Genomic DNA, 144,179 nt, shown 5'->3' on the forward strand with positions numbered 1-144,179 from the left:
TTGTTTATTACAGTGAGTTCCAAAGTTGGTTCTGCTGAATGAGACAGAGAAAATCGTCTGCCTTTGAGAAACTTACAAGTTGCAAGTTTGTGTCTGTGACTGGATCAATATGAAACTTTTTGGAACCAGGTTGTTCCATTAGTTGATTTTCTTCCCCCATGGAACTTGTATATTCCAAGATTGGAATTCATCTTGGTCAAGTTGAAGAACAAAAAATGGTCAAGGAAGCGATGATGATGATGATGATGATGATGATGAGATGTGATTTGTACTCATGGCTTGGGCATCATGTCATTTTAAATCCGAGTCCTAGAACTCTCTTACAATGCGTACCTGATGGTCTGACTGGCTGATGAATGATGGGACATTCATGAACCTTTTGTGGTTCTTTGAAGCACAATCAGAATCAGAATCAGAGTTGGTTTTATTGCCATGATTATGAAACCGTTCACAACTAGGAATTTGTTCCCGTTGATCGTGCAACATGAAAAAATAACATATAACTTTAGATAAATAATAAATTATAAAGACATTAAACTATAAGGGCATGCATAAGAATATTACATTTACACTATGATAAAGACCACAACAATTTGACAAAGAACAACAGCCTGAGTGTATTTTCAGATGTACAGCTGCATTGAATGTTAGCAGCAAATATGAGAGCGGACATACCACATAGTGCAATAGAGCAGATTACATTCACGAGTCTATAACTGAGTTATATAGTTCTTGTTTTTGTTCATGAGTCTGATGGCAGAGGGGAATAAACTGTTCATTCGGCAGGAGGTATGGGTCTGGATGGACTGTAGCCTCCTGCCTGAGGGGAGAGGGGTCCAGGGTCAAAGCGCTGCAGTCGAGGCTTATCCTGGTCTGTAGCATTGGGTTACCACACGGTGATGGAGGAGGTGAAGATGGACTCGATGATGGCTGTGTAGAACTGCACCAGCATCTTGGTTTGCAGCATAAGGAATGAACAGCCTGGATCTCATTTTTGAAAAGAGCCAGCTACAGCTTATTTGGTCTGTTTTCACAGCTGAAAGGCTGTTCCACACATTACTTAGTGAGGCAGTTGTAGCCTCTTTACATGAATTGTGGCATTAAGTTTTATTTACATGACACACATTTCAAAGGTTATAATTAATCTCACTATGGGTGTCAGTAATTTTAATTAAATTGCACACCTGTTAGCAAACTATAGGTCTAAGATTTTAATTTTCTTGCAGGCTTCTTAAAAAAAAATGAGTTTGACGCAAATGATGTGTGATCTGCCACGGCTTCTCTTTTCACTGCTTTTTCATGTGTACAGATAGTAGTGTGCTAGTACCACCCACCCACCTCTCTACTCCTCTCCTCTCCTTGATGTGTGACACAAGAATGAGACGGCAGGGCTGACCTCTAAACATGATTGGTCAGCAGTCGTCAGAGGGTGGGGCTGAGGGGGTGATGTACTGCAGTGGTTGTGGTGGGTGGCGGGTTGTGCAGAGGGCACAGCGATCATGACTGCAGCTCTCGTACATGTACATGCAGGACAGCACAGCACTCTGGCCTCTGAGGTTATGCTGGAGATAACCTTATCAAGAAGAGGGCTTATAGAATATTTATGGTCAGGACATAGGCGGCAGTGCATACATATTTATGAAGTACATACACTATCATCCACATGAATGGTTCCAAAAGCAGCTGTCACCTTCCATTGTCTGTTCTTTAGCAAGGTATAAGAAGGAATTAGTGATATCGACTTTTTAATGTGGATTTTCACATTTTCTTTGCTAAATAAAACATGAACAACAGGATCAAAAAGAGCCAGTCATTTGAACAGCTCTTTGAAAGGATCCCAACAGGGCATAACAGGCCATTGGCAGCACCAAGAATTTTCCCGGTGGGCCGATGTATTTTGGGACGGGTCAGGCCAAATGAGTGATCCGGCCCGTATTGTACCACAACGGCCCACAAAAAGTACTGCGAGTTCTATTACATCATCATTCATCATTATTTGGGTGCGAGTACACAACTCATCTGCTTTCTTGAGTCATGGTTCCCAGATAATCTCGTAGCGTGAGATATGAGCAATGGGACTCTATCTAGGATTGAACATTGCTCATTCAAAGAGGTGCATGTTGGGAGTTGTCCCTCGTCTCAATGTGCACAGATTGGAAATAGCTTCAGGTTTCCACTGAAAGGATTTACAAAGTTTTGGCCTTTTTGGAACTTCTATTTTCACTCCACACCTCCCTAACTCCGTGGTGAGTTTTGCCATTTCATTACCTAAATGCACAGTGCGATCAGTTGGTTTTGTGAAGTTTAGTCTCAAGAGGAACCTCCTTAACGGAACGCTCATTTTAAGATTGTTTAGAAATGTTACAAATGTTGCAGCTAGTTGTAAACGATCAGATTAAAGTGGTGAGTGCTATGAGGCGTTACCATGAATTCGGCAGAAACAACATGCAGCTATTGTCCTCGGTTTTGTAGCTTTATGTCTGCTAATGGCCTCGACTATTACATTAAATACTGTATGACTGATTTTTTACAGGGCCGGTCTTGACCCAAAAGTCCGACCCGACTCCCATCACTCGCATCACTATTGGGAACCCCTGGTACATTTAATCAGGCCAGCAATTCAAAGCAATTCAAAGGGCTTACAGAACAAAACGAATGTCAAAGTAACATTAAAAAGCAATAAGATCAATTAAAGATTCAATGAAAAGTGAAGGGAGCAAATAAAAATATACAGAGCCAAATAGAAAAGATTTCCAGCCAAGTTGTAGCTATTAAGAAAACGTTGATGACCGAGGAATCCAAATTATGAGAAGACACTAAGTAAAAGTGGTCTCAAAAAGGTTAAGGCAACATTCTCCTTGACTTTTCAAGAATGCGTAGGGGAGGGAGCATACAGCTTGCTTGATAGTTATTTATATTTCATTATTTTGACTTTCTCACATCTCCTCTTTTGGGCATAAGGCAATTCGTCAGGCAATGGATGAAAACCTTCTGTCCAAAGAGCGCACAAAAACAAGGCACTGACCCTGGTGTGACTCAAGTATCCGCAACACATATTTGTTTGAATCTTCCTCTTTGGCCTTTGATGCTCTGCAGTTTGTCACAATGCTACGATCAGGAAACATGTATCGGTAAAAGTCTGAAACAAATTCTGAAATGACTTGATCAAATATGAAATATGACGAGATGCAGTGTCATTACAAGTGATATTAGATTTTGGAGTGGAAATAATCATAAAAAGAGGACTGATCTAGGAGTGGTATGAGCAGTCAAAGAAAATGAACACATTTCTACAGATATGCATGACTATTTTCGTAATTCATTCTCATGTTTAACATTCCAGTAGATAAATCGTCTTCAAACCTGGCTCAAGGCACTAAGCTGTTCTGGGTTTAAGATGAACCAATCACAGAGCAAAGAGCGGGTGCAGTAGCTTTATTTAATCTAACCCAGAATCGGTGGAAAGACAATCTGATGGAACACACAGGTATATGAACCGGGATTTAGAAAAGATTAAAAAAATGTGTTTGTTATGTTCACGTTTACCAATATTATGTAAGCTGTGACAAAGCTTAAAGAGACTATACCTACATCGTCCAGCAACTTCCTAAGGTGTAGAATGAGCCCAGACCTATTCACCACAACTGCCTCTAAAATCCTGCTCTGTCACTCAAAAAGTTGTTACTTCGGGTCCGAATATCTGTCATGAACGAGCTTAAAGGAATAGTTCACCGTTTTTCCATACTGAGATATGTTCTTACCTGAGCTTAAACGAGTTGATACGTACCTGTCTGGTCTTTGTGCTTGGTCGCTTCTAACTTCACCCCGTTTGGCGCTATAGGAATACATTGGGAGAGGCCAAATGCTAACAAGATCTTTGGTCTTTTTGCGTGACTGAGGGCACGCACAAAGACCAGACCCGTACGCACCAACTCGTCTAAGCTCAGGTAAGAACATATCTCAGTATGGAAAAACTGTGAACTATTCCTTTAATATAGAACCTCCAGTTACGTGGAAGACCTGAGGTGGCAGTAGTGAGTATAAAATGGCCAACTTGCATCTTGCCCCCTTAAGGAGAATGCTCTTTCATCCAGTATTGTCATGAATCTTTCTATACTTTTCATGTTTTTTCTGCACCAAAATGTTCAAGGCAAATTTATTATCAAAGTCGACCTTTTAGACATTACAAATGGGTGTATTTTATTCTTTTTTTAATAGCTTTTCAACCTTGGGCTTAAAATTTGTCCTCTACCTACAAGTTTTTACTGAGATGTTTGTGTGCGGTTTGATGTTGATCCGACCAAATGCAGAGGCAGGTTACATTCACTGGAGTATTTGATAAACATATTTTTTACTTGTTTATTGCCAGATATACTGCATTTACAGAGGTGCAAAGGACATAAGACATTAAAAGGTAACACAATGGGCATGTGAACTAATTAATTTTTTTATTTAAAGAATCACAAGTATTGAATATGCAACATCTGAAGAAAAAAAACCACAGTATTTTTGAATAATCTTTTGAATCTTTTTTGAATTCCAAATCTGTCATTTACAAACGCCCTAGTGTGTGAGCTAGTGATAGCGTGTTGACCCCACACTCTGCAGTTCATATGTGCTTTCAGATTAATGCTGATGTGCCAACTCCCGGGGTGCTGAGGACGGCCATATTTCCTGCACTTCTCCTGTCCTGCTAATGTGCCTCCACACTCGCCCAAGCCAGGTACCGGTTATTACCCTTTAATAAATTATCCCTGCGCTATTGTGTTAAAAGGTTAGGTAAATTACACTAATGGGGTAACGCAGCCCAATTGAGGATTTTAATGGGCACATTGGCACAGCGGGTTGAGTGGTCAACATCACCTAAATCAGAAAGTAGGCAGCACTTATTTCATCATTGCTCAGATCATGAATATGTTTAGAACCTGTAAAACAACATGCAAATGCTTTTCCTAAATTTAACTCTTACTGACTTGTTCCTAGTCTTTGCCACACACAGGAATGGGAAACATTAATGGTAAACTATGGTAGCAAAGATGTCTAAATGCTTTATAGATGATGAATGAAGTGTTGACCAATGGATTACAAACAGCGAGGTAATTGCGAAGTGATCAAATTTAGTGCAAAATGCAATGAGAGTTCATTACAAAAGGCTGTACATTATTACAAAATGCGGTTTTATTCCTCTTTATTACCAGTGGATACTTTGGTGCAAACTGTAGTAATGCGTAAAATATAAATAAGTTACAACAATTGCCATGGGTTTCTTCAATAAATAAATGGCAGATCGAATATATAAATCACTGTTGACAAGGAACAACTAATATCTCATCCATGACTTGAGAAAATAATTCAAATTCAATTGAAGTGTTGTGAAAAAACACTGTCATGAAGTAGTAGCCACAAAAAAAATCTCCATTTACTTTAGGGGAACTTCGTAAATTTATTGGGTCTTTGGGTGGAAAAAGTCCTCAAAAACACTTTCAATCCCGATCTTCAATCCCGTAGCAACTTCTTCCCTTTACACTTACACAATGCTGCCCTCTTCTGGCTTATTTTACAATGGCACCTTGTACTTTGGCACGGCTAAGTTTCTTTTCCTGTGAAAAGCTGGCATTATCGCGCACCCAGTCCTTCTGCATATTACAGGTACTTCCAGTATAGCTAGCTTACTTCTGTCACCTATTATGACTACCACTGCATCCTTGTATCAGTCTGTTTACATGGGTTGCACCTTTGCACAAGGTTCTTATTTCCCTATCCACTTAAACCTTTATGACCAGATAAGAGGAACAACCTAACCCAGGTGAGACTTCCAAGTTACTTCCACTTCTGCTACTTAGATGAAGAGGCTTGCATGGATGGGATGAGTGAAACCAGACATTGTGTTTTGTGTTAAGTAGTAATATGACAGTTTGTTGTTTGTTAAAAAAAAAAGCTGGAACTGGAGTATTTGAAGTTACATTTACATGGAAGCTGATGTTGGGCGGCACACACAGACAGGTTTCAGCATGCCAACTGTGAAGCTAACACAGCGTGCCATTGTTTGTAATTATTGCACCACATTATAAAAATGTATCGTGTTTTCAACACTCCACACATAAGTATGTCATTCTTAAGGATAGGCATCTTTTAACTTTTTTTTAATTTTTTATATGAGTACTTTAACAGAACTCGGTTTGCAAAACCAGCACTTGAATGATACTTTTCCCAGTGCTTATACTACATTACTTCCTATTATTATATAGGTTAGATAGATACATAGATTCACCACCATTTCTCCACTCCAACTGCGCCTTCAACTAAGTAGCTAGGCTAGCTACTAGCCTTGCTGCTTCTAGCCTAGCAAAACGTTGCCTAGCAACGCGCAAACTTTTGGGAACTATTTGTCGCGGAAGTCATTAAATAAACCTTTCGACCTTCATAAAAGTGTACGAAGTTAATGTTGTGTGTTCAGTTGGCAAATGGCCGTATAATAAGCGGGATAATGTATAGAACGCTGGTCATTATCGGGAAAATAAGCACCTTCAGGGCGAAACAAGACCCCTCCGCTTCGCGTCGGGGTCCGGTTCGCCCTGAAGGTGCTTATTTTCCCGATAATGACCAGCGTTCTATACATTATCCCTTACTTATTAAAACTGTAAAACAGAGCAACAATATTAATTAATTTCCTTAAAAAATGACTTCTTATGCACCTGAAGGAATGCCGCCCTAAAATGGGAGAGGCAGGAATTACAACCTAAGAAATTGAGTGGAACGTGTCATCCGCAAAACAATAGGTTGCGCACATACATTGTATAGTAAACCACCAAATGCTGACTTTTTTCCCCTTAGTATATAGTTTAGTTTTATATTTTTTCTTTGTTATTACAACATTATGGAAAAGTATGCACGTAATGTTGTTTCTGTAATGATAGTAGCCTGGCTAACGCCCAGACTAAAATCACAAGTGCTGTGCAGTTCGAAATGATTCGAGCGCACACAGCAGTCTGGCATTAGCCAGGCAATAATGATGGGGGAACTGAACAGTTAAATTATAAAGGGAAGCGTGATAAAAATGTGACAAAAATGAGAATATGAATCATATTCTGCAGTATTCATTTTTTACACAATCACACAACAACACAAGTTTTCTTTGAGAACTTTATATAGAACTGACTGCGTCTTCAGTAGTGATTGTAGAACTGAAAGACCCAGCGCCACGGATCTGCCTTTTAGGTTGTTTTTTTTGTGGTTTTTTTCCCCTTTACTCTTTGTTATGGGTTAATTGAGCCACAAAGGAGATGTAAAACCAAACTTGGGGGATGTGAAACTAAATGTGACGAGTTGTTTGCGGAAGAGCGCACTGGAATATGGAGCTTTTAGTGTAGTGTTATTTGGTAGAGACAAGGGACACACAGAGGGTTGAAGGTATGGCAATGTTTACTACCGATATGTAATATGTAGGATATTGCAGGCCTGTGGTATTATATTATGTGAAATTATATGTTTATTTTATATTTCATAAACCGCAGAAACTTCTTTGCACATGAAGGCAAGTATCAAGGCAGGTAATGAATAGTGGGTGCAAGCTGAAAAATTATACTATTTTGTTGGCATGTTGCACTTAATTTACCATTGGATGACGCCTGTATTACAGCTTTAGCCACAAAGCTAAGTTGTAAACAAGGCAAGGAGTAAAAAAATTAGAAATTGCTTTTAGCATTTACTACTTGCTTTGCACATGAGCAACTGCTTGATAAATGACCCCCATGGTGTTTATGTTGAATCTGGATCTACATTTGTGACATATAATCCAGTCCATTTGAGTTTTGTGTGGCAAAATCACATATTTTTTTCTGATATCTAGTTTTGTGTAATAACAAGAACTGGTGAACCAGATTAAATATGGTTTGAGTAGAATTTATATATATATTTTTTGCTATTATGAACTGTTATTATTTTAGATTTAAATTTATAATGTGCTTTTGCCATTTTAAGAATTGTATGGATTGCCTCATCACCTTCTCTAATAAATAGATAGATCTTAGAAAAGAAATCTTGTAAAAAAAAATAGAAGATAAATTAAAAGATAAATTAAAAGTACATCTTTCATTAAATAATCTATACTACATACTGTACAGTAAGTACTATCAATAGCATTGGCTTTATGGTCTAAAATTAACATAACGTAGCCAGGGTTTCCCCCAGGAAATGTGGCAGTTAAGGTGGTGACTGTCGAGCAGGGGGCGGCGTATGGTGTCTTTCGAGGAGGGGGGGTTTGGGGGGATTTGGTGGTGTAAGTCGAGCGGTATGTATTTTGCCTGCCTCACACGTGCCGCTTGTCCGTAATCGTCAACGCAAGAAGTAAATAATAAATACTTCTTTTTTTTTTTTAGAAGCTAGTTAAGGTGGCAGAATAACATAACATAAGTTTAATCAAGGTCAAGGGTTAAGTACTTTATCGTCCCCATAGGGAAATCAAGAATGCTATAATATAGTGTGTACTATGGCACAAATCTGTGAGTTTGAGTAATGGTTTCTCAACACTCTCTTCCCCATTTTGTGTTTTTAACTTTCCTGCCAAATGAAGAAAAGAAAAATAATTGAACAAAGTGGTGTGAGTGATATTGGTCAATTACATAAATACTAATAAAGCCTTGTTTTCTTCTGCCCTATAGGTTCTCAAAACAATGTCTTCCTCACAGTTTCGATATCTTCACTGGCTGAGCATATTTTTCTTCATTATTGGCTTAACAGAACCCAAAAAGAGGTCGTGCGTGGTGCAAAATGGCAGTGCTGACTGTAGCCACATGAGCCTCGCTGAGATTCCACAGAATTTGCCCCGTAACATCTCCAGCCTCGACATGTCCCACAACCGGCTCGTGCGCATTGCAGACGAGTGGCTCAAACCGTACCCAGAGCTAGTGCACTTAGATGCTAGCTTCAACAGCATCAGCAAACTGGGTGAAAAGATGTGCCAGATGCTGCCTCTGATTCAGACTCTCGACTTGGAGAAGAACCAAATGCATAAAATGAAGACGGAAGACTTGAGCCACTGTACCAACCTGGTGTGGCTCAACATGGCAAGCAACAAGCTGATGCCGCACGGGGAACCATTTGCAGGGTTACAGGTACAGCACTTGACTGGTCAAAGTTCTTGATTCCATTAATTGAGTGAAACCACAGGTACTACTGGAGAAATGTCACAGTCAAATAATTACTTAAGTGTAAGGAGTGACGTATTTGAGAAGTAGTCAAAGTAGGAAGTTCATATCATTTTTAGCATGTGCTGTGAGTAAAAGACAATTGGAAGCACCAAGTTTGAAAATACTAAATACTAAAATGCTACTCAGGACCGATCCTCAGAAACTCCACTTAAATACAGTCCTTAAAGGGACTATACAGAGTTTAAAAATCCCCCTACATGTTCCAACAATGTCTTAATGTGTAGAATGAGCCCAGACCTGTTCACCACAACTGCCTCTAAAATCCTGCACTGTCACTCAAAAACGTACTTCGGGACCGAATTGCCATCATGCACGAGTTTAAATATAGAAGGTGCAGTTACACGTATGGCCTCAGGTGGCAGTAGTGAGTATTAAATAGTGAACTTGCATCTAGCCCATTTAAAGCCACATTTCATCCTAATAGATAGGATAAAATTCAAGCTTTTATTTTTCCATAAATACTTCTATTGCCTCAAAAAATCCTAGTAAAACAAGCGTGTGTTTCCTGTGAGTGGCTCATCTCTCCTACTGTAACTTTACTGGGAGCAGCGATGTCTCCAGCTGGCCTCCAAGGAGATTTTTGACGAATTTAAATTTAATTGTCATATTTATTGCTCTGTTTTATTGCCTTGATGTTTGTTGCAGCCCTGTGAGGCGACTTCTGTTGTGATATTGGGCTATACAAAACCATTAAACTTGAACTTGAAACTTGAAAGGCAACCAGATTTAAATCAGTTAGGTCCTCATCCAAATCCATTCTTTCATTATCCACTGAAAAAAGAGCATTTCCTGGGTCTAGCTAGCCATTAGAAACATGTTTTGTATTGCTAGAAACAGTACAATTCAAAATGTTACCCATTGAGTAAATTTACTTTGATACAGGCATTAGTCATTTAGGGATAAAATGAAAAGTGGTATAAGCTATTTTCTCATTATTTGTGATAGAATTGAATTATAATTGAATTTTTACTTTTTTTATTTGATGTTGGTAATGTTAGGTACATATATCCCACAACACATCCTGAACAACTAAGAATATCATGGCACAAATATGTCAATTGATGTCTATTGCACCATTGAGAAACAACAGAATAGAGTGAATGTCTTGGTTTTGCTATAACATTTTTGCTTCTTTTGTAACAGAATCTAAAATATCTGGATGTTTCCAACAACAATCTCAAGTCTGCCCAGCTGAGTTTGAAACCACAACTCCCCAAGCTGACATATCTTGCCCTGAGCCACAATGACATAAATATTTTGAAGACGGGTGATTTAAACTTCCTCAGCCACTCTTCACTGCAAGTTCTCAACATGTCGTCTGTACCGCTGTCATCAGTGAGTATCCTTCGTCTGAAATGGGAAATGAAATTCTCCCTAAGATGGAAGTGGAAACTAAAACTCCATCATTCTTTGTTTAAAATGCTGGTTCCCCTGTTTCAAATGTTGGTTCCCTTTTTGTCTCACTAAACATTTCTTTCCTTGTTCTATTTCAGGTGGAACCGGGTAGCTTGAAATACATTTCTAGTATTCGAAAGCTTGTTTTGGATGGCAGCAAAATTGGAAGTACAGTTCTTTCCAAAATCTGCACAGAACTTTCAGGATCTGACATTGAATTTCTTTCCCTCAAAAAGATGAACGTGATCTCCATTAACAATGCAACATTCACAGGGCTGAAAAACACCAACCTTAGCAGTCTCGATTTGTCTGGCAATGGGTTGAGTAAAATAGAAAAAGACTCCTTTTTGTGGTTACCCAAGCTTCAGTCTCTAAGTATGACGGACAACACACTCAAGCAACTGAAAAAGGACACATTTGAAGGACTTCAGAGTTTGAAAATCCTGAATCTGACCAAAGCTCTTAATGCCAAGCTGCCAACTATTGAGAACTTTGCGTTCCAGCATCTAGGTGCTCTGGAGACTTTGATTTTGCAGTGGTCTGACATTTGGGAAACAGCAGAGCACACGTTCACTGGCCTAGCAAGTCTAACTGATCTTGATTTAAGTTGGACTAAGTACTCCTCCGGCAGAACCATCACTAATCTGACTTATGCCTCACTGGCGGGGTCACCTCTGAAGAAGTTGAATCTTAAAGCAACTAACCTCAAACAACTCAATATTGGTGCATTCTCAGCTCTGACTAACCTCACAAAGTTATATTTAGAGTTAAATTTCATTAAACAGACTATTACCGGTGATGAATTTCTAGGACTTGGACAACTTGAAGAGCTACACTTTTTTGACAATAAGCAAATCACTTTGACGTCAACTTCATTCCTCCACGTTCCAAATCTTAAGAAACTTATGCTAGCCAAAAGTCTTATTGGAACTACCCTAGACATGGAACCTTCTCCTTTCAAGCCTTTATCCAAACTAACCATACTGGATCTAAGTAACAACAACATGGCAAACATTCGGGAAACTCTGTTAGAGGGCCTCGTCAACTTGAAAGTTCTGTACCTCCAACACAACAACTTAGCTCGCTTGTGGAAGAGTGCCAATGTCGGTGGACCAGTACTGTTCCTCAAAGGTGCACCCAATCTTGTGACGCTTCAACTGGACAGCAATGGTTTTGATGAGATTCCAAAGAAAGGCTTCAAAGGATTGGTCAATCTAACTGTGTTGAGTCTTTCCAGCAATCTCCTCAACAACCTAAAGGAGTCAATTTTTGAAGATTTACTTTCGTTGCAAGTATTCAAATTGCAAAAGAATTTTATAACTGCTGTTAGACCTGAGGTATTCCAGACTCCGATGTCCAACCTCAGTTTGCTACTCATGGACAAGAACCCGTTTGACTGCACATGTGAAAGCATCTTGTGGTTTGCTAATTGGCTCAACACCACCAAAACCAATGTACCAGATCTTAGTCAGGAGTACATTTGCAATACCCCGCTATCCTACTTCAACAAATCCATCATGGACTTTGACACACTTTCCTGCAAAGACATGACTCCATTTCAGACCCTCTACTTACTGAGTAGCACCACCGTCCTCCTGCTGATGGTCACAGCTCTCATAGTACGATTTCAAGGATGGAGAATTCGGTTCTACTGGAATATTCTGATCAGCCGTACACTGGGACTGAGTGACGCCAAAGCTGAAGAGGGGAGGGGCTTTGAATTTGATGCTTATATCATCCATGCAGAGGAGGATACACGTTGGGTGGAGAGGAGAGTGCTTCCACTGGAGAAGAAAAATTACAGGTTTTGTTTGAAAGATAGAGACTCCATACCAGGAATGTTCGTATTGGAATCCATAGTGGACAACATGAGGAAGTCCAGAAAGATCTTGTTCGTGGTGACAAACAATCTTCTGAAGGATCCCTGGTGTGGACGGTAATTAGAACACTAAAGGCATTAACCAATACTGTGATTACAGTCACAAATTATTGAATTTGAATATTCTGGCTATATGCTTAAAGAGGGGGTATTATGCTTTTTTCAATCACATAGCACCAGTCTATAGCACACTACACTGATGATGCAACCTTCTGTTGGTCTGTAAATGCAGTAAATTAGAATAACTGCTTTGTATAAAATTGCTCTCTCAAAATGGCTGTAGTGAATGTCTTGAAATAGGCCTCTGTCTCTTTAAAAACCTCTGACCCTTTCCGACACGCCCCCTCCACACGCTGTCTGTGGCATCAGTGGGGAGGGGGTTCTGCTGAGGAGCAGTGGTTGGTTACTCGGCTGGTGACGAAAGCTCGGAGGCGTCTCCAGGAGGTGGGGGCGTTCCTAGGAGGACTCAGGCAAACCTATCCCTAAAATGGCTGCCATCAGAGTTTTTACAGATTACTCAAAAACATGTGAATGTGTCAAGGCAACACTTCAGGCATGTTTTTAATGAGGGAATGACATAATAACATGATGTAAAGCTTGAAAAAGTCGATTTTGCATAATACCCCCCCTTTAAGTGTCATCAGGGTTGCCTTAGCTACTCATTCCAAACATTGTTAAATTTGTCCTGCTTGACTCTTTCAGATTTACTGCGCCCCATGCTCTGCACCAAGTGATCGAGGCTAGCCGGGACGCTGTGGTGTTGATTTTCCTGGATGACATCCATGACTACAGGCTGTCCCGCGCCCTGTTCCTGCGCAGGAGTATGCTGAGGCCCTGCTGTGTCCTGCATTGGCCTCCCCAGAGAGAGAGAGTCCCTGCGTTCCACCAGAACCTGCTGATTGCTCTCGGCAAGACCAACCACTTGCAGCAATGAATATATAGCCCTGTTAGTATTAATAACTTTTTAACAAAAAGCATGTTTGTTCTATCATAAAAGCGCTGGAGCTGGGAAAAAGCTTGACTTCATCAAAGAAAGTGTGCATGGCCAGTGTCGTTTCATCAACAAAATGTAAACCCAAGATAAAGGCAGTGTTCTATTGTAGAATTTGTTCATAAGAGCTGGATGTCAAAGCATGCAACAACAATATTTAATTTTATGAATGAAAGGGAGCAGAAAAAGTAATAACTTGTGTCTGCAAATAATAATAATAACAATTACTAAATAAATGAACTATTGTAAAGTTTCTTTCTTTCTTTCTTTCTTTCTTTCTTTCTTTCTTTCTTTCTTTCTTTTTTTTTTTTAAATCAGACCAGTGTGATTGATAGTCCCCCCCACTTCCTCCAGTCTTGTGGTTTTCCTCTTCAACCATTTTGACTGCTCACTTCTTGCAAAAACTTCTTGCAAAATCAATCACAACGAAATTCATTTTGAGAGCACTCTCTTGCATAACAAAACATAAAACATCAATAAAAAAAATCTGTACAAAGTATACCATTTTGAGTTGCTCAGTATAGTTCACTTCAGTGCTTAGAATCACATACATTTCAGGAAAGAATAGAATTTGTTCATAAGAGCTGGATGTCAAAGCATGCAACAACAATATTTAATTTTATGAATGAAAGGGACCAGAAAAAGTAATAACTTGTGTCTGCAAATAATAATAATAACAATTACTAAATAAATGAACTATTGTAAAGTTTCTTTCTTTCTTTCTTTCTTTCTTTCTTTCTTTCTTTCTTTCTTTCTTTCTTTCTTTCTTTCTTTCTTTTTAAAAAAAAATCAGACCAGTGTGATTGATAGTCCCCCCCACTTCCTCCAGTCTTGTGGTTTTCCTCTTCAACCATTTTGACTGCTCACTTCTTGCAGTGTTCTGAAGAAGAAAAGTACCCTGGTCTGATAAAAAAAAGACTAAAATAACCTTAAAAAAATGAATTAATATAAATGTTGATATTTGGTTTAGATTTTATAGTGCACTTCCACCTTGAATGAGCACTCAAGCCCTCACTCACACATACAGCACACTGATACACCATTGAATCTAGTACAATACTGACACCTAGTGGTAGGTTTAGAAACTTTCCTAGAGGTTTTGTTTTGCACTTTTTACTCTATTCATTTTGTTGTATGTCTTTTAGCCACATGTGGGTATGGTGGCCAAAATATACGCTTCTATATGTTTCTTGAGCACTGTAATGCGCAGCTGTTCTTTTATATCCCTGCAAAATAAATAATCACACCATGGGACTGGGATGAGTGGGTGCTGGGATTGCAAAAGCACCCCCAAAGATTTTGGCCACTAAATCAGAGGAGCACTAGTTATCTCTAGAAACATTCCTCGTACGTTTAACAAGAGTGAGAAGGACAGGTTTAATTCCAACTAAAGAACAGGGCCCTTTGTGATGTTAATGCTGCTGTGCAACAGAGTGCACGCTTGGCGACAACAGGAGTCCGGCTGAGCCTGACTCCAGGGTCATTATTACAGTCGTTCACAATGAGCTGAAGTTAGCGCAGCTGAACCTAAAGCACAAGAACGGACGAGTCCTCCAACAGACTTTAGTCTGGATGAGGAAATTACGCACAACAGCAGAAAAAAGTTCCCTTAAGCCATGAGCGTGTTCTCTGAAGTTGTGGGCATCCGTCTGATAATCAGCTCAACTTTAACATTAACTGTGAAATAGCATTCGAGATAGAAGGACCTGCTCCTCTGGCCAGTCATCCTCCCGGGGTGCGAATATATTTTTCCTAGGATAGTTAGTAGATCAACCAGTCACAAGTCATGAGGGTGAAACGTCACACATATATCAACCAATCACCTTAACCCTGACCCTGCCCTAGCCACGGATAGGATAGTGGGCCGGTGCCTAATCTTAAGACGTCTCTGATTGGATGATGTTGACATAAAACCGTCCCACGGAGGCTCCTCGGTGCCACTGGAGTTAAAGGCAGGTCCAGAGCGTCCTCCTCCTCCACCCAGCACCTTTACCGCGCACACTGGTGTTCCGTTTACTCGAATGCTGTTGTGAACAGAACATTTTATGAATATATATTTGAAACAAATAATATGAACATATAACATAATATGAAAATCCTATCACGTAAAAAAGAAATACCAAAATAAATGAATCAAGTAAACAATACACGAAATTCCTCACTCAAAGAGAGTAACATTTTTTGTTTAATCAGGTAGTCAACAGATACTTCAATATCATATTACGCAAGAAGAAGTGAAAATGAGCAGTATGAATCAAAAGTGAATCAATGTACTGAAGTCAATGTAGCTGAGTACTCTGCTTTTGGTACACAAAAAGTAGAGAAATTAAGCTATATTTGTGTCCAAATTAAAATGAAGGAATGAATATGAATCAAATGATGGTAAAATATCTAAAGTAGTAGTTCTGGGAAAACTTATACGACCTTTGTAGTTGTGAAACCGGACCTAAATCTTTCTCTCAGCTATTGCTTATCAGTCAAACGGGTTTATAGCTGTGCATATCTTTGAGTATATATCCACAAAGTCGAGGGCAGGAGAGTGCAGCTTTTGGCCCTTGTCCCAAAACAACTACGGTCTGCTCTGATATGTGTCAGGGGGGAGCTTGTGCTGGTAGGGAGGACACTGAGCAAAGTACACAGGTGAGCGGAGTTCGCATCTTGTGCATGTTTCCATTGAATATCTAGAGAAAACTACTGAACCATAATAGCCAAAGTTTGACCACAGTCAAAAAAAAAAAGTGTTCCACAGACATCCCAGATTTTTGTTTTATCCCCAACCCGTTCAATCTTTACATTGATAGATGTATCTGAGAAGTCAGGCGTTTAATACAGAAGCCTATACACTAGTTTATACAGCACTTCCACCTTAATTTAGCTTAAGACTTCAGATACGCACAGTCCCACACAGTCAAAAGTTTAAAACCAGATGAAACTTGTTCCATAAACCTCAGGATCTTTTAACCTCTTAGCCACTTAAACCGAGCACATTTTCTCCAGTTCGGCTTTAGCCAAATCTAAAAACTGCTTGTAGCCTACAGGCCAGTGTAACGCCTCATTTGAAAGCTAAGACCTACAAACTGATCTAAAATCTTTCCTTGTGTTTCAATGCGCTGTTGCCGCGTTGTCGTCACTTTTCCGTTAACTCTTTTGTTAATTTTTTGTTGTCCGTCACGTTTTTGTGGTCCTTTTTGTTGCTTTTTTGTCATGTTGTTATGTTTTTGATGCTTTTTCATCCACTTTTACATTGCTACACAATCACGGCGAAGCAGTCGGGCCTTGATAAAGACTTTATTCTACCCCTGTAGGCCAAATTGTTTTGTTTATTTCTGTAGTAAACTAGTTTTTGGTTCGTTTTAGATATGGTGTCGTCCTGCTTTAGTCTTGGTTTAGTCCTGGTTGAGACACGATATGGCAAAAAAATTACAAAATATAGTGGTTCCATCGCTTACCAGAACCATCCATTCAAAAATACACAATTTATAGCAATTGACAATAAAATTTAGCAGATTTAAATTCAAATTAATGTTGGTTTGGCCTCCTGACTAATTTCATGTCTCTCATGTGGCTCCTTATGAAAATTTATTGCCCACCCCAGGTCTACATGAAAAGGTAGTATAGGTAGGATAGGATAGGTCTTTATTGTCATTGCAAAATCAATGACAACGAAATTCATTTTGAGAGCACTCTCTTGCATAACAAAACATAAAACATCAATAAAAAAAATCTGTACAAAGTATACCATTTTGAGTTGCTCAGTATAGTTCACTTCAGTGCTTAGAATCACATACATTTCAGGAAAAAGAAGGACAGCTAACTAAGGACATTGCATTTACAACAAGTCCCCGGTCAGTCATAGATAGTATTTTATGGCGCTTGACACACCCACTTCTGTATCATTCATATCTATTTGCGGAGTGAGAGAAACAAGGCCGTCTCTAACTTCCCCCTCCCACTTAAGTCTCCGCATATAAAAGTCCAGGCACCCAAAGATGAACCACTTTTCTTTTCTTCTGCTATAACCAAAATGGCATTTGTTGTGGGCAGTTACTCGCTTCCAATGATGGCGACGAGTGCGTTCATCCTGGCTCTAACATACATCACATACAAACTGCTGGGCGACTATGTGTCCAAGTTTATTGTCATGAGGCCCATTCCGGAGATGGGGACAACACTTCCCATCATTGGAAATGCACACCAGCTCAAAATCAAAGCAGGAGGTAGGACAAATTCAATTTTGAGCACATCTGATGGTACAAACTAGATAGTAAGAACAAACAAACACAATTTAAAGCAAGTTATACTCACTTCTGGTCATTGATTGTACACAGTTGTATATATTGTTGTCTATATTGTTTGCATTAATTGTTACTAATGTCATTTAAATGTTGTTTCCAGCGTTCTTTAACCAGGTGGTGGAGCTCAGTAACCAGTTCTACTCACTTCCGATGTATAAAATATGGATTGGGACTGTCCCATTCGTCATCCTATACCATACTGAAACTGTTGAGGTAAAACACTGGTACTATACTTTGCATTATAGAAACTTCTTGCCCCCAATTCAAAAGGGGTATTGAGCCAAATAGACTTTTTAGAGCTTTTTACAATGTAACAACGTTGTTCTCTCATCAAAAACAGTTGTGTTTCGAGCCGCTAGCACATCTTAAGTAATCTTTGACTTTTCACCATTGGCTTTTATTGGCATCACAGCGACAGCTCCCAAAAATCTTCCCCTTGTCCCCAAAAAGCTCCTCATGAGGTCCTGCATATCCAGGAAATGCATTCCTTACTTTTCGATCTCGATATTAAACTTAATCCTGACTGTGTCACCGCTCACAGCATGCTTTCTTTTTTATTTATTATTACACAGTGCATTCTCAACAATTCTATTCACATGGACAAGGCCCATGCCTACACGTTCTTGCACCCCTGGCTTGGCACCGGTCTGCTCACAAGGTACAAACTCATTGATTAAGTTACCGCAACTTGGTCAAGCGAGACCAATGTGAATGACAGCAGTATGTACGCCATCATCAAACTGAGCCTTTAAGGGATTATTTTCCTTTATTCTCTGCACACAGCACTGGTAACAAATGGCGTCAGAGGAGGAAGATGTTGACCCCCACTTTCCACTTCTCCATCCTGGCTGACTTTCTGGAGGTGATGAATGAGCAGGCAGAGATCCTGGTGGAGAAACTGCACAAGAAGGCAGGAAAGGGGGCTTTCGACTGCTTCTCCCATGTCACCCTGTGTGCGCTGGACATCATCTGTGGTCAGTAAATCCAATTGCATGATCAAACCTCGCACAGAGTTCAAACAACGAACACACACTCTTTCAGTAAATCTGTCAAATGCTGTTTCTTCAACCTTTCTTCAACCATTTTGAATAAATGTCTTTGCAGAAACCGCCATGGGAAAGAAAATCTATGCTCAGAGCAACTCAGAATCAGAGTATGTCAAGTGTGTCTACAAGTGAGTGTCAATTAAAAAGCAAAACAAACTTTTTTTTTTCTCTCTCAATTTACATTCTGTTGTCCCCTCAGAATGAGTGACATCGTCAGCCGGAGACAGAGGATGCCCTGGCTTTGGTCGGACCTCCTGTACTATATTATTGGAGATGGGAAAGAGCATGACAAGACGCTCAAGGTTCTCCATTCATTTACACACAAAGTGAGTGAGTATATAGTACTGTATGTGGGCCTACTGTGAATTATAAGATGGGGAAATGATGGTCAATTGAGAATCTGCAGTGTTTATCTGTAGCAGATCTAGATCTTAAAAATTGTGCAAATAGTTCCACGAATACAACAGAAAGTTGCAAAACCACATGTTCAATTAATCTTAAATACATTTTTCTAAAACTATCAGGTCATAAATGACAGAGCAGAGAACATTTCCAACATTGAATCAGACAACGAGACAGATGGGAAAAAGAGGCGGGCGTTCTTGGACATGCTGCTGAAGACCACAGATGATGAGGGCAATAGCATGAGCCATCAGGACATCCAGGAGGAGGTGGACACCTTCATGTTTGAGGTGGGCCATTGTTTTTTTTCTCATTTATTTTTCAGGGGAGATATAGTATGAAGGTGTGTAGTGATTTACATGCTGTCCATCTGAATTAACAGAAGACTGTTTGACTGTATTGCTTTCGGCAAGGGTGTGTTGCACGTGCATGTGTGTTATAGAAAAATAGCATTGATAAAAATAATGTTAGAATTAATTTTCCGATTCTATGTACAATGATGACATATTCTACAGAAATATCAAGATAAACTAGGGTCTACACACCCTCTAACCGCATTCAACTATGCTAATGCTTTAACCCATATTCCCTCATAAATGTACAGTGGAATTGCATTTATTAAATCACCACATGTGAGTAGTCCTTGCTGACTATTGTACGACCTGTTACATCACGCCTATCGTCTCTCTCTGCTTCTCTCAGGGTCACGACACCACTGCAGCTGCTATGAACTGGGCCCTGCACCTGCTCGGGTCCCACCCCGAGGTGCAACGGAAAGTGCACCAAGAGCTAGATGAGGTGTTCGGTAAGACTAACTTGGCCTGCTCTTTTCAAAATAACAATTTTACAGCTACAGTTTTCTTTTATCCAAATCCAGGCGAGTAAAATGCATTTTAATTGTTGTAGAACAAAATAACAAGAGATAGATATAAGCATAAGGCTTTTCCTAGTGGTTTGTAGGTGAAAGTCTTATCATTCGTTTATCTTTTTCTGCCGGCCCTCCTGATAATGCTACAGTTATAATAAATAATCTGTGTCGACCAAAACATGCTCTATATAGGTATTTCTATGTTCAAGACACTCCTTCAAAGAAGCTTATCGTTGCATCGTCATAGTGCTAATAATGCATGTGGGAGTTTATGAGTGTTTACATGGTGCATTCAGGGACATCACAGAGGCCCATAAACACAGAGGACCTGAAGAAGCTGCGATACCTGGAGTGTGTGATCAAAGAGGGGCTCCGGCTGTTCCCCTCTGTCCCATTCTTTGCCCGAACCATCTGCCAAGACACCACCATCAGTGAGTACTGTTTTTGAACATCAGTACTTTATCTTAAATTAACCATGGCCAGCAATTGAAATCAAAGTACAAATCTAATTCAGACGCCTATATTTGTCTCACAAAGTTAATATCTATTTGCAGAAGGCTACAAAATTCCCAAAGGGTCAAACGTCATCATCTTTACATATGTGCTGCATCGAGACCCGCGCTTCTTCCCCGATCCAGAAGAGTTCAGACCAGAGCGCTTCCTCTTGGAGAACTCGGTGGGACGTCCTGCCTACGCCTACATACCCTTCTCTGCCGGACTGCGGAACTGCATTGGTAAGACTAGCACTTCACTACTCGCTTACAAAATATGTTAAAATCGTTAGGGTGTAACATGGTTGACTGTTCCCAGGCCAGCGGTTTGCCCTGATGGAGGAGAAGGTGGTGCTGGCGTCCATCTTACGGAGCTTCACGGTGGAGGCGTGTCAGAAACGCGAGGAGCTGCATCCGGTGGGAGAACTCATCCTGCGGCCAGAGAAGGGCATCTGGATCAAGCTGGAGAAGAGGACTCCTCAAACATTTGCAAATTAACTCTATTTTGTTGTTGTTGTTCGGCTTCATGTATTTTGTATGTCTCTCAAATTAATATGTAAATAAACTTTTCTTTGTCACATTGAAGTTTCTATGAAGTCGATATTTCAGATAGATAGAAATCCTAACGCAGACAGAATTCATCCCTAAAAGTGGAAGCTATTATATGTCTCACACATAGTTCAAAGCCTGTGCAATAATGTACATTTGTACACTTGTGCCATAGGACAAACTGTTGCCCTCAAGCTCCATAGATTTGGGAACCATGACCTGGTGCTCATCCAATTCCAATCCTTTCAATGAAATGCTACTAATATCAATTAATTAAATATTTAGCAAATGCATTTTACAGTGCATACAGGCAATACTGCCACATTTACAGTAGATGTTGTGAACCTTACAAATCTCAAAACAAGCCAGAGCTTGAATGTTCAGGTTAAACAATTTTGTTTGTTAGATGTCCCCCAAGGGAATTTGACCCATTCCTCAACCAGTGCCCCAGAGCAACCTGTTAAGAGCACTGGGAAACAGCGGGTCACTGCCTGGGGCCCATCTTCAGGTCCTGAATCAGGCTTTTGGTCAGGATTACCTTGCTTGAGGTTTTAACCTACTGTGCATGTTTGGGAATATATGGGAGTGCCTGAAGGAGACCCTGATAACATTCAAACTCCACACAAAAAGTCACATCTGATCTGCCAATTGGATCGTCTTGCTATGCGTGCTGGCCATTCAGCTCCATGTGACCCAAACAACATCAAATATCAAACTACAGTCGGTAGTTGGTAAAATTCTAGTTAGCATCTTTAGACCAACCAATGAGACCTTCAATAAGAATCTCAAATTCATTGTCGGCCATTGTCAACCACAGAAGACTGCTCTTTTTGTAGCTCTGCCACATGTGTGCAATATACAAGGAAAAGCAAAGATTTTTGACATGCACAGTTTTAACATTGGTGGAGCAAAAGTCAAACTTACAGGCGAGATTGTTTGGTTCCTGCACAGAAGATAATTCCCAATCTAAAGAGTAGTCAATGAATCAGTCATAAAGTGCTTGCTGCTTTTGAACTTAGTAATGTAATCAGATCGAAGAAACCTCCATAAAACGATACCAGCCAATACCAGCATGTGCAAGGAAACAGATTCAGAAATGTGCCAAGCTATCTGGAACACGGGGCCCTCTCAAACAAAGAAAACACTCTGAACTCCTCTGACCTGTTTGTGAACGTTGCATCATGGATAATTATTTCAGAGTGATTTTCTTTTCATAGAAAGTAGAAAAAAAAGAAAGCGTATTTCACAGTATCAATAGAGACTTTCCTTACAAGCCTATTTGGTACTGTTGTTTTTGTTGTTACCCTTTTCAAATTGTGGGACAATGTTCACAATGACAGGCACTAGAAAATTCATTTTCGACCTAATAAAGAAGAGATAAAATCCCTAGTGGTTGGCAAGATTGCCTGATGGAGGGACCGTTTTCTGATTGGTGAAAACACCAAGGGCCGACTCTCCCAATCGTAGCCCAAATGCCAATGTTGTATTTAATATTAAGGCCTAATAGTACCAGGTATTTTATCTCTGATTTGTGTAGTAATATTTCTAAAAAATCATCTCGAGTGCAAGAGATTCTATGCTGGAGGACCAGATTTTGCCCTGGGGCCTGATGTCGCCAACCACCCCTGCCCTAGTATATGGAGTAGATGTAGTTAATGGAGTTCAGCAGAGTTCTTGTATATGTGCTGCACGGTCAGGGCAACAAGATATGCACTGCTCCAACACCAATCAAAGCCCGAATTAATGTTGACTCAGGGCATGCCCAATTGGACCAAAGTCTTCTGTCAATCATTAACATTACTTCCTTGCAATATGCACTGTGGAGGACAATTTATGCACCAACCTCACCTTCTCATGCATCATTCATATCAGATAAAATGTCTAACTATACTGCCCAATGAAAGGACATAACATTTATGCAAGCCCTAAAGGAGGTGGCCCCTCCAATTCACCCTCCCACCTCAGGCTGTGCACATAAAAGTCTCTGCACCAGAGACCATGTGCTGTCTTTCTGTATACACACACAGAAAAAGATCCAAAATGGCAATTCTGATTGGCAGTAACGCACTTTCGATAATGGTGGGGAGCGCTTTTATTCTGGCTCTCACATACATCACCTACAAACTGCTGGGTGCCTATGTGTCCAAGTATATTATCATGAAGGCTATTCCGGAGATAGGACCGACATTCCCCATCATTGGGAACGCACACCAATTGAAAACCAAAGGAGGAGGTAAGATGCATCTGATACTATAAGCTCATAAAGGCAAAATCTACTTTTCAGAGACTACATCATTGGTGTCCTCAATCAATTAATGATTTCATTGCAGAGTTCTTTAACCAGATTGTGGAGCTTACAACCGAGCACTATTCACTTCCACTGTTTAAAATCTGGATTGGCACAGTCCCATTTGTCATCCTCTACCACAATGAAACCGTTGAGGTAGGAACAACACAAAAAACTCTCCTGTCCTCTATTATTCACATTGTTTAGTCATAAACATAATGGCATCAGGTTTGAATTTGCTGAAAAACTTTACACTTCTCAAAATCAGACACAAAATACTGTAACTGTATTTGTTTATTTGTTTATTTGTTTGGGACAGTGCATGGTAGTGAATGTATATGGGACTCATGCCTGTAAACATGCCACGCCGGATTGTAGCCTTGGGCTAATTTGCATCTGTTGTAACTTGTCCCACACTCGCACTCTCAAACATACGCTCATTCATCCTGGCAAATTAACAAATAAATAGCAATAAGGCTCTGCAATATTCTGCAATACTGTGTTTATTAAAACAACTGCCATAAATGGAGCTGGTTTTACGTAACTGGCAGCATGGACTGAAGTGAACCCTGGTCTTTCTGTTTACTCTTTAACATTCCAAACTCTACTGAACTCCAGACCATAGTAACAGCCCCATAGCACAACGCCCACCACTTTTTACAACTCGTACACAATGCAGTCTATGGCTCACTTTCTCTGTCGTGTTACGTAACCACATATCTTTCTCATGGCTGCATATTTCTCTTACTTTACAGAGTATTCTCAACAACTCCATCCACATAGACAAGGCCTATGCATACACTTTCCTGCATCCATGGCTCGGCACTGGACTTCTCACAAGGTAAGGCAAGGCAAGGCAACTTAATTTATACCGTGCATTTCATACACAAGGCAACTCAATGCGGCCACATAATGCGGTACATAATATCAAGACTGAGCAAATGGATTTGCAACTGTGTCCAGTAATACATTAGTATAATACTAATCAAAAAACACTATTTAAAAAGTAGACAGTATATACAAGTTTCTGCGTGAAGTTCTATTCAAGAAATAGTGATTACTTTAAAGGAAGGTTATCATCCCTATAAGGGCTATTTCTTTTTATAATTGATTATTTTTTATATATAATATATAAGTAAATGTTCAATAGCAACATGACACAAACTTCTTTTATTCCAATGGAGTTAGCTGTATGTTGCTGAAATTAATGTTCAAACAGTATGTGGCAGAAATGAAAACAACCAGCTATTGGATAACACAAAAAATACTGTGAGGTGTCACACTCACACATACACTGGCCAACAGGAAAACAGAAAATATCATGATTAAGTGTAAAATAGTTTGTAATGGAGACAATTGATATACCACCTTCGAAATGAAATCAAAAGTTATTTTTAATGCTTACTTATACAAATGTATTCTCTGATTGCTCGTTCTACTTAAGTCGAATTATGTAGAATTCAAGGAAACCAGTGTATCTTTCTCCTTTTTATAAAGTGTATAAAATGAGCAGACTTTAAGCTATATTCATCTTGCAATATCTAAAAGTGCCAGCAGATGGTACTGTAGGAAAACATTTGGTTACTGCAATGCTATATTCTATAAAGACACCATAGATTATATAATGAATTGTTTCAATTATATTGTGTCAAAAGCACTGGTAACAAATGGCGTCAGAGGAGGAAGATGTTGACCCCCACTTTCCACTTCTCCATCCTGGCTGACTTTCTGGAGGTGATGAATGAGCAGGCAGAGATCCTGGTGGAGAAACTTCACAAAAAGGCTGGAAAGGGAGTGTTCAACTGCTTCTCTGATGTCACCCTGTGTGCCCTGGACATCATCTGTGGTCAGCATTGTGGAGCAACACACTTCCTCTACTGAGCCAGCATTGCATGAATGGACGAATTACTGGTGATACGGGTAGATGAGAATCTCCCTAGATTTAAACAGGAAATTGTAACTTACAGGGCCATTCTCTCAAAATGCTTAATTGTGGCGACAACACCTTCACTTAAGATATATTTTTTTAGCTTGACTTCATTTTAAGCTATTAAATTTAGAAATCATGGCACATGTATATGTAATAGAAATGAATCCACTTAATGTCATTGCATGTCAATTGTCTGGCCTATTACAGATCAGATTTCCAAATGAAAACATTATTAAATGAAAGACGTGCAGTACAATTTCCCCCTCCTATTTGTGTCAGTAATCTGTTTTCAATCCATATCTTCAGCATTTTTGATGTTTGAACACTTTTGTTAATTTGTAGAAACTGCCATGGGAAAGAAGATTTATGCTCAGAGCAACTCAGAATCCGAGTATGTCAAGTGTGTATACAAGTGAGTGAGAAACTGGAATTTCACAAAATATATCCGTAGTGTTTTTACAGGTAATGTTGTTTAAAATTCTCACAATCTTTTTTCTCCATCAGAATGAGTGACATCGTCAGCCGAAGACAGAGGATGCCCTGGTACTGGCCAGACTTTGTGTACTATACTATAGGAGACGGAAAGGAGCATGACAAAACACTCAAGGTTCTCCATTCATTTACCTACAAAGTGAGTAAATGTCCACCTTCTCCATCATTTTTTGCATACATGTGAGAGGAAGGGCCAAGTATGCTTTACTGTGAGTAAAATTACAGGTTGCAATGATTTTGTCAATCCCAATCATTTGGCAAAAGCATCTGACAAACCTATATTGTGGGGAAATCTTTTAATTTTTATTTTCAATGTTTCTAGGTTATACATGAGAGAGCGGAAAGCATTTCAAACACTGAATCAGACAGTGAGACAGATGGGAAAAAGAGGCGGGCGTTCTTGGACATGCTGCTGAAGACCACAGATGATGAGGGCAATAGCATGAGCCATCAGGACATTCAGGAGGAGGTGGACACCTTCATGTTTGAGGTGGGTGCCATTGCAACTGAAGTAGATTTGTGAAATGATCATACACTGAACAAAAATATGAACACATTTTGCATTTCAAAGACACAAAACATTTTCTATATAAAACAATAGATCTATTCCGGCACCGTTAGTGCTCGTGCTTCACAGCTAGAAGGTCCCGGGTTCGATCCCCGGACGGACGGGGCCTTTATTTGTGGAGTTTGTGTCGGTTTCTTCCAGGTGATTTCCAATACCATTAAAAACATGTACAAAAGGTGAATCGTCCAGCCAGGTGATTCTGCAGATCCCCGGGCGCTGCACTGTGGTCGCCCACTGCTCCTCATTGCCTCAGCGGCATCGGTCAAATGCAGAGGACAAAATTCACTGTATATGTTGCTTTACCTTAACAACCTGGTCAACTCTATTATATATTAATATAATAATATATATATAATATTGAGAGAGATGAGTCTGTTGGGTGTATATGAAAAAAAATGGGAGAAAAAACAAAAGTGTTGCATTTATACTTTTGTTCAACAATAGTTGTTAGTAGGGATGGGACGATAAACAATAATATTGTGAATCGCAATAAAAAATACGGCAATTAATCAATCGCTATATTTTTTGCTTATCGTGATTATCATGCTAGAAGATAATCCACCAGACAACCAGTGCGGGTAACTTTACCGGGAGTGGGTACGTCTCCATGGAGATGTGACTAAAGTCAGCAGTATTTAAGATTTCAGTAGGTTACTTCCTCATCCAAATCCATTCTTTGATTACCCACTGCAGAAATAGCATGTTCTGTGTGGTGCTGCTCATTAGCTGCATGTTTTGTATTGATGACAACAGTATAGTCCAAAATGTTACACAGTGTGCCTTTAAATACTTACTTTATGTCTCACTCGTATGACAATTACAGCAGACAATGAAGAGGAATATTTAATAATTGCCCAATCCCAATTTCTGCAGTTTCAGTGATTTTTAAACAATAGGCAAATATTGTGATAATACCGTTAATCGTTATTATTTTGGCCAAGATAATCGTGACCTCAAATTTCATTTTCGTCCCATCCCTAGTTGTTAGTAAAAACAATATTTTCCTTCCCCAGGGTCACGACACTACGGCCGCTGCCATGAACTGGGCCCTGCACCTGCTGGGCTCCCACCCTGAGGTGCAGCGCAAAGTGCACAAAGAGCTCGATGAGGTGTTTGGTAAGAACTTGGCTGATATGTCCCTGTTCAGAAACATTCTCCGTCAAGCTGTGAGTAAAACAATGTCCAAATTAAACAAAAGATAATTGAGTGCCTGCAGATACATCTCAAGTTTAGGACATGTTTTCCATGAGGTAATGCTGTGGTTACAGTTCAAATGTGCACAATAATACAGGAGTAATTGGGTCAGATTTTGGACTGTTTGCTTTTGCAAATCTTCAATCAAATCAATGGCTAAGTACAGCATTCCTAAAACACGGCATGACTGAAACAAAATACAACTGTGTTGTAACAAATGTTTTTGATCAAGGACATATCATGGAAGAAATCATATTCTATTGGTCTGAAGGCCAATGGAAATCTTATCTGATATCTTTTTGTGCAGACTGATTGCTGAACAACATACTGTAGTTATTATTAACCATAAAACTTTAGTGTTGTAATATAAAACGTTAAACATTGATGGATTTAAAGCAGTACTAAGTAACTTGTTTAATAAATCTTTTCATAGTACTTCTTGGGGTAATGCAAGTGTTGATGGGATGATTGGGGGGTCTTTCATCTCCCCTAGTGTCCCTGGCCAGAAAACCACAATTGCAGCTTTCCTGCCTACAGGTCGGAGCCACTAATACACAATAATGGAATCACAAAGAAGAAGCTAACAGGCTAATGGGCAAAGCTAACTGCGGGCTAGCGCCACTTAAACAGTATTGACAGCCAAGTTTGAGTGAAAAAAATGATCTCCATTGTGTAACTGGATGTACAATATCCCTCTCCCTTTGTCTTTTCTGTCAGTGTAGTATTTACTCTAACGGACAATTAATGAGTAAAAACACGCTACCTGCAGTGGCGCTTTTGGCCTCTAGGGGCATGAGTTGCTTAGTACCGCTTTAAAACATTCACATTGGTAATTTTTTTTCAATCAGCAACTTTGAACTAATATTTACAATTTACAATTGACTGCCCCATTGAAACCCCTCTCGTCACACAAGAGTAGTGTTCAAAATTGTAGTATGAACACTACAATTTTTTGAGTGTTTATCCAGTGTTTCTATGGCATATTCAGGGACCTCAGAGAGGCCCATAAACGCAGAGGACCTGAAGAAGCTGCGATACCTGGAGTGTGTGATCAAGGAGGCGCTCCGTCTGTACCCCTCCGTCCCATTCTTTGCCCGAACCATCTGCCAGGACACCACCATCAGTGAGTACTGCAGATTGGCTCATTATGCAGTTCTTAGTGTATACATAATGTTCACTGGGGATCAGCAAAACATAATGTAAATATGTTTTAATCGAGTCTTCCATTGTTGTCTATCATTTCTGTTTTGATGCAATGTGGCATTATGTTGTTTTGGGTTGATGCTAGAAATCAAAGGCAACTCAACTCAGAATTAGGAATTTTGCAATATTAGCAATAATATACAACGTTGTACCACAATATTAGGGACTTAAAAGTCTCAAATGGAATACTCCTTTTAATCAGCAGCATTTTATAACTCTGTAAATCACACAACAAGTGTAAACGTAATAATATGATCATGCCTTACTTGAAATTTAATATTAAATATATTTGCAGGGGGCTTCAAGGTACCCAAAGATTCGAATGTTATTATTGTGACATACGCACTACATCGAGACCCGAGATACTTCCCTGAGCCCGAGGCATTCAGACCGGAGCGATTTCTTCCCGAGAACTCCACCGGACGTCCAGCATATGCATACGTGCCCTTCTCCGCCGGACTACGCAACTGCATTGGTAACAATGACACTTGGGACTTTGAATTAGGTCATCTCATGGGCCCATCCTATTTGAGCCATCCTCAATGCCGCTGGGGCGATTTGTGGTAATATTAAAAATTTTAAAGGGATTTTTAACAATGTTTTCACATGTTCACATTTAACTCTGGATCATGTGCATGGTCACATTGATATAGCGTTTTCCAACCTACATTAGGCACTTCACATCAAGGAACCAGTCACTCCCTCATTCATATATCAGTGTCAGATACCAGTGTCAGACACTGGAGGCAAGGTGGGTCAAGTGTCTTGCTTAAGGATACAACAGCAGTGTGCACCTACGGAATTCAAACCCGACCCTCTGGTCACAAGATTAAGAAGTGACTACAACGTATTGCTTCAGAGCTACCTGTAGCTCCTCAGCCTCTTCTAAGATCACAAAGTGCGCTCCTACTCAGCACAAAATGATAGCATTTTAAAACACAAGATTGGGCCCTATGTCTCTGGCCTGGTGTCGCCTCAAAGTCCCCAGAACAGCTGGAGGAGGTCTGTGTGGATCGGGAAGTCTGGGATCTTTGCTCAGACTTCTGCCCACGCGACCCAGCCATGGATAAAGCAGAGGAAATTGGATGGATGGATATATTGGACAGCATCAGTGACCTGTGCTTTAATGCATGCCTTGTATCAGTAACTACAGAAACATGCGTGTTGGTGAAATAAAGGCGACACTGTGACTGGCTAGCCTGCGTCGCTTTAATAATTGAGTATGGCCCTATTGTCTCTGCCTTGGGCACCAGCGACCAGAGCTGGGCTGAGATCAGGGGGTTGTAGGGAGCAGACAACGTGCCTCTAGACCTATATAGACAATATGAAGTTTGTGAGAACTTAACATGACAGGGCGCTGAAGCGTGGCATTAAGTGTAAGTGCGCTTTGTGACTGCTCTCACACATCTGATCTGACCTGCCCAAAGTACAACAGCCTCCGGGAAAACTGCTGTTCTCCTGATGGCCAGTCCAGCCCTGGGTAGAAGTAACCACACTCAGCGAACTGAAACGCCACAGCAGGGGGTTTCCTGATTGGCTGTTGCCACAGTAGCGCCACTGAAATCGCAAACAAGCATATATCAATATCAAACACATTTTGAATTTGAAGGCTTCGACTCGGCAAAAAAGTTGTAACGCAGTCTCACTGACACCACACACATGAGGAGCACAGATAGAAATGATCACTTAGGAGAACCTCTTATCGAGCCACAACTTCCCGAGCTCCAGGAGAGGCAAATCGGGCTCAGTATTTGGCAAAACGCCGCCAGTGTGTCCCCAGCCCTACAAATGTATTGTCTCTTTGAGCCTTTAATGAGTCATTTATATTTTGCACATAATCCACATTTAGGGTAAAGTAATAAGCCATTAAGAACACTTTGTATTAAAATATATCGCAGCTACTAACTATATCTACTATGTGATGCCCTCCGTTAATGGCATTTTCTTTGTTCCCAGGCCAGCGTTTTGCCCTGATGGAGGAGAAGGTGGTGCTGGCGTCCATCTTGCGGAGCTTCACTGTGGAGGCGTGTCAGAAACGCGAGGACCTGCAGCCGGTGGGAGAACTCATCTTGCGTCCAGAGAATGGCATCTTGATCAAGCTGGAGAAGAGGACTCCTCAAACCTCTGCACAATAACTCTACTTTGCTGTGATTATTTGTCCTGTGTTTTATACCTGTACCTTACTTGACTACTTGTGGAAATAAAGCTGTCTTTGTCAACTGATAATTGAAGTATAAGCAGTACAAACGCAAAATAGACAAAAAAGCCCGTTAACGTTATCTAACAAGGTGGGCGTTTGGGGGAGGGTCAAGGTTAAGGTTCGGGATTGACCTCATTCTATTATCCCCTCGCCATCCGGTAAAAAGCAGATTCACTGTCTGATGACAATGGGCAAATACATCTAACACATGCAGTGGTTCAAAGTATACCACCAACCATAATTCAAGATCAAATAAGGACTTAACAATCTCTAAAAGGGTCTAAAATAACTAAAAGGGGACAAAACTATGTCTAAACTATGTCTTAGCTCGAAAAATGTTCTAATCCAGACATATACCTAATTTAAATGTGTTACAAAACCATTGATAAATTCATCTCTAATTAAAATGAATAAAGTAGTTTGAGAACCACTGCCCCAATGCACCAGAAAGCTTTACACTGGTTCATTAATACAATGGTTGAGAATTCAAAAAAAAAAATCAGTTATGACAAAAAACAGTGATCTAGAGTCTTGCCCTTGATCAGGGACCCGACATACAATACACCTATATTCTCTGTAACACACCAGCTGCAGTCCCTCAGAGAGTCTGAAGATGGGGCCAGATGCTGCTGTTCAGGCCTGTTTTCAGGTTGCCTGAATCCAACATCCACCGCCACAACTTTTGGATGCAAAAAGCCTGCAGCACAAAAGTTTATTGGAAAGCATTTCAAAGAACCCACTATCCAGAACATTTGAACAGTCTGTATCACAACACAGTCATGGGATAGAATTAATCATATCAATTTTTGGTATAAAAAGGTTCAGTTCAGTCTTCATCAGTGGATAAAAATAAATGAATAGAGCAATTTAAAAAACAACTTATTTCCACAAAATCTTTCCACTAGAGACCATGCATTATGTGTAACTTTTGAGGTAAACTTCAGATGTAAAATGTAATTGTTCTTTTGAAGGACAGATGTTTATAGGAAACAGGGTAGGCCCACGCTACATGTTGTCAATGTTTCTCTATTTTCAAACTTTGTAAGAGATGCTTGCAAGTTTATTCAACAAATTTACAATTAATTAACCAGGTTGATGGAGGTGTTTTGACCCAATGGTGCTGTTTTGACTTTGAAGTACAGTAAACCTTACAGAGCAAGTATGACTTTGAAGCTTGGTCATCCATATCATCATTCATTCATGCAGCTCAAAAATAATCAATTGTGAGTTTCAATGTATTCAGCATTCACACAAACGTCCTTGTTTGTTGTGCTGCTGTACAGTTATGTTGATACTCATGCGCCGTGAGGGTACACTTGTGTGTGCGTGAGAATTGGAACAGCACATGTGGAGATCACTGACCCCAATAATCCTCTTTCTACCAGCATTCACATCTCTTTCCTGGGTGGAGCTGAGCTGTTGTCAAGGCAACTGGCACACATGGGCGGGGCCGTGGCAGACAAATGCGAGTGTTCTTGTTTCTCCGTGGGACTTGGAGATGAGCAGCGGAGCGGCAGAGACATTAGTCATGACACTTTTCACTGGGGTGACAGGACGGCGTACGCAGGGTTATTGGTCTATATCAGGGGTATTTAACAGGGAAGCACAGTGGGGACAAAACTCCACACCTGCTTGTTTTATCATTTTTATGTGGCTTAGAAAGTAATTGGCTCAACATTTCTCAACTGTTGTTTCTGTTAATTGTTAAGAAAGTGCAATGCAAGCAAACATTCACACAGCACAGACACACTGCCAGACCAAAAAAAAACCCTCAGTGTTCTAGGGTTGCTGCAGTTGTGCCCAAAGACTGAGATCAGCAACTGGACATCCTGAATGACCAGGCTATTCCATCGATGGATTTCTTCTTCCCTGACGACACGGGCATGTTCTAAGACGAGAATGCCAGGATTCATCAGGCTGACATTGTGAGACAGTGGTTCAGGGAGTATAATAATAATAATAATAAATTTTATTTATAATGCACTTTACATTTGACACCAAATCTCAAAGTGCTACAATATTTGTATTACACATCATTGAGAATCTTTGAAATGTGCTGGAGAAGTCTTTGCGCAGTGGTCACTCGCTCCCATCATTAATACAAGATCTTGGTGAAAAATGTATGCAACACTGATCTTTTGATATTGCAGAAGCTTATTGAAACAATGGCACAGTGAATGTGAGCTGTAATTAAAGCTTAATGTGGTCCAGCCAAATATTAGAACGTGTGATCTTGTTTTTGTCTTATCTTAGGTCAAGCGGTGTCTTTACCTGATTTGTGTCAACTTTGATAAATAGGCCAAAATGCCCCCCCCCAAAAAAAAAAAGTCCATGGAAAGTTGACTTACTCAAACGTATCTGCCAGACAAAGAGTTTCCAAATGACGAGAACAGATACAATACAGACAGACAGTGAATCATATTGTCTTCAAATATCTGGAGCCTCCTTAAATTTTTGTGAATAGTCAAATAGTTCTCAAAGACTGAGAATAGACTGAGCTGTCACACACATATTCAGAGCTAAGTTTAAAAGACACCACACAGATACTAGAGGCAACTGTAAAAATATGTTGAGAGCCATAGGAGTACTGGCTACAATTTGACACAAAGGGGAGTCTTCATCAAGCCTACGCCATTAGTCTTCATCTGGCCTATCCCACCCCCATAGGAACCACTTCTCTCCCACTTAACCCTTCCCGTATCCATACCCTGCTTCCTCCACAAAACTCCAAACAGCTCTTAAGCCATCTCGCAGTATATGCAGATGACGTAAGTTAGAAGAGCTTCCCACCGTCGCTCCCTCGCATTTATGTATTTTTCATCCATGACATCCAAGGGCCTTTTGAAGGTATGCTATATGCACATTTTAGTGCATCATTTGTCTTCATCCGCTGTCTCTCAGTTCTGATGACCATTTAAAGCCAAGAAACATATAGGCTCAACTGTAGCACATTATCTTTTGATTATGTAAGGTTGTGCATATTTCATTACAGACAAAACACGTCCCGCCAATTCTCTTCAGTGTTAATGCTGATTGCAGTTGTTTCTGAATACAAAATCAGCGGTATTTTTTTAATCTGAAATTTCTACTTTAATACATAACTAAATTCCACAACCATGGAAACAGTAGTAGAAATGTAAGGGGGGTAAGTTGTGCAAAACATACTTTTTAAGAGCTTTTCAATGTTACAAAAACATATCTGGAGTTGTGTTTTCAGCCTTCCACACATGTTTGAGTAATCTTTCAATTTACTATTCTTTGCGCCACGACCCCAGCTTATACAAAGCCTCTCTTGTATACCCCAAGCTCCTCCCGTAACCAGGAAGTGCTTTCCTTCCTAAGATTTGCAAGATATTTGCTTTCTCTCGCAAATCTCATGCAAAGGCTATAAAGGTTAAGGGGAAATTTGTCCTCTGCATTTGACCCATACTTTGATGCTGGTGTGGCAACCCGTAAGGAGCAATGGGTGTCAAGCCAGGCTACTGGTTAGAATCCCCTGGAGGATTAACCCATTGTGCATGTTTTTAGTAGTAGGGGACACTAAGCGCTTGGAGAAACTATATGCGGACACAGGCAAAACATGTAAAATGTGACATATGAAGAGACAATCACAGAGAACTTCCCTGCAAAGCCTTCACAGTAGAATAACCTTGAACATGAGCAAGGTCAAATGCAGCTGAGACATTTTCCTATATTTTGTCATCATATTGTATTTAAAGACTTGTTTTTTTAAGACACATAAAGACAATAACAAGGCAGTAACACACCATATTGTACTTACTTGAAATGCTGCTTGACGTACTAAGGCTGTTCATATTAAAATTTCAAATGCTGACACATAAATAAAATTAGTTTTGTATGTCCCTGTGGTAAATAATACATAATACATAATTCTTATTTGGCATATATTTCAAAAGGAATTCTGTGTCCCTCTTTCCACTGATGTGTATTTCTCTTAAAAACAACATTGCGAAGTAACTCTACACAAACCTGCCATTACTCTTCATGCTTGGCTAAAAGCACAAACAAAACGCAGTATCCCCCGCAGATTTGCTTCTGCTTCTTACTCGTCACCGTGGGTTGACTCCGTGTTCCCTGCGATGCTTCACCGCTGGAATGACTGATTCATAAAGCCTTCAATTATCCATTAGATAAGAGCGTGGCTGCATGGGATGATGATGATGATTATGCTCAGTGGGGAAATCTATGAATCACGGGCTGCAAAGAGGAAAAGCAGAATGGGAGTCTCCAGTAATCACTCACAACTGCAAATGTTATTACAGAAACTCAAAACATAATTACAACTCCAGTGACAGTTATCTGTTTTCCACAATAATCATTTCCCCACAGCATGCAATTCTCAAATGGATTAAGCCTGAGAAATATTTTAGCTTAATTATACAAATAATCAATGCTCAACATGTTTGAATTAGACAGAAAGAAACACGTTTTCCCTCATTCATCGTTAATTGGGCGGTAAAGACGTTTTAACTATTGTACTTGATTGGCCGAAAACCTTTCCTGGGATCAGCTAAATCAACGTGAACAGTAAGAAAAATCTAAATGTGTATCACTCTATGCAGCTGACTTTGTCCTGATGTCTGTGTACGCTCTTTTTTCTGATGTTTCTTTACTGATTGACATGCATTAAGTAGTGACACTAACAGACTTTCCAAGCACACAGAGTTCTATTAAGTGTCAACATTTTGGCAAAGCTCTCCAGAATCCAACTAAATGAGTGCTTACACCCCCCGGGCACTGTTTGCTGAACTGAAGGATGAAAAGCCAACAGTGTTCTGTGTTCCAACTGAACGGTGACGAAGTTTCCGATCCACAACATCTGAGGATAAGAACAGGACAAATATACTAGTAAATTATTTGTAGGGCTGCATGATGATAGAACTAAACATAATTAAATAATCACTAAAGTAATACAAGAATCACATGCATTTCAGAACATGTCTTGGTCGGTCTAAACTAGGCTATCTAGTTTTATACATGATACGCAGAATCCTTAAGGAGACATATTTTATTGCTAATCTTGGCTATTGATGAAAAATACAACAGGCTATGACTTTTTTTTTAAATCATACAAACTAAAAATTCAACTAAATTGCGACTAGCCTAAATTACTCATCTGGTAGTGAGCTGACATTCACACCTTTCACACGTCACAAAACACGCATGTTCTCTTTAAGCCTCTCTACACGTGCTTACTGTTTCCACTGAACGGGCTCCAACGTGAATGATTCTTGCAAATAATAATGAATGGGCAGCTGAAGTAAAGCTTAGCTATGAATGGGAGAAAGCAGGGTGGAAAAGTAGGACGCGCTCCGCAGCTTATAATGCAATTCCCACTTACCGCCGCCATGGGGCCGTGTTTCTCCCTGTAAATAAAAAGCGCTCCTGCCCGGGCTGCTTGGTCACACGCTGGGAAGGTTTTTGAAGTTGTCACACGCGCACATGCCGACAGACAAAGTGAATGAGTACAGCGGAGCAGGAGTGACACGGAGGCGACCGAGGCGCGCAGGGAAGGGTAAACACCACCGCCGAGCCACACGCCACATGCAGCCGGCATCCGAAGCGCGCATCCACGGCACCGTGTAGCGGGAGAAGAAGATAAAGCGCGCGGCCAGAAGATGAGAGCCGTGGGGGGCAACAGCGTCTCTCCGCCGGCGTCTTCCAAACCCAGGCTCCGCCGCTGATTTTTTTTTTTATTTCTTAATTTTTCTCCCGTACCCCACACCCGTCACATCGGCTCCACTTTGTAAAAGTTCGGCGGCTGTAGCCTATACAATGATTATAAATGGGTCTCACCTCAACATCTCCACAACGCCAGACCCCGCTGACACCGTCCTGAACCGGCCGCCTTGGGTTACCACAACTTTGGGCTGCTTTCTCATCTTCACCATAGTTGTTGACATCCTGGGCAACCTCCTCGTCATCTTCTCCGTCTATCGCAACAAGAAGCTAAGGAACGCAGGTGAGCAGGCGAGCGCGTGGAGGCAGGAACTTCGCTAGCCTGTTTTGATGTTACATTCGCGCAGAGTGAAATATAAACTTTCTTTAAGTGTAAATACTGCTACCGTTTTACTTACACACACCTGGCGAAATCATGCTGTCATTTTTGCAAACACGTTGTGATTGACTTCAGCGAACGAAAGGTGTTTTTCCCCCCCACTCTCTTTGCTAGCTTTCTGCTCACTCAAGCGTGTACTGAAGTGGGCTGCAGCGCGCGCCACTATAGCTACTGTATAAAACAATAACATCAAAGGGGCCGCCGCGGAAGGATATCTCCCATTTCTGCCTCTATATTGGCTAAGCTCTATAGTTACCTCGCTTTTGAATGGACTTTGCCCGTGCCGCGAAGTGCTGTAATGGGTTTAAATCGACCTAGTGCTGGCCATAGCCTACTTTTGAAGCGGATATAATTTCCCTGAGCCACGCCAAGTGCTCGGCTATAGTGTAAAAGACAGGCTGGCAGAGGAGGAGAGCTGAAGCCGAGAGAAACACTATAGCAGTTATTGATGGGGAAAGCCCAGCAGTTCACCCGGGCGGCTCTACTTATCCTAATGCTTCCCAGGCTTTTCCCGCGATCCCTGCTACTCCGCCGGGAGCTCGAATTTAATAATCATAATGACAACAGGAATATTGCGTTATTGCCGGTTCAGTGGTGCCTATTATGTCATGCAGGTTTTGTTCACGGAGCATTTCACTGGCAAAGGTTAACTTGTGGTTATAACTTCAGAGTTTGGACAAGATTGGCAATATCGTGTTGTGCTGTGGTAGTGGTAAAACCCGAATGAAAGGTTACTCTAGTGGTAATCGTAATAGGCTTATGTGTCTGGAGGTTTAAATGAACTTCTTTTTGGCGAACTGCTTTTTATAAGGTACAGGCCATGTATGATTTTTTTTTTTGGAGCCCCAAAGTTTTTAAAATGTATGTCTTCAAATGTGCAATACATTAGTCCTTAACACTTAAACTACCCAGTACAGATGATGGCTGTTACTACCTTAGAATTTAAAAAAAATCGCCAGAATTTGATGCATATCATATTGTTGAGCCAGTTTCAAAAAAGGGTTTACTTAAAGGAATAGGCCACCGTTTTTACATACTAAGATATGTTCTTACCTCACTTTAGACGTGTTAATATATCCCCGTATGGTCTTTGTCCGCGCGCTCTGTCACGCAAACGGAGCACATACGCAGCCTCTCCCACATGTCACATAGCTCAGAAAAAGCTCACGATAGAAGCTACCAAGCTCTTCCACGTGTTCCCTATTTAAATAAAGTTACGTGAAGTGTTTTCATGCGAAGTATATTTACCCAGAAATGTAGCATGTCGATTTTATAAGCAAATAAAAAGGGGGACTATATTGTGAGGCGTAATGATACGAGGAGCACAGCGTCCGCGTAGTAACTCCTAAAGACTTCCCCCGCTCACTTCCGTCAATAACCTATAGGAGTTACTGCGCGGACGTTTTACTCCTCGTATCATTACGCCTCACAATATAGTCCCCCTTTTTATTTGCTTATAAAATCGACATGCTACATTTCTGGGTAAATATACTTCGCATGAAAACACTTCACGTAACTTTATTTAAATAGGGAACACGTGGAAGAGCTTGGTAGCTTCTATCGTGAGCTTTTTTGGAGCTATATGACATGTGGGAGAGGCTGCGTATGTGCTCCGTTTGCCTGGCAGAGCGCACGGACAAAGACCAGACGGGGATATATTAACACATCTAAACTGAGGTAAGAACATATCTTAGTATGTAAAAACGGTGGCCTATTCCTTTAATTAACTTCCATAGAATGAAACAATCACCAACACCATTAAATGCATTCCTATACGCACCACAGTCACATTGCCCCACATGTTGCTAGTCAAAATGATAGATTTGGGTAAGACAAAGGTCCTATTAAACGCATGGACATATCCGCAAAAAGTGATGTACAATGTTAATTTTTACAGATATTGTTGACCTGTTTGAAATATATGTTCAAGTGGTAGTATTTTTATAGGCTCAGAGTGTGTTTTGGTTTCACCTATCTATTGCAGCTGTGGACCTTTATTTTCATCAAAAAATGTTGTCGAGAATAAAGACAATTATTCTTTTATTCAGTGCTGTAGTTGATAACTTGCCAATAGTGGATCTGATAGTCATACTGGTTGTTGTGGCTACAACTAGAGACTCACATGCAAGAGTATTATGTAAATTCCATAAGGGACATAAACGACAATGATTTTTATTTGGAGGCGTCATTTTACAGGCGAGTGAATCAAAATGACCTGCTTCAGCAAAGGGCTAAACCCAATCTATGTACCATATGTTATATACTTTTAAATAATAAAATTGATATAGACAACTGCTGGAGAGACCATGTAAAACTGATACTTAACATCCCTCTTTGGGGGGGCCTGTTGGCGTCAGTTACTTTCCAATGCTTGCCAATATTAAAAAATGGCTCTCTATCAAATCCTGCTCAAGAGAAGCGCACCTGTTCAAAGGATAGTTCTTTATATGTAGCTTTAAAAAAGCTCTATGAAATGAGCGGATCCCACAGATTCAGCTCTCATTTAAGCGCCATAAATCCCATCACTAGTTGTAAGTCCCAGTCAAGCAGAAGTCATCAGATCACAAAGTGGGTGGCAAATTGGTTTAATCCAAGATTTGGATCCATGCCTTTAAGCAATAACCATTCACATGGAAAAACAAAGATTAGAATCACTGTCGCTGCGTTTCACAAGTTTTGTGAGCAAAGAAATAACATTGATGTAACATAAATTGTTTGATTTAATAACTTGCGCTAGGAACATACTGTAGGCCGAAGTTCGGGCAGATGTTGACTAATCCCTACCGTGTTGTACATGGATATTATTACAACAACAATACTGTAGTTTGAGGCTGAGAGGCTACAGTTCTCTGTCAAAGAGTAAAAATGTGGGCTAAACACATTCTGATGGTTAGTTAAAATATGTGACCTTCAGCCTACATCTTTTCAGCCAAAATTACAAAAAATGTTTACGGGCAAATGGTTAGAACCCCGGGCGTAACCGAGCTCTAAAAGCTTAAAAGAAAGGCATCCAAAAACCAAAATGTGCTGGAAAAGCAACAAAAAAGTTACAAAAACACAACAAAATGTGACGAAAACGTGACGACAATGCAATGAAAAAAGCGATAAAAAAACAACAATAACATGAAAAAAAAAAAAAAACGAAAAACAAGAGACGAAAACACAACAAAAAAGTGACGAAAACACGCCAAAAAGCCACAAAAAAGTAGGCTAATGAAAAAGCAGCAAAAAGCAACAAAAACATGACAAAAATGCAGCGACAACGTGACAAATAGTAACCATCACTTTTCTAGATTTTAGCTTTCAAATGAGGCGTTACAGTGTTGCTCTCCAGTCAAGAAGCCTTTTGATTTGGGTAAAGTCGAACTGGAGAAAATGCTCTCGGTTAAGGCGGGGGGTAAGAGGTTAACATGTATTTGTGGAAGTGTCGTATTTACGCTAATTTGTCCAGGGCTGTTTTTCAGTCCCAGTCCGCCCCAAATGTAAAGAAAAGAAAATGTAAAGTGCTTAAGACCCCCTTGACAAGTATGGGTCTTTCACCTTTGGACAGAACTCAATCTTGAGTCTCAAATAAAAGCAAACCCATGTCCAAGACGATAACCCAAAAACAATAAACTGTCGATCAAAAACTGCATTCCTGAAAGACAAAGGCGCGCTCGGCACGCAGTCGGAATAATTATCGCGGAAATACAGGGATATTGTGCATCTTGCAGCACCCGTTGCTTGGTCATCATCTGCATTTGATGGAAAATGCCACATTGTGACTCGCCATTTATTTTCATACACAGCAAGGCAATTCGAATTAGACCTTTTTCTTTAAATACTGTGATAACAAAAAAAACACCCTCCGTTGCATCTTCCAGTAAATGGGGACAATGTTTTGAATCAAGATAAAACCAATACATCTTTGAAGATGTTCTGTTAATTACGGGTAATTTCATGTAAGGAGGTCAGAATACAGTGTAGAATTCATCAGGCGTGCGTTTAGCGTATACAATCAAGGCTGCCTTGTTTGAACATGCTTCAGCAACACCAGCTGAGGTTTTTGTGCGACCGTACAAAGCTATTTTTATCAAGCTCATGCCCATTATCAGAGCCTGTTTGAAGATCAATGCTTGTGACGTCAATACCCATATTCATGCCTTTTGGACACTACTTTCCACTGAAGTCCTGAAGCAGTACGTGCTAGACCCTTAACTGTTGCAATTTGCCCCCCAAAATGAATGCAAATTGGCAGACATATTGATTGACACCCAATTTGGTTGGAATGTTATGCGCTCCGGTCGGCTTGTTTTCGCAGACTTTCTTTGTGGGAATTTGTGCAAATGGAAGAATTTAGAAAGTAATCCATAGTCTGTCAACATATCAAAAGTGTATTTATGCTGTCATGCAAGAATCAGCGATGGCTGGATTGGATGTCTGTTATGGAAAGCATACCCATGTCATTGTTTTGGCTTTGAAAGGCAAGTGAAATACGTTGAAATGAAAGATGGTGCTATAGGCATGAAGGTGAATTGTGGTCATGTCTTGCAAAGGTGTTTTTGTACAAGCTCAACCCACGTCAGCTAACGCCACATGGATAACAGTCTAGTGATTGCAGTTTACACTTAACAATCATCATAAATAATTATGAAGATGCAAAAAGTCAACATTGTTTGCTTTGTTTGCTTGCTTGTGCTGATGCATTTATCAATAAAAAAGAGGTGAATTCTCCGAAACAACTGGACTTGCCTTGAGGAAGCCTTAAATGGGGGTTAAAATGTTGGTTTCTGCCTAAATGTCAGTTCAGGGATTGTTTGTTTTTTGTATACAAGATACACTGATCACAAGTAGTGGTTCATATTTTAAGATGTCTTTTGTATTTGCCAGTGATTCCTTTCATTTCATTTGATTTGGAAGATTTATTCATTTCTATACGACCTTACTAAATATATTGCCATTAAAATGGTTCAACATATTTCAAAGACATTGTTGATTCAGCAACACAGATATGAACATTGCGTCTTGAGAACATCTATTCTTGAGATATGAACATTGCGTTGCCTATAATAATGCGCAATATGGCACAATATTGTGCACTCCCAAACGGTGCATAGGGACAATGTTTGTCTTCTGTACGGTGTAGCTTCACATTGCATTTAAGATGTATGTAAAGCGATGATCACACTTCACCATGATTGGTCACAGCCGCCTGTCACGCCACAACACAATTTAATTGTTGTCCTTCAATAGTTCCTACGCTTGATTAAATTAATTTGTGCAAAGTTTTGTTGTTTTGAATCTGACCATATCCCCAATGTAAAACTGTATGAACTCGTCTGCAGTGCAGTTCTGCACAGGGCGCTCAGCCCGTGCATGAAATGGACAGTGTGCTCGCAAGCGTGAAGCCCAGGCACCACATGGCGAGCGGTCGGGAGCCGCGTGGCTACTGTGAAATCAGCTCAGAGCCAATAAATCATCTCCAGCGTATCTGTTGGTTTGGAGATAAAGACCTTTGTTGAATCAACTCAGCGCAAGCAAGGGACGGCCGTATCCAGTTAATTCACACTCGCTCTCACTGATGTGATTTCAACGGCCCTCTCGTCTCTCACATCGCATACAGGGACAAGATAGTGATTGGACATGCACCAAAAAGTGGTTAACATTGAATTTTAAGTGCAGCAGCCAAGTGGAAAATGGGAGCAGTTTGTTAAGCCTGCGAAGGGTGTCAGCAGTCTTCATCGGCAAGCAGAGCTCTGGCACCAGCTCCCTCCCCACTCATCATGGGCTGTCAGCTTCACTTCAACAGTACGTTGTAATAGGGGTGTCCCCATCCACTACTTAGGCATAAATCATCTTTTGGGCTAGAAACAGAGTATAAGCATATTCTGTTTCTTATCTAAAGAAAACCTTGGAGTGGGAGAATTTTAAATATACTTGAGGATTGGTGCCATCTCCATTTTTCCATTACAATATTACATTCGGTCCATAGTTTTCGCTAAAGTAATGTGTAGTTTGTATTTGTGTCCTTAGACAGACACTTCATGTGTGAATGTGTAATCATGATTATGTGATTTGTGAAGAGAAGCTGTTGGCACAGGTTGGCAGCTGGGACTGCAGAGGTAGCCAATATGTGACTGAGAAGGCAATAAATTATGTAGTATGGTGTGCTTTGAGTGTTGTGGGGCAACAATGGCTCAGTGGTTATAGATCCAAATGTTGACAGTTTCAATCCTGCTCTGACAGGTGCACAGTGTCATCGCGTCCTTAGGCAAGACTCTTCACCCAACTCATTTATGCACAAATGAGTTGTATGAGTGATTGGTGTTGGTTGGAGGATCCGATGGTGCAGATTGGCTGCTGTGCTTCTGTCAGTCTATCCAAGGGCAGCTTGCTACGACTAAGTGAATGAACAATGGTGCCTTGTGAAATGTTTTGCAACTATGTCGGTGAAAACTAAATTCCCTTCCGCATGTTCAAGGTACAATGACAAAAGATCCAGTGTTGCGTTCATTTTTCACCAAGATCTTGTACTGATGATGGGAGAGTGTGACCACTGCGCAAAGCCCTCTCCAGCACATCCCAAAGATTCTCAAAGGGGTAAAGATCTGGACTCACTATGGTGGATTAAGCTGTTCTTCAGCCGGCTGGACCTGGCTCTTAGACTCTGCAGTCTTCTCCCTGAAGGCATGGGTGCAATTCTGAGAACTTTGCGACGGGGACGGCTGTAATAAATGTCTTGAATGCTCTTGCTACTGCATATGTGCTGGCGGCTCCGACGGCACGATGCAGCTGGTGCACATACTGAGGACGTGGCTCTTCCCAGTTTGCGGAGAAAGCTGTTGTCCTCTTTTGAGCAACAGTTTTTCTGTCATTTAGTACACATACGTACTGTACATAAACTGAGGGTCACATTCACTGATCTTGCTTCATTGCTCTCCTTCCCAACTGCGTACAATGCAAAGTTTCCAACAACTATAGTGGCAGTCGTGCAAGTAACTGCACTGGCTTTGTGCCATGCCTGTGACGCACCTACTGTAGCGCCAACGTGACGAGAGGCGCCAGGCAGACCTGACATATGCGAGCTCCACTTCTCCACTGTTTGCACGCGTGACAAACCGATCAATTCCCCCCGTAATGTTTTGTTCCTGGCTCTGCGCCAGCACTGTTATTTTCCATTGTAATTGCCTCTATTTACCCTCTTGTTGCTTCCGCTATAATGAACATTTTGAAGCATTAGTGGCGAATTAAGTGGCATTTGCGCGGGTCTCCAATTAAAATGGATATTTTAGGTTTTCTCCAAATATCGCAGGGCTTTTGTTGTCAGACTGAGCGGAAATTGGCGGAGTAATATGCAGGGCTAATAAAGAGGATGAGCATGGAAAGGAAACAAATAGGAGTGTTTTTTTATGCAGTAATTGTTGATTTCACTGCTTCCTGTTTCATTTTATTGTGAGGAAAGCCTATGGAAAGGTTTTGTGAGAAATTGTGATCCCCTGGTCATGTTTTTCAATGGATGGTGTGTGTCGGGAATAGGGATATTGCTAAAGGTTGCAGATCACTGAATGCTTAAGTGATTCCCGAGGAGCAATTCTACCTGGAGACAGTCGACAAATGTAGTTTGTTTTGCTTCAGTTCAGCAATAAAATATTCTCTCACTGCACAATGCGTGAAGGCAAAACCCTAGAGTTGGTTCATTATGACTGAAGAGGTCGAGCCATAGTAGCAACAACATAATGACTAAACATAGCAGCATGGGTTTGATTATTACATGTTAAGCTGTCAGGCCAGGAGGAGGCTTAAGTTATTATCTGACAACTTTTGAAAACCTGTGCTATGATTAGGAACATTTGGACATACAGTAGAGGAGAAGCTCAAAGAAGTCAGTTTCGCATGATGTTAGATCTAGCTGATTGGCTAGAAATTGGTAGCGTCCAATTACAGAAAAAGCTTCAAATCTAGGTAATAGAATGTAGGTAATCCTAAAATCTGGGTAAGTGCGGGGTTGTTGGCAAATCCCGCCCTCTCATGACAATACTGCCACGGGACTGGTTTGAAATACCAGTGCGGCCGATTGTGAACGGATTAGCGGGAGATGCACAAGAAGGACCTTTTGAGTTCGCAATCCTAGGTGCGTTAAACGATACCGTTATCGGCGAATTAAAGAGGGGTATTACGCTTTGTCCAGGTATTTAGTAATAATGTCTTCTTTATCACTATCATACACTTTGAAGATTAGAACGAAAAGTAAGAGTAATAATCACCCTGCTCTGCGCATGTGGCTGTAGTGAAGCAAGTATTACGACGAGGATTAAGTTTAGCAAGAGCTTGAGGGGTGAGGAAAGCATTTCCTGGATACGTATAACCTCAGGAGGAGCGTTTTTGGAAAAGGAGTGGTTTTTTGGGGAGCCACTTTGCTAAGTATTGCCACTGGTGAAAATCCAAAGATAACCCGAACATGTGCTAGAGGCTTTTTACAAGAGAACAACATTGTAGAACGGTAAAAAGCTCTAAACAGTCGATTTTGCATAATACCACCCCGTTTAAAGATTTAAGGGAAAAGAGGTGTAAATGCCGTTGTGGCATGAGTTCCCACTATGCTCTATGGTAGGGCTGCTTGATTATAGAAAAAATAATCATCATATTCGTCGTATTTGTTGCCTCAAAAACTATGCAAAATATTTTCTTTGGACAGTTAAAAAAAGGACCAATTATAGCAAATATACTCACATTTCTTAATGTAATATAGTTTATTGAGAGATCTCTGTCACACTTGCCCCCCTGCTGGCCAGCCCTCACACCTGCCCAAGCAAACCGAGCCGTGCGGCCTGATGACATCATCACACAGCGCTGTTTGTTTATGTCGGACCAAAGCATTTGCATTTGCTTTGAGCTCCGTTTGTGAGACCTGCTCCTACACAGACGGCAACGCGTCATACAAGGGGGCGTGGCTTCGCCGGGGGTAAGGAATCATGCTTTGGGAAACACCATTTTTCACTCTTTTCAGCTGTTTTCTACCGTAATATAAACTTATTTATCACATACAAACAAAGAATGAAGTATCATGTTAGCATTCTCCGTTACTTGTATTGAATAATCTTTTTTTCCTATCCATGCCTTTGTATCTTTATTGGGTAGAAAACTCTATTCATAATTCAGCCATTTGTTAAATTATAGAAAGTAGATTTTTCTCTTTGTTTTCACACAAATAAAACCGTGCAGGACAGACTCTGTGCTTTGGATGGACAAGCGGGAGAGAGTGGTTAATAACCGTTTTATCGCCATTATGCTATTTTTGTTATCGTTGAGTGTAATAATCGAAATCGTAGTTGAATTTTGATTCATTGCACAGCCCTACAATATGGTGACAAGTCATTTTTTTCTGGCTGTGCTGTAGTACCACTGAGCTTCTACAGCAGTCAAATCAGCAAGCCAGAGGGGGCGTAACTTTATCCAGATCTCTATAATGCACATCCATTGTTGTGACACATTACATTACAACGCATTATACTTCTGAAAAAGTGCAGATTACATTAATCCTCATCCTCATTAGATTGCATATTGCTCATCTTCTGGCTTTGCCTCCGAGTTGGTCAGTTGCGGTGATTGTGGCAGCAACCTCGACAAAAACCTCCCCAGAAATGCACGAAAAGGCGTCTAAATTTGAACAGTTGCTATGTGGTCAGCCCCCACCCCCCTCCTCCGCGTGAGGCCTTTGATTTAAAAATAAACTGACAAACGCTGTGCTGTTATATTTTTAGACTCCGACAAGCCGGGTGACCACTGTTGCTTTTTGGAAGTCCATTAAATCTCGGGCCGCCGCGGGATATAGAGCCTGTTTAATGAATCGGCAGTGGCATTATCTAGTATCATGCCATGCCAGTGATCCCCCACTGCGCCCCCCCCGCCCCCCTGCTACACTCTCACCCGCTGCGACTAATGGTGTGCCGTTTCAAGCCTTATCTTCACTGGACTCGCCCCACCTCGCCCGGCGCGCCTTGTGCCGCTGCCAGGTGAGTGCTGCTGCCTGCGTGTCGAAAGGCAAAAGCTGTGCTGGAGAAAATGGAGTCATCAGCAGAGATTATTGTCTCGTAACCAAGGTCTTATCTCTCTCCTTTTTTCAACACACACAGTAACGCGTGTGTGGCTGAAGTTGAAAGCTGAAACTGATCAAATGTAACTATAAGATATCATGGGGCTATAGTCAAATCCCTGGAGAGACTCGAGGGTTTGTAGATAGTGCGTCACACTTCTTTGTCTCCAGGTAAGTCATACCCGAGTCATTGTCATATGAGCATTATGAGCATTCATAACAATGCTTTACCTGTAATCATGTAAAACGGAGCAAAGAAATGCCTGTGGTGTCTGTACATTGTTGCTGTGAGGCGTTTAAACTCCAGCAGCGTACCCTAAAGTGTATTGGTATGATAATGGAATGATATCTTAAGATTTTTGCATAGACTGTAAAATAAGAATGGACTAAGTGATGGCGGCTTTCCCGAGCATCCAGCACATGCCAGCAATTTTAAGAGCCATTTTTTAGAGACAGCTCCATTATTTCGAACAGGATAGACATAAAAATAGTGAAAAGGAAAAAAAAACAAGACGATGTTGGAAGTTAAAGTGAATATGCATATGGGTTTGATTTTCTAGTGTGAAATTATGCCTCTGTATGGATGAATGGACGGGCTTATGAGACACTTTAAACATAATTTAGAAGATGACCGTCTTAACAATATCTTCCATATACAATATACATTCAGTCTCATTGTCCATGCTTTCTCTACATACCTTGCCAAGCAAAAACTTTCATTTCTAAATAATCAACTCCACATATCACCTTCTGCCAACCAAAATAAATCCGGATTATTACATTCAACTTTTTTTCAAACAAAGCTGTTATCATCATCAATCATTATACAGGTATGAAGTAAATAGTAACAATGAAATACAGGCTAAAGCATACTAGACATTATCATAGACCTTTTGATTAAACCTCAGCTCAAACTAAATAATACTGCTTTAAACACATACAAGAATTGGCTGTTCACAACAATAGCAAATAAACATTCATAGGAATACTTCATATACTTGGAACTTATTTCAGCTTTCCTCTCAGCTCAATTAAACACTTCCATTGCGTCTCAACTGTAATGTTGTATGTATCTGGATCCGTACAGTCTATGCAAATCATTTGTAGAATGACGTGCATGTGCCGTTTCAAGTAACTCTATTAAATGTGTGTCAAGGCCAATGGCTGATGGGGATTCTAGTAAACAAAGAAACAAATTACAAAGCCCATCGACGATAATTGGAAATGACCATAGCAGAGATTGCAAATTTAATTAAATTTTTATTAATTTCACAGCCCAAGCGGATGATACGTTGTTCATAAAGTTTGGGAACCCCCCTGTCCATCTCACGGTCAGTTGAATAGTATTGATCACCATTGGGTTAAAGTTATTTCGAACTAGTTCATCTTGGGTGAACCTTTACATGTATCAGTCCCTTATTAGTTCTTAACTTGCAGTCAGTGATGAACGACTGCGTTTCCTTCACTTGATTTTAATGCGTATTTTGAAATTTTGCATAAGTAACGAGTGATGGAAACACCAAATGTCATAATTAAAACCCTTCAATTGAAAAAAAGGTTTATCTGCTCACTTGAGGTGTTTTTGGATTTTTTTGAATAATCGTTAAAGGAACAGGCCACCGTTTTTCCACACTGAGATATGTTCTTACCTGAGCTTAGACGAGTTGATGCATACCTGTCTGGTCTTTGTGCGTGCCCGTGGAAGAGCTTGGACGCTTCTAACTTCACCCATTTGGGGCTATAGGGATATTCTGGGAGAGGCTAAATGCTAACAACATTTTTAGTCATTGTGGGTGACTGAGCGCACGCACAAAGACCAGACAGGTACACATCAACTCGTCTAAGCTCAGGTAAGAACATAGCTCAGTATGGAAAAACGAAGGCCTTTTCCTTTAATGCGCAATTTGGAAGATGCAAACAGACTTTTTGCATACAGTTTGTCATAGCGAACGAAAGGAACATGTGACTGTTGACGGGGCTGACCTTTTGACTGGAGATGACAGAAGAGAAGAACAAAAGTAATCCATCAGTCGCCGGTCTAGACCAAAATATTAAGAGTACTACTTAAGAGTAGTTAAAGCCACACTGCGTAGAATTTTACCCAATAAATAAAATTGAAATACAAGCATTTTTTTTATGACAGACAACAACATTTATGAGGCTCACCGCTCCTAAGATATGACTGTAAACAGTACTGGGAGTGGGTACGTCTCCAGCTCGTCTCCATGGAGATGTGAAGAAAGGCAGTAGAATTTGATATTTAAACAGGTTAGGTCCTCATCCAAATCCATTGTTTTTATTACACACTGCAGTAATAGCATTTTCTGTGTTCGAGCTGGTTATTAGGAGCATGTTTTGTTTTGCCTGCAACAGTATAGTTCAAACTGTTACGCAGTGTACCTTTAAGATGCTTTTACTTAGCGTTAGCATGTGTGTTGCTAAAATGGCATTACATTTAGAAACAAGCAACTAAATGATGTACACACTTTTGACCTGGATACTCTTACTTTCACTATAGGGTCGACTAAAAGAACTGTTCCATTGCCAGGCTATTTGGTCACAGCATATATAAACGAATGTCTCATTTTCAAGCCTGACCCGTCACTAACAGGGACACGTCCACAGAGCAGAGACCTCAGGGTCACCGCGGACGATGTAACGCGAGAATAACATGTTCCCAGCAGTTGCCTTTTATATGAAGTTCACGTCAGGCCCTCAGCAGTTATTGATACGCGAGCTGAAGTGAAGCTTTGTTGACACAAGAGAAAACGCGCAGCCTGGACGTTATTTGCTTTAAATCCTAACACAATAAACATCTGTGTGGAGCGATGATGGATATATTGGTTTTGCATTTGATACTTGAGAACAGGTTCGTCCTCGCCCAGAACGACAACACCAGGTGAAACAGTGTAACGGCGAGCTTATTTACGCAAGGCCAGTGTTGGTGTTTGCTGTCAGTCATTCTCTATTTGGTTGGTTTAGACTTTGCAGAGCGCGGGAGTCACCCCTTTGTGGAGTTTCAGGGGGGTGACGGCGGTGATAGGCATCAGAACAGCGCGGCGCTAACAACTCGGCGCTCAAGGCCCGCGCACTAATTGGAGACCCGCCGCTGTCCGGAGGTCAAGGCTCGGCAATTAATTCAAACGCCATTGAACAGGCGGCGTCATTATGGAGCGAGTGAAACAATGCAGGCAACAAAGGTGAGAGCGAGCGGCGGAAAAGTTAAGTCAAGCAAGTTGTTCATCAGAGTCGCACCTTGCCAGCGCTTTACAGAAAGGCCGGAACCTCTTAACCCCCGCCTTAACCGAGCACACTTTATCCAGATTGACTTTATCCAAGTCTAAAAGCTTCTTGGAAAAAAAAAAAAACGAGACGTAAAGGAGGGTGAAAACGCAGCCAAAAAAAGCAAATGAAAGAGGAGGTTATTTGTTTTTATTGCAGATATTTGGTAATTATGTCTGTTAAAGGCACTATACAGAGTTTAAAAATGTTAATATGAAGTATTTTCCTCCCCCTACATGTTCTAGTAATGTCCTAATGTGTAGAATACACCACAACTGCCTCTAAAATCCTGCACTGTCACTCAAAAAGTTGTTGTCATGCACGAGCTTAAAAGGATATTTCAGGAATATTGACAAAGGGCCTCATTTTCCAGTTATCCAGAGTGTTGTTGATTTCTGGAGAGTCCTTATATTTGAAGTAGTCAAGTGGCGCTTTGGCTAGTGCAAGGCTAGCACATTTCTGCGGTATCAGCTAGCCTGCATTAAAAACAGTCTGAGCAACACTCTGGATGACTAGGAAATGAGGCCCTATGTCAAAAATCCTGAAATATCCCTTCAATATTGAAGCTGCAGCTACGCATAAGACCTGAGGTGGCAGTAGTGAGCATAAAATGAAAAACTTGCATCTAGCCCCTTTAATACCATCTTACACACAACACTGTTGGTTAGAAAATGCAACATTGATCAAAAGCAGCTACAGCAAATTTATCCAGTAGTTTCACTCCCTGGTTATTCAAGCAAACTAACTCTAAACTCCGCCCACCAAGCCACCCACCCCTCCTCTTGCTTCCTTCAATGCGTTGCGGTGTCAATAAAAAGGCAAAAAAAATAGAGCAGGCATTTTTTGATCCTCCTATCATTTTCTAGAATTAGTCCCAAAATTGTGTTCGATATTATGGTGAAAATCAGTTAGCAAAGAAACATAAAATTACACTTTTTGATCTGATCACAGTCGGTTTAATGAATTTAAATGAATTCATTACATTATTGCTACTGCAGGCTGACATTAGTTAAAACTCGATGACCTGAACTTCTGATCTGAACTTTCGAATGAGGAATGTCCAGAATGTCCACAAACTTGTTCTTGTGACCTAAATACGCAGCTTAAGGCAGTGAGAGACTTTCCTTGCACTTTTCATTTGAGTCGATGTCGTCATGTACTTTACTGGCAACGACAAGGTGAGAGAAAGTGGATAATGATCTCCATTTCCTCTTCCTCTTAAGGCGACTCTATAGATTAGTTAATGCCCCACTTTTCAGTCGCGACATGAAAAAGAGAATTGCCTTTCAGGGCACCCGCGGACTCCTTCGCACCTGATAACTTCACGGCCGCATTAGCACTTTGCTTTTAGTGCCGGCGTCTCCCCAGATGGCGACAACGTTTATGCCATTTGATTCATTACAACGGCTTTACTTAGCAGGGATTTCAAGCCGAAGATCTGTTTGAGGCTCATAAGGATTTAAAAATGCAGACATTAGATCACAGAGCCATTAGGAAGCAAATATTTCAAACTGGTCACATACAAAGCAGAGACCGGTGCGGCACATCTAGATAGTTGCATTTCCTCAATAGGGTGACACATTAGGTGATGCAATATCCGCAACACCAGAAGCCACATTATATCCCCAAATCACTGACTGAGATGTACAATTTTTTTTTCATAAAGTAAAAAAAAAAGAAAAAAGAAAAAAATGACGGTGACTTAATAAGTGAGGAAAAGTTCAGTTTGAATCAGGATTTATTTTAATCCTGTTTGTCCCTTTTTTAGTCTTGTTTTGGTTCCTATTTTGTGTAATTTTTAAATATTGTTTTGACACATTTTGATGAAAAGCTTAATCAGAGCATTTTATTGGAGAAACAAAGTAACAGCTGCAGAAAAGGCTTTACCAACGCAGCAGAGAAAGCTCTAGCGATCTACAGTCCACCTCCATCTTAAAGCCAGTAACCGCTCCTTTGATGACAGTGAAGTTACACATTTCAGCTAAAGAAAAAAATATATGACACGCTGACCTTGACTATGTAGACAGCCTGTGAGCTGAAAGTATCGCTGACGCAGCTTTTTGGATGAAGAGGCAAAACATCGATTACAGAGTGCAGGTGACGACTCCATCTAGGATGGACAACTCTTGTACGAACTTTTCCTGCCAATCACAAGGTCATAATAAGGACTAGGCTAAACTGTTGCATACACAAAGACTTTCAGTTTACATTATGACCTTGCCCACCACTTTATGTCTCTGATTCTCCAATACAACACCGTTGCTCTCCGTATTGGCATTCTTTTGCATTCTCAAGTTACAATGTGATTATGTTTGTAGGATGTTAGGAAAAAACATGGAACACTTAACTGATTTTGCACTATATTGTGGCTCTTTGCAATGAGGGTGTTGAATAACTATAGATGGGAGCAACATCCGTCCCTCCAACTCTATGGTCAACGTTCATACAAAATCTCAAATAATTTCTCATTCTTTGGATAAAATTTTCCCGAGCCAAAGGAAAATGGCTAGTCTTGCTCATAAACGCATCAATTCACTGTCAATAGATGATCGGGAGGTATTTTATTTTGAATAGTGAAAAATATTTGAGCTAGTTACTCTCTGTCAATGGTCATTATTGGTAAACAGCTCCACCTGGTGGCTGTGTGTCATGCCACTGTAATAAATGTAAATATCCAGGCTCATTAAATGTGCTCAGCATTAGGCCGAATCAATGATTCTCTGAGTCTTGAAACGTACGTTGACATTAGGAATAGCAGCAGAAAATTCTCTCAATAGCAATATAAAGGTTAAAACGATTAAAAGCTTCAGCAATAATTACATTATAAACCAACAGGCGGAAAGTTACACAAGCAAATGACTCTGACATGTGTTGATCACAGTTGGGTTCAGCGGCTCTGTCTAAAAGTGTTAACCGTCTTTTCTATTAATTATCTGAAGCAACAAGTCTCTTCATTTGCAACCTTTTCATATTTGACAAATTAAACAAATAAAACAAATGTTTTTTGTTTTTCTGTTAAAAAAGAGAAGTTCTCAGACGATCTCTGTCCATTCATTTCAATGGGCTCTTTCACCCAAAGGGGGCGCTAACCGTATTAGTGACAAAGATGTTTTAACCATGTATTGCGATAATTATAATTTGGCAACATATTGTGCTGCCCTATTTGAAACATTAGTATGGTGACAAAGCTTCTTTGAGCATCCCCAATATTATTTTTCCCCCAAACACTGACTGAATCTTCCACAAAAGGACTAATCCTAAATGCGACGTGCAAACCAGTAAATAAATATCAACGAAATGTATCCTGGCAAGAGCATGTGCATTTCCTCTGCTCCTTCTTGACATCCGTGTCTCGGGGCGTCGTTGTACTCATGCGGAGCTGACTCACGTCACACGTTATCCACATCCCCCCGCGCTTTTCACTTAACTTTAACCTTCCGGGCTTCATATTCCACGGCACCCTGTCTGCTTACATCACTCTGATCCAACACCCCCCCACCGCTCACCCGGGACGCAGTGTTGTCAGTGCGCATACCTGTGGAGAACGTCTGCCAATACCACTTTGCATCAAACCACTCGAGCCAATATGATGACTCACTCACGTCCCGTCAAACTACTTTATACTGTTACTGTACTACTATATTTCAAAGGAGACATGCTATTACGTTGTTCTCTTACGTCGTTCCCTTGCAACAAAAACTGTCCTCCACATTTTGAAATCATCACCGGACCCTCATAGTAGGTTCATCACAGCGCTATTGATCAGCGTGCAATTAGCTAAAACTGAAAGCTTGTATCTACGGTTTTATCACATGGCATTCCTACTGCCGCCTACAGAGGGCACTCCAAGCCAATTTCCCATCTGTCTTTTCCTTGCATAGACATTCATTCAAATAAAAATAAAAAAATATATCAACGCTGACTGGTCCAAAAAAAAGTATGTTACAATGATCCCCCTGGAATAAACATACCTTAAGTCATATTTTGCGTTATTCATGTATGTTTGAGTTATGCTGCATATCCAAATTTGTCGCCCATTTCATTGTCAGCTTCAACAAACTAATTCAGACCCATTTCAATGCGCCAATTTGCCTCCACTACAAAGAATTTCTTACTAAAAGGTGCCTGACTGTACAAAGCTTTCTCCAGAACATCCCAAAGATTCTCAGTGGGATTTAGATCAGGACTGTGTGGTGGCCAATCCATGTGTCACAGAATGTTATCTCATGCTCTCTGAACCACTCTTCCACAACATGAGCCTGGTGAACTTTGTCATTGTCATCTTGGAATAAGCTCTTGCCATCAGGGTAGAAGAAACCCATAAATGGAAGGACCAGAGTTTTTCTGAACCTAGAACTGACCAACTGCAGCAACCCCAGATTGCAACAGTTGGATAAATCCAATTGGCGACTCTTTTTTATTTGCTTTGATGATCAGGCAGTGTATGCCTCTATCAAATACCTATCCAACCATCCACCCATCCATCCATCCATCCATCCATCCATCCAACCAACCATCCACCCACCCACCCACCCATCCATCCATCCATCCATCCATCCATCCATCCATCCATCCACCCACCCACCCACCCACCCATCCATCCATCCATCCATCCATCCATCCATCCATCCATCCATCCATCCATCCATCCATCCATCCATCCATCCATCCATCCATCCAACCATCCACCCACCCACCCACCCATCCATCCATCCATCCATCCATCCATCCATCTATCCACCCATCCATCCATCCATCCATCCACCCATCCATCCATCCATCCATCTTCTTCCACTTGTCCGTCGCCGGGTCATGGCCCATGGGGGCAGCCGTTGGAGATGCCCAAATTACATTGCACCAGTCCCCTATGGCTCCTCTCTCAGAAGGGGCTTCAGGTCATAGTCGACGGTTCAGAAAAAGAGCGGTTCAGAAGGCCCAACTACAGATCGATTTTACAATTTTATTCTAAAAGTCACACCAGCAGATGGTGCTCATCTTCCTCTTGTATGCTCCGGTGACCAGTGCAGCTGAACAAAGACTAGAGTTTGAAAAATTAGTATGGACAAATAAGCTAAACAGCGTGGGGAAGCGTGTTTTGTTTCGGACAAACTTCATGGAAATGTATGGGTGTTGGAGTGTGGGCTGGGATTTTGAGAGCGACGGAGGAAGACCGACCAAATGTGCAAGATTATTGAAACACGCATATTAAAACGAAACAACAATGTATGTTTTGAGAAGGATAGTGCATAACAGAAGATTTTGATTTTGACCGACAGTTCCTTTTACAAAACAGAAGTTGGATATTATTCTGACTGTTCTTCCGTTTGACCAATTCAGCCATTTTTGCGAAGCCCCGTGAGGCAGCTCCTCTTGCGATATTAGGCTCTACAAAACTAATTTCACTCCAATTTGAAGTTTAGATGTAAAAACGATTTCTTTACCACAAATTGTATTGGGAAACGTTGACAATTAGCCTACATTTCGCGACACATTTAACCTATACCACATCGCGGCTCTACATCCCAACGTACTTTCTACTGTACCCCTCCCCCGCTCTCCTCTCGACACACTTTCCGTGCTATTTTTAATCATTTACAATTTTATACAGTGCAAAGTTGTTTCTGCTTGATGGGGCTGGGGATGACGCACACGGGGGAGCTCAGGGCAGTGAGATCAAGTAAAACCTAATGCTCATCTGCGGGGAACTCGATGTAACACATGCATACTGTAGCGCACGGAGCCTGGGGCAGCGTGATCGCACATATAGGAGTTACTAATGTACTCGGACTAGTTGTTTCGTTCGCACACATCCCTATCGGCGATGTTGTCGCTCTCTGGACACACGGTAATGCCCAATCCAAAGACGATTTATTGGCTGTTTGAGCTTAAAACCGGGCTATGAGGGCTTTGTCATCATCATGTTTGTTTTGTGCAGAGATTCAAAGATTCCATTTGTGTTCTTCAGTTGACTGGACCTGGACCGTGGATTCCACAGTCTCCTCCCTGAAGGTATTACCTTGAAGAGATTGTGTGATGGGTGCGTAGGGTCCCTGGTGATTTTGACGGCTTTGTTGGTGAGACGGGTCGAGTACATGTCCTTAATAGAGGGGAGAGGGGCTCAGCAGATCTTCTCTGCTGCTCTCACGATGCACTGGAGGCTCCTCCCGGTGGAGGCAGTGCTGGTGCCACACAGTGATGGAGCTGGTCAGGATGCTTTCTATAGTCCCTCTGTAGAAGTTGCACACACTCTGGCTCTTCTCAACTTGCGGAGAAAGTAGAGACGCTGATTGATCTTGACCAGTGATGTAGTGTGCATGGTCCAGGAGAGCTTCTCTGTGATGTGCACACCCAGGAACTTAGTGCTGGTCACCCTGTCCATGAGATTAGGGCGGGGTACCGTTACATTTTTTCCGATACCTATGCTAAAATATTTGTCATCTAGAACCGGAAAACATAACAATAATGATTGGAAGCTATGCACATTTACAATATCGGGTTCATGTCCAATGTCAAGAAATGTGTGAAAAATTGGGAATTATTTGGGGGAAAAAGGGAAACAAATTGGGAGAAATTGTGGCCAAAAAAAAAGCTTTTACCTGCTTACCTGCTTATTTTTTCGATACCGTAGTACCTACACTTTTTTTCCGATACCATACTGGCACAGCTCCCATCCCGAGATGAGATATCTATGGGCAAGACAATAGAGAAAGAAATTGTGATTTAGAGATCAATCAAATAATTGTTTTAAATATTGTTTGACATGTGAAATGTCCGTGCAAAAGTCTCCAAAAGCCACAATACAAAGAATATTACATGTCACCTTCAGACCTCCGTTGCACAGGGAAGCACAGAAGAGCAGCGCAGAGGTATTTGAAGGTGCCCTTTACTGAAGCACTCAGTTTGCCTGTGCTTTTCCCTAAGTCCAGCCCCGGAGAAGCTCTGGCAGGACTCGGCGGCTTCCAGCTGTGAGTGCGTCACATTGCATGACTGTTAAAGCTGCGCTGATAGAAAACAAGGAAAAGATGGGGGCCCCAGTGAGCCCTTCTCTGATGTGGCTTTTAAACCGACCGGGCTGACAAGAAAAAGGTTTTCAGAAGTCCCAGGTATGGAAAAGTTCTCGCCGGCTCAGACATAACTTAAAAGTTGGCAACACGCAACTGCAGATCTTATACATCAGTGTCCAACTTGATTTAGTGCTGCATTTTATATGGGGGGTGTTTGGCATTTCAATACAAACCATTTAAAGCTGTACTAAGTAGCTCATGCCCCTAGAGGCCATATGCGCCACTGCAGGTGTCGTAGCATGTTGCATTGTAAATACTGTTTAAGTGGCGTTAGCCCACAGTTAGCTTTGCTTCTTCTTTGTGATTCTATTAGTGTGTATTGCGCCTCCGACCCAGGCAGTGAAGTTGCAATTGTGGTGTCTGGCCAGAGACACCAGGGGGAGATGAAAGACCCTCCAATCACCCCTTTAACACTTGTATTACCCCCAGAGGGACTATGGAAAGGATTTATTAACGTAAACAAGTGACTTAGTACTGCTTTAAATGCACTTGTTGCATACTTGGTTTGTAATGACTAATTCATTACTATATGTTGTGTAAGTAATATGTTACATTCCTTAGTTATTGAAAAAAGTAGATTTTTGTAACTTTTGTAATACGTTCCCCTCAACACTGATGTACATTTAGTGATAGATTTCTGTCACAAATAGGAAATAGTGCTAGTATAGAAACAAAAGATTGGATATAATAATTAAGCAGAAAAGGTACCAGAGACCTTCTTGCTGTGATGGCGAATTATCTCAAAGGCTAAACTAAATTACATAAATATTAGCAAAAGATCAGTAATCCCAGGACGCTCAACTATAATGAGAGTAATTAGCAATGGTGGTTTATAGATTTTTGTTGTTGTTCTTTACATCATATTGACTTTCGTATTTCAATCATTTTCACAGAACTAAACCCCTGCGCTCACAGAGGTTTCGAGCTCACTGAAACCTAAAGATATATCTATTAAATGAATGCAAAAAAACAAAAAAACAATATTGAACAAAAAAAATCTGTAACTGGGAACATTCTCCTTTTAAAACCTTCTGGGACAGTCCACAGAAGTAAACAGTTTTGTCAGAAGTTCTTGACTGTGAAAAGTAATTGGCAGTGCACTTGAAAAGACGAAAATCAATACATTTTCACCTCCAGGAACATGTTTAATTGGCTAAATTGTTGAAGCGATTTCTCCCTTTTCACAAACAAAACACGCAGATATTGACCATCGCAAATTAGGGACGTCCAAACACATTTAGGCCGAGCAGTGTCAAATCCCACATTGACAAAGATAGATGAGAATGATGATCTGGCAAAGTCAAAATGATTGGATTTGCCCCAAAAAGACAATTCACAAGGCCTTCTTTATGCCGGCTTTTTATCAAACTTTGGACGCCGTAGACTGATTGTATAATTTAGGATAATGTCTATGAAAAGAGTTCTCCAGATCAAAGTTGGAGGCGTGGCTTAACTGTTGAGGGAAGACCTTTTTCATGCACACAAGTTTGCGTAATCTTGTCCACTTAGTTTCTTTTCCTATGCTGAAACGTCCCAATCAGTATTTCCTGTATTTTTGTTGCATGACTGGTAGACCCCAAAGTCTTCTCCACATTCCAAGCCCATGAACCATGACAGGACCTGCTCTGACCAGGTCTGCCCTTCAAAACCTCTTACCCCCCACTTTAATGCAATGAAAAAGTGACAAAAAGTGAGTGTGAATGAAAATGCAGCAAATTAAGCAACAGAAAAGGCAACGAAAAATGAATAAAACAAACAATCAAAGTGGATTTTGCTTAATTTCGGACCCTTGTTATGAGAAATAGTATGAGCGATTTAATAATAGATGATTGACGGGATGATTGGAGTCACATTACTCCAGAGAAAAATGTCGCTTCCACCATCGGGACCCCCGACCTATGACCGAGAGGGTAAGTGATATTTATACGAGCGCTGGGATAGTACGGAAACTTGTGTTGTTTTTTTGCTAACCGGTCAAGAATAACAGTAACTTTGAACCCAAATGGTTGACTGGGATTATGGCGAAACCAGAGCTAAGGATTTACTTAAAGATGTATTTGAAACAGAGTGGTATGTAAAGGCAAACCTGACAAGGAACCAAAGGTCTTTGATGGCTCAACTGCAAACTGGCATCCTTCCCCTGGCCTTAGAAACTGGCAGGTTCACTCTAACTCCTGACTCTGTAGATTATGTGAGCTAGGAGAAGTTGAAAGTGAAACTCATTTTGAGTTATATTGCCCACAGTATGATGATCTTAGAAATGTATTGTTTGGTGAATTGTTTGTTCAAAAGCCTGAAATGTTTTGGATCAGTGATGATGAATTAATTCTAAAGTGTTTAAATTGGCTACATTTGTTTTGTAATGCCTGGATGAGGCGGCAGACTTGTTTGTTCAAATAAGTTTATGCATCGTATGTTGTGCCTACTGTCTGGCAACTGGTCCTTTTGTTGGGGTTATTGGTGTTTTACAAGCCCATTAGGACGCAATAATAAAAAACTTGGCATTGGATGTGGAGTTGTTTCGATAAGCTTCTGCTGCCAATGTCAGTAGATAGAGTGTTGCATTCATTTTTTACCAAGATCTTGTTTTGATGATGGGAGGGAGTGATCACAGCGCCAAGTCTTCTCCAGCACATCCCAAAGATTGTCAATGGGGTTAACCTCTTGACCACTTTACTCAAACACATATTGTTTCAGTTCAGATTCACCCAAATCTAAAAGCTTCTTGACTGAGAGAAAGCTAAGACCTACAAAACTGAAATAAGATTTGTCTTTGCATTGTTGTCACGTTATCGTCACCTTTTTGTGTTTTGGAAACTTTTTAGTTGCGTTTTCATCCATGTTGACTCTTTCTTTCAAGACGATTTTTCATTTGGGTAAAGCCAAACTGGAGAAAATGTGCTCAGTTAAGGTGGGGGTTAAGAGTTTAAGATCTGGACCCTGTGGTGGCCAATCCAAATCCTGAAGTCCTTGGCCTGACCAACTGCAGACACCCCAGATCAGAAGGTTTGTTTATAAAATACAGACATTTTATTCATGCCTCACAACGCCGCAGCTTGAATGTCATACAAACATTTCAGATCCGCCTAAACGTGACTACCTTGTCGTGTCCTTGTCGCTGTAGGCTGCTCCAATTCCTACTAAGTGTCGCAGGAACTAAAGCTGATGTAAGTCACATTATCGCCGGTGTAAGCAACAAAAAGAAATCACCAAGCGCGTGCGGAATAAATGGCTGTTCGATTTGCGCCGGAGAGGTGAGTTCAAACGTCACCGAGCATGGACCTTTCTTTAATTAGCAGCATGTGTTTGTGTGAGAGTATGTGGCTGTGTAGGGCCCCACAAACATCATGGACTAAATAAGGGGTTTAAGCACGTTTCATCAGGGCGAGGCAATGAATTCGAAAACGAGAATAAAGTCAAGTTCAATCAGTTGATCTTAATTAACTAAGCAGCAAAACAGCAGAGCACTTGTAACCCATTTTCTTAAAGCAGTACTAAGTAACGGGTACAAATACTCCCAGTATTTGTTCCCCTTTCAGAAAAAGGGGTACAAATACAACTGATGCCACTTTTTCTAAAACTGATACAAGTACGAGTACTTTGATTTAAGTACTTGCCGATACCGAAAACCGATACGAGTACAAGGCATTTTCTTCAACGGACTTTTTGAAGTGAATAGACAGTTTATAGATTGACTTTTTCACAGCAGATTTGTTAGTAATTAGTTAATTTACTCATTTACATTTCCTTGAGTAAAGTAGGCTACACTTTCAAGAAAAGTTAAAACATAATTAAACAGATGTAATTTTATTTATTTAACTTTTCATTAGGGATGCACGATAATATCGGCGGCCGATAATTATCGGCATTTATCGGCATTTTGGCGCCATCCCCGATAAAGCCGATTAAAAAAAATTCGGCCAATAATTCGGCCCGATAATTATAAGCTCAAATTACATTGAATCTGCGGCTCCAGCTCGCTGCCTTTCTCTCGGCGCCGCCCCACACGTCCTGCAGCCCGGAGCTGCTGCAGACTCTTTTGCACGGTTTTAGCAGAAAAATACAACGAGTATTCCAGCGAAACAACGCTGTGCAGGCGCTCTCCGTGAAGGAAGAGTTTTTCGACTTTTTACATCGAAGTAACTTCAACATTAGCACCGCAACAAAATGAGAAAAAGACGAGGAAATGCGAACCGCACGGATCCGCTCACGTAAGTTGCTGGAACAGAGCGGGGCCTAAAAACCCATGCATTATCTTCGTATTTCTGATAAAATAAACACGATAGCCCCATGATTAAAGCGCTATGAACGAGAGAAGTTTTACATTGATGAAATGAGCCGCGCTGCACAAATGCATAAATGAGCCCAGTGCAGGAGAGAGTCTTGTTTTTGTGCTGTAGAATCGTATTATTAGTCAGAATCTGTCACAGATTTGGCATCACTTCTCTCTCATGTCAGAGACGCCTCTAGACTCAGTGAAATACTATAATACTGTCTAAATTCCAGTATTGTAAATACGAATTCATTAGTATGATGTCAACAAAAAGAAAAATACTAGGAAGGAAGTAGTAATATTCTTCTTTTTTTTTTTAATAAGATGTGACACAGATGAACAAAGACAGACCTGCTCAGATGATGGAACTGTAAAAAACCAGAGCTTTAGAAAAAGCTGGAGACCCAAACTCAAAGTAAAACTCATTATTTGATTTATATTTATACACTTGTATATTGCTTGGTAGAGTTAATAAATTTTGGGCAGAACTGTGAACTGTTACATTGAGTTCTTGTCACAAAATAAAGTGCAAATATATATACATAATTATCGGTGTCATTATCGGTATCGGGACATGCGGAATTATCGGTTATCGGTGCAAATTGTCATTATCGTGCATCACTACTTTTCATTCAATAATATTTTTAATTTTTATTGCACTGTCCATCATAGACAGAGCAGCTCATGTCCAAAAGCTCCTCAATGCTTGTGCTTTATTCATTTTTCTATTTTTATTTAACAATAGTATTGAGATGTTACTTATTACTGCAGCTAAATTGTCTCTTTTCGCCTTTAATTCAGCTCTGTGTGGATTTTCTCGTGTGTTTATTGCAACTTATCCAGTAACTTCAGCATTTTGATGGTTTTGCTGCAGCTCATTTTCGCTCATTATGAACATATGAACAAGTACTCAGAAAATGTGGGATTTTCTGAGTACTTTTTAGTCGCTGGGTTAGTTTATCAGTTGAATAAGCCCCTGGGCATAAAACGGCGTAAAAATCACCAGAACTGTTAGCCACGAGTTAGCAACATTAGCCTGTATCTTGTAAACACTGCAGACTCCACGCTGCAGCACTAACAACATTTAGCTTTGGTTAAATCCAGCACAGACTCTGATTTAGAGAGCGCAGTCTGTAATAAAGTCAGCTCTATGTGGAATATTGTATTTACACTAAAGAATTCTCCAGTTTGTTGCTATTTTCTCTGCGTCATGAAGGAGCGCCGGCCACACGCCAAGTCGTATCGGTTTCTGGTATCAGGACTTTATTAATGAGTACGAGTATGAGTACAAGGATGTGGTATCGGTATCGGTATCTGTGAATCCTTAGAAAAAAATGTATATGATGAATAGTATGTAAAAGAAAACCCCTTGTTTAAAAAAGCGTGAGGCTAGGATATTTTTGTGCAATATATTGATAATTGCAGTATCAGCGTATCGTTAGATTATCGTTATCGTGAGCCATATATCGTGTATCGTATCGAATTGTGAGGTACCCAGAAGTTCCCACCCATACTCAGAACGGGTCCGGAGATGGACTTCGAGCATGTCAGAAAAAAAGCTAAATATGTTTTCCAAAAGTATTCAGCGTAAGGAGTGTTGGTCCATTCACAACGGCCAAATAGTCACAATCGTTCAGCTATCGTGTCCAAAGAGTAAACACATGATATGAGAGATTTGGCCCCATCTTTCGAAGCCGTGTAGAGCGATTATTGTCCAAATGAGAGTATTCTGTCACACTCTGAGAGACGTCCACACAGCGCTCCACTTCCCTGGGCCCGATCCAAAAGCAACAGGGGATTACGCATTAGGAAGCTGTCGGGACACCTACTCCAGGCCGGAGAGGAAGAGAACAAACCGGCGGGGCGTGCTGTGCTGTGCTCTGCGGAGTTCAGGAGGGAGAACAAGAAGCTGTTTATGGAAAAAGGACTCGGCTTCGTGTACACAATAATAACGAAGCTTTGGAGCGCTTAATAAAAGCCAAGTTTTTGCCTTCTTAGTATTCCCTATATTGCAGGTTGGAACAGGTTCAAGAATTTCGCGAAGGGTATTGCCATTTTTCTTTTAAAAGTAACACGTTTTGGTGCTACTCCTCGAGAAAACGAACGAGCGGTACTAAAGTAACCAGAATCCAGAGTTTCTGATAATAAATATCTATGTACAGATTTTGCCGATCATAAAAATCTGCCAATATCCGATCTAATACTAACTCAGCAATTGAATTCTCTCCTTAGCTTCTAAATGACATACAGCATAGCCTTACTCACTTGTTGGTGAAAGTTGTGTTTTTAAGGTGGCAAGAGCCAAAACAGGTATGGGTTTGGTATCGGATATGTGTTGCCGATACCCGATTTAGTATTTTTCCAGTATTGGCTCCGATATCCGATACCAGTATTGGATTGGTACATCCCAAGCGATTTATGTAAAATATTTATACCAACATATTCTAGCCACAATCTAACAAAAGGCATCAGCATGTGGCATCGTTAAAAAGCAGTGAAACAGCAGGTCGGCCTTCTGAGAAGAGTATAGCACACAGACTGCTTGCAAAATAAGATGAATAGACTATTTCCATGACATCAGTGCGCTCACTGAAAGATCCACGCCTGTAAATATTTAGTGATTAAGCTATTTTGGTGTATTTGCTGTCATATCGTGATTGTGAGAACCATTTCAAACTTTTGCAAACGTGATGTTGATCCGACACACATGGCTTTTAGTTTATAATTAATGTTTTTGGTATTTTAGCATTTAAAACGATGTCCAAACAATACAGTAATAGTTCGGAAAATTCCCGTTTCCTTTAAGCTAACATTTCTTGGGGAAAAAATCTGTTTGTTTTTCACTGAGGAATTTTGTTTTCATGTGTAATTTCAGTAGCTCTACTACAAGACGTCCTCCAAATATCTTGGACAATAGCCAGGCAGCTTGTTATTTTAAAATGCTTCATCCTAGTCCCATTATTATTGTACAAGGTGCTATCTGTGCTCTGAAAAGGGGAAATGGGCAATATGTGTTTGCTCATAAAAACATATAGTGTACAGAAGGGGAGCATAGATATGTGAAACACCCATTTATGACAAAAAAGTTAGAGCCTTTTAATTCTAAGGTAATGCAAAACTAGGTGACAGAAAATGCATATCACAAGAAGTGTAGCATTTGTCTGTGGAGGTCGGTGAAGCCAGTTTTGGCCGATTGTGTTGTCGTCGCCGCACTAGAAGCGCTGTGACTGGCCTAGTTTTACCGACTGGTCAGGGAGCTGGATATTAGAAAGAGAGCTTTTCTACTGTGTGAGTTATTAAACTCTAGATTTTTGCAAGTTTTGCCATGCTGCACACTGTTTGATCAGCCGGAAAAATATACAAACTTCTTTGTAACATAAAAAAATTAAAAAGGTGACGGGACTCTCTGAGAAAACAATTCACTCGCCTGAGACACCACACAGAGTTTGAACGGGGACTGAGGCTTTTTGTTTACAATTTACTACTAAATGTAGGCAAAAACACAATTATGCCTTCAGGTCAGTTCATTGTGGATGTTCCTCTTAGCAGGTGAGATGGGGGGAGACAAGAGACCTGAGCAGACAAATAGTCGCCCTGCCCCCCAAGCTTCGGGTTGGTGGTCCTGCAAGTGGTCCTGCAAGTGGTCCTGCAAGTTGCGAAAAATACTTATAAACTCATCGGTGAAGAATATGGAAGCTAGGAATGAGTTCGTATGACAATTAACAATTTAACTTAGGCCGTTTCACACACATTGGAGCGCCCTAGTTCCAACTGCATTTACTGCGAAGTTAGTTCAATCCGCGTTCCCACGCGCCCACACCAGACGTTTCACTATCTGCCACGCAACAACGATCAGCTGTTCAACGAACTTATTCCCATGACAACGGGCATCGACCTGTCAAACATGCACACTTTCCTGATGTTACACGTGGTCACTCCTCTCCCTCAGGGTTAAATACAGTGAGGCTGATGTACGCAAAGTGAGGAGAAATGCTCTTTAATCAGCTCATGAAGAGGAAAGTTTCACTGCACCAGGAAGGGAAAGACGAGAAGAGAGACGTACCTTGATTATTTAAAGTTGATCCATTTCTCCTCGTCAGAGCAGTAATCCAAACGTCCTCATGCAGCGCATATTCATTCTTTCTTCGTGTGAAAGTGAGAGTAGTTCGGCCTGAGTTCGGCCGCATTCACACCACACCTGCTACGAACCACAGAGCCGCCCAGGCCGCTCCGAGTCCACCTGTATCAGCCTCACTCGGGGCGACTGTTTAGACCGGCTGAAAGAGAGCCCCTTTAACTAAGGCCTGTGTGAAAACGGCCTTACTCGCTGCCTCTTTTATTGTTTGTAAACAGCAACAAAAATCAGGTACAGGGCCTTTAAAATTGAAAGCGTCACAGTTGTTTACATATTTATCATGTGCACACAATGTGAAACACCAATGCAGAGGTAAACCGAAAGTTAAAAGCCTCTGTAAACCACAATCATTCGAAGGACTGATAATAATGTGGGTGTCATGTGGGTGACGAGCTTGATGTTGCCCCTTTATGAAGTGTTTTTGGGAGGTATGCAGGGCTCTGGTGTATCTGCAGGATCTAAACATTCTTGCCGAGTGCAGCTGAAAATGTCTCTTGTCAAAGTGAAGCGAATGCAGAATATGAGAAGCATTCGCGGATCTCGGGTAATTCGATTAAGCCTAACAACGGCTGCCGCGACTTAATTCTGCTCACGGGCTTTAATAAGTTATTTTTAAAAAATGAGTAATTGATCAGTCATTCGTCAGCCGTGTTCCATGAGTTCCACATCAGCTAAATCATCCTGTCCACATGGCTGCCCTTCCTGGAAAGCAGCGCATATTAAATCAAAATTTACATGGAGAGCGGCGGTACAGAAGGGGGTCGTCGCGCTTTTGTTCGCAGTAGTTATGAGAACAGCTGAGTGGTTCAATGTCTATTGCGTCCAAGGCTACGCAATTAATCAAAATTAAGTTACGATTGTTAGGGTAATTGTTTACAAAAATAATATAATAGTGTTCATCCAAGTGTGGAAAGTCCATAAAGAGCGGTCCAGTAGCCGTTCAGTTCCAGACTGTGTGTAGATTAGTCTAAAAGTCTAAAAGAGTGTTTCCCAAGCAAACTCACATTATTTCATGCCACTGGGATAATTTTATTGTTTTCAATGTCTGCATTCAATGTGCTTGCACTTGGAGTCCCTAACTCAGCCGTGTCTCCAACCCTTTAGGAAATCGCCACACTCTCTGTCTGCAGCGGCTTAGTGTCTTTGTGTGGAACATTTGAAATCAGCAAGATTGTAAACATGACTTTTCCCCAGAAATAATCATGAAGTATTGTTAAAAAGTTGAATCATTTATCAAATAACAAATAAAAGGTTTGTAAACTTCTTCAGATGACTGCTGTATTTTTCCTCAACATTCAGCAGAAGGATTAAATGTTAATATACATTTAATTGTGGGCTTTATTATTGTCAATTAAGCCCATCATGGCGATTAATCGATTAACTGATTAATCGTGAACATTCCTATTTTGCACCACTGTGATCAGAAGACAAACATGTAAAAAAAAATGTGACTAAAACAACAGTAGAACTAGAAAGTCAGACTAACAAGAAAATAACTAGAATAAACTGTTTTGAGATAATCCAGTCAAACTAATTATAACCAATGGGCTCTTCTTGGAAACCAATGGGGACTTTACACATGTCAAACGCGACTTCAAAAGCCTTGCTCCAAAGATCTTTATTGTTTCTGAAAATACACTATCCTCCTGTGACATCACTGAGCAGAGTGACATATTTTAAACCACGTTGGATTTTGTTCTATGCTGTATGTTTTTAAAGTTTTGGCTTTGGGCTTTGATTTACAGGCCCTGGAGCACTGTGGTGGCATGTGGCTGCTCGTCGACGGAGTTTCCCACCTTTTTGTCTATTTTTAGGAACATGCTCAGTAGGAGGCGACTGAGCTGCCACCATGGAGTAATTAATGTAAATGTGGACGAGTTAGGAATGGCAATCTACCTCATACCCGACCAACTGGGATGCCTCAACATGTTTTTTTTGAGTGATGCCGACGATTTACCGATCGATCTACGTTCCCACCCTCACCTATGGTCATGAGATCTGGGTAATAACCCAAAGGACAAGATCGCAGATGCAAGCGGCATCCTTCTCAGGGTGGCTGAGTTACCCGGGAGGAGCTCGGAGTAGAGTCACTGCTCCTTCACGTCGAAAGGAGCCAGCTGAGGTGGCTAGGGCATCTGTTCCGGATGCCTCCTGGTCGCCTCCCTCGGGAGGTGTTCCAGGCATGTCCTATTGGGACAAGGCCTCGTGGAAGACCCAGGACATGCTGGTGGGACTATGTCTCCGAGCTGGCCTGGTGTCGCCTTGGTGTCCCCCCAGAACAGCTGGAGGAGGTGTGTGTGGATCGAGAAGTCTGGCCCGGATAAAAAACAGAAGAAAATGGATGGATGGATGGATGGATGGCACCCGATTTATTATTATTATTTTTTTATCAAGCAGTGGAGTGTGTGGCATTGGTCTGTTATTTGGTTTGTTTGTCCGTTAGCTGAAATTAGAAAAGACAAATGTATTAATGGCTTAATCAAATTGGTTGTCTCCTGTATAATGTTTTGACAGACTGTAATAAGTCATAACTGAAACGAAGTCCAAACATTGGCCAATTCAGAAGTAAACATAAATATGAATACGAATGAAATATGACATTTCCATGGAACAAAACTGCCATCATTTAACCTTTAGAGGAATTTATATCACTTTTACATTGAACATTTTCTTCTTTTTATTTTGTATCTGTCATTGTTGGACTTGCTGGGTGCATCGGAGTGTGGGCTGGCGTTTTGCGTGCACAGATATAGACTGTTTACTTCAGGGAATACACTAGGTTTGTCAGATGTTTAGCACCAATTAAAAAGCCACGGCGTTTTGTATAAACCAATTCATCTCTCAGCAATAACGAGACACTTTCAGACGCTTGCAGACACCTCATTTATCTCGGTCTTAAGGCGCTTTTGAACTTAAGTACATTGACGTCTCTGGCTTCTGAATGAGAACTTACTTGTATCACTTCAAAGTAAAGAAACTACTTACAGTCCTCTCCCTCCCTCCCCCCAAACATCAAATTAGTCTTATCTTTCTCCACATTCGGCGCCGGGGACAGGCGTTTTTTCGCTGCCTCCTCAGACATGACAGTCGGTCCGGTGGTGTGCGCTGATACGGGGCAGGAGCGGGCGTCCGTCGAGGGTCTCGCTGACACCGGTGGGCGGCTGATTGATGCGTGTCTTGCGGCTGCCGGCTCCGTTTACAAAACACATTCACGTTTTGTTTTTTTTGCGGACAGATGATGGCGCGGGGGGTAAACACACCAGTCACGGCGCGTCACAGTGGGAAAAAATCTGTGTGAAGAAGATGGAGAATTATTTTTTTTTTATAGCTGTCGTGATTAAGGACAGGAAAGAGACGGGTTGATTCAAGGCGAGACACTGCAGGTGAATAGGGAAGATAATTAATTGCAGGGATATCAATTTGAAGCTTTTGCTGTAGATTACTGACATGAATAGGAGGAATAAGTTTTCTGTTTTCTATAAAATCTAACGGAAAGAGCCAGGTTTAAATGTATGTTTTTATGTTTTTGATATTGGAGTTGCAAAGGTTTTTTCATGGGGGATTTTCAGATCGCGTTTAGCTTTTGAATAAGCTATTTATTTAAATAAATAATACAAAAAAGAAAAAAAATAATCAAATTTTGCCTGGGTTTTTTTGCGCTTCACAGCTCAGTCTGGCTAGGAATTAGGTAAGGGATAATGTATAGAACGCTGGTCATTATCGGGAAAATAAGCACCGACAGGGCGAACTGGACCCCGCGCGTTGTCATTTGCCAACTGAACACACGCAACATAAACTTCGTACACTTTTATGAAGGTTGAAAGGTTTATTTAATGACTTCCGCGACAAATAGTTCCCAAAAGATTGCGTGTTGCTCTGCAACGTTTGGCTAGGCTAGAAGCAGCAAGGCTAGTAGCTAGCCTAGCTACTTAGCTGAAGGCGCAGTTGGAGGAATGGTGGCGAATCTCTGGGTAAGTTTAAAGTCAGACTCACGCTAACTTCACGAGCAATTCCCCCAACTTCTCTCGCAGTGACGGGGACAGATAGTGTCCGCTACTACGTACGCGCGGAGTGATATGAAAGCACGAACTCCGTTGCAGCGGTCATTATTTTTTTCAGAGGTCCTTTATCAGAAAATAATGACCGGTAGAACGTTGGGAAAACCCATTCAAATCAATGGAGCTTCTACTTACGTTGTGAAGAGCCGTATAATAAATATTAAGAAATCTCTGTGAGAAAACATTCTAAAATATTGTTAAGTCCAAGAAAGGAAAGTTGGAGTCTGTAGGAGCTACTAAAGTGGACATATTGTTGCAAGAGAGTAAAGTAAACTTCATTTGGGGAAAAAGGGGCCATAAAGTTTTTGTTATGTCTACACATGCCAGTATATTTTCCCATCTTTAGGCTGTCTTCCAGAAAGGAAAAAAAAAGACATTTGGATTACACCGTCATCTCGGTCGCCTTTCGTGCTACACATAGATCCAAACGTATCAATATCCATCCTCATATCACATTTCACCAGCCCCTATGGCTCCTCCTGCAGGTGGTGGGTCCACAGAAGGACGGCCCCACAATTCTAACCACGCCTGTTGCTCCGTCATAAGGGGCTTCCGAACCACTCTTCCTTCTGACCCGTCACCCAGGACCGGTTTGCCATGAGAGACCCTGCCAGGGGTATGAAGCCCCCGGCAACAGAGCTCTCAGGATCATTCAGGCGCTCAAACCCCTCCACCACGCTAAGGTGTCGGTTCTAGGAGGGGACATATCAATATTTGTCTCACATTAAAAAACATTGCCCGCTCTGTGAAAAATTGGTGTGTTCACTTGCTGTGTTCACCTTGATCACTGTTATGTGTGTCCTCGCCCACTTCAGAATCTAGTGGAGAATCTTGTCACCAACGTAAAGGGACTAGACTAGAGTTTAAAAATCCTTTCTTCCCCCTACTTCCTCCAGCAATGTCCAAATGTGTAGAATGAGCCCAAACCTATTCGCCACAACTGCCGCTAAAATCCTGCACTGTCACTCAAAAAGTTGCTCATTCAGGTCTGAAGTGCCGTCATGCACGAGGTAAACATAGAAACTGCAGTTACGTGTAAGACCTGAGGTGGCAGTTGTGAGCATAAAATGAAGAACTAGCATCTAGTCTCTTTAATATAGAAACTGCAGTTACGCGTAAGACCTGAGGTGGCGGTCGCGAGTATAAAAATTAAAACTTCCATCTGGTCCCTTTACGCCCTGAGGAAGTGACTGGGTGAATCGCGAAACGTTGGTTTTCTGAACCAACATGTATTCAGCAGTCCTGAATTTCAAGTACCTGGAAAAGTTTGTAATGACCTATTAACCCCTTTCTCCAAGGTCCTAAATAAGTTGTAGCCAAAAACAAGGTCCAGGGGCTAAATGCTTCAATCCACCTAAACAAAACCACCGACCGCTTTGATCAGTGCAGCCATCACTAAACGTAAAGTTGCAATTTTTTTCATGCAGTTTAGATTATTTGAGTCTGTGTGAGAATTGCACTGGTTTGGCAACACCGAAGAGTGTAAAAATCCAACGTGGTCCTTGGCTCAAAAAGTTTGCCAATGCTCAGTTGCCTGGACGTTGACCACCTGTTTGCAAGACTGACAGTGTGCAGGATGATGGATGATGTTTAGGAAATACTCAGAAAGCCAGTGGCACAGGGAACATTTCACGAGTAGAGTGAATAATGGTTTGAATTAACGTAACGCCATCTGTGAAGTTAAAAAGCAAACGGATTCTGGAAATGGGTAATGATCCTAAACACAGCTCAAACTCCACGATGGACGACCTCAAGAGGTGCAGGCTAAAGGTTTTGTCACGGAATTTACCGTCTCCTGATCGAAACACCATTGAAGATCTGTGGATAAACCTTCAAAGAGCAGTGCGTGCACGACAGACCAGGAATCTCTCGGTTCTGGAAGAAATGGCAAAATCCCTCAAAGTGGAATTGAAAGGCTCTTGGCTCCTAGAAAAGTACTTGACACATTGGGGGGCTATTAACTCTGCAGGGGCCCAAACGTTTTGCTCTGGCCTCTTTAATGTTATGGGAATGTCTCACCTCTAGCTTTTGGAGATCATTTCACCTTCCTCTGGCTTCATTGTTCACATTATCCAGGTTCCATTGCACACAACAGATTATTTTTCCTACCCTGTCCGTCAGAATGATGGAGAGTAATTATCTAGCAAAACTTCTGGTTAAATTTCATACCTCGCAGTCGCTGAAGCTCGTTTTCTGCCGTGATTTCGGCGCAGCGTGGCATCTGTTATTGCCGTTAATTGTACAATCGATTCGTCCTGACGGGCTCGGTCCCAACCCAGCATGCGTAATTAAACCGCCGAATGCTCACGATGAAAGGTTAAAAGACCCCAATGAGAAAACGCCAGTGATCCGCAAAAGATCAGCCTTTTTTAATATGCGGATTGCGAGTGACATTCCGGCTTCTTTGGCTATTACTTTGAAGAGGCGATGTTGCATGAAGTCAATGGGAAATCACAGACTGTGTCCAAATCTCGAACGCAAGCTTGAAAAAAAAAAACTGGCGAGATAAGCCGTTAACCACAGCAAATAAAACGCGCCTCATTTGATCAAAGCCCGGATCCGTACGGGCACGCAAGTCTGAAGAGAGTCCAAAGTTGACACCCAAAGGGGGGAAGAAAAATGAGAAAGAATGTCAGCTCTGGAATAAGGGGATTATATTGAGCTCTTTTGGGTCAATTGGGGTCAGCGTGGATGATGGGAATGGCTGAAGCACAAACTAATCATATGTAATAAAGTTCAGCACATGCTCTGGATCAGGCTGACCTCGTTTTTTTTCTCCCTGGCCATGGGAACATCGAGAATATATCCAAATATACAATGGGCGACTGGATTAATGCGCTTACATAAGACGCTGCTTAGGATCTGTGTCAGTGGATGACTCCGACTGGACATGGCTGATAGCGACTAATGGAGTAGGGCAATGTCATTAAGAAGTCAATGTAATGGAGGTTTGTTGAAAGTGTACATAGCTGTGGGATTTACAAGCTGACAGTGTTACATATGGGAACATGTTTTTTGTAGGGTTTTTTAGCTTTTATGTCATAATCTTATGGCATCAACTCATCAACTGGAGAGCAACAGTGCAATTTGAAAGCTAAGAGCTCCAAAAGTAACTATTTTGTTTTTGCCATGCTTTTGTCACTTTTTTGTGACTTTTGTGTTGCTTTTGTTGTTCTGTTTTTGCCGCTCTTCTGTCACATTTTTGTTGCGTTGTCATTCCTGATTTTGTAGCTATTTGGGAAATGCCAAACTGGAGAAAATGTGCTCGGTTCGGGTGGGGGTTGAGAGGCTAAGGCGAGACATGGCAGGTGAAAACATGCACTTTTCACACAGAGATCTTAGTTGTAATGTGTGTGTTTTAAAAAATAGAGCAAACGCAACTTTTGCGAGGCTTATTTTATGATGTTTTGTCTGCTAGCAAGCTGGAGATCACTCAGAAACAACTCCAACAACAGGTATCCCACGCTTATTCATTCACAAATATTGACAGGTTTGGTATCACGAAAGGCGATCAAGATGGGCCTGTGAGATTCCTTTCTGGGACACCGCACTGGCCATAGTGCAGCTTAAGACCGGAGAGGTATTCACACACGCATGTGTGGAAGTTACAAAACTCTAGACCCGTTTCTTCAAAATTAGGTTGTCTTTGCAACAACGTCTCGACTTTGGTTGCTTCAACAGACTCCAAACCTTCCACTCTTGGACTGAACAATATTTAGAAGTTGTTTTGTTTTGAGAGGGATTTTTTTTACTTTCAATTCCCAGCTTGATTTATTGAGTGTTGAACCACAAAACACGAGGCAACATTTTTATTATTACATATTTTTCTACATACACTTGACTTTTTCAAAAACTAAAATCCTATTTCAACAAAATAATACCATCAATTTAAACTTGGCACTGAAAATACAGCCAACTTTGACTATTTTTATTCCTGGAATTCATGTCTTCTTTATATGAAATTGGATATACACCTTGGACACAATGAGTCCCAAAGGCCTGAATGAGGAGCAACCATAGACCTTACTCATGGCTGGTATTCCAATGTAAATAATTGTAAATATTGTACATTTGTGTATGTTTGTGGTTGTGTCGGTTTTTGTCCATGTGCTTGCTACTTTTTAATTTGTAAATCTTTTGGACTGAGATCATGTGACACTTATGTGTATACGTCGCTCCGGTGTATAAGACGCACTAGCCAAAAAATCCATAATGAAGAAAAAAACAACAGGCTGAATAGATGTACGGTATGCTAACATAACACATTGATGGTTAGCTACAGGAAGTATAAACAACAAACTAAATAGGTGTCTGGTATGTTAACGTCACATAAACAGTTCAGATATCTATAGCATAAAAAACAACCAAACTCTCGATCTCACTCCAAATCACTAAATCCATTGAAATCTTCATCCTCGGTGTCACTACAGAACAATCGCCTTGGCAACGACCTGGGCACGGAGGCGGAACTGCACCGTTGACAAGCCTCTCCCGGCAGCACATTTTTCAAGCTCTCATTTGTGAACCGGTTCCTGTAGCTGTGGCCATCGAGCTTTTAGCCCGTGATTAGCATAGTTTTGTTTTCTTCATTGTGGTAAGAGTAACCTGTGTGTGAAATTACATATTTGAATTTTTAAAAAAGGATCCAGAGTATAAGCCTGCCAAACTATGAAAATAAGTGCTACTTATAGTCCGGAAAATACGGTATGTTTATATGGAAGCATAAAATGACGGAAAACTTGCAATCATTTCTTTTTCTAATATTCGTGTCAGTAATGTACAGCAAATTGATTGTTCACCCCATTCATCTGCAGTGTCTCGCTTTAATATCACTACAGTGTTCACGAAGTCAGAACCACGATCCAATAAAAATGGATCCACGGCCCACATTTGGGTCCTATAACTACATTTGAAACACCTAAAGTCCTAGGGGTATTTCCAAGACACAATGTTTTAAGTTATACCATAAAGATACAGCTGTTGTGACTTATTATAATCAGGGAACTGTTACTAAGTTTTCCGATTGGCAGCGCGAAAAAGATCATATACAGTAGTTGCAGCAAGAGGACGGCTCTCTCCGCGACCCTTATTTCTTCCATACCGCATTTTGCTCTTCAAAATTTGATTTGCCCCCTTGATGACTATTGCCCCTAACGCTGCAATACACATTTGTCCAAATCAGCGGGCCCTTTGAGTTGTCCTGTGCATAGTGAAGCAAGTCAAAAGTTGCTCACGCACGGTAGTAACTTCCCCGTGGCGGCTGAACGTAATCGTGGCAGGGGGTAAAAATGACCTACTCCCTCCTGCTAAATTATTGATGTGAGTGCTGTATCCGCCAGCTGGTAGTAGTGACATTACTCTGTCAGCAGCTTGGCCCAGTGCTCCGTGTGTAAAGTCACTGTCAATGGGAGGTGCAAATATAGCCGCGTGTTAGACCGAGCAGAGCAAAACTGTTCGTCAAGCAAAAAACTGAAAAAAAAAAAATATCTGCAAACAAATCGGCCCAAATACTTGACTTGAAACGTTAACTTCATTATTTCGCTCGGTTTTCCAAAAGGCTTGTTCTTGTTTATTGCCACAGTCATTTGAATTGAATGTAAAAAAACAAAAACAAAAAACAACAACGATGCAAATGTAATTACCACAGAAGCATTTAAAAGTGAAAACAGCCCAGCGGTGGACGTATCCTGAGGGAAATAGAGTAAGCACAAACACACATGCAATCTGTTGAGCGGCAGAATCAGCTGTGTGCAGTGATAAGCTCTTCCGCTGTCAAATATATTAAGAGCTGGCTATAAATAAATCGGAACTGCAGCCATAAATATTTACTCTGAGTTCATGACTTTATTTACAAGGCATTTAAACTTGAGGAAACTCATCTATTTCGTGTATTTCTGCACAATATCATATTATGGCCTCCACATTATGTGGCCAAAAGAAGGAGGTGAACCTGAATATACTCAATGGACTAATGGGTTCATTCAAATGGTGGAAAAAAAGTGGTTCTGGATATCAAGGATTGGCCACCACAGAGTCCAGAACTTAAAGGAACAGGCCACCGTTTTTCCATACTGTGATATGTTCTTACCTGAGGTTAGACGAGTTGACACGTACCTGTCAGGTCTTTGTGCGTGCCCGTGGAAGAGCGTTGTAGCTTCCAACGATGCGATAGGTCAACAAGTTGTTTTGGGGGAAACACATTATCTTCCACGGCTTCTGTAGCGTGTAGTTTTGAGTAATCCTCAGGTAATCCTGTTTCATTCAGCTCTTTCTACTTCTATGGTGTCGGCGCTTCGTTCTGTACTTCCTGGATACCACTGTGTCATTGTTAAGGCGAGACGCTGCAGGTGAATAGGGAAAAAAAAAAAATGTAGAGATATCAATTTGAAACTTTTGCTGAACATTACAGATATAAATATGAGAAAAAAATGTTTTGCACTTTTTCTGTCATTTTATGTTTTCACATAAAAATAAGGCATTTTGAGCATTAAAATGGCCAAAATTGCCTATATTTTGGGCAACGAAATCAAAATAATGAATTGAGCCAGATTAAAATGTATGGTTTTATTTTATTGACATATTAGTAACTAAGATTTTTTCAGAGGGGATTTTGGATATATTGTTTAGTTTTTCAATAAACTAAAAAATCTGTAAAAACTCAAATTCCGCCTGTTTTTTTGGTTTCAAAGTTGAATAAATCAGGCTAGGAATTAGATATTAAAAAATTCCTCTGAAAAAACCTTCAAAATATTGTTAGGTCTCAGACTGGAAAGTTTGGAGTCTGTGGGAGCTACTATAAGGGCTCACCTGCTGCCCGAGTGCGGCTTCTCTCATTCAGAGAAAACCAGCTTTCGTGGGAGGAAAAAAATGCCATATTTGGGTGATAGCGTCATCACGGGGACCCTTCGCAGGACACGTGGATGTCAAATCTGTCAATATTTATGAATGGATAACCCGTGGGAAAGACGGACTTTCTACGCGGCGCATCATAAATAAACATCATGCGGGGTGAGTTTTGTCATTTTTATACTCTGACATGAAAACGAAGATGTAAAGGGAGGAAAATAGATAAAATATCTCCACTTCGATCACTACGTGAAAAATCAATACTTTCACCTGCCGTGTCTCGCCTTAAAACCTGAAACTGTCCTCTTCATTTTCAAAGCCCGCAGTCAAACATTATATCGGTTCTGTTCTGTTCTCAAAGTGTGCTTATCGCGCCGTGCTGAAGCTGCTAACCACACTGTAAATCGAAACTGAAAGTAGCTTTTATTCCCACCGCTGCCAGAAGGAGGAGCCCTAGTCAAAGTCTTCACCAGCTTTAGCCCTTGTTTTTCATTGATACTATTAAATTCTTACAGAGATTTCAAGTTATAAAACGTAAAATATCAATGCTGCGGCACCAAAATATGTATGTTTTAAATGTCCATTTTTGATGATATGTCCACTTTAAGAGTTCTATTAGAAGGAGACAGTTAGCAAAAAAAACTAGTGAGAAAAAGAGTAATGGAAAAAGTATTGTAAAGCCAAGCAAGGTCAGGAAGTTTAGCCCTACAGCTGTGATCTTGGTTGTTTTTTTTCTGGTGCTGAAAGTGTAGTTCTTTGTTCTAATTATGATGAAAATAGAACTCACAGCGCACTATAGGCCCTATTAGCGCTTACAGGAGCTCAGCAGGCAGTGGCGAGGCTGTTTCGGGTCACACACTCATGCACAGATTACCTTGAGGTTAAAGGTGCCGCACATGGGATCTTCTTGCTCTGAGGCCTCTGAGTCATGAAGACAATAATTATCACTGAAAAGGATTCTAATGACTACAGTATTGTTGCCTCTGCTGCTGACAAAAATACAATTCCATAACTATCTTGAATCGGTTTAATCCGCTTCATCTGTTTTTGGATTGGAGTCACGTGACAAAAAACGCCTCCTGTTGCCATATTGGATAATGTTTCTTATGCAATTAATGTCAAACTGCACATGAATTGAAATTGTAAAAAAAGCTGCTAAGTGCCCTGCCTTTTTCACTTTTATTTACTGTAATAGAGAGGAAACAGGATATAAAAATAGCAATATCACGAAGTATTTTGCCTGCAATGCTAACAAATGATCAGCAACTTACAGGTCTAAACTAATGCAATATATAGAGTCTTCTGGCAACTGATAGATGCTGTCTAAATGTTTGTAGCTTTCACAGTGTATGAAAGTGATTCGGGCCAAAAGGGAAATTTGGTTAAAACTGTGTCATTTCAAACTTTTTAGAGATACATATTGATCAGTTTCTGCCTCCTTTAATACTGGTTTCCAGGCCAGTGGTACATTTCTGACCTGGCACTTGGAAAAATGCCTTGGAACACGGCTCGATGTGCTAATTACAATGTATAACTGGCATGGAGAAACATTCATGTTAACATTAGAGTCATATTAGCTATATTGACTTACCGTTCAATAAATAACAGATCTATGATACATTTTTGGGCTCAATCTTTAACATTTAGTAGCATATCCCCTCTTTGCAAAACCTTTTAACTAAAGCAAGTAATTTTTATGCTTTTGTGACAGTATGTTGTATCTTTAGTCAATAATATCGTTTATTGCGATTCTCCTGCCTCAATGTATCAAACTTCAAATTCGCCATCGTGACAAGCCTACAAACGAGTTTATTCAGCTGGAACGCTCTGAGGTCATTAGTCGTCATTTTCAAGTGGGAAAATGCCAACTACCAGCAGCATAAGTCCATGGAAAGCTGTCCGTTAAATTCAAATGAGAATCCCAAATTTGAACTTCAATGAATTTGACATCTTCTTCACCTGTAAACCGTATGAAAGCCTCGTTTACCCTCCGAGTTTAACCTAGCAAATCAGATGAGCGATAATCCAATTTTCTGCCCATGATTAATATTATGCCCTTTGTAATTTGTAGCATACGAACCACCACGAACCATGCCCCAGTCGGGATTTCTTTTATCGCGTGACCCGACTGACCTTGAAGCCTGATGAGTGTGCTCCTTTCATAATGAGTGGCAGGACTGGCTTTCAAGGGAGCTACGCGACACAAATGGGATCGGCCCAATCTTCCGACGGGATCAAGCTGCCCCGTTAATTGCAGATGGGAATACAAGCTTGAACTGTAAGTCGTGTGCGAGTGGAGCGCGGTCAAACGAATGGGGACGCACTCGGTCTCATTTGTGGATAGTGTAGATGAATTGAGTTGCTTTGTTGGTTAATACTGTACATCAGGAACGGCTAGAGCTGAGGGGTATACTCCGAAAGCTGTAATAGAGGGTTAGCGGGGTAAGTTTAGCGTTAACCCTGGTTTTATGGTACTACAAAGCTGGATAACCTTCTAGCAGAGTAGATACTCAATGGAAGCATGCCCTTAGTGTAAAAACCTGCTGTTGACCAGGTTTAGTTTTCAGCTTTGATAAGAATACAGCTCTTTGACCAATCAGGGGAGATAATTCTCCGCCTTGTCACCCAAACTCTGTGGTTTGCAGAGGGGAATGTGGAGCAAAGAGAGGAAAGGATGAAGCACATTGAGCAGCGGCGAGAGAAGTCCTTTATTCGAGCGCACATGGAGTTTATGTAGTAGCACCATTGTGATGATGATGACGCAGATTTTAGAAGACGACATGAAAAAGGCTTTTTCATGATGACGCAGATTTTAGAAGACGACATGAAAAAGGCTTTTTTCTCGTTCACAGAATAATACGAGTGTTGCATTTAAGGCTCGCAACTAACGATTATTTTTCTATCGAATAATCTATCGATTATTTTTTCGATTAATCGATTAATCTATCGATTATTTTTTCGATTAATCTATCGATTATTTTTCATGTTACCGATTATTTTTTCATTTAAAATGAAGAAAAAAACATTGATGCCAAATGGCATGGCTTTTATTTATTTATTTACTACTAGTCTATTTTCCCCACTTTTTAAAATGGAAAATGGCAAATGGTCCCATTCTCTCACTTCTGGCCCTGACCCACAGTTTGGGAACCGCTGATTTAAAACTAACTGAAACCTGCACCTGACGGTTATTTCTGTCTTACCACTGATAATTAGCCTGTGAGTAGCCCAACTCGTTATAGACTGTGCACATTCAGAGAACCAGAGTTACTGTAAGTTACTGTGCTCGTGTGGATTCAACTCCTCTTTGAGACAAAAAGGCCACAGACACGGCTTTACTCTCGTATATTCATCAAACTACTGTCCTGATTCTCCACCAGACACAACAAGTAGAGAGTTTAAATGAGTGTGTGGCCGATGCCCCGAGTCCGCGCAGAGAAAACATGAGAGCTGCGCCCGGGACACGGGTGACATGATGCAGCCGCGCATGAGGCGAAACGAGCACCGGGAGAGACGGGGAAGGCGGTCGGTCTCTCCTGCTCATTAACTTCAGCAGACTGCTCCGTTTTGGTTTTATATGCGGCAAAGTAGGCGGAGAGTGCGTGCTGTCAGAGCCTGTACCGGTAACAACGCGTTGATTAATCAGTGAAACAACACCGTAGTTTGACTGAGATGCGGGGCCCTTGCAGCCGCGGGTGTTTTCGTTTCACATGTTCGTTCATAGCCGTTGTGCTGTAGCCTAAATCACAAGCGATACTGCAGTTCGAAATGATTGGAGCGCACACAGCAGTCTGGCGTTTGCCAGGTTAGTTGTGCTGCTGTGATATGACATTTCCGCTCGACACAGTGTGCATACAACAACATTATTAGGCCGTTTCTGGAAATACTCCCACACTTTTGACGACTTTTGGCGTGCTTTTCCCCCCTCGCTCGCTGCGTCTGCATTACGCGCAGCCACGCTGGAAGTGAAATGTAAACAAGCGACGCGTCGACGCACAAAAACGGCATCGACGTATTTACGTAATCGACGACGTCGACGACGTCGATGCGTCGTTGCAGCCTTAGTTGCATTTCAGTTGAAATAAAGATTGTTAACAAATGCTAACATTCTTCTTATGTGCAGCTCGGTTCAGACTCGTGCCGTTCATGGTGCTCGAACTCGCGTTCCACTCATATAGTGTGGGCAGTAGAAAGACGTAACTAGACTCGAGTCCATTTGACAGAACTATAGCCAAGTTGAAGGCTTCGTAGTAGCAGTAGCCTAGCACTGTGATGTTGTGACATGACCAATCGGGACACACACACGTTTTCCCACGCTCAAACACAGGCCTATCTTTGCACCTGTGGAAGGATAGGGCTATCATGCAAGCTAGCCCGAAGACTGGCGACTGGCAGCCTCCCTGACTCTCCAGTTAGGAAGGCAACACATTAATAAGAGAATTCTGCGAAAAAAGTTACTTTCCCTAGTAACTAGTTACTTTGAAAGTAACTTAAAGTAACTGAATTACTTTTGAAAGAAGTAACTGTAAATAACTGTAACTAAGTTACTATTTTAACGTAACTTGACCAACACTGGCACTAACTCCTCGTGTTTCACATGAACACGTACACAAATCCTGAGCGAAACCCATGGTTAACCTAACTCACTGTTATACCGCTTACCCAAAAGCTCCATGTCTGGGTTTGCCAAGTTCAGCCAGCTTTGTAGTATAGCCCTCTAGGGGTTGACAAGTTTTCCTGGTGGCGGGCTGTTTATGTTTGGTTTTCCTTCACCAAGTGAAAAGATTGAAAGCTGAATTAACAGATGGTCGACCAACTGAAATGATTTTAGTAGTAGTGACCCAAATAAACATGTTTTGGGGAGTGTGTAAAAGCCAGTTTGATGGATTAGTTCTGTAGTGGTAAAATCCAACAAAAATAAGTCAAATTTGGGATATTTCTAATCAAAGCACAGTGAGAAATGAATGAATGAAACAATTGCATAAAAAAGTTTTTTTGTTGTTGTTGCTCAAGTAAAAGCATTGAACTTGTCAGTTTTCCATCAGTATATGGTGAACTTAATCATTTGTAATTACAAAGCATTAGTATCATCTCATGAAATGACAAGGTAGTTTTTGTCAGCATTTCTGTGACAGTGAGCCTGAAAAGTACTCACAATCTCAACCCTGTGAAGAACTTGGAAGTTAGGAATGAGTTTGGACACAAGTAACAATTTCATTTACTCGCTTTTTCTTTCTTTCTTTGTAAACAAAACAAAAAGAAAATCTGGTGCATGGCCTTTAATGATTAGAGTATTCATCCTCGGATTCAAAAGGTTGCCATTCCGAATCCAGCTCTCTCTAGAAAAATGACGAGCCACCACTAAGTCCTTTCCTTATTTCTCATACAGTCGTACGTACAGTCGACCACACTATTCTTTTAACTCATTTACAACACATCGGCTTCTCCGGTGCTGTCCACAAATGGTTTACTTCCTACCTCACAGACAGGACGTTCATGGTAAGTGTGGACACCTGCTCCTCTAAGGTTCATGGATTTACATGTGGTGTGCCCCAGGGTTCAATTTTAGGCCCAGTGCTTTTTAATCTGTATATGCTCCCTCTTGGTGATGTCATCAGGGATACGGGGTCAATTTTCACAGTTATGCTGATGATACACAGTTATACATCTCCATGTCTCCTGATGACACCAGGCCAATAGATGCACTTTTTAACTGCATTTTAGATATCAATTTCTGGATGGCAGAAAACTTTCTCCAGCTTAACCAGGACAAAACTGAAGTTTTAGTCATCGGTCCTGAGGCCCAGAGAGAGAAACTTTTACCCAAACTGCAGTCATTGTCTATTAATCCTTCCTCACAGGTGAAGAACCTGGGTGTGATCTTTGACTCTGAGCTGGCGTTTATTCCACACATTAAGAATATCACAAAGATAGGTTTTTACCATCTAAAGAACATAGCCAGAGTCCGCCCCATTCTCTCTCGGGCCAACACGGAGACGCTAATGCTTTTATCACCAGTCGCATCGACTACTGTAATGCCCTGCTTTCTGGTCTTCCCAAAAAGAGTATCTCAGGTCTACAACTTTTACAAACTACAGCAGCTCGTGTCCTGACGAAGACCAGGAGGCGGGACCACATTACACCGGTTTTAGAATCGCTGCATTGGCTCCCCGTGTGTTTCAGGATCGATTTTAAAGTTCTTTTAATGTTTTTTAAATGTCTTTATGGTCTTGGTCCTTCTTATCTTTCAGAACTGCTTTTACCTTACGAACCTTCATGGCCCCTTTGCTCATCCGGCAGGGGTCTCCTAAAGTCAACAAAAAGACTCATGGTGAGGCGTCTTTCCAATATTACGGCCCTCGCCTCTGGAACGACCTGAGGAGGAGCTCAGGGCTGCAGAGAACGTTCATGTTTTTAAGAGCAGGCTCAAGACCCACCTTTTTAGCTTAGCTTTTAACTGACTAATCTATTTATTTAATCCTAATATATAAAATATATATTTGGGAGGTTGCGCCAGGCGTATTGTTTTAACTGTTGTAATCTGTAAAGCACTTTGTGATACCTTTCGGTACAAAAAGCGCTTTATAAATAAAGTTTGAATGATTGGTTCTCCATCAAATATGTGCCAGTTTTGCAAAGGCAACCCAGAGACAAACAAGGGACCTCTAGATTATTATGTTTAGTCAATGATGCTAAGAGAGTGTGTCCCGAACCATGAGGAGCAGATGACTGCAGTACGTGACGCGCTGACTTTTCACTTTTGTTTATCGTCCCGAGGCCGGGTGCTGCCTCGTTCCCCTGCTGCACGTTAGCAGAAAGAATCGTTCTATAGCCCCCGTGTGACCACCAGCAGACAGTACCTCCGTTCATCCAAACAGTGGCTTGTTTGTTAGGCGTTAGGTTGATGCGTTTACGTAATCAACAAACACCACTTTGTTGCTTGTTTGAACTCATTTTCGCTTTTGTCTCACGGAAATTAAGCTGTTCGCCGCAAAGGAACACGGCCACGGTTTGTCTTTTCACAGCGGAAAAGATTGGATCGTTTGCGTTGTTCATTAGGTGGAAGGAAATGCAGATACGCAAGGAGAGGAAGCACGACGTAGCATAAAAGGATCGTTATTGTAATGTCACACACTCGTGCTGAATGGAAATACAGCGCCACAAAAATTAGCCACAAAAATTAAACTGGGTAGTGACGTAATGGCATGATGAAAAAGGATATTGCAAAAAACGGTCAAATTTTACGTACAATTAAAGTAAAAGTTGCTCAGTCATATTATTACTTAACCTCTTAACCCCCACTTTAACGGAGCATGTTTTCTCCAGTTTGGCTTTACCCAAATCTAAAAGCTTCTTTCAGCCTATAGGCCAGTGTAACGCCTTATTTGACCTCCAAAACCGATCTAAGAGTTTCCATGCGTTGTTGCAGCGTTGTCACTTTTTTGTTGCCTTTTTGTCACGGTTGTTTTGCGTTTTTTTGGAACATTTTTATTGCTTTTTTTTAAAAACGTTTTTGTCGCTTTTTTGGTGCTTTTTTTCAAAAGGCTTTTAGATTTGGGTAATGCCTGAATAACTGGTGAAAATGTGCTTGGTTAAGTGTGGTGTAAAATGTGGCAGTTAAGAGGTTAAGTAAAAAGTACTGATGTTTTTAAATAGGTGTTTTGAGGGGTAACTTTGCGGCTTCAAAAACATGAATAGGCTTGGGAAAGGACAAAACGTCTCAAATGTCGTGGAGCAACAATAATGAGTTCTCCACAAAAAACTCAAGTAGAGTACAAATTAGGGCTAAATGATATAGACGAAATTTCATAGCTCGATATTCCTGCCAGATATCCCCAATCGATACGATACGATATACCTGTGGGTTATGAAAACCAAGCATTTTTCAAAAAAATGAAAACATAATACAAGAGTGCAGTTTTATTGATGAAAATCTACATCGTTTATATCTTGCTTGTTTTGAATGTTCATATCTCGATATCAGTACGATAACGATGTATCGTTGCTTTCTCGAAATTAATATCTTGAATGTTCATATCTCGATATTGATACGATAATGATATATCTTCCAGCCCTAGAACAAATCCTGAAAAACTCTGCTCAAGTAATGTCCTGAGTAACCTCAATATGTACTGAGTAACCTCAGTAATAGATCAATCGGCAGACCTGCTCTGAGCCATACTGTGCTCAAAGTGTGTTCATCACGCCACTAGTGATTTGTTAGCATGCCAGTGCACTCCATAAAGTATAATGGATCTTGTTATGAGCGGTTTTGACTCATTTAGACTTTTTTCCTGATCGGACCAAGATCACTTTGCTTGTTTGATGACATTTCAGACTAGTTCTAAGGTAATTTTGCTTAAATGAAGAAAGTAAAACTGCCAATGGGATAAAATAAAGACAACATGTATTGAAACAATCTCTAGGTCAAATTCTCCACTAAATCTCAACTGGTCAAAACAACTCAAATTTGAATCATTATCCTCAACTAATCTAGGTAATTACTTTTTGTAGTGTGGCCAAAAAAATTAAAGCCAGTATTTCTATTTTTTATAACTTTTTTTTATATCATCAAATAAAGACAAAGACAAACACAGTTCTTGCTCCACAATGTCTTTTACTTGCGTTGGCATTATTTTAACCTACAAAATTTGTGTATGGTCCACAATTATGCATATGTCCACTTTAACTTATGCTATATGTTCAATCATATCGTACCTGCGCACTCAAACAATAGCGTTTACATAGAAGCACAAGCCCCTTCTGTTACTAAATTGCTCTCCACACACAAGACGCTTTTGAAATCCATTGTTGCCCCGCTGCGGCCCGTGCCATGTGTATGTGAGGACACTGGTTAAACAGAGAAGCAGGGGTCACAACAACAGTGCATTTCAAAGGCGTGTTCCGGCTGAATTGTAAACGCGTCCGTTACTATCTAGGTCAAGCCATCAGCGGCGCGGGCCGAGCTCAGCCTTTCACACCCCGGAGCGGCCGCCGGGATCACCTGTGGCACCGGCGACTCGTCCGGAATCAGCCGGCGCCGCTTTGTGTCCGAGCAAACACTGCCGGTTGTAAATGCTCTGCTCCAGATGAATAGCTGTTACAATTGCTTGTTTATGGAATCTTAGCAAAAGGCTTTCAAAAGGGAATTGGATTTCAGGGCTATGGCAGATATAACTTCTGCGGTATGAAAAGACGGCGAGTTGTTTGACTGTTTTGAAATGCAGGGTTTTTTTTTAATTTTAGCATGTGTGTGAGTTTGTTTGTTTGTACAGTTATTACTTTCTGGCCACAGAACTACATTCCTTATCTGACTCCTCATCAGATCTGACTTTCTATTTGAGAGAAGATTACTGTTTAACCTCTTACTCCCCGCCTGAGTGCATTTTCTCCATGCTTCTTGACTGGAGAGTTTACAGCCTATAGGCCAGTGTAACCCTCATTTGAAAGCTAAGACCTGCTAAACTGATCTATGCTCTTTCCTTGTTTTTGTTGGCGTTTTTGTCGCGTTTTTGTTGCGTTTTCGTCATGTTGTGTTTGCTTTTTTTAATTTATTTTTTACATATTTTGGTCACATTTTTGTGGCTTCATCACGGTTACATTACACACAAAAAAAATGAAATGGGGCCAAAACACAACAAAAACACAGTGAAAACGCAACAAAGCAACGAAAACATGGCCAAAAAAGCAGCAAAAACAAGACAAATTTGACAAGGAAGGGGCAAACGAGGAGGTATCCGGGCAAGGCTCGCAACTAAGCCACACATGCCTTCTGTCTCTACTATTGTTCTGGCTAATGGAGGTTCACTGGAGAATAAAATAGATGAACTGCTAAGCTCTTTCCAGAAGATGGTGAAAGACTGGAGCTGACCAGTGCAGGACACCACGCTCTGAAACAGGGACAAACCCAGGAGGATCAGAGGAAAATTAAAGTGCTCCGGTTTCCAACATGCTGGTGAGGTTGACCCACAGCGGCGGCGCGGCTCAGTGGCAGTGGCTCAGGACTAACACCTGAACACTATTTCGCTGATGGTTGTACAAGGACAAATAAAGCACGTACTTACTTAAAGCTGGAGAACAAACACGGAGGAGACTCTTAGATGAGTTTTGGGGGTCTTAGCTTTCAAATGAGGCGTTACACTGGCCTACAGGCTGTAAGCTCTAGTCAAGAAGCTTTTAGAGTTGGGTAAAGCCGACCTGGAGAAAATGCGCTCAGTTAAAGTGGGTGTTAAGGGGGTTTTAATACAAGAGCAAATTGAAGAACTGCTTCATTTTATCTAAAAAAAAAACGATCACCATTATGGAGTGTTAGAGAATTAAACTAGAGGAAAAGGAGAGGCTGCTGTAGTGGAGAGGGGGTGCGTAAGTATTGTGACACAAGCGGTGACAGGTAGAAGGGGAGGAGAGAGAGTGCATTGATATAAATGACTCTAGCGGTGCCGTGACAGCTACAGTAGGTGTTGGGAAGTAAGAAATAGCCCACAGACTTCCTGGTTGAATGTATGCTTCAGCTTTTTCTGGATGGGCATTCTTTCTTTCCACATTTATTTAAAGCAGTGCATGTTTTGATTGCATTTGTCATTCCGGTGAGGCGGTGAGGCAGGTTCTAGAGCGGTAAACACAGAGCCTATAAGTGTCAAACAGTGTGACATATCAGCCCACTGCGGGACCACCAGCACTCCCCACTGGGCTGCTCTTCACTGGGAACCTCACGCCCACACACACCCGCCAACAAATACATACGTGAGCATGCTATATGAGTCACACCATGCATACAATATTTGCCTTAAGTTTCATACATGTCACTCGCCTCTCCTGTTTGGGCAGATGTTAAAATACATACTATACTGTAGGGTTCTTGAATTATTTACAATTCAAAATTGAAATTTCAATAGTAGAATAGGGTTATGTCATTCTAGGCAAACAACAAATTACAACAATGTGAGACTAATAGGAAGCAAAGAGTTCTTGTAAATGGCCATTTGTCTGAGGTTGTAACTATATCCACTGGTTCACCACAAGGGTGCGTTCTGTCTCCACTTTTGTTTATTTTGTACACGGACGAATGCAGAAGCTCCCACGAGCACAGCTACTTGGTAAAATTTTCAGATACACAGATACAAATTTACAGCGCTGTTGTCTCTTCTCAGTGGTGAGGAATCAGGTCATGGAGATGCCCTCACTGAGTTTATCTCTTGGTGTGACATAAACTTCTTGGACCTGAATGTTGCTAAGACAAAAGAAATTGTGGTTGATTTCCGAAGGAAAAAGGTTCCTGTGTCTGAGAGTGTTGTACACAATGAAAATGTGGAAATTGTGACTTCTTACAAATACCTTGGCACTGTTTTTGATGATAGGTGAAAATTTGATGTGAACACGGCTGCCCTTGTAAAACACGGTCAACAAAGAATTTACCTTTTACGCAAACTAAGTTCTTTCTCTGTCTGTCCCACAATTCTTGTGCGGTTCTATGAAGCATTTATCGAGAGCCTTTTGTGTTTTTCTTTTGTCTGCTGGTTTAAAAACCTCACTCGCAGACAAAAAACGTCTGAATCGAGTTGTAAAAACCTGCTCTAAAATCATTGGAGTTCAGTTGGGGGGATCAGAGGGATCTGTCTGTTTTCTGTGACCAGCAAATCTCTACTAAAGCCAAGACAATTCTTGCTTCACCAGAGCATGTTCTATATGGTGAATTCTCATTGTTGCCTTCAGGGCGTCGTTATGCTTTGCCATGCGGTAAGAGGAACTATATTCCGCTATATGAAATCTTTTGTCCCGGAGGCCATACGACTCCTGAACTCTCAATTTAATTTGAGGTTGTCATCTGCCTGTGTTTCAGACAGACTGTATCTATGCGTGAGCTCCACTTGCTTGCTTGGTTGTATGTGGTTTGTGTGGCTGTTTTGTATATTTTATGTTTTCTGCTCTAAAGGAATTGCCCCATGTGGGATAAATAAAGTTTACTGAACTGAACTGATTTTACCGATTCATTGCTATGACAAGGGTTTAGTCATTTCTAAATTCATCACTGCAAAATAATGATACCTTGGTAAGTATATGAATATACTGTATATACTTTACTTGAAATTAGATGCTTCTTCTTAAAGCTGCCCTCAGCTGTCTTTTTGATTTTTTTTTGTCATTAGTGAACCATGCTGTGCCCCTCCTCCCCTCACCTGGCTTTCCCCCCTCACCCACACCCCTCACTCCCCTCCACATGCTGCTCTGAGGATGGTTTCAGTGAGATACGAACATCTCAATAATCTTGTGAGCAACACACATTTATCAGCATAAATAAGATATTTAGCAAAGTAAACATTTGCAGCTTTCATGTGAGTCTTACCTCTAATGTTCCATTTAGAGGTAAGTTTACAGTGCAGAGTTTTTTTTCCCCCCGCAACCCTTGAACGCCTCACAGCCTTTTCCCAGAGGGAAAAGATGCTGCATTATTAAACAAACAGACATTTCATGAGGATTTCACCTATATCAGAGCGGTTCGGATGTCAGTTCACAATTTTTTTTGTAAACTTCTAGGACTCAGGGCATATATCAATATATGAAAAACCAGTCAAAACCTGCGGGCACATGCTGCGCCTGGAATTTACATAGAAACCAGCATGGCAAAAAAAAAAAAAAAAAAACGTTGACAGCTTTTTTCACCCACGGAAAGACTTAAGAAGCCGCCCAATTCCACAGACCTGGCAATCATGGCTCAGAGGGGAAGGAAAGAGCAATGCATGAAAATAAAAATTACAGAAGGGTCAAAGATTACTCAAACTTATGTGAATCTTAAAACACGACTGCGGGCGTGTTTATGGTGAGGAAACAACATTGTAAGATGGTTGAAAGCGACTGTAAACACACATCCTCTTTGATAGCGACCCAGCAGCTACTCTTCTAATTATCTTTGACTGCTAAGTTGTTATCCAGCAGTCACTGTGAGTAAACTGTGTAGCTTTCCTCTATACCAATAGAAACTCATTACACGTTTCCTCGCTGTAAAACCGTGTTTGTTTACTAGAGAGTTGGTGAGATTTGCAAAGATACGAGTTGAAGGAGCCAAGATTGGAAGGGAATGAGGTTTGTGTGTGATGGTCTGTTCAGTCGATGGCTTTACAATAGGATTTTAAAGCACGGTTCGAACCATAATGTTTGATTAATGTGCCTCTGTGGTTGTAATAAAAGTGTTGTCATCCAAATCAACCTTCGTAGGTCACATATGCTTGGTCACCTCCCTGAGCAAGGCCCTTCACCCCGATCACTCAGTGTGGGTGGTTGATTTTAGATTGATTGGATTCAAGACACTGTCCACTTCCCCCAGATCCATCCCTCAATAAAATCCTGTCTCAGAGGTCTACAGACAGTTCCTTTGACTTCAGGGCTTTGTTTGTGGGACCATATATTGAGGTGTGTGCATCTTTCCAAATCAAGTCCAATCCATTAAATGTAGCAAAAGTGGACTCCAGTCAAGTTGTAGAAACATCTCAAGGACGGTCAGTGGAAAAACGAAGCACCTGAGCTCAGTTTTGAATGTCATAGCAAATGGTGCTAATACTTATATATGCCATATTTCTAAGTTTTATTTTTAATACATTCGCAATCACTTTGTCATTATGGGGTATTATGTATAGGTTGATGTAGGTGTGTCAATGCTTTCCGGATGCACTGTATGACCAAGAGACAGAAAAATTTGTTACGCACTCCTGTCACGGTAACAGTAAATCGTGGTCGGCGTGCTAATATATGACCACAGCCAGGGGCTGAACAGCAGTGCCAGATCTGTGTCGTCTAAGAAAAATGTAGACAGCCAGAAAGACTACAGCTGGCACACTATTGACTTTGATGGCTCGTATTCAGCAACATTACTCATTCAGGGCTGTGTGTAGCTTTTCTTCCTCCACATTGTCCTATTTTCAGATCTCAGTAGCCAAGCCATTGTGATGTTGGACCCTCTGAAGCGCAAACCCGTACTTTTCTGTAACATAGTGGACTCTACTGTAAACCTCAGCCCGTGAGACACGCGCCATCTTGCATGTAAGGCTGATTTTGCGCTATGTAGCTGCGCCACTAGCGAGAGGGTGTCTCTTATTAAAAAAAGAGGTCGACTGATGTCATTTCAAGCAACACTCGGGACGCTGATCTTTTATGGCAACCTTCACATTCTTTTCCTCTTTACATCGCACTGCCTTGTGTCCTTCCTTTAGAATCCATGTAGGCCTATCATTCGTTCAGTCGTCAAATTGAAAACAAAAACGAATAACCAAGAAAAGCCTGCTTGAATGTAATGAAATAAAATCATTCCAAATGGCTTAATTTTCAGACGTTTAAATCTGATGCTTAAACTGAAGTATACACGTTGAAATCACAGGCTCAGGGCGTGATTATATCATTGATTATGATTTATTCTTGTGCAACAGTAGAAGGTTTTCTCTCTTTCCGTAGTCAAGGTGTAGCTCGCCTGCCTCACGGAGAAGTACAAGCGCTGCTATACCAATAACCCCGGGGTTGTGTCCCTGGTACAGCGGTCATCGGTCTAACGCCAAAAACAACATAGGTAAAGTTTAATATGAGCGGTCAAGTGAATGAACGTACGCACGGGCTTACTTTGGAGAAGATCAGCGTGCACACTCCAACGCAAAAACAGCTACATAACAGTTTTCTATAAATAAACCACACACGCCTTGTTAATAGAACACTGTTGGGGGGTTGTGCGCGCTGATCTATTGTGCCAAAGTAGGTGCCTGTAATTGCGTGATCCAAACAAAAGCATGTGTTCACCTCCACCACCCCTCTCCCTCGGAGTGTAGTTGGAGAAAAAAACATTTTTCTACAAAGCATCGCCATTGGCCACAGGAGTCTGTCCTGCCCACTTATTGCGTATCCCTACAAATAATGTTCTGAGATGTTTCTTATTTGTTTCATTACATTTTGTGTTTTTACTTTTAAGCAAGATTAGCTTAGAACCAGTCTGGAATTGAATCAAACATGCAAAGTATGGTAATCTTAAAAAGTAAAAAAAAGTAAAAATTTGCGAAAGCCACTCAAAACAAGAGGAAAATTCTCAATTCAAGTCATTTAAATCTGTGCTTGATGTTTAGTTTTTGTAATAAGCTCACGGTCTCCAGAACACGGTAGCTACCCACACACTGAAATGCCATATACTGTACCTAAGGACATAGCGACAGCATGTAGCTACTGTACATATCAGAGTATTGATTTCAACAAATTCAAATTCACGGGACAACTAGAAGACTCCTGATATGTTACAGTACAATGGAATTATGACAGCAAAATCTCCGCTATCGGGTCCAAAAGGATAAATACTTTTCTCTAAGACGAAATTCTCTTTTGCTACTAAAATATGTTGACCTCATTTCAAAGCTGTTTCGAGCAATCATGGCTGCATTCATACGAGCAGGGATTGGCAACCGGTAGCTCTCCAGCTCGTTCTTGGTAGCTCGCCAAAGACTTTGGATATTTCTACACACGCTTGATACGTCACAACTGGCCCACGATGGCGGGGCGCTCAGTAGCAGCGGCTCAGGACTCTTTCGGTGACAAATAAAGCACTTATTTTAGAAGCATTTTTTGTTCCCAAGACAAGAGGATGAATTTGAATTGATTTATTTCAATCACATTTAAACATCTTGGCGACGACCTCTTGAATTGCATAGCTACACAAGTGTCTTTGAAAAATAAGCAGCGTCCTGATGTTTCTGTTATGTAGAAGTAGCTCACTGGGTAAAAGAAGCCTGCATTAGAAGATTAATCAAGAAAACCACATCCGCTTAGACAATTAGTAACAGTATATGTCTATAGACGCATGCTCTTTGAATTCATCACCAACATAGCGAACATACATATTTCAAAAGCATTCAGACCCCACTCAGTCTCACTCGCTCTGACAAACGGTCTAATTTTACCAGCATGTTTCTAAACCACCGCCGCTTCGTGACACATAAGGATTGTGTAATCAGATTGACAACATGACATGGGACAAGCGTCTCTGGGCGGTGTGGGGGTAGACGTGACAGGGCCGGCGAGGCCACCGGCTGCAGGGCGCCCGGCTCATCCAACGTGACTCCACCAGTGGTCTTTTGTCATCTCCGAACATGCAACATCCACACAGTGGTAAAGCAAAGCAGACTGTGAGGTCACAACACATGATGGTCAAAATGTTTTTAGTCTATTAAACCCCTGCCTCAACCGACCACATTCCCTCCAGTTTGGCTTAACCCAAATCTAAAAGCTTATTGGAAAAAAAAAAATAGCAACAAAAAAGGCGATGATCACATGAGTTTATTTTTCTCGTATATATTTTCAACTATTGTAAACCTGGATGCACTGCCAGCATGCTTTGGTTATTGTTAGCTTTCAATGACGTGTTTATAACCTTACCTCTGCGGAGAATCAGGATGTCAGAAATGCAATCGCAAAGTCAGGAATATGTTTGGACCACAACCAATCATTCTAAAATGTCTAGCTTTATTTGTCACAGTTTGAAACCAGAAAAGATTGGGCACATACAAGGTGTATGACGCTTATGACAGACCTTTTTCAAATTCTCTTGGACACCTTCGCCTCTGTACTTCACGCTTTACAACTTGGAATAGTGTACGCGCCGAAAGAAAGAAGGGACCGCGTTGGGCGGGGGAAACAAATCAACAGCTCATTCTAGCATGTACAGATGTCCTCAGACATGCATGAATGAAACCCAGACATTTCTGATGAGGCTGCCTTCAGTGCGAAAGGGTTCAGCTTTGAGCGGATCCGAGGTGTCGCTGATATTTTCACTCTGGAAGCGTCCCACTGCTAAACCCCACAGGATACCACGACTGTGCTATCCAAAACAGAAGCTCATTAATCTTTCCTTAAATAAAGCCAAGACTTCGTTGGAAATGTGTGGCTGTGCTAGCAAATTTATTAGCGTATAAAAAATGGTGGAAGAAAAAGACAATGGAGCTATTCTTCCGATACTTGTCACGGTGCATTGGGTAGCAAAATGTAACCATCCTGTAAAAAGTGTCCACAATACGGGACAATACGTACTTTTTCTCAATACTCGCATTTACTTTATGATGGTTTGTGATACTTTGTTGGATTCGCTGCGTGCTTTTAAAGAGAGTTATACTTGAGTTTCTCAGGTCAACGTTGACATGTAGACAAAGTCACCCTTCGCGATGCTTATTTATGACGTTTTGTTTGCTAGCGAGCTTGAGATATCCCTGGAAAAAACATTGTACAGTGGGCCCTAGTCTTTTACGCGCATATACATTCACAAACAATGACATGTGGTATCCGTGTGTTGCACGAAAGGCGACCAAGATGACTCTTTTATCCAAATATTGTCATTTTATGAAAGGGAAGACCTACCTGCAGCAGTCATTCATTTCCTCCTCGTCGGCACCAATCAACCAATCGTCCAATCGTAGCCCCAGCTCAAGCTGCACCTACGCGTCAGCCAATCACTGCTCATTCCTGCTTCAGCCATTCATTGTCTGGGATCCCCTTCTTAATCTTCCTCGTCCGTCGCTTGGCCGTTTCCCAGCTGTGCTGCGCCCCTCCTCCGCTCTTCCTGGCCTTTCCTCGGTTCTGCTCGTCGTTTCCAACTAGCCACACTGGGTCTACTCCTCTACCACCACCAGTGTCTGGGCTCCGGGGGAAAGACTGCCAATCATTCATCATTGCCATGTATTTCATATTGTTAATGCAATCTTCCACTGGGGTCAGAGCCTCAATCCCGATGCATGTCTAATAAATCTCTCCAGTCTTTTCAGGTCAAGAGGTTCAGTTTATTTCACAAAAACAGAGAAAAATAAATAATTGTAGCACTTTTTGTTTCTCAGAACCACAGATTTGACTGACAAGTAGATTATCCAATTATTCATGGAAGAGGGTTACACAAAAACATCAGGAACCGCTACTCCTTGGTGCTACTTCTTCAATCATTTCGGCCCGTTTACACAAACCCATCTGTTGTACAAAGGGCAGAGGAGGTAAACACAAAAAATGTTTTGACAGACTCTAGAATTCCTTCTTGTTAAAAAGGCGCTCATTGTTTGGAATCCGGGCAGCTCCTGAAGGGATCGTCTTTCCACCGGAAACCCTCTCATCTGATAAGCACACTTAATCCAGGCGCATGCCGACAAACATGGCAGCACGTCATGAGTCGGGAAGCAATCTGGACCTGGCCTCATTGCGGACTGAGAAGGTCAGACTGGTATTGCTTCGTTGAGGTCGGAATCCATCTGGTGCATTCTTTCACCGTCAAGGTTTCTCAAACATTTTATCTTATTTTATACTTCGGCATATTTAGTCTGTCTCGAGCTCCAAAACCTTGCCCCTGCAGGTTAACATCATTATTGTAAATACCAATGCTCCTCCACATATTATGAAAGCCTTTGCTTCCTTAAGAGAGGCAATAGAATGTTATTATTAGCCATATTTATCATTTTAAATCATTACTTTGTTTTATCTTTGCCTTGACCCTTAAGCAAAGGAAAATACACATAGGCAGCATCAGTCTGTGATTTACAATTACCATCAAGCCATTTATATAATACAATTTAGTACATTTTGCAATGGGAGAAAGATGAGCACAATTAAGTTCAAGTTATCGTTGGTGCGGCCCTGGAACTCAATTCAGGTTACTGTGGCCCCTTCAGAACACACAGGCTGAATGTTCAGTAGATTTTCAACAGGGACAAACAAGGAGAAGATGGTGAAAGACTGTTGTGGAGCGGAGGGAGCTGCGCAAGAAGAAGGATGTGGAGGAGCTGACCAGTGCAGGACGCCACGCTCTGAGACAGGGACAAACCCAGGAGGCAACAATCGTAGCTCAAAGTTTGAAACAATTAGTTCCCACCATGTGCTAACCTCTATAGGAGTTGTTTGTCGTTGTTTTTCTTACGTGGCCCTGAAAAATGTGGAAACGTCCTGGCGCTACACTCATCTCGCCCGAGCTGCAAAAACCCCGCTGTGATGCCGCCCTCGTTTGAAGCTCCGCGAGTGAACTGTCACCGTTAGCGCAACAGTCCGACATGGGAACAGACCGGGGGTAACATTATGCCTGCTCCAATCAGCCGCTGTGCTGATGATCCTTAAGAAGTGCAAGTCCGCTGCGCGTCCATTCCCCCGCCCTTTACTCAGAGCTGATTACAGTTCATGCTTCTGCTGCTGGAGAGGCCACTTGAGGTCATTGTGAAAATCCCTTACTGCCACGGCGAGCACCGGACTACGCTGGCTCTTGCATGCCTCGTGTTCAAAGTGCTTACTGCGAAAGGACTGTGTCAAATTAGCCTTACTTTTCTTTTTTCCCTCAGCAGTCACAACAATTTTAACAATTCGTAGAGCTATTGACGTTCTCGGTTTGCACATCCTTTTGGGATTTGTGCTGGAGTTGCATAAAGGTCACTCAGGGTCAGTGTGAAATTCAATGCTTTCACTGTAGCCTCAAAAAGCGGATGCACACATAGATTCGACTGTGCTGATATCGCTCGATTTTTACCTTCTGGGCAGCTTTGTAAAGGATTGTTGTATGTTTGCTAACTGCAGTGAAAATCTTAGCATACACGGAATAAAGGCTAACATCTCTAATATAATTCTCGGACTGAGAGCCTTGTATTGTTGAGTTTAAGGCAAGTCACTTCAGGCCGCCGCATGAGTTCTTCCCTCGCAACCACCCCAGGCAGCAACCAAAAAAAATCTGCTTCCTCCTCTAAATACAGTACATGATTACTCATGTTTCAACAACACAACTTGAAGGTTAGCATGCTGTTCCAGTAGAGCTCCCGTCAGCTTTTGTTTTGTGTCAAAGCCCAAGGTTTGCTCTCCAAAGCCTCCGTCTGATGCGGCTACTTAAAACAATTCCATCTTTGTCAGTTCTCTTATAGAGGAACACAATAAACACAACAACAGAGCGCACAAAACCTTTTCTACCGTCTTAAAGGTTCCCTCTCTTCCCTCGCTTTTTAGAATCCTGTTATCAAGGACCTTGTTTCGGCGCTGTTTGTTTATCGTTTGGACTGTCCCTTTTTCACAGTCAGTTTGAGCTCATCGAGAAAGTTGTTTGCCTTCGGATCAGACGCTCTTCTTAGATGGATCCGCTTGATGACACTTTCTTTTCTCTTTTTCAGGACTCTTGAGCTACATAGCTGGCAGCTTTTGTTTTAGTTTCATAAACAGCTTCACACAATGTCTTCTCTGCTGCCAACAATGGCACTTGACAGAAAGTTTTGCCCTTTATCTACTTTTCATACATATACATTATTTCAAGTTAAGGGCAAAACTGGTGTTATTGGGGTTTTTTTCATGTGTTATTTACTTTCCACGGGAAGTAAATGATTCGCTTTACAGTACGATTAATTACTTAACTGATTCAACATTTCTATATACATTTATATGGGCAAATGTGATGTCCAGATCAATTTTCTCTTTTTTCTCAGATTGTGGAAATAAAAGCTCCAATTAAAGTACCACCAACAAGTTTGGGGTCACTGAGGCCAGTTCTATCGCTTCTCTAATCAGGACAACAGTTTTTAGCAGTGCATAATTGCATGACGGTTTTCTAATCATCAATTTTCTAACAAAATCAACTAACACAATGTACCATTAGAACACTGAAGCGATGGTAGAAATGCGCCTCTGTACAATTATGTAGGTATTCTGTTAAAAATCACCCGTTTCCAGCTAGAAAAGGCATTCACAACATTAGTCTAGACTGTATTTATGATTAATTTAGTGTTTAGTGACCCCAAACCTTTGAATGGTAGTGTACACATACATATATAATTAACATAATATCTAATTCTGAAACTGAATTCTGAGATTTGAACCCTAAAAAGTATGCTATTAATCTTTTTTTTTTCTTTAAAGATGCACTATGTAACTTTTTGTGCAGAAAGGAGTAGTTGTATTGGATGTTATACCTCTCAGTGTCCCAGTGGCTGTATGGGTGGTCTGCATGGCGCCTTTATTTTCCATCATGGCGGCTTATTGGATGCTCCAGGACTGATTCAGGGTTTCTAGTAGGTTTTCTCTGTTGAAAGAACTGTCTCCATGGTTGTACATAGTGCATTCCATCCAAAATATAAAACAATCGTTGATCGTTGGCACTTCCTAGAGGCCGCCATGATGGAAAAATAAAGGCATCATGCTAATGCGTGCTAATATCAATTCCTTTTTCTTCTTTGAAATATAATGGAATATAAAGTGACAAAACGCACCTTTCATAACTAATCTGTGTTGAACTCTTTAAAAAAACATCATTAAATTCAAGTCAATTATGGCTTTTTTTCTCATGAAAAACAATATTTCTATATGAAAACATGAAAGTAAAGTTTAAAATTATTATTTTTTGCTATATTGAGTCTTTATTTTTGTTAAGCAAGCAATGACAATACAACAAATGTGTAACAGCACAGAAATAGTTATATAGTTAAAGATTACAAAGAAATCATAAAAGAATTATAATAAAAAAAACATATTACCTTCAAAAATCTCATTCTTGTTAAAAACAAAAGATGGACTTTTGACAATGTCCGTCACCCCTTCACCTTCACCAGGGCATTGCATGTTCACTCCTACTGTTTCCAGAGTGCTGTTGCGCTTCCCTGTCCCCGGATATACAGCAGCGAGAGATTAGGGCTGCCAAGGGGCCCCTTCATGTATGCCTGTCACGGCTCCATTCATAAACACAATGTACATAAACTGTGACCCGGGGACATAATGACTCCCTAATGCTATTTCCTACTCTGCCTTCCTCTCCCGCCGCATTTTATTAGTGCTAATGTCACACTCCGAGCTGGCAATTCTCCAGTAAAGATGGCAGCTTCCCCTGAGACTGAAATTGAGTTCCTGGTGTGGCAAAAAAAAACAACAACAAAAAACAGAAAAAACGCCTTGGGGTTTAGGCCATTATTAGATCAACTACAGGCTCTGTCAATTTGCTGAATGTCTATCCCTACTCTTCACCTGAGCCGCGTATTACTTTCCATTTTATCTTGATCACATTGCTTGATATGGAAGACAAATTCATTGACATATTCACAAATACACAGTGTGTGTGTGATTCAATGGGAAATTTGTTTTGTCACAGATTGACAAAATTGACCACGAAAGAAAGAAAATTCTTCAAAATGAGAAGCAATTGTTTCAGACCTTTTATTGACGAACAGTTGCTGCCACTTTCCTACCTCGCAACACATTTATATTGGCGTTTGATTGTTGGTTTCAAAATTTGACAGGTCTGCTGTTGTAATGTTGGGTAGACAAATATATGTTTGAGTGAATTTAATACCATCAAAGGTTCTGGATTGGAACCTTTCATGGTATTGACCCTGGGCAGTGCCTCACTTGACTTTAGCCACGGACACAACAAGTGGGCGTGTTTCAAGGAACAAGATTTCAAACGGCTGCCCAGAGATTGGCGTGAGTAGAGGAGAATTTGCTTAGTCCTTTGCAGAGGATAGTTTCAGCCTCTGTGAGTTCCTAACCTGTTACTTCCCTTTCCCCCGATCAAGGAGTTAGGGCTAGGGCTAGGGTTAGGGTTATGTTATTAGGGTTAGGAATGGCAAGTGGGATGTAAATCGTGCTTCACTCACACGGATTAATAATTTCTAACCTTAACTCTAACCCAAAAACCTAACCCTAACCCTGAGATGGCAGGTAACAGTTGATCTTAGTCTTTGGATTCCGTTTCTTTACAAGACCCTTTTTGTCATCATGGCTGGAGGTTGGTAAAGTCTGGTGGATTCTACTAGATACTTTCGCTAACTCCCTCATCAACGTTCCCCTTTTTCATCATAAACTCAAATGTATGCGCAGCTGTTGGCGGGATCCCGTATGAGGCGCCACATGAGGCGCTAATGAAGGCAAATGTTTACGCACAGGACGCTGTAGCTTTTTAATGGCGAGGGAACAAATGTGTCTGGTGAAATAGCCACAATTGCAAACGTCAACGCAGATGGGTGTATAACGAAGTTGTCCATAAAATTTCAAAACCCCACTTTGAATAGCCGCCGTGGAAAATTCAAAGATGGCTGTCTGTGTAGGCTCTCAGATGTCCAGGTTATTTGCGGCAGCTTGTATCCATCTCACAAACTGAACAGATGGCGCATCCTGAAAGAGGCGAAAAAACAGTTGACCTGCAATTTTTCTGACGGTTTCGGTATTGTGGTTGGAATTATCTTAACAGCTTATCTCACAAAAAGGAGAAAGACTGAGGACCTTTGAGATTGACATTTTTTGGTGGCCTAACAAATGACTTAGTGACACAGCAGCCCCGAGTTTGTCCACAAGCTAAAATTCAATTACGCCATCTCCTCTTTAGTGCCTCGCTGCTTGTGGCATATGATGGGTAGGTGCAGTCACACAAAGACTCTTGCAGTCTTAATGAAGCAAGTGTTCATTGCCCATAGTCACAGAATCTGCATATCTTATCACGGGGAGTTACAAAGGTCAAACTCGATCCGTGCCAATACGGACTCTTTGTTGCACAGCCCCGGCGGACGTCTATTCTAATGTATGATAATGTCATTGGAAAGGGCCCCAGGAGCGTGAATACATTTTACATGTCAAAAGAGGGCGGTGAATGTTATTGAAAAGAGCCGTAATTGATTTTAAATCCAAATCATATTTGTAAGATAGAAGGTTTGGGACGGTACAGTTTCAAACGATGACAAATGAGTGTAAAGTTAGTGAATGGATAAACTTTGGCACTTGGGAACACACTCAGATCTACAGCCAGAGACTCAAGGTCAAGGTCAGATCAACCAGATGGAGGTTGAACCAACTGGGCAAGTTTGGGTTGACGGGGGAAGAGAACATGCCAGCGCCTCACGGAAAGGGTCCCCAAACATGGACCCCAAGTGCGGCAAGAGCACTTTACCACTCAGCCACCATGCAGCGATGTACTTTACTAAGAAGGTATTGGCCTGACAAGGTGAAGAAGGAACTCTAAAGGTCTGCCAATAGGAACCTTTTGCAGTTCTTGGCGCTCTCGACCATCAAACCGCCTTCCGAATACTTTCCGATATGGGAGAGCCGGGACGGGGCCAGCTCCTGTTCTGGAGGTTGAACTTTCTAGTCAGAGTGTGTGGTGTTCCCTTTTCTTCATGAACAGAACCAGTACAGAGCCACGTACGAGCACAGGGGATTCTCGTGACTGGAGAGGGACTAGTAGACTTCAGGGACTGTCCCTTGAACGGTTTGGGAACATTTTTAGTTTGTTTAGTAAAGCCATCTTCGTTCAGTGGTAAGGGATGCAGCTGCTGGAGAGTTTGCAAGCTTCAACCTTGTGTCTTACGGCTTCGACAGTTCCGCTTTTCAACCGCCTTCACTCGCTGTCCTGTCCAGAAAAAGAAGCAAACACAAAGGACTCAAACCTGAATATTGCATGGACAATTGCAACCTTATAAGCGAACACTATTGAGCAGATCGAAAATACCACCCTGAATATTCGATCATCATTTCCCTATGTTTGCACAGCGTTTCAACGGATTTTTCCCTCAAGGAAGCGTAAAAATCGTGACCGATGAGGAGCTGACGAGGGGGCTTAAACTCTCAGACTGAAGTGAACGAACAAGCGAGGGCAAAAGATTTAAGCGGAGGGAAATAGACCGTCTGTACTTATGCTAAGCCCCATATCAAATCACAGAGCTCCCATCTCGGTGGAAGAGCTCGAGGACACAAGTGACAGTCCCTGCATGACCCAGTGAAAAACCCCTCAGGGAAGATTCAGTCGGGAATTGTTCAAGAGACAAAATGTTGTTGTTTTATAACTCACACCGCTTCAGTTCAGGTTCGTCGCTTATAATGATGGGACTCAAAGAAGTGGGAGATGCAGTCACCTAAGATTATAAGGAGGTTGTGGAGATGTTGCTTTGAGTGTGGAGTACTGCTGCATTCATGCTACTTCCAACGATGTGATGTTGTTGTGGGAAAGTGCAGTTTTGATATTCAACGGAGCTGACCATTAAGATTTGGTGTTTGGCGAGCCTTCGAATGATACACTAATAGGGGCTGCAACTAACGATTAGTTTGTAATCGATTATTATTATTATTATTATTATTAGTTTTATTATCGATTTTATTTTTTCAATTTTTTATCACATTATAGCTTAAGTCGCGCTGTTTAAGGAAGTGCTGATGGAGTTGACTAAAGGGAAATGTTTTTTGAAGGCTCTATTCATGAAATTTACATTGTAAAAACCACTACAGACCCTAAATATAAAATCACAGTAGGCTTTCATCAAAAATACTACATTTTTTTTGCCATTTTTGCTCCATTTTAGTCTGTGTGAGCCAGAAAACGATTAATCGATTACTAAAATAGTTGTCGACTCTTTCAATAATCGATTAGTCGTCGATTAATCGTTTCAGCCCTACACTAATATATCTGTGCCAACCTTACAGTCTTTTATTGAATCAACTTCAGTGTCATTTCTCTCCCAGTTATGTCACTCCGAGGACAACAAAATGTCACAGTGGAATCATAAAGTAGCCAGGTGTAAGTTAAGCTCACATGCTGAAGGGCAAATGAACAAATCGGCTGATGTGGAGAAGTTGTGTTGAGAAGAGTATGTGTTGATCAGATTTTTCCGAGGTCTTGTTCCCATATATTTATTTTTCCCAAATTTCTGCGAACAACATGAACACGGGGTGAGCATCGCAAATTTTACAAGCCAATAAAAAGAAAGAAAAAAATGGTGGTGCATCATGCCCCTTAATACCATGTCCCTAAAATAAAACCACTCCAGTTCCAAAGGGTTATCGCAAGTACTTACCACACTATAATTCTACAAAAGTTTACAGGAAAAGCCCTTTTCAGGCTTTTTTTGAGGTTATATAACACAGCTTTGTCTTGGTATTTCACATTTTAAAAGCCAGTATTGTATTGCAATGTATGGGCCTATCTGTGAAAAGCAGATTCAAGCAACCAAGTCCGCACAAAGCATCACAGTAACCAGTGGAAGGCACACAGAATGGCCAGAAGCAGTTTAAATAGCTGTCAGCAAGACATGCATAGTTGAACTTGAATAGGCTTGGTCAAAGGGCACTTCAGCGTTTTGAACTATTAAAGAGGATCACTCAATCATGCATGAATGAATGGAATGTAAAAATACAATTCTTGTATGTTCTTTTCATTTAAGGAATGAAGGAAAGCCACTGCAGGTGAATATTAAATATAATCTCTACATTTAATATTGAAATGAATATTGCAAGTGTTCTGTCTTCTTATTATGCATAAAAAATGACCAAAATTGTGTATATTTTCTGCACCAAAATCAAAATTAATTAAGCCAGGGATGAATTTATACGTGATCATATTAACAGCAGAGAAATAACGCCTCATTTACATCAAGTTCAATAAGTCCACGTCCAAATCAGTCATGAAACTTTCCAACTTAACATACAATATAGTGGCTTATTTCCATTTCCTTGGTTTTAAGTTCATTTTTAAGCAATGCTCAGTGTTACCTGCGCCTCCAGAAACATCACGTAGATCCTCGTACTCTCCCCTCTCTCCTTGCTCTCCTCCTGGCCTCATCTGTATCCACAGTACTGTTAGGATCCTCACTGTATATACAAGGTCTGAAGCAAACAAGCTTTCGGTCCCAGTGTGTTAAATTGTAGTTGATTCCACATGTCCATCTGAGACAAAAAGTTCTAAGCCGTGCACGCGATGGGCCGCGGTGACGGTGGAGAGACAGTCCCGGCTTCCGCTCGCTCATATCGGCTGAATATGTCCAGATAAGACAAAACTCGATGTGGAGCACAAAAAATTAACACTAACTGGCAAAAACAAATAGCGGCTAGCTGTCTTTGTCGGTGCAACACTGTTTATTGTCCCACCAAAACACGTAAAAGGGGTTCCGCCTTGACATTAATGTTAAAACTAGGCAGAGAGAGGGAGAGACTGTTGCAAGAGTGTAAAGAAAACCAAGATGTAAAGGGAGAAAATGTGCTAAAAATCTCAACACTGACCACTGCTGTTTTCACCGACAGCATCTCGACTTAGGTTGGGAATATGTGGGTAAATGTGTTGCACTTTACTGTAGCACCATCACAGTCCGCTGAGCCAGTGCTGGAACCTACAGTAAATCCTCTTAGAAATGGGTTGAAAGTGTATGAAATGGAAGAGGGGCCTATCTCCCCCGGAGCCAAATGAAAACTCTGAGCCACGCGTCAGTCACAGCGCCACAGCGAGACAGTCCGGCTGCCCGGAGGCTCGCAACATACTACAACCTCACCAAGGTCACTGCGGTTAATGTCAATGCTGGGAATACAGTATAGGAAAGGCTGGAAAGTCACAGCTTTGCGAAATTATCCATCACAATTTCTTTATTTATGACGGGACTGATTCACTTTAAGATGGTGTTTAGGTTGTTTTTTAAACGAGCTGTAAGTCGGGCGTTCTCTTACATCTGTCGGCAGGCTGTTCCAAAACTGACCTCCTCTGATGGTTTTTGTCCAAATGTCCTTTTCACTGATTTAAGTTAGAGAGTGGTCCTTTCTGGTGGTTAAGGCTGCTGCACATATTCTACAGGCCAAATATCATTACATCTCAACTCCTCAGATAACCATGCACGCCATAGGTGACCCAACAGATGGGAGCAACGTCTACATCACTGAGACGGTTAGCCCCCTCTTTAGGTGATATGAAAAGGATGCAAAGGAAGTGACCTGTTGCTTCAGATAATTCGTAGAGAGGACGGTTAATGCTTTTAGCTGAGCAGCTGAACCCACTGTGATCGTGACATGTCAGTAACATTTGCCTGTATACCTTTTTGGGTTGTTGGCTTTTAATGTAATTATAGCTATAGCTTTATTCTGTCCCTTTTACATTGTTATTAAATGGAATTCATGCAGCCTACGATGTAGTTTTGTAAATTGAGAGAGAAACATGTACATGATTAATTCAGTAGATCATCAACTTGCTGCGATTGCTGATGTTAATGTGCGTTTTAAGACCCAGAGAATTGGACTGTGTATTAAATGATACCAGTATAAGTAAGTAAGCAAGTTCTTTATTTGTCATTGTACAACCGTTCAGCAAAATTGTGTTCAGGTGTTAGTCCTGAGCTGCTGTGACTGAGCTGCGACGTCACTGTGAGCCAACCTGACTCGCATGTTTTGACTAACTCAGAGGAAACCTGGCTGGCTGCCTTCAGTGCTGCTCTGATCCTCTGAAACGGTGCCACGCCGTCTGGGTTTGTCCCTGTTTCAGAGCGTGGTGTCCTGCACTGATCAGCTCCACCTCCTCCCTCTTCTTCCTCCTGCGCAGCTCCCTCCGCCCCACAACAGTCTTTCACCATGTTCCGGGAAGAGCTTAGCAGTTAATCTTCTATTCTCCAGTGAACGTCTATTAGCCAGAACAATAGCACGCATAGATAGAAGGATAGAAGGCATGTGTGGCTTAGCTGTGAGTCTTGCCTGGATGAAAACATGGAAATCAGCATCTACTGTACTCCCTGACCGCCAACAACGAGAAAAGTTGACCTGTGCTCTCCCACAGGGGCAACATTTCCAGTGGGTAAATTTAACCCGCCCAAATCCCCGTTTGAATAGGAACACGTTAGAAAAGCACGTCCGTCGCTGCGCACAAAGATATAGCCGCGCTCAAATGCACATGCCCCTGAGCTCTGCCAAAGCCCGGGATCTGGGGACAACAGCAGGTGCGCCGCATTCCCCACAGAGGGCACTTGAATGACGGAAAACAAAAGGACAAAGTGAATTAGCAGTGCCACGTGAATGCAGTGGTTGTGAGCACACAGAAAGTTTACATTTTACGGTGTTTTAATGCTGTGTATAGGGTTTTCTGTCTAACGGCTAATGCCACTGACAGAAATGATACTTATGGGACAGTGTGTCAGGAGCAGAGGGCAGCCAGGGCTTGGGCTGAGGTTTGAAACTTGCCATTTTGAAACTGCAGGACAGGGATGTAGTCACGTTCAAATCGTTAACTGCGATCAAGACTCACTCGAGAGTTTCCTAAAGCTTTCCAAACACCTCAATTCTTCACAGGAATGTATTTATGAGCAAGTTGCTGAGGGGGCATGATATGTTTTGGTGCTGTTTTTAGTTGTACGGGGACAGTGTGCAATTATAACGGGGGTATTATGCAAAATCGACCTTTTCAAGCTTTACATCATGTTATTATGTCATTCCCTCATTAAAAACATGCCTGAAGTGTTGCCTTGGCACATTCACGTATTTTTGAGTAATCTGTAAAAACTCTGATGGCGGCCATTTTAGGGATAGGTTTGCCTGAGTCCTCCTAGGAACGCCCCCACCTCCTGGAGACGCCTCCGAGCTTTCGTCACCAGCCGAGTAACCAACCACTGCTCCTCAGCAGAACCCCCTCCCCACTGATGCCACAGACAGCGTGTGGAGGGGGCGTGTCTGAAAGGGTCAGAGGTTCTTAAAGAGACAGAGGCCTATTTCAAGACATTCACTGCAGCCATTTTGAGAGAGCAACTTTATACAAGGCAGTTATTCTAATTTACTGCATTTACAGACCAACAGAAGGTTTCATCATCATTGTAGTGTGCTATAGACTGGTGCTATGTGATTGAAAAAAGCATAATCCTCTTTAAACATTGACCACGTACATGTACACACCCTTAGGTAGGTCTGGTGTACACTGTGCCATGTTTTTGTCTTGAGGTGACGGCCTTAGCATGCTGCAGTTAGCGTTAGCATACTGTTGCTAGCCACAGCATTTTGCACAGCAATCATAATGACATACAGCATGTCTATATTCACTGAGGTTTAGTGAAACTGACTAACATACCTAAACCAATTTTCCTGGCAGTGTTTCTCGAAGGCCTAGGAAGTTGTGGGAGTTGTTTTAAAGCCCTGACTTCGCTCTTCCCAATGCAAAAAAAACTTGACGATATCTCTCACATTAGGTGGAGATATCGCCGCTTGATCGGCCTATACCCGATATTGTAAAGTCCTGTAAAATGATGTCTGTCGCAGCTCATCTTTGGTCGTACTTGTGAAACGGAGTTGACCCTAAAATAAAAACCACCGTATATCCACTTTTTCAAACCAAGTAAATGTAAGGCAGCGAAAACGGAGCCTTTTAAAAGCCCTAGCAGTCCCACTTTAAAATGACTACACAAACTGTCATACATTAACACAAAAATGAAATGTACTGTCACGCCTGAATAACCCTCATGATCGGAGGTGGCACTAATCGTGAGGAGAGAGTGACAGGTCCGCGGGCGTGGGTCTCCGGCAAAGCGCGCCTGATACCGGCTCAACCAAATGTCAGCACCGAAATTGGCCTGCCTCTCACACCGATGGGCCGATGGCAGCGATAGAGGCGGTATTTAACTCCCATCCGACATACAAGGAATGCATCTTGTCAAAATGATCGGCCCTGGTGACAGAGGTGAAAGTGAATCGGCGCGTGTGATGAGGACGCCGCCCCGCTTACTACCCTGTGCAGACGCTGATACCATGACAGGTGGGAAAATGCACGCCCAGGGGGAGTTGGACAGGGATGACAGCAAATAGTGCACGCACACAAAGGGAGTCTGCAAAAGTGTTGGATTTGATTTATTGAAAAGGTTCGCAGAACAAGTACCCGCTATAGACGGCTGCAGTCAGTTTGAACTGTCTCCATGAGAAACCCACGAAGTCTGCAGTTATTTACATCATGTCATTTGCAAACAACAAATATTCAGTTTACCTGCTAATGAGTAAGAACATATCACAGTATGGAAGAACTGTGTGCACGCAGTCACGCAAAAAGACCAAAGATGTTGTTAGCATGTGGCCTCTCCCAGTATATTTCTACAGCTCCAAACGGGGTGAAGTTAGAAGCGACCACGCTCTTCCACAGGCACGCTAGGGGCCATTGCTGCAGTAAGCAACTGTTAAGCCTGGTACCTATTTTTAAAAAACTTTCTACAGCTAGATATTCCTCCTGTTATAACGCTGGGTTAGGCTCAATTAAAGTGATAGTCTGTAAGTTTGTAAAGTGAGGAGAGTGAAATTTGAAAGGAAACAATCAAATTCCTCCCCTCTTTTAACAAAAAGCCTTTCTTGGCAAAACGAGGAGAGCCGAACTGATTGGACCTGACCGGCTGGTTCGCAGGAAAAGCTCGTCTCATTGGTCAAAGCGGGAGGATACTAGACTTTGATACTTTTTTTAATTTTTTTTATTGAGTTTTATTCTTACTTATAGTTTTTAATGTGTTTTTTATTTATATTTATTCTTTTAAACTGTTTTATTCATATTTATTGTTTTACACTCACATAGCAGTAGAGCTCATTTGCATTGTTTTGGTTTTATTGATTTTGTTGCATGTGCAGCACTTTGGAAACATTTTGTTGTTTAAATGTGCTATATAAATAAAGTGGATTGGATTGGATTGGATTGGATTTGATTTGTTGCTGAGATCCAGAAAGGAGGGACTTTGCAAAAAATAATATGTATATATGATTGCTTACTTTAGATCAAAACGCAAGACCAGGTGGTCGATTGAGCACATTTTCTAAAACATGTAATACATTTAGATTCCCAGACTATCACTTTAAGGGGACCAGGCTGGTTTTTGTAAGAAAAATGTTAGAAATCTCGTATACTAATGAGGGCCAGACTGCTAGCATTGGAGTTGTGCGACTATGACCGAACTACACGTCACGCAAGGGCCGAGTCTACAGTGAAGATCTCGCCATTATGCTCTTTTTAGGAACATGCTTCGTCAGAGCTGGGGAGGAGGAGTCTGTAAATCAACCATTATTTCCCCCGTGAATGTAGTTATTTTGTTAAACGGGGAGGAGTGAGTAATGATGGACTAAGGTATAACTTGTCTATGGTATCAACTGGTCTAAGCTCAGGTAAGAACATTATCTCAGTATGGAAAAACGGTGGCCTGTTCCTTTAATATTCTTAGTGAGAAAATGAAAGATCATGACTCGCCGACCCCCTACCAATAAGCCTTTCTTCACAGTTTGTGGCATTCCTCACGTGAGAAGTGTCAGTGCGATTGTTTTAGGCCTGTTTGTCAGCCTCCAAAACGTCAAGTCGTGAGTAACAAACAAGTTTGCAAGGGTATATAGGGCATAGGCGACCCAGGACGCGCGGAATTGTGTTTTTTTTTTTAACTCCATGAGGTCCGTGCTCCCACCATCTACAAAATTGCCAATTATTGGACATAACTTTGGAACAGAAAGAGATACTTGCGGTCTTTTGTGTTAGAAACTAGAAATTTCAAGCTTTTTCAAGGTCCATGTAAAATTGTGGTGAAAATTCGTAAATTGACATCATATTACTTTTTAACGAATAGATAATCATAATGAAATAAAATAAAACTAGCCTTTTCCATATCTGAATCTGAATATGCAAAGTGTGTCCAAAAGGATTGGCTTAGGACAACACAGCAGACAAATAAAAATGTGCGCAAGAGAAGCACAGAAATGTAAATGGAAAGTACAATCTTGCCCAGGGCGTCAAATGGGCTTTGGGGCTGGCCCTGCATGTTTGATATTTATAATTGTTGCTTGTAATTAGAGTGACCGCCACCTTCGCTCCACTCGCATCTGGCTCGCCCTCCTTCTGGCACCGCGGCGTCCAACCGGCTCCTGTGGCGCCTTGTGGTGGCCTTCTCGTTCCTGATGCGAGGCACGAAAGGACAGGCCGCTGCTGTTGTCTCGAATCTGCCATGTGTATTTTAAGTCCTGACTTCAAGCTTGATCAGGAGATTCTTGTTTTTTTTTTCACATGTGATTCAAATCTGCACAAAAATTGGAAAGTGTGGTTTCGCATTATGTCTCGCACTTGTCAGAATCAATTAGTCTGTGGCTTCCAGCAAGAGTTTATTAATTACAAAAAAAAAAATGTCCTCATGTCTTAGCTGTGCACTTTGTATCACATTTTAAAAAGATGAGAAAATCCTCTAGTGTGCCTCAGGATGACCAGAAGTGTCAGCCATCTAAGCATGGAAATGTCAGTCTGTGTCCATTTAATTGACTCTGTTTATGAATTTACCTGGATGATGGAGAGTTTTGCCAAGATTTCCCCAAACACTGAACATAATTTCCTTTATTCAGACCAAATTCCCAAAGCATGCACTCCTGAAAAGCAAACTTTCTCGTAAAGATGTGGACTTTTTACTAAAACCTGCCCACCCCATCAGTCGCGGAATAACATTTGTGCATTGTTAAACCCAGACTGCAAATGTGAGCTTCTCTCACTTCTTCATGCCAACACGCAGAAGCCCAGTCCAGCATGTGCGGACAGGTGCAGGTAGAGCTGTATTCCCACGTGGAAAAGATCACTGTCAGTGGCTCAGCTGCCCCTCCGGGACTCTCATTATTAACAAATGTGGAGCCTGCCGCGCCGAGGAGTAACAAGGCGTACAACAGTTATTGTGCCGCTTGGAGCCCTGCGGCACAGACACACGTGCGGCGTCAACAGCATCACCCACGGACGGTGACCACAGTGGTGTGTAAATATAGAACCTGGGAGAACATGTGTTAAATATGTGGATACATGGTTCAGAAGGGCATCTGGTGCTAAAACTGGTCTTATGACTGATGTTGATTGATTGGGGTCGGCTTGTGGAGCTCATTAAAGTTATTGATTTAAAAAAGTCCCCTTCTGAAAAGTATAGTTTTTGTCATGTCATACATTGTCAGAATATAAGAGATGTATACTGTATGGAATGCTACAAAATGTAGATTTTATTTTCTCCTGTTAAAGGAATAGGCCACCGTTTTTACATACTGAGATATGTTTTTACCTAACCTTAGTCGAGTTAATATATCCCCGTCTGGTCTTTGTCCGTGCGCTCTGTCACGCAAACGGAGCACATACGCAGCCTCTCCCACATGTCACATAGCTCCAAAAAAGCTCACGATAGAAGCTACCAAGCTCCTCCACGTGTTCCCTATTTAAATAAAGTTACGTGAAGTGTTTTCATGCGAAGTATATTTACACAGAAATGTAGCATGTCGATTTTATAAGCAAATAAAAAGGGGGACTATATTGTGAGGCGTAATGATACGAGGAGCAAAACGTCCGCGCAGTAACTCCTAAAGGTTATTGCCGGAAGTGAGCGGGGGAAGTCTTTGAGAGTTACTGCGCGGACGCTGTGCTCCTCGTATCCTTACGCCTCTTTTTATAGTACCCCTTTTTATCTGCTTATAAAATCGACATGTTACATTTCTGTGTAAATATACTTCGCATTAAAAACACTTCACGTAACTTTATTTAAATAGGGAACACGTGGAAGAGCTTGGTAGCTTCTATCGTGAGCTTTTTTGGAGCTATATGACATGTGGGAGAGGCTGCGTATGTGCTCCGTTTGCGTGACAGAGCGCACGGACAAAGACCAGACGGGGATATATTAACTCGACTAAGGTTAGGTAAAAACATATCTCAGTATGTAAAAACGGTGGCCTATTTCTTTAAGTCTGGTAAATGACTTTCCCTCCAAACGGCATCCATCCCTCTCAGTGGAGAAGTATAGTGGAATTATTAGCACATTGTCACGCAACAAGAAGTTTCCCGGCTTGTGTGGGCCTTTCTGTGTGGAATTCACATGATCTCCCCAGGCCTCTGCCAAGATATAGTGCACTAAAACACACATTTACTGTGTACACCGAGCCACCTCACACTGGAATATGCTGCCTCAGGCAGTTAGGGAAAAGTAATCATGTTTCTTTGAAAATAAATCTGAAGAAATATGTTAGCAGTTAAAAAAAGTATCCTGACTTAGTGTTGCTATGTTAAATGCACCTGACCTGTTTTCTCATGTTTTACCCATAGACCGTTAAAAAGAATAGACGGAGGAGACTCCTCCTCCCCAGCTCTGACGAAGCATGTGTCTAAAAAGAGCATCAGGGCGGGATCTTCACTGAAGACTCGGCTCTTGTGTGACTTGTAGTTCACACAGCTCCAATGCTAACAGTCCGGCCCTCATTAGTACGAGAGTTCCCTGCCTGGTCTCTTTATTGTAATAACCCAGCGTTGTAACAGGAGGAATATCTAGCTGTAACAGGAGGAATATCTAGCTGTAGAAAGTGTAAGAAAACTAGGATCCAGGCTCCAAAGATGTTTTTCATGTGTCTAAAGTCCAATGCATATCAATGGGGGACTAGCGGCGATATGGAGGTGCTACAGCAATAGCGGCCTCTAGTGTTGTCGCCAAAAAGCAGAGCAGCCAGCGGCCTTTGGTCTTACCTCAATTATTGAATTGAATTTTGGAACTGGTAGGTATGCATTGTTGACGTGTGTTGTGTAAATAATGCTTTTACTTTGTAATGTTTTTATAATGAGAATGGACCCCAGGAAGAGAAGTCTTAAAGTATAGATACAGTATAGATAAATAAATATCTGGTTGGGTTTCCTCTGGATGCTCTTGCTTTCCCAAATCAAACCAACCTCAAAAACAATAGACTGATCAACCAACTACAGATGAATCAGGAGCATAGCTGTCAAGTGTTCTTTTTTGGCCGGGGAACCTCTCTCTTGCCCCTCTTTCCCACCGTCCTCCTGTATTAGTTTTATCCCAAATATTTCCTGTACTATTAGAAAATATATATAAAAAAAAAAAAACATTCCTCTGCCCTCCGAACTGAACTGTGTCACTAGCCCCGCGAGAACTGCCACCTGCAGAAGCCTGAGGGGCGGCTGTCGCGAGGTTGCATGGCATAAATTTCAATCCATTCCCGAACACAAGCAGCTGTTTGGTGAAATCTCTGTCCGTACAGCTTTGTCTCGTCTAATATCGTCCAATATTTGTCTGGCTGCATTTGGATGAGCATCTGTTGACCTTAGCGTTATGGATTTTGGTGTTAAAAGGCAAATAGCACAAAATGCTTTGGGGAGGTTTGAGTCTTGAGCCAAAAAGACAAAGCTGCATAACTTACAGATTGCAAAATATGACTATGGATCTGCAATGCAAAATAAAAGAAAACGTTTGATGAACAATCTACATGTTCAAAGTCACTTCAGCGCCGTCCCAATCTCCGCTCTCTCATCTTATATTGAATATTAAAGTGGGGGTGTAACACTGCCACCTTGAAAGGGCCACGATGTCCTTCACACACCGCATGTATTCATCGGATCAGACAGAGAGAACTTGTTCGCCCTTGATTGGAGCCCCACTTCCAAATCACATTAGTCTGGCACATGCGCCGCGCCAACCGCTCCCTTGCAATTACAATTAAAACCTTTTCATCATTCATTAACATCAAAAAGTCAACATTAAATGGAAGTCCGGTCCATTATCAGGGGATGCTCCCAAATGGGTTTATGCAAATTCAGAATAAATTGAAGACACATTACGCTACATACAATGGGCACATATGGCTCGTGCCAAGACTTTCTGGACCATTTAGCACATTGGCAGTAGCAATAATAGAATGAGTTATTGCTTTGGGTTTTTATGCTTGTTTTGAGCTTTTCCACTTTATGCTGTAAAGGCTGTTTAATAGAGGTGTACACACTCGACTTACATTATGGTTCAGTTCAACTATTTGGAAGTCACGGTTCTGTATTTTTCCGGTACAAAAAAACCCATAAACTTGCAAAAGAGTATTACAAATCATTTGAAGACCCGTTTATGTCTTTTTATATATATTATTAGATTGTTTCTTCAAGCAACTTCTTGGTCTTTCAGATTTTCTTAATAAAACCGTGAGATTCAAACAACAGAACAAACCGCGGATCGTTAGATACTTTGGATACTTCAATAATCTGTTAGTATAATGTTAGTATAATCACAACCACCACTTAAAAGGTAGCTCAGATGATGTCATTCAGTAGCATCTGTGTGAAACATTGGTTCTGCTGTCTTATGTCTGGTGTCTTATGCTCTTATGTCTGGTGTCTTATTTTTAGATGTCGCATTTCAAGAAATGGGGATTGTAAAATCGTGAACTGCACTCGTCTCCAGTGTGCGATGGTTCAAAGGGACAGTCGTTGCCACAGCAGTTTCAGGCGGAAAAGTGCAGGGAAAGTACTGTAAAATGCTCATGCCTGGCCTCTGTTTGTGACTGGCGTGGTGAGCCTGCCTCACCACGCTGATGTGTTGAGGAGACGCTTGACAGAGATCCTGGATGGCTCACTCTGCGACTCGCCTTCCAAAATATCAGACACTGCCTGATGTCGGTCGCAGCTCGTCTTTGGGTTACGACGGTTCTATTTTAAATCTTTGTCCATGTCTCACTGTACGACCTACAACCTGTGATTTTGAGCAACAACTTAAGATTTGCCCCACGACGAGTGATTGTTGGTCGCAGACGGCCCACATCGTGCAGTGTGCACTAGGAGTGTGACAATATATCGATATATTTTCCGATATATTGCGATATTTTGTGGGACGATGCAACTTTTTATTCCGATATTGATGACGTCACTCATATTAATGAGTGACGTCATGCATATTAATGAGGCAGCAGTGCTCCACTGATTTCACAGTCAGTAGAGGACAGCAGGGGGCAGCACTGCAGTTTTAAGCACTTGGACCAAACACTGTCACACAAATGTATTACTTTTAATGATAGTTTATATAATTATGAATACGATTAATTTGGGGTTGTTTCAGAAATCTAGCAACTTTGCATGTGCCATTACACGCCAGATGTTTTTCCCACCCCATGTACCGATTTAATTTCTTCGCTGTTTGAAACCTGGAAATAATCCAGTGCTTGTGATCATGGATGTCAATGCTCCAAATAATAATCGTCGTCTCATAAACCTATAGGTCACCTTCTTCATATTTTCTTCTCGTTGTGTTGCTGCCTCTCTTCTTGTGGTGAAACAGCACTTATCCATTCTAGTCATTGCACTACCGGATTCAATTTATATTGTTGTTGTGTCCTTGGGCAAGGCATTTCACCTACGTTGTCTGCTGTTCTATGAATTGGGAATGCGCATTTACTATTCGTTTTCTAAGCATCTACGACGAAACAAATTTTCCTTCAGCACCCGATTTATGATCCTTGTCGGGTTGTTTGGAAACGTCTCCACACTTGCCTAACCGTCCGTTTCGTCCCTCTCCACAGGAAACATCTTCGTGGTGAGCCTGGCCGTCGCGGATCTGGTCGTGGCCATCTACCCGTACCCCCTGGTCCTGTCGTCCATCTTCCACAATGGCTGGAGCCTGGGCTACATGCACTGCCAGATCAGCGGCTTCCTCATGGGCGTCAGCGTCATCGGCTCCATCTTCAACATCACCGGCATCGCCATCAACCGCTACTGCTACATCTGCCACAGCCTCAAGTACGACAAGCTGTACAGCGACAAGAACTCCATATGCTACGTCCTGCTGATATGGGCGCTGACCGTCGTGGCCATCGTGCCCAACCTCTTCGTGGGCTCCCTGCAGTACGACCCCAGGGTTTACTCTTGCACTTTCGAGCAGTCGGCCAGCTCGGCGTACACCATCGCCGTGGTGTTCTTTCACTTCATCCTGCCCATCATGATTGTCACGTACTGCTACTTGCGCATTTGGATACTGGTCATTCAGGTGAGGCGCAGGGTGAAGCCGGACAATCGGCCCAAGCTGACGCCGCACGACGTGAGGAACTTTGTTACCATGTTCGTGGTGTTCGTGCTCTTCGCCGTCTGCTGGGCGCCCCTCAACTTCATCGGCCTGGCGGTGGCGATCAAGCCCGAAGTGGTCATACCGCTCATACCGGAGTGGCTGTTTGTCTCGAGCTACTTCATGGCCTATTTCAACAGCTGCCTTAACGCCATAGTGTACGGTGTGCTGAATCAGAACTTCCGCCGCGAGTACAAGCGCATCGTGGTGTCGGTGTGCACGGCCCGAATCTTCTTCCAGGACAGCTCCAACGACGCGGGCGAGCGGCTGAAAAGCAAGCCGTCCCCGCTGATGACGAACAATAACCAGGTGAAAGTGGACTCGGTTTGAGCCAGGGGAAAAAAAAAAACAGAACAACAACAGCGAGATCGGACTAACTGTGACTGGGAAACAAAATGTCAAAAACCAAATACCACGGACCTGAAATTCTTTTGTTGGAAATGTTTTTTGCAAAACTGTAAGGTGCTATCTGACCTCAAAACAATCAGCGTTTCAAAAGAAAGAAAAAAAAAAAAAAGAGTAAAAAAGGGTGAAGATTATCATTGTTTATGGAGCACTTGCTTTGACTTTGCGGTACCTGTAGTTCAGTAAATATATGATGTCTGTTTTGTTTTCTATATCATGCATTATATGAGTATTTTTTTCTATCAGATGTCCTGTAGATATCTTTGAAAATATATCAGCCTGAAGTCATGGTTGGAGTTTTTGGACGTAGGGTTGTACATGGCAGTGGAAAGCTTAGTAATTTAGCTCTAGCAACTCGGCATCATCGCAAAATTGACAAAAATGTGAGCGGCAATCATGAGGCGCGCAGTGAATGCAGCTATGAATTCCCAGGTCCTATGTTACGCTTTTCTGACTTTTCAAAGGCTTCTACTAACAGCGGCGTTTCTAGTAATTACATTTGATGTTCATGCATTCGAAAACTATATATTAATATATATTAAGACTCCTTTAACAAAACTGAAGCTTGGAAATAATAAAGAGACAATCCCACCACCTATCCCCCATCAGTTGCTAAATAATGTAGCGTAGGTCGTGGACAGCATACAGCATAAATAACAGCCACAATAAAGGACAAAGCTTATTTCTCATGCTAACTATATTCTATACTATACTGTTAATGGATTGCATTCCACAGAATTTTCTGGTGGCAGTATTGCCGAGTGCCCAGTCCACCACCAATCTGATACCACACTGTCTTTTATTTAAAATATAGGCCCTAAGGCCTTAGCCACGGCTGTTAACTGCATCGTGGCTGACATTGCCGTGGTGCCACCCCCTAGATTCGCGACAACAAGAAAACCAATGGGGAATTAACACGTATCAAAAACAACGTCAAAGCCTTTGTCACCTTTTTAATGCCTTCATTTCGTCTTAGAATGGGAGAAGAACTTCGGATGAATCGATCCACCTGACTCACAACGCACACAGTCTTTGCTTATTTTTGCACTATTAGCCATAGTCAGTGTTGAGCATGCTACTTAAAAAAAAGGAATTCATGATAGTTACTTGTTACTTACCCAAAAGTAACTGTAGAAATTGCATTACAGAATGATCAAGGTAACTATGGACAAAATAACTACTAATATAAAATACTCACACTGCTACTTGTTAGTATAAACAGTATTCAGTACCAGCCAGGAAAGGGATGAGCAAGAGAGCAGGATCAAAGGGATGCAACTTTTCTGCGAGCCATAAGAAAATAACTACCTCCGTTACATAGACAGTAACTGAAATGCTTTCTAACTGGAAATGGTCACTAATTTCATTTCTCGGTACTGGAAAACAAATGCCGTTATTTGTAAGTGCTGTTACTCCCAACACTACACGTGGTATCGGACTGGTAGGCTACTCAGTATCACCAAATACCCATAGCCCAGATATCTGTATTGGATACATTTGGGGGTAAAAAAAATGACACGGGAACAACAGTTGAAATGTAGCCAAACAAACCACCAACAGCAACAGAGGGAAGTAGTAGTGTCCCTCCGTATCAACAGTGCCAAGAAAATCCATTCAAAATGGTCAGTGGAGCCTAACATAGGCCCTTTAACTAGTCTATTAGAGCGACACTAGAGTTAATAACAAAAATACTTATCTGCCAATTACAACCAACTGAGAAAAAACACAACTGTTGCTTTAAACAAAGACGTTTTATGAGGCCAACTATTATTATTATTATTATTATTATGATTATTATTATTACCAAAAAAAGGAAATATGATGACAACTTTATAAATAAAAGTTAACCAATTTATTAACTTTTTGTGACACTGTAACACTAACTGAGTGCAAACAATGTGGGTTGCTGCTGTCTTATTATTATACTTATTATGAGACCTTGCAATACTGTCCCTTTCATTAGGTGGAGTGTATACAGTATTTTAGTAGGAAAATCTCACTGTTTCTGCCACCTTGTGAGCTCATTTGCTGTATGCATGGATATCAGGAATTCTTCATATGCAAAATAAATCTGATGTTGATGAATATTAAACTACTGTGTTCAATGTACTTCATTTTACAGTCAGTTTAGACTGTTTATTTATTGTAAAGAAGTCTCCTTTAACTGGTGTGAAAGTTTTCAAAATGAATGAAAACATCTTGGTTAGAAGCTGAAGGCAGTGCAGAGATATTCAGCTATATTTTTGTGGGGTCAGACAATCTGGAGGCAAAATACCAGCTCATTTTTATCACCAAACATCCACAACTAGTAGCCAGGAATAATCATAATAATTAAACAAGAACAGACCTTTTGCTTTAGATAAAAATAAAATAAAAAAAGATAGTAATCATGTACATTTCCGTACAGGAATATAATGTATCCCTGGTGTGTCATTGGGCAGAGGCGTAGCTTGCCGTTAGGTAAGGTAGGCAGCTGCTTGGGAAGAAGAGCAAGACAGCAGTTGTAGTAATAAGTTACTGCAGTTATACCTGTATGTCCGTCTTGTTGTCTCTGAAGTGCCTTCTTTTAGCTGCCTTTATTGTGTGCCGCAAATATCACCAACAAGCCAGCGTTCTAGGGTAAATAAAATACAGTTTAAAATAGTGCATTTTTCTTTATATAATGAGTGTTCAAAATGACCAAACAAACAAGATAATAAGACATGCTAAATTGTTATACTTTCTATTTAAGTGAATACAATATAAGTTTATGGACAGAATTTCTAGGCGCAGCCAGGGGCCGGAGGGTGTCCGGTTTGGGAGCCTCAGTGTGTAGCGGCCGGGATGAGAATCAGCACCTCCAAATCCGAGTGGCTGGGCGCACCCTTCGAGATCGGGTGAGGAGCTCAGTTACCCGAGAGGAGCTTGGAGTAGAGTCGCTGCTCCTTCACATCGAAAGGAGCCAGCTGAGGTGTCTAGGGCATCTGTTTCGGATGCCTCCTGGGCGCCTCCCGCGGGAGGTGTTCCAGGCATGTCCTAGTGGGACAAGGCCTCGTGGAAGACCCAGGACACGGTGGTGGGACTATGTCTCCGAGCTGGCCTGGTGTCGCCTCGGGGTCCCCCCAGAACAGCTGGAGGAGGTGTGTGTGGACCGGGAAGTTTGGGCATCTCTGCTGAGACTGCTGCCCCCGCGACCCGGCCCCGGATAAAGCGGAAGAAAATGGATGGATGGACAATATAAGTCTCCTTGCGTATGAACTGTGCAACCGGCACATCACATTGCACCAGCCCCTTATGGATCCTCGTACAGGTGGTGGGTCCACAGAAGGACGGCCTCACGATTCATACCAGGCCTGTTGGTCTCTCATACGGGGCCTCTGAACCGCTCTTTGTCTGACCCGTCACTTAGGACCTGTTTGCCCTGGGAGACACTACCAGGGGCACGAAGCCCCCGACAACAGAGCTCCCAGGATCATTCGGGTGCTCAAACCCCTCCACCACGTTAGGGTGGCGGTTCCTGGAGGGGTTCAACTAAATAGTATCCAGCTTATTTTAAAACTAAACAAGACATCCAAAATCGTCTCAGAAAAAAAGTCTTTGTAACTAACACGTCAACGAAATATTCACCTGGAGTGTGTTGCCTGACAATGGAAGTCAATGGGGCATAAAAATTCACTAATGTTACTTTGGAGAGAAAGAGTAAAAATGTGATTTTCCACAAAAACTAAAAACAAAACTGTTGCTACTGATCCTTGACACACCCAAGAGTGTAAGAAAATGATAGAACAATTCAAGCCCATACTATTTTTTAATGTATTTTAATGGAAAACAGGGAATGGTGTATTATGATATTCTATTAAAATGTTTGTGCAGATCTGAAGTGGATAGTGGAAATGTACCGGTGTTTTCTGATGGAACACAAGGGATATCTATACCTTAACCTTCCCATTGTTTCCCCATGCCTGCATATAGGTTGTCTCTGGGCTCCAGTTTCCCCTATACCACTTAAAACGTGTGCAACTGGCCAGAATGAAGGCGACTGTTGTGGAACTACAGATGGAAATGACCCCATGGCTACAATTAGGAGCGGTGTGTTTACATGTGTGTTCATTTAACATGCACTGTCCTAACCAAATAAACATCAAGCACTCAGTTTTACAGTCAAGATACAAAGAAAGTATTTATCCAATAAAAAAGGTAAGTTCATTCCTATTACATTAGATTTTAAACGTCAATAAAATCTACATATCGGCCTTGATATTGGCAAAGTCTTAACCGTCTTTCCTTTATCAGCAGGGGCCCACGGCAACACCATTGTTTCTATTTTCAAACACAGATCTTAAATTGACCCTTGCTCCTGAAGTCTGATTCACACTTGCCCACACACATCTCTCCTGTCCACTCTATAGGCTGAGTTCATGGCATTCTATAATTTGATGTCACACTGCCAGATGGAGGGCAGGGGTCTACGTGATGCGTGACTCACTGAATTTGAAAGAAATGTTCAAACGGGACATCTTCTAAGTCCACCACAGAAGTGGTCTTCATGTGTTTCATTTATAATGGACCATATCGTGTTGAAATGGTTTAGTGAAATATTGTAATAATATTGTTATCGCAGCCGTATCACATATCGTAGGTTTGTTCCATATTGTGCAGCCCTACTTTTAAGTCATGTGGTGTGGATATCCAAAGGCCACCGGATGTGGATCCAATCCATAGATTTATTTAAGAACTTCTTGGTAGCTTCTAACTCACCCCAGTTTGGAGCTATACCTTTGCTGGGAGCAGCTAAATGCTAAGCTAACATTTGCACGCAACATTTGCATGCACAAAGACCAGACTCATCCACTCGTATAGGGTAAGGTAAGAACATATCTCATTATGTAAAAGCGGTGGCCTATTCCTTTAAAAGGGGTAAAAGGCGGGAAGCCCCGTGCTCGGGCTGGCAGAGCCTCCACAGAGCTCCAAAGCTTGATTGACAGGCTCATGGAGCCAGTCAATGCCAGTCAAGTGCTGATGTACAAAACCCAGCGTGGTTAAAAAACATTACCCCGACCCCAGCGTTGTCACGTGGGTCATAGTGATTTTTAGAAAAAAGGAAAACTCTCCGAGAGGCTCTTGGATCTGGGTGATGCCGTGCTGGGGGCGGTTGTGGTCGGTTTTGTGGGGTTAGGTTTGCTTGAAGATTAAACCACATGTGGATAAACAATGCCTATTTGTATCTGGATTCTTCCCCTGATGGAGGGAATAAATAAGAATCATCAACGGCCTTAACATTAGCATAACTAGTTATTTTGAAGATTTAGTATTATTATTTTAATTTTATCAACTTACTTTCTAATTTTTATATTATTATTATTACTTTATTTATTTGATCTTTTTTCCTTTACCTTTCTCTGTTTTATCTATGTATATTAATGGATTTATTTACTTGGCTACTTATTATTTTTTGTCTTTGTGGTTCTGCATGTTTTTGTTTTGTTTTGTCATTATTAGTTTTGATTGTTTACAGGGAAATATTTTACGTTGGTATGGTAAGGATCAACCCCGTGAGCTGCTACCTTAACGTGGTGGGGTTGTTTGAGTGCCCGAATGATCCGAGGAGCTATGTTGTCCGAGGCTTTATGCCCCTGGTAGGGTCTCCCATGACAAACAGGTCCGAGGTGACGGGTCAGACGAAGAGCAGTTCAAAAGACTCTTATGGACGTACAATACACAAGGACCGTGACGTCGCCCGGCATGGCGCACACTGTAATAAATAATATAGCAGTTCAACTTAAAATTCTATGTTAAATTTCTGCCATAAAGATTTGAGCTCATTGAAGGTACCAATATTGTTCAATCAAGTAAAACCAGTAAGTTATAAATGGTCCATAAAGCATTGCTATGAATTGTTTCAACTTAACAGTTTCAGTTTTAACTAAGTGTTTATAAAGTTACAAATCTGATGAAACTTACACATTTTGTTTACACATTTAAGCAAATACATGTATATTTTGTGTATGCTCTTGTGTAGGCCTGTCACAAAAGTTCATATATATATCAACTTATTGTGTAGAATAATTTTGCGTTTTACCTAAGTAAATGTTAATTGCAACTCGTGTTGTTGAAGATCTCTTAACACGTACTTTTAGAACAACTGCTTTCTGAGATTTTGTTTTAGTCGCATCAAGTGGTCCACAATATCATTCATGGCAATATTTTTTTTCACCATAATGAATTTAATTGTGTGATTGTGACAGGCCTACACTTGTGTTGTAGACAAAGTTGGAGGCAGTGCCTCTGATGCCGCTCTGACAAAAACTGTAATGTTGGTGTTAACAAAAATACCTCATTTTAAAATTACTTCTAAAAGGGGACAATTAAACAGGCCTGTTACATATCAAAAATGTCTCAGAACAGTGAGCGAGGATGAATACAACAGCATTTGCGCATGATAATGGTTTGTATCTTGTGCCTGCGCAGTCCATGTACTCCAGCGGAGCCTGTTCTAGTTTGATTTTCATGATGACCTTTAGCAGAAACGTGACGTTGATTTTCTCACGGTGAAGCACGAGGCTTTCTGTGACCACAACTGCTACAAAGTCCTGATGTGCAACAGCATCCTGCTCCTCTTCATAGATATTAAGCAGTCCAAGTTCCATTCGCTTCATCCAGATGTTTTGAATGGTCCTTAAGAAAGAAAACTCTTCCTGTAAGTGTCAAAACATCAAAGCGTCTTTACCTTTCATGATGATGTGAATTATTTATGTCTGGGATTAATATAGTGTAATTTAAAGTGTTTGCCATTAACCTTTGCAATACATTATTCTACATTACTTTTTTACTTGATCATTCAACATCTTTCAGAGCTAGTAGGGTTGACTTACTCAGTATTTAAAAAACTAGAAGAAACACCCTGTAAGTCCTACCTATAGACAATAAATCAATAACTAGAAGTATACGTGTGAAAATAAAAATAGCGACTGGAAAAACAGGACGATATAGTGTGTGTTGGGACAAACGCATGGACACATGAATGACAGCACAACACTGTACGACACCACACATTTGAAAACACCGCAGCAGAATGTAATTGGGGGGAAATGTGTCCATGAAATTGTTAGTGTGTACTTTTAACGAACATGCTTCATGATGAAAGCCAGGAACGAACAAATATGCATGTAATTATTTTTGTTGTTGATATTTTAATTTTAGATCAAATTTAGTGTACTCACCGCACACATTCAAAAAACACTGGATGGCTCTTCTCGGAGGCAGTGGTGATCCCACCACCAGAGCAGCAGTCCTGTTCCTCATGTGTTCTGCAAAAAGTCACAAATGTTGTTTATGAGCAACTTTCCTTCATTATGTGGAGAAGAGACGAGACACTGAGGAATAAAATGGCATCTACTGCATTTAGAAGTTCCAGAGTCTTAAGGATTGATAAGATTATTTTTATTTTATTTTAAAATGTATAACTGATGAGTCATTTATTATGCAGTTGGTAGAGCGGGTCGTCTTGTGATCGGAAGGTTGCAGGTTTGAAGCCCCCCCCTCCCCCCTCAAATGCAGAGAACAAATTACTCTTCAGAGATTAATAAAGGATAACTTAACTTCCCACTATACGTACATTTTTACATGGCACAAGGAGAAACACCTTCCAGGAATTGCTAGAACATTAGTGAAGCTCTAGCAGTCGGGGAAAAACTTCCTCAAAGCCATCCAGAAATGAAGCCAGCAGTTCAGTTACAGCCACTCATTGAAATTCAGCTTTTATCAGAGAACAAAATACAAATAATGTATATTAGCAAGCACGCAAATAAACAAAACAAAAAACAGTAAACCGTTACATCGCCTCATCACCGACAAGCTCTCTCTTCCACTGGGCCCACCATCGGCTTTGTCATGAATGGGGCTGTTTTTACGAATTTCTCTCCATATTCTTCCAGTTTTCCTCCATTTCTTCTTCACAGTCACCTTCTTGAGGCTCCTTTTCAAATATGTTAAGATTAGACCTACTTAATCTCAAACAAACTGCATAAATAAGCACACAATCGAAACACGTTTGCTACATATCCAGTTGACCCAAGTAGTGGAATTTTATAATCCAAGTTTATATGCTAACACATTTAAAGTAATTACTTTTTGTCATGTGCCAATACATAAAACCAAGGGTTACTCCCTCAATTTAATTCCCATTCTTTATTAGGCATTTTGGAGCACACCAGATGTATTTAAAAGAAGTAAGAATGTATGCAATGTATTAGTATAAAAATACATATTAAAACACATTTCATCTTTCTGCCTTTACTGCACTAGTGCCCCCTCTCTCATCCTCCCCTGACAAAGTGAACGTGTGTTGTCTCCACGTTATGTTCACGGAGAATGACAACAGAATAATCATTTCATTTCAACAGTGACGCACAGACGTTTGACGAGCATTTAAAGTAAAACTGGGCCAAAACGCAGACCACACTGACAGTGAAAGAATCACTAGCAGGGCTGCCAACTTTTCACCAAACTTTGGAGTGAGACATTGGTCGGTCCTGAGCTGGGGGGCTTTTTCATGGCGATAGTGTCTCGTAATCGTACTAAATTCTAAGCCAAAAGCAAGTCTACGATCTACATGACTGAGCACATCAGGAGCTGCATATGGATCAGAGGGGGTTTGGCACCACCCCACATGGCCATCAGAACCTATTGAAAGTGTGGGAGGGTACTCTGAAGGGGGGTTTGGGGGTCCTCCCCCAAGAAATGTGTTATTTATAGCCCGGCCTACCACAACTACTAGATGCACTCATGCAGTGTTCATCTTAATTTAGTTTTAGCGCTTTGAGATGGAGCACCTTTTGAGAGAAATCATTATTATGAACAGCCTGCCCCTCAGTCTGCGTGTTCTCACAGAGCTGTCCCTCTTTAAGTCTAGATTGAAGACACATCTTTTCAAACTAGCTTTTAAGACTTAGACCGCACTTATTTGATTGATTGATTTTTTTAAATATTGTTTTATCTGTCTGTGAAGCACTTTGGTCTTCCTTGTGTTGTTGTAAGGTGCTATACAAATAAACTTTGATTGATTATTATAGGGGCGACAGAGGTGCAGCTGGTAGAGCGGGTCGTCTCATGATCCCACCTCCTGAAAGTGCACACTGTCGTTGTGTCCTTGGGCAAGACACATTGCCCCCAGTGTCTGCGTACATCGGTGTGTGAATGAGAGTATGATCCTTGCTGTAAAGCGCTTTGAGTGCCTAATGTTGGTGGAAAAGCGCTTTATAAGTTGAGACCATTTGCAATTTTCAGTTTTAGCCGCGTTGGTGTAATGTACCATGACCTTTGACCTGGTAAAGTGGAATCTACCTTGTAACCTAGCAACAGGTCATATTCCAAAACGTGTCATGACACATTCCTTCCTGCTCCATATGGAATGCTGTGTCTGTTGCTATGGTGAGTCCAGGTCATTTCTGCCAAACTGTTAGTTTAGTTCACATTGTGACGCCGTCTTAGCAAACGCAACAGCACTTTCTCACAGTTTTGATCGACTTTTACAAACATTTGTGACATTAGCAAAATGGAAAATGCCCAAGACACTTCTGACAGTGTTACAGAAGGAGCTGAAGCGTTTTCTGAAAAAGACAAACTCAAACAAAAGATCCAGGAGCTCACAGTTACAAGACTTTGAAAGCGCCGCACGAGAGTCTGCAGTACGTGAGGAGCTTCTCTTAAACGTGTTAAAAGAGGATGAAAGGCATCTCATCATCGAAATTGAAAGAACATCAGAAATATTAATCCCTCAGACGACGAACACACAGAGTTCAGGAGCAGAAAACGTCCAGCAAACATTTGAGCCAGCGAACAGCGCCAACATGAGCGAAGGCCACAATAACCACGCTTTGCTCACATTTGGGGATTTTCCCCCAGAACAAGAACAATTTCTGAACGATCCTTCAGTGACAGTTGTAGAAATGGTGCCACTAAGACCAAAGCATCAACAAATGAATATGTAAATAGGTCAAAATTACTTAAACTCAAAACTTTACTATAACTTTTACTATTAAGTCAAATGAAAACTGTGTCTTCTAAAATATGAATATATTCTTCTCAGGGATAAACACACATCTCAGCTCCCGTTGGTTTCCTCCGCAGGCCGGAGCACTGAGGCACCAGGCGGCCGTCCCAGGAGGAGAGCGCCCCCTACAGGAGACCAGGGCCCAGACAACGTTGAGCTGAGGAAAAAGCTTAATGCAGGTGCAAGGACGATGCTGCTCGAACGACAGCGGCCACAGAGCGAGGACCTGCAGCTGCGTCTGGAAGCCTCTGACCCCGGGGTCCCGCACGGTGGGGTGGGAGGGGCCTCTGCGGCGAGCGGACCCTACGAAAAGCTGAATAGTCGTCAGGGAGGTAAATTTGCTGCCATTGGTGTGACAGGGCCGGTGTTAGGACAGGTCGGTGGTTGTAGGACTTGAGGGCGGGGGGAGGTTTAGGACAGGACGGTGGTTACAGGAGTAGGGGGGGGCGGTTCTCTCACATCAATGGCATAAAATTTGCTTTTACTGAGCTCAGTTTGGTAGAGATTTGATAGTCCAGGATGGGACGGCATGGGGTAAATTAGCGAGGGGTAGGACATTGCGCGAGGGCTAAGACATCGCGCGGGGCATTAGTGAGGGGTAGGACATCGCGCGGCCTTTAGCGAGGGCTAGGACATCGCGCGGGGCACTGCCGAGGGCTAGGACATCGCGCGGCCTTTAGCGAGGGCTAGGACATTGCGCGGCCTTTAGCGAGGGCTAGGACATCGCGCGGCCTTTAGCGAGGGCTAGGACATCACGCGGCCTTTAGCGAGGGCTAGGACATTGCGCGGGGCACTGCCGAGGGCTAGGACATCGCGCGGGGCACTGCCAGGGGTTAGGACATCGCGCGGCGTTTAGCGAGGGCTAGGACATCGCGCGGCCTTTAGCGAGGGCTAGGACATCGCGCGGGGCACTGCCGAGGGCTAGGACATTGCGCGGCCTGTAGCGAGGGCTAGGACATCGCGCGGCCTTTAGCGAGGGCTAGGACATCGCGCGGCCTTTAGCGAGGGCTAGGACATCGCGCGGCCTTTAGCGAGGGCTAGGACATCGCGCGGCCTTTAGCGAGGGCTAGGACATCGCGCGGGGCATTAGTGAGGGCTAGGACATCGCGCGGCCTTTAGTGAGGGCTAGGACATCGCGAGAGAGGATAGGGTGTGACATTATGGGACGTGAGGGTACAGTGTGTAACTGTGACTGGGCAGCGACAAGATAGCTTTTCTGAGTTCAGCTCTGGGACGGATGAGTCACCAAACCCCCCATGTGCAGGACCCGGGGCAGGGCTCCACGCAGCTGCAGTGGACCTCGTTCTGTGGCTGCTGTCGCGGGCAGCGTCGCTTTGTACCTGCATTTAGGTTGTTTCTTCAGCTGAACATTGTCTGGGCCCTGGTCTCCTGTAGGGGGCGCTCTCCTCCTGAGACGGCCACTTGTTGCCTCAGAGCTCAGGCCTGCAGAGCAAAATAAGGGGAACAGCTGGTGTGAGTTTAATCACTCCTTCCCTTTTAAACTCTGTACAGTTTGGGTAAGAGAGTAAGAATGTATGACAAAAGGTGATCAGGAACTGTCTGTTGTTGAAGTTACAAAGATGCTTTTACTCCAGTAAAGTGCTTGAACTTATTTGAATAGTAAAAGTTGTTCGCTCAAATGAAAACTGTGTCTTCTAAAATATGAATATATTCTTCTCAGGGATAAACACATATCTCAGCTCCCGTTGGTTTCCTCTGCAGGCCGGAGCACTGAGGCACCAGGCGGCCGTCCCAGGAGGAGAGCGCCCCCTACAGGAGACCAGCGCCCAGACAACGTTGAGCTGAGGAAACAGCTTAATGCAGGTGCAAGGACGATGCTGCTCGAACAACAGCGGCCACAGAGCGAGGACCTGCAGCTGCGTCTGGAAGCCTCTGACCCCGGGGTCCCGCACGGTGGGGTGGGAGGGGCCTCTGCGGCGAGCGGACCCTACGAAAAGCTGATTAGTCGTCAGGGAGGTAAATTTGCTGCCATTGGTGTGACAGGGCCGGTGGTTGTAGGACTTGAGGGCGGGGGGGGGGATTAGGACAGGATGGTGGTCACAGGAGTAGGGGGGGGGGATTAGGACAGGACGGTGGTTACAGGAGTAGGGGGGGGGGATTAGGACAGGACGGTGGTTACAGGAGTAGGGGGGGCGGTTCTCTCACATCAATGGCATAAAATTTGCTTTTACTGAGTTCAGTTTGGTAGAGATTTGATAGTCCAGGATGGGACGGCATGGGGTAGATTAGCGAGGGGTAGGACATTGCGCGAGGGCTAAGACATCGCGCGGGGCATTAGTGAGGGGTAGGAATCGCGCAGGGCACTACCGAGGGCTAGGACATCGCGAGAGAGGATAGGGCGTGACATTATGGAGCGTGAGGGTACTGCGTGTAACTGGACTGGGCAGCGACAAGATAGCTTTTCTGAGTTCAGCTCTGGGACAGATGAGTCACCAAACCCCCCATGTGCAGGACCCGGGGCAGGGCTCCACGCAGCTGCAGTGGACCTCGTTCTGTGGCTGCTGTCGCGGGCAGCATCGCTTTGTACCTGCATTTAGGTTGTTTCTTCAGCTCAACGGTCTCGGCTCAAGTCTCCTGTGTTGGGACACTCTCCTCCTGGGACGGCCATGTGTTGCCTCAGAGCTCAGGCCTGCAGAGGGAAATAAGGGGAACAGCTGGTGTGAGTTTAATCACTCCTTCCCTTACCCAAACTGTACAGAGTTTAAGAACGTATGACAAATGTTTAGAGGTGATCAGGAACTGGGTCGTCTTCAGAAGTTTACCGTCATATTTTTGAAGTTACAAAGATGCTTTTACTCAAGTAATGACAAAGCATATTGAATTCTTTGGGACTGCACTTAGAATTAAACTCCTAGGATCTAATCAACAAGATGGATGACGTCCATCCTCTCCAGACTGGCACTCCTTTGTTTCTCCTTTTGCCAGAAGCAAGACCCCCACTCGGATGGCAAGGAACCCGCTAAAAGTAAAAACAGGAACTGATACTAATGTTAAAACTCATTCACAAAGATGAAACTTCCTTGAGCTTTAACATCTGCTGAAAAGCCACACTCCTCTGGATTCAGGATTGAAATGGGGGGAAGGTGGCCAGCCCTGACTCTGCTAAATCTCCAACATCTTGGCCTTGTGTTTGAGGTCAGACAAAGTTTCCCCCCACAGACAGTGGATTTCCATGCAAAGACTGTCCTATCACAAAGAAAGAAACAGATTTCAACTGTTTGTTTCTTTTATGACACTCATGAAACAGGTCTGAAGCTGCTGCTGGCCATGGACCCTCTGGACGAGACCAAAGACTCTTTACTGACAATGTGACTAATGTACATATTAACTGCCTCACTATGTGTGTCACACAAATGTTTTACTCTTTGTTGAATATTTATCAGTAATTGATGGAGTATTAATGTTGCCTTCAAAATTAGAGGTACGGCCTGATCTAGCTCTCTTATAAAACTTCTCTTTGTTGTGGTGACCATCCTCGTGGACACGCTCGTCTTCCCTCCATTTCAAACCTCGTGTTTCTCATTTATTTTTCTTTAAAAATATATACATTTTTTGAGCTCAGTATAATCGTATACGCTCCTTTAAAGTCCACAATTTACCATTTGGAGCAAATCCTGGTAAAAAAAAATAGCTTTAAAAATTACATTTTGTCTTTAATTTTGTAATTAATTAATTAATTGGTTTATTTGGTCGGGACAGTGCGTGTTAATTAACATACATGGGTCTCGTGCATGTAAACATGCCACACTGGATTGCAGCCTTGGGCTAATTCCATCCGTTTTTAGTGGTAGGGGAAACTGTTTTTTGATCACAATTGTTAAAAGCACTTTTTGCAACATAATGAAGCCCTGGACGGGCTCGACCAAGCGCCGGCCGCAGTAGCTTTAAAGAGCAGCTCAGCGCGGCTCCACAAGAGTACCCGCGCTGGGCCTGAGCGAGTATACTGGAGAGCCTCTGGGGACCCACACAAGGAGAGAAGTGGTCAAACCAGGCGCACCTGGCTCCTCTCGGGCGCCACCAGGCTGACCACCACGGTGCCAAACCCGTCCTCCAAAACAAGTGCTGTCCACCTCCATGGCCTCCAGGTGAAAGATCGCCTCCATCCTGCGGTGTCTGTCGGCTTGGTGTTGAGCGCAGGCTACTCCAGCTCTGACCAATGTCCCCTTTGACCTCGCCATCGCCATCCGTAACTCCGGCCAATGATTATGTCCCTACATGTTTCATGTGAGTCTGATCTCAGTGGCCGCGTTACATCGGTTGATTTTCAACCTACCAATCAGCGAGCAAGGGAGGCGGGGCTTGTAGGTGTAGCATTTGATCGCTCTCTTCACTCACTCGGGCGCATTACATCGCCTACGTGAAATCAGATCAAACTATAAAAGGAGTTCACCCCTACCACCTGAAAATGGAGCTCAATTGTGAAGATCCAGACCCTCTGTATGAAATGAGTATGAGGTAAGACCAGGCTACCTTTGACCATTTTTATTACATTACTTTTAAAAACCCTTTGTGAATCGATCAGGCCAAACTGTATTAAAGATAATTAGACCAATGTAACAAAGATACTCCATCCACTACTGTAATTGTCATTCACCCCATTTAAGACCTGTTATACATTAAACCTTAATAATGTTGATGCTTAAGTGTGTGTGACCTCAAATTTTGAATAAATATTAACATTTGCATTTAAAGTTTGGATTTCTACGTGTTATTGTGCTTTGATTTCGTCAATATAGTTAAAAGATTCAAGATTTCATTCCTTCAGATATGTGTTTGTAGATTTATATAAGACTTTCTTCCTGAATGTCCATATTACTCTGTCAAAGAACAGAGTTTGAGCGATAGTGTTCTAGGGTTTGTTGGGATCTGGTTCTTTTGTATCACGCGAGAACAGTTATTTGGATATGGCCAAAGCAGACACTGGAGATATAAGTTGTCTCAAAGAAAAGGCTTTTACTGCCATTGTTCCAGTTACAAAGAAGTAAAACCAGCTGGTGACTTCAGAGAAAGAGAAGTTCAGACCTTTTATCCCAGTCTTGGTCCTCTGTGCTGAGAGGGTGACTGTCTATCTGTGAGTCCGTTGTTTGTGTCTATGTGTTTGCAGATTATCTGTACTTTACGTTATGTTCAGAATGGTCACGTTCAAACCTCCGTACGGACCACGGGGCTTTACCAGCCCAGTGACCGAGACGGGTCTGCGGCCAGATACACTTGCAGTGACCGCAGAGCGTGGCCTGTTCTTGGGCTTGAACTGCGCTAGCTTAGCTTAGCTTAGCACCCCTGCTAGCTTAGCTTAGCACTGCCGCTCCACTAAGCAGAGAAAAGTGGCGCGCAGCGTTGTACAACACAAATAATAACGTAATACGGAAATGATCGGCAGCAAAGTCATTGCTTGAGTGGTTAAAGTACTTGCTAAACAGTTAAATGACAGCCTTAGTACTAGTTTACCTTTGCACAGACACGAATCAGACAAAACCTGTGGCATGGCTAGCCCAGTAGCTCCCCTCTCTTCCTTGTCTCTCTCCTTTCTGGGAGACTGGCCTGGACTTCGCCTGCTGTGTTACACGAGAAAATATTACCACGATGAAGCTTTTAGAGCAAATTAAAAACCCCACTCTAAGACAACTTTCTTCAAATAGCCCACCCCTTTTGAAGCTAGCTTTAGCACCGCATGGCTTACTTTACAAAAAAATATATCCAAATATCTATATATGGGCAGGACATGGCTTAGGGTGATATTGAACATATATTTTATTTGGCTAAAACACAAGTGAAAGATTGTTTCCTTTCTTTAGCGCGATCCTCAGCGAAGAAACGTTCACTCCATTTGAAAACAAAACTTGAAATGTACCGTAGGACGGACTGATGTGGATCACATTCTTACGCCAGTTTTGTCCAGATTGACTTTTACCAACAACATTTCTTAAGCTGTTACAGTAAAAGTTATTATTAAAAATAAGTATTCACTCTCAAAAAAGCTGAATATTATTTTATATTATTTTCTAGCACTATATGTGTGGCGCAGTAATATGGTTGTGGGGTTACAAGATCCGGTCTCTTTCTAAAACTTACCAAACTAAGTCAAGTTCATGTATTTAAATGTTACCCCAACACACCTCAAAGAGTTTTTCACCTTTGAACTTACTGACATAAGTTAAACATTTAAAACGATCATTGTCATGTGAAGACAAACTACACTCTACGTTACAATAAGAAAATGGGCATACGAGGCCGGGCATACCCACGGGGCCCGGCCGGGTACAGCCCGAAGGGACGACGTGGGCCCGCCCTCCTGTGGACCCACCACCCGCAGAGGGATCCGTAGGGGTCGGGTGCTAAGAGGACTGGGTGGCAGTCGAGGCCGGGTGCCTCGGCGACCTGGTCCGCATGCGCAGCTTCTGGCGTTCGGGATATGGAACGTCACTTCGCTGGGGGGGAAGGAGCCTGAGCTTGTGCGGGAGGTTGAGAGATACCGGCTAGATATAGTCGGGCTCACCTCCACGCACAGCTTGGGTTCCGGATCCCAACTCCTGGAGAGAGGCTGGACTCTCCATTTTTCTGGAGTTGCCCGCGGGGAGAGGCGGCGGGCTGGGGTGGGTCTGCTCATATCCCCCCAGCTCAGCCGTCACGTGTTGGAGTTCACCCCGGTGGACGAGAGGGTCGAGTCCCTACGCCTTCGTGTTGGGGACAGGTCTCTCACCGTTGTCTCAGCCTACGGGCCCAACATCGGTGCAGAGTACCCGGCCTTCTTGGAGTCCCTGGGAGGGGTGCTAGATGGTGCTCTGACTGGGGACTCCATTGTTCTACTGGGGGACTTCAACGCCCACGTGGGTAACGACAGTGAGACCTGGGAGGGAGTGATTGGGAAGAACGGCCTCCCCGATCTGAACCCGAGTGTTGGACTTCTGTGCTAGTCGCAGTTTGTCCATAACAAACACCATGTTTGTGCACAAGGGTGTCCATAAGTGCACGTGGCACCAGGACACCCTAGGCAGGAGGTCGATGATCGACTTTGTAGTTGTGTCATCTGATCTCCGGCCGTGTGTCTCGGACACTCGGGTGAAGAGAGGGGCTGAGCTGTCAACCGATCACCACCTGGTGGTGAGCTGGATCCGCTGGCAGGGGAGGAAGCCGGTCAGACCTGGCAGGCCAAAGCGTCTTGTGAGGGTCTGCTGGGAACGTCTGGCGGATCCCTCTGTACCTCCGGAAGAACTTCACCCGGATTCCGAGGGAGGCTGGGGACATGGAGTCCGAGTGGACCCTGTTCTCCTCCTCCATTGTCGATGCGGCTGCTCGTAGTTGTGGCCGTAAGGTCTCAAATCCTTCCCTATTTCTGATATTTCATTCTCTGGAATCACCCTCCCCCTTTCCTCCACTGTACGTAACCTGGGAGTCATTTTTGACCCTCTTTTGTCATTTGAACGCCACATCCAAATTCTCTGCAGAATCTCCTTTTTCCATCTCAAAAACATTTCCAAACTCCGCCCCAGTCTCTCCCCCTCTGACGCTGAAACACTAGTTCATGCCTTTGTCCCCTCCAGGCTGGACTACTGCAATGCCCTCCTCGTCGGGATCCCGGCAAAAAGTCTTCAAAAACTTCAATATATTCCGAACGCCGCGGCCAGGATCCTGACGAGGACACCTAAGCACATCACCCCAGCCCTCCGTGACCTCCACTGGCTCCCGATCGGTCAACGCCTCAAATACAAAATCTGCCTGCTCACCTATCAATGCATCCATGGACACGCCCCGGACTATCTCACTGAACTCCTCACTCCTCCGCCCATAACCAGAACACTCAGGTCCACAGACACCAACCTTCTCTCCGTCCCCAGAACAAAGCTCCGGACAATTGGTGACAGAGCGTTCCAGGCGGCTGCTCCTAAACTGTGGAACGCCCTACCACTAGACCTGAGGGCCCCACAGTCTCTGGAGACTTTTAGAAGAGGACTCAAGACTTTTCTGTTCCCTTATTAACATTTTATCTTCAACTTTTGTGTGCTTTTATTATTGTCAGTTTTTACTTGTGCTGTAGCACTTTGAGATTCCCATGTAAAGTGCTTTACAAATTAAAGGTATTATTATTATTATTTGTCTCTGGTGCCTGTCGCGGCGGCAATCCCCGAACCCAGTGGTGGCGCCCGGAAGTAAGGGATGCCATCAAGCTGAAGAAGGAGTCCTACCTGGCCTTGTTGGCTTGTGGGACTCCGGAGGCAGCTGAGAGTTACCGGCAGGCCAAGCGTGCTGCAGCTCGTCTGGGAGGAGTTCGGAGAAGCCATGGAGGAGGACTATCGGTCGGCCTCGAAGAGATTCTGGCAAACCATCTGGCGCCTCAGGAGTGGGAAGCAGTGCTTCACCAGCACTTTTTACAGTGCAGGTGGGGGGGCTTTTGACCTCGACTGGGGATGTCGTCGGGCGGTGGAAGGAGTACTTCGAGGACCTCCTCAATCCCGGCGTCACGTCTTCCGATGGGGAAGCAAAGGCTGGGGACTCGGAGGTGGGCTCGCCCATCACCAGGGCTGAAGTCACTGAGGTGGTGAGAAAGCTCCTTGGTGGCAAGGCTCCGGGGGTGGATGAGATTCGTCCTGCGTACCTTAAGTCTCTGGGGGTGGAGGGTGTCCGGTTTGGGAGCCTCAGGATCTCATCTCTGTTGTTTGCGGATGATGTTGTTCTGTTGGCTTCAACGAACCAGGACCTTCAGCACGCTCTGGGGCGGTTTGCAGCCGAGTGTGTAGCGGCCAGGATGAGGATCAGCACCTCCAAATCTGAGGCAATGGTTCTCCACCGGAAAAAGGTGGTTTCCCCTCTTCAGGTCGGTGGGGAGTCCTTACCTTAAGTGGAGGAGTTCACGAGTGAGGGGCGGATGGAGCGTGAGATCAATAGACGGATCGGTGCGGCGTCAGCAGTGATGCGGTCGCTGTATCGGTCTGTCGTGGTGAAGAGGGAGCTGAGTCGGGAGGCAAAGCTCTTGATTTACCGATCGACCTACGTTCTCTCACCTATGGTCATGAGATTTGTGTAATGACCGAAAGGACAAGATCGCGAATACAAGCGGCCGAAATGAGTTTCCTTCGCAGGGTGGCTGGGCGCACCCTTTGAGATCGGGTGAGGAGCTCAGTTACCCGGGAGGAGCTCGGAGTAGAGTCGCTGCTCCTTCACGTCGAAAGGAGCCAGCTGAGGTGGCTCGGGCATCTGTTCCGGATGCCTCCTGGTCGCCTCCCGCGGGAGGTTTTCCAGGCATGTCCTAGTGGGACAAGGCCTCGTGGAAGACCCAGGACACGGTGGTGGGACTATGTCTCCGAGCTGGCCTGGTGTCGCCTCGGGGTCCCCCCAGAACAGCTGGAAGTGGTGTGTGTGGACCGGGAAGTTTGGGCATCTCTGCTAAGACTGCTGCCCCCGCGACCCGGCCCCGGATAAAGCGGAAGAAAATGGATGGATGGATGGATGGATGGATGGATGGTAAGGATGTGCACTTGTGAATGTGTGTTTTTTGGAAACACACTCTAAAAAGAAAAATAATGTAAAAGAAGAAAAGCTAAAAAAAAAAAAAATTGAGTCACAAAAAAAAGAAAAAGGAAAACTCTTTGGAGCCGGGCTTTTAAGCAGTTCTAGGGAGGTCAAAGTGTTCATTGAAAAGCTGTTTACCAAGTGTCTTTTTGGTGCACCCCTGGCCACCAGGGGGTGGTATTACAGCAATGTCAGCCCCCACCATGAGGACCACAGAGAAGCGCGTTCCTCGCCCATTGTTCCAACCCCACAAAAAGCATTAAACTTACTTCACATCAAGCTCAGATGACTCTTGCAAACACTAACTATTAGGGCTGGGAGGATACGGTTTGCTTTGGTTACGATACAGTAAGTAACTCAAGAGCTCTGCCTGGTCAGTGGGTCAGGACAAAAATGATATTATTTGAGCAAATAATATGGTCATAAAGCAGCAAATATGACTGAGAAAGGACGACAGGTGCATAAAACTCTCCAATGTCAGTGCAGGGGGGGCTTCAAGGAAAAAAGTCTGGGAACCGCTGTTGTGGCTCACAGAACAGCCAGCACTGCACGGCCATTAAACTTGTTTGAAGTACTTGGTATCACAGCAAAACAAGAGTTTGTCCCAGCAAAGACAAATCAGAATAATTGGCCAGACAATGACATCCCCTAATGTGGGCGACGGGTTGACAACAGCTGAAAAACATCTGGGTAACACATCATTTTGTGATGTTTTTGAACAGGCTACAGACTGAAAAGCAAACCTAACTGTACACAGTGACACATTCTTTAAGATCGAATGTTACGATGTTACATGAAAGCAAGAACAGCCTTAACATGCAGCATAAATAAAGATCCACTGAACAGAAATACAAATATATAAAGAAATCTAGGACAGAATGTAACTAGTATACATTTAAAGGAGGCGTTCTGGAGATTTGGCGTGACCTCTTGCAGGATGTGAAGGACATGTGTGACTGAGCACGGCACAGAGTCGGCCAGTGCATGCGTGTGTCGCGTGGCTCTGGCCTCTGGAGCACAGGCGAAGGCAGCGTGCATCACAGGCTCCAATGGCCCGACTTGGCTTTTGGAAATCCACTGGGCTTACGTAACGCCTGCTGACCATCCCTCATCCTCAAAGCTGCCCCCCCAACCCTCTCCGGATCCGTTTAATCCCAAGAGGCGGCCGCGCTGAATGGAACAGGCGACTAACAAATGTAAAAAAAAATAAAAAAATAAAAAAAACTGTTAGGGATTTGCACTGACTGTGGTAATCTGGGGACAGAGGTTTTTGTAGCTCAGGGAGTGTGGCCAGATGAAAGCCAAGGAGCCAGGTGTTACTGGACAGATTGCATTCATTTTATGCATTATTCAGTAAAAGTAAAGAAAGAACAGAAAAGTAAAACCTTAAAAGGAAGATGCCCTATTTTGCACTGGTACATGTTTTATGACCTAAAGGGACCAGCGTTTAAAATGATGTATTTTCTACCCCCTACTTGCTCCAGCCATGTCCTAATGTGTAGAATGAGCCCAGACTTATTCACATCTGCTTCTAAAATCCTGCACTGTCACTACAAAAGGTGTTAATTCGGATCCGAAGTGCCGTCATGCACAAGCTTAATATAGAAACTGCAGTTACGCGTTGGACCTGAGGTGGCAGTAGTGCGAGTAAAAATGTCAACTTCCATCTAGTCCAGGGGTGCCCAAAGTAGGTTATAGGTTATAGTAGGTTACAATTAGGTTGGCCTGCCAGAGATTACCTACTTTTGCGCCGCACCTGGTTAATACTAACTTTCTCCCATTCATTCTCAATGGCAAATATAGATGCAGTACACTTTTTGGCCACCAGCGACAAATTGGGGGGAGCTGTTTCACTCCTTGAGCAACCCCTTAACTCCCACCTGACCGAGCACATTTTCTCCAGTTTGGCTTTACCCCAATCCAAAAGCTTCTGGAAAAAAGGTGTGAAAATAGCAACAAAACTGAGATGAAAACAATGATGGAAATGTGACCAAAAAAAGTGAGAAAACTTTGACAAAAAAGTGATGAAAAATGACAAAAAAGACAAAAAAAAAAGGACATAAAAAAGGACATAAAAAAGGACAAAAAAAGGACAAAAAAAGGACAAAAAATGTGACAAAAAATGTGACAAAAAATTACAAAAAATTACAAAAAAGTGAGTTGAAAAAAATGAGTTGATTACCCCCCCAAAAAAGGATGGAAAAAAAATCTGATGACGGGAGGAAAAAGATCCATTTAGATGAGCTTTGTAGATCTTAGCTTGAGGTGTTACACTGGCCTACAGGATTTGGGTAAAGCTGAGCTGGAGAAAATACTCTCGGTTTAGGCGGGAGTTAAGAGGTTAAGGAAACACTGTTGTGGTGTCTTGGTATTTGTCAGTCATAGAAAGTTGTAGTATCAACTTTGCCATTTTTCCAAATTTTATTGCAAAGGTCGTTGGCATATATGACTTATAAAAGAATTTATGCTGAACTGACACTTTCAAATTGGTCTAATGTGACATTTTCTTTGACTTAAAGAAATGAATGAGATAAAGTCACTGTAGGTACTGCAGGTACAGGTGGTGTTGTTTACATTTTGCACTATATTGCTACAATAATTGATTTTGTTCTACTAAAACTAGGCTTTTGTAGCATGTTATTTTGCAATTAAATGGGGGGCAGTTACAGTTACAGTTATATGTGTTTCACGCTAACATCGCCGTGTTTGGCCCGCGACCCACAGACGCTTTTTCATTTTGGCCCTTGGAGACAAAAAGTTTGGGCACCCCTGATCTAGTCAATCAAACACTCTGGGGGTGTTTTTGATAAGGAAATAGCAAAACACATCAGTATTAGGCCAGTCCTGCATCATGTTGTTGGTGGTCAGTGGTTAGCACTTGTACGTCACAGCGTACAAGTGCAGTTCAATTCCCGGCCAGAAGGGGGCTTTCTGTGTGGAGTTTCTATGTTCTCCCGTGTTTGCGTAGGTATCTTCCTGGTACTCTGGTTTCCCCACCTCTAAAAACATGTACAATAGTTTGTGAAAGAGTGGTTGGTGATGGCACAGACTGGTAGCCTCACTTCCGTCAGTCTACCCAAGGGCAGCTGTGGCTATAATAGTAGCCTGTGAAAAAAAATTATAACTTTGCACAGCTTGAGAGCTTTCCTGCAGAAATCTTTATTGTTTGCACCACAGGAAGTGGCTTATACACCTATGTATAATCATTTATTAGTTCGTCACATGACCAAAGTTTTTTGCAACAATAACCATAACATATAAAATACGTTCGGTGTACAAAATACACAGTCTATGTACCGTATTTTCCAGACTATAAGTCACACTTTTTTAATAGTTTGGCAGGGTCTTATCTTTTTTTCTTTTTTTTTAATTCAAGTATATAATTTCACTTGCCACTAGAGGGCACTGCAGGCTAATCGAGCAGTAGAGAGAAAGTTTGGAGTGAGCGAGAAGCGGAGGTTACTCTTACCATAAAGAAGAAAACAAAACAAAGCTAATCACAGGCTAAAAGCTCGATGTCCACCGCTAGAGGAACGAGTTCACAAATGAGAGCTTGAAAAACGTGCTGCTGGGAGAGGTTTGTCAACGATGCATAATTCATTGTTTATGCTTCATGTAGCTAGCCATCAATGTGTTACATTAGCATACCGTAGGCCTACTCAGCCTGTTTTTTTTTTTATGCTTTAGGCAATTTTTGGCTGGTGTGTCTTATACTCCGGTGCGACTTATTGTCTGGAAAATACGGTGCAAGATATTTACCACGCACCAAAATGATACCAAAAAATTACCGAAAGCAAACGGGTAGTAGAACCATATTGATAAATATTCCACAGGGTTCTATTCCCTGTTTTGGTGATGACCTACTCACACGTGATGAACTGTACATATACAGGCGTGTTTTCATGTCTGCTGAAGGGCTTATACGTCTGAAATGTCACTTCGTATGGTGCGAGCGATACACATTTCTGGGAACTCTCAAGCCGTGCAGAGTTCTCATTTTTTTCATTGGTTTCTGCAAACTCTTGCCACTCAGCCAACTTTAGGTGTGGGTGTCTACCCGGTTCTGGTCCAATAGTAGCTTACCACCACCGAGTACGGTGTGAATGAATAATGACTAGTGTAGCGCGTTCAGAAACTTGGTAACACTGGTTGTTAAGCCATTTTCTAGAACTCTCTGGCTCGCTAGCAGGAAAAAAAAAAAAAAAAAACCTTGCAAAGGGTACGTTTTTCAATCTTTTTACTCTGACATTCAGACTAAGATGTTAAAGGGGAAATCTAGCAAAGAAATCACAATATTTACCATGGCCGTGTTTCACCGTATGTATGTATGTATGTATGTATGTATGTATGTATGTATGTATGTATGTACGGCACATAATTTATTCCAAAAGTCAACTTTGTCCTAACTTGGGGGCCCTCTTCTCTCTGTGCCTCCGATTGTAGTTTGTGTCATATAAGTGGCACGGAAAGCCTTCCCTTTGTCCTTAAAGGAACAGGCCACCTTTTTCCATACTGAGATATGTTCTCACCTGAGCTTAGACAAGTTGAAACGTACCTGTCTAGTCTTTGTGCCCGTGGAAGAGCTTGGTCGCTTCTAACTTCACACTTCACCCCCGTTTGGAGCTATAGGAATATACTAGGAAAGGCCAAATGCTAACAACACCTTTGATCGTTTTGCCTGACTGAGGGCACACACAAAGACCAGACAGGTACGCATCAACTCAGGTAAGAACATATCACAGCATGGAAAATCGGTGGCCTGTTCCTTTAACATTTGTTCTGCTTCCCAAGACGATCTATACTGTAAAACCTGTGCCTAAACTCACTCTACAGCAGTGAGTGCAGGTGCAGGTTTGGGAATGAACCGATTTTCTTTCATGCAGATTTACTCATGCATGAATGAAAGAAAACACAACTTTAGGTAAGTTTCAGAAACATGGGACATTTAGTTTGACACAACGCAAGTGGGATGAGGAGTCTTGCACTTCCTCAAATCCAACATTTAAATGACGTAACTGCAGGCAGCCTATTGAATAAATGAGCCATTTCTAGGAAAAGCTTCACAGTCTGACACCAAGACAATTTTGAACAAAGCTACAGGACTTACCCATTGTGTCAATTGTTATATTTTTTTTCCAATCACTTAGCGTTTTGAGTTGTCCAGAGCGTATAACTGCCTTCACTTTGGCAGACAATAAAAAGGATATGGCAGTGATGATGGCTTGAATAGACGCTTATTCTCAAGGAAGGAGAAAATGGATTTAGTGCATGAAGAGAGGTATAAAAGAACTTAAAGGTAGTTTGTGGAGCTTGTGTGCCCATAAGTTTGAATTCTTCTCCAATGGGTGCTATAATGTGATCTGGTTAAGCCATTTTGAACATTTGATGCTACTGCAAAATTATTGAAACACATTTCTCTGAGGATTACGTCATGTTGACTTCACGCTTTCCGGTGCTTGATTCGACCCTGTTTCCCACATCAACCTAAAGCGTGTAGGCTAAGGGCTGCTGCTCTGTGGTCATCTAGGTCAGTCACAGTTTTAGCCTGCGGCATTGAAGGGCGGGTCCAATTTCTGGGGGCTTTTCCCCATCATGGCCACGAGAAATATACAATGTTGGAAGAAGTTTGCAGTTTCTTTTTTCATAAAAGTAAATGCATAGATAACACATAGTGACTTAATGCTAGTTTATCTTTCTTGTAGCCACTAACGACAAAACGTGAGAGAAAAAATAAAAATGCAGCACTTAAGTAAAATAAATAGCACTTATTGATGTTTAAAGGGGAAATATGCAGGGTGGCCATTTTATACTCACTACTGCCACCTCAGGTCATACGTGTAACTGCACCTTCTATATTAAGTTCGTGCATGACGGCACTCCTGACAACTTTGTGAGTGATAGTGCAGGATTTTAGAGGCAGTTGTGGTGAACAGGTCTGAGCTCATTCTACACATTAGGACATGGCTGGAACATGTAAGGGAGGAAAATAAATAATTTTAACATTTTTAAACTCTGCATAGTCCCTTTAACATTTCCAAGAGTGCAACAAAAGGTCAAATCTATTTTAGAAGACACCCACGTTCCTTCGCTATGATCACAAAATTTGACATTCTGTAAAAAAACACAGATAATCTTTGTAGATTATTTTTGTAGTTTTGGTGAGAACTGGAGTGGATGAACATGCTCACACAAAACACAAAGGAAAAGGCAAGGCCGTTGCAACAATAAAGATGCCTAAACTTTTAATGCAGTAGAGAGTTATATATCTGCTCTTTAATGTAGTTATTAAAAGTATTTGTTGTAAAGCCAAGCCATATTATTTAAATAGCACTTAGTAAAAACAACATAGTTTCAGCAAAGTGAAACAGAGAAAGAGGATCACATAACAGAAAGAGAAACAATAATAAAACAGAAAGGAAACAATTACACAAGTCATTAATAGTGGGTTTTAAGCAAATCAATTGGAGTTATAAACCAAGCTGTTTTTTTATGCTGCCACACCTGCAGTTCATCGCTATTCCACAGTCTATGATTGAAATTGACCAGATAGATAGATAGAGTCTTAGCAGAGATGCCCAGACTTGCTGATCCACACACACCTCCTCCAGCTGTTCTGGGGGGGACCCTGAGGTGACACCAGGCCAGCTCGGAGACAGAGACAAAAGCCGCTCACTGAAGCTGCTCCTCTGTCTGGTGAAGGTGGCATGCAGCGGGTGGTGGGGATTATCCATGGACAAGAGTTTTCCTAAAACTCTCCTTTCTGCCACAGCAGTGAATGAGTCTAGTTCTGCGGCCACTACAGAACCCGCCTTCCTCACCTGCCTGTCGAGCCACGAGGCGTCCTTCTTCTTGATGCTGCCTCCCCAGCTGACCACAGCAGAGAAGATGACAGTCTGGTAAAACATCTGCAGCAGCTTCTGACAGATGTTAACGGACCGCAGTCTCTGGAGGAAGTAGAGCCTGTCTGTATTGGCGGAGCATGTCCAGTCTGGACTTTGTCCTTTGATCACTAATTTTACTACTTTTACTTTGTTACGTTCTACCTTTCTAATACATGATTGTAACAGAGCCACAAAGTTACCATGACAATGTGGAATGAAAACACATTGGGAGCCCACTAGGATCCCTTAAAGATGGCTTTTTTAAATACATTCTTGTGAGTGTAAAAACAGGCTGGATTCTCAGACTGGATTGCAGTGTAAGGGTAAAAGGTCGATGCAAATCTCCTTTTAGTGGAAATGTTTAAATAAATCCACACAAACGAAAAATACAATCCTCCACTCCACGAGCTAAAAACTGTCATTATCGGCGAGCCACTTATGGCGCGACGCAGTGTCTATATTTTTATTACAGCATGAACAGGTGCAATTTCCTGACAAGTGCACGTCCATTAGCATAAACAACAATTTCAGCATTTGCTCTCGCTCTCCCAGGGTCTCTGGCACACCGCGGGGCACTGGAGCTGATAAAAATGCAGCGTGTACTTTCGAATTTCACCCAAAGGCGCTGGCGAAGTCTGCACAAAAGCTGACCCGCACCTCTGTTCATTATACAGCTTTATGAGATCGCTCGGGGCTCCGGCAGATAAGAGGTCACTACTCATGCAGTGATTTAGGCCCTAAGAGGACTATTTCACACACGAGTGAAGCAAGGCAGCCACTTAACTTTTTTTTTCTTCTTTTCTTTATGAGAGCCATGTGTAGGAATAATGCTGCAGAAGCCCTAATTGAGAATAAAGCACGTCTGTAATTTGCGGCAAAGTATCGGTGGTAAAAGGAAAAGGCTGAAAACAGCAGTCTCTTCATGTGTTAAAGGAGTAATGCTGGGTATTGTTACAGCCCCACCCGAGACCGCTACTTTACCGATACTTGTTTTTCTGTACAGACACATGAACAATACTTTTTCCAATACCATATACTAAAATATTCGTATCTCGAAACAGAAAACAGAGCAGTAATGCGTGGAAGATCTGCAAAATGTACAATATCGGGTTCATCTCCAATGTGTGAAAAATGTCAAATAATTTGGGGGGAAATTGGGAGAAATTGTGGCAGAAATGAGGAAAAATTGTGCGAAAAAAAATGGGGTAAAACATTTGGGGCGAAAAAAAAAAATGGGTAAAACATTGGGTAATGGGGAAAAATAGAGAAAAAATATAATATACACTGCTCACAAAAACTTAGGGCAGACTCAAAAAACACAATGTAACTCCAAGTCAGTCAAATTTCTGGGATATCAGACTGTCCAGTTAGGAAGCCACGCTTATTGTGAATAATTTCACTTGGTGTTGTGGAAATTAAACAGACAACAGGTGGAAATGAGAGGCAATTAGCAAGATCACTCCAAAAGAGGAATGGTTTTGCAGGTGGTGACCACAGACCATTTCCCTGTCTTCATCCTTTGTACCGTATTTTTGGAACACTTTTGCATTTGTCCAGTGTTCTCACCACTAGAGGTATCATGAGGAGCATCTACAACCCACAGAAGCTGCTCAGGGAGTGATGCTCATCCAAAATGGCACGTCCATTCGTGCTGTGGCAAGAAGGTTTGCTGTGTCTCCCAGCGCAGTGTCCAGAGCCTGGAGGAGATACCAGGAGACAGGCCAGTACACCAGGAGACCTGGGGGGGGCCACCGAGGTCAACAACCCAGCAGCAGGACCGCTATCTGCTCATTTGTGCACGGAGAAACAGGAGAAGCACTGCCCGAGCCCTACAAAATGACCTCCAGAGGGCCACAAATGTGCATGTTGGTACTCAAACGGTCAGAAACCGACTCCATGAGGGTGGCATGAGGGCCCGACGTCCACAAGTTGGGCCGGTGCTTACTGCCCAACACCGTGC

The 144,179-nt window shown here is 42.0% G+C and overlaps 4 protein-coding genes across 5 annotated transcripts; all 4 read left to right on the plus strand.

Annotated features, from left to right (window-relative positions):
• Nucleotides 1-5,729: 5,729 nt before the first annotated feature.
• On the plus strand, nucleotides 5,730-13,595 carry tlr3 (toll-like receptor 3). Of its 2 annotated transcripts, none has more exons than XM_079553598.1 (5): nucleotides 5,730-5,806; nucleotides 8,661-9,113; nucleotides 10,353-10,544; nucleotides 10,703-12,540; nucleotides 13,186-13,595. In XM_079553598.1, the coding sequence occupies exons 2-5, from the start codon at nucleotides 8,673-8,675 to the stop codon at nucleotides 13,415-13,417; spliced, it is 2,703 nt and encodes a 900-aa protein (XP_079409724.1). In that variant the 5' UTR covers nucleotides 5,730-5,806; nucleotides 8,661-8,672; the 3' UTR covers nucleotides 13,418-13,595. The 2 variants fall into 2 exon arrangements, with proteins under 2 accessions (XP_079409724.1, XP_079409723.1); XM_079553597.1 differs by lacking the exon at nucleotides 5,730-5,806 and adding an exon at nucleotides 7,390-7,410.
• Nucleotides 13,596-17,534: 3,939 nt separating this feature from the next.
• On the plus strand, nucleotides 17,535-21,089 carry LOC306960478 (cytochrome P450 4V2-like; the record flags this gene model as incomplete). Its single annotated transcript, XM_079552908.1, has 11 exons — nucleotides 17,535-17,691; nucleotides 17,870-17,982; nucleotides 18,342-18,427; nucleotides 18,553-18,743; nucleotides 18,874-18,943; nucleotides 19,015-19,141; nucleotides 19,340-19,507; nucleotides 19,920-20,022; nucleotides 20,382-20,516; nucleotides 20,640-20,819; nucleotides 20,896-21,089. 11 exons carry the CDS (start codon nucleotides 17,535-17,537, stop codon nucleotides 21,072-21,074), a joined length of 1,509 nt encoding a protein of 502 aa, XP_079409034.1. The 3' UTR covers nucleotides 21,075-21,089.
• A 2,056-nt stretch (nucleotides 21,090-23,145) lies between these two features.
• On the plus strand, nucleotides 23,146-31,010 carry LOC306961425 (cytochrome P450 4V2-like). The gene is made up of 11 exons (XM_079554161.1): nucleotides 23,146-23,358; nucleotides 23,456-23,568; nucleotides 24,168-24,253; nucleotides 25,068-25,258; nucleotides 25,685-25,754; nucleotides 25,847-25,973; nucleotides 26,157-26,324; nucleotides 27,416-27,518; nucleotides 28,585-28,719; nucleotides 29,095-29,274; nucleotides 30,756-31,010. The coding sequence occupies exons 1-11, from the start codon at nucleotides 23,166-23,168 to the stop codon at nucleotides 30,932-30,934; spliced, it is 1,545 nt and encodes a 514-aa protein (XP_079410287.1). The 5' UTR covers nucleotides 23,146-23,165; the 3' UTR covers nucleotides 30,935-31,010.
• A 5,404-nt stretch (nucleotides 31,011-36,414) lies between these two features.
• Nucleotides 36,415-116,250, plus strand: mtnr1aa (melatonin receptor 1A a). Its single transcript, XM_079554164.1, has 2 exons — nucleotides 36,415-36,982; nucleotides 114,837-116,250. Exons 1-2 carry the CDS (start codon nucleotides 36,796-36,798, stop codon nucleotides 115,703-115,705), a joined length of 1,056 nt encoding a protein of 351 aa, XP_079410290.1. The 5' UTR covers nucleotides 36,415-36,795; the 3' UTR covers nucleotides 115,706-116,250.
• Nucleotides 116,251-144,179: the final 27,929 nt, after the last annotated feature.

The sequence above is a fragment of the Gobius niger genome (genome assembly GCF_951799975.1).
Source record: "Gobius niger genome assembly, chromosome: 3".
Lineage (NCBI taxonomy): Eukaryota > Metazoa > Chordata > Actinopteri > Gobiiformes > Gobiidae > Gobius > Gobius niger.

What these genes read in the sequence shown, in the direction of transcription:
- tlr3 (XM_079553598.1), top strand. Translation starts at nt 8,673, where the DNA reads ATGTCTTCCTCACAGTTTCGATATCTTCACTGGCTGAGCATATTTTTC. An exon ending in AACCATTTGCAGGGTTACAG is followed by an intron (nt 9,114 to 10,352) that starts GTACAGCACTTG and finishes CTTTTGTAACAG; the next exon opens with AATCTAAAATATCTGGATGT. An exon ending in AAGGATCCCTGGTGTGGACG is followed by an intron (nt 12,541 to 13,185) that starts GTAATTAGAACA and finishes TGACTCTTTCAG; the next exon opens with ATTTACTGCGCCCCATGCTC.
- LOC306961425 (XM_079554161.1), top strand. Translation starts at nt 23,166, where the DNA reads ATGGCAATTCTGATTGGCAGTAACGCACTTTCGATAATGGTGGGGAGC. An exon ending in GGCACTGGACTTCTCACAAG is followed by an intron (nt 24,254 to 25,067) that starts GTAAGGCAAGGC and finishes TTGTGTCAAAAG; the next exon opens with CACTGGTAACAAATGGCGTC. An exon ending in TATGTCAAGTGTGTATACAA is followed by an intron (nt 25,755 to 25,846) that starts GTGAGTGAGAAA and finishes TTTCTCCATCAG; the next exon opens with AATGAGTGACATCGTCAGCC.
- mtnr1aa (XM_079554164.1), top strand. Translation starts at nt 36,796, where the DNA reads ATGATTATAAATGGGTCTCACCTCAACATCTCCACAACGCCAGACCCC. An exon ending in CAAGAAGCTAAGGAACGCAG is followed by an intron (nt 36,983 to 114,836) that starts GTGAGCAGGCGA and finishes CCCTCTCCACAG; the next exon opens with GAAACATCTTCGTGGTGAGC.